Genomic DNA, 144179 nt, shown 5'->3' on the forward strand with positions numbered 1-144179 from the left:
GGGCATTCAAAATCAACAATGGCAAACAAAACACATCAACACTGCTCGGCAGCCAGCGTTTTAAATCAGTAATTTAATGTGAGCGAAGTATGCCAAATGTAAAACAATTGTAGGATTAACCAAAATTAATATTGCATTGTTTCACATCACAGATGCAGCTGAGGCAGACTCCGAAGATAGTGACCGCCTTAACATCTCAGAGACACCTGCTGAGACCAATGTTGAGACTCCAGTGGCCCTAGCATGCACACCACCCCTAACCACCCAAACGCTGGGCACATGTTCCCTCACTGCAGCCAATGGAAGCCAAGCTGACCCCTTCACCCACTACAGGATTCAGCCAGCCTCGTATTGCAACACCACCTACAGCACAAGCACAGGTCCAACCGGGACATCAGCGGAGGTCCAGGGCCCGTATTGCTGCATGTGAAGAGCAGGCTCCGAATGTGTATGGAGGCGTAGAGTCCCAGATGTTACGCGTGCAGCGCCTGCAGGGAAGACACATAGGCTCAATTAATCTCAAGATCTTAAAGCTCGCAAAGAACATCAGCACAATGGCAGACAGTGTGTGTGAGCTGACAATAGTGGTTGCTGAGGGTAATAAGCAGACAAACTCCGAGCTTACAGGAGCTCACCCAGGCGATGCTTGCAGGTCAAAGCACTAAGTGGAGAAGGCATCGCCAGAGCATGATCCGCATGTCAGCCAATACAAGGGACACCAACAAGCTCAGCAACACCACTGCGCTGCTCGCACAGTGCTTTGTAGCAATGCAAATTGATCTTGGACATTTCTGTGGGGATGTTGCCAGGGCCCTAGGACAAGTGACCACTGCTGTGGAACATATCCAGCCCGGAACTGTGGGTGGTCTTAACTTGACAAGGGAGGAGGGGAGTGAGGAGGCATCGAGCCTTAGTAGCCTGTTGGTGCCAGTGACCACTGCCAGGAGGCGCAGTTCACGCATCACCACATCTTCAGTCACACATCAGGGTGATGTAGCAGAGGCAGGCGAAAGGAGGCTAGGTGTGCGTGGCAGGAGGCGCTAGCCAGGCATGTCCTCTTTTTTGGCCATGGTGGGGTAACCATGGCCAATTACAAACTAGTGATTGCTATCCAGTGCGTGGAACAGTTCATTTGACTTTATACCTCAATGCAATCACAGTCATATTTTGCACTTATATAATTTTGGCTATACATGGGCTCATGTTAATAAATACTTTTGCGATCACCATTTAGTTGTTATGGCTCATCATTACCTACCTCAGAAATAAAGTTGGGTGACGTGTGCACGTCTCCTCTGCCCCTCTGCTAAGTTTGCCATATGCGCGTGTCATTGTTGTGCGGGTGGTTGGTCGTCCCCATCAGACTCACTTCAGACATCTTGATGTGTATGCCTCTTCTGGTGGCTATGTTGTGCAACATAGCACATGCAGTCACGATCCTGTAGCAGGTCTCTGGGCTGCACTGCAATGGTCCTTCAGTTTTGGGAAGAATGTGAAAACAACTCTTCAGTATTCCAAAGGTGGGTTCTATCACATTCTGTGTGCTGATGTGCGCAGCATTGTACCTCTGCTCATGTGGTGTGGCTTGGTTGAGGTATGGTGTCAAGATGTGGTCCCGCACGCCGTATGCGCTGTCACCTACAGGGTGGAAAGCAAAGGGTTAGCCACAGTTATGCAATTACATTTGTTTGATTGATGTAGCAAATAGGTATATGTGTGTACCAAGTAGATGTCCTTTGCCAAATTTACCCCTGAGCAGACGCCTGTGGATGCCACTGTGCCAGAATATATAGGAGTCATGGGTGCTTCCTGGAAATTGTGCCACAATTTCTGTTATGATGTGCTTAGCATTGCACACAACTTGCACATTAATTGAGTGATAGGATTTCCTGTTCCTGAAGATGTATTCATTGGTTGCTGGGGGACAGATAGGGACATGCGTACAGTCTATGCATCGATCACATGAGGGAATTATGCTACCTGGTAGAAGTCTAGTTTTTTCTTATTCAACTCGTGTGGGGTTGTGGGGAAGGTGATGTGTGCGTGGATCCTTGTCATCGTGGCAACAAGGACGTTTTTGAAGAAGCGTGAGAGTGAGCTTTGTGATACCCCTCCGGCTATGTCTACTACCCCCTGGAAACTGCCTGACGCTAGTAGGTGGAGGCAACATAGGGCCTGTACTTGTGCGGGGATAGCATGGGTCCTATGGGTCTGGTGCTGCAATAGGGGTTCCAATTCTGCAATTAGGTTCATGATCATTGCACGGTTCAGCCTTTACTTATCGTAGATTTCATCCTCAGTTTGGCCCAGCAATGTAATGCGCACTCGGAAAATCCTCTCCTGTATCCTCCTTGTGCCCTGGCCTGTTGCATTGATCCTCATCCTCCTTGCCAGTACGTAGAGGGCTGCCATTGTGAAAGGCTTCAGGGGTCTCCTGAGTCAGTTTTAAAGGGTTTCTGATTAGTGGCTCCTGTGCGGCTTTTTTTTTTTAACTTTACCACCTGATTGTGGTTCCCCTTATTATGGTCGCTAATGGTCTATTGTCCGATTCGCAGTTTTTTGCGAGAATATTTATGCTTGATGCAAATGCCAGTAAATAATTTGGTAGAGTAGGAGAAGCAAGATTGCCATGCAGGACTGATTGTTTCAAGACACATAACTTTCTCACTGTACCGCATGCTTTATCCATTAATGAGATTATGGGGATGATTTATGACAGGTGGTAATGGGATGAAACACCAAAAATGAATTCAGTGATTTTTGGGAACCTCATATAAACATTTTCATGATGAAACCACAAGCACACAAAGTGTCTCTTTGAGAGAAAATAGAAGGTTGCACGTCTTACTGAGGAGGGAGCCCTAGGGATAAAGTGGGTGAGCATGGAGCCTACTCTTTACTTGTTAAAGTTAGTGACGAATGTCTATTGATTCTTGTCATCAAGAACTCCCTGCCATGAATGAATGAATGAATTACTGAAAGATGCATAGAGTGCAGGAAGCACCCCGGAGGGGTATCTCCACTCTATAGAGGTGGGAATAGGCGATCAGTTGTTAAAAAGTTCAGTTTTCCAAAGTTTTCTGAACCCCGAGAAATTTCAGGCACTTGCGTAAGTGGACAGGAAGCGAGCCCAAGTGTTGAGGGACCAAGTAGGAGGAGGTTTTGCCACTGGCACATAGTTTGTTAAACTGAGGAACGACCAGCACAACCTTCTCTCCAGAGTGCAGAGATCTGCTTGGTAGGTAATGAACACGTTTTTCCACCAGGTATCTAGTACCCCTATCGTTGATTGTTTTATGAACCAAGCAGCAGATTTTAAACTTGATTCTTTGACAGATGAGGAGCAAATGGATGCGTCTCAATAGTGGTAGAGATGTAGCTCTAGGAGGCATATTGAGGGCCAGACGCGCTGTCGTGTTCTGGACCACTTGCAACCTATTCAGCACAGTATCCATTGCAGCTGCCAAAAGTGCATTGCAGTAGTCAAGTCGACTGACTACCAGAGCTTGAATCATGGTCTTGCGTACTGATAAGGGGAGAAAATGCAACACTCTCCATAGAAGCGTCAGCATATAAAAAAGGTGGCTGAAGTGGTTGCTACTTGATCTTTTATAGATAAGGAGTGGTACAGATAAACTCCCAGGTATTTTGCCTTTGTTGTAGGGGTGGGAGCTGGGCCTAATTCTGATGGCTACCAATCGGGGGATCACAAAGTTTGTGCCTTGCCGAACAGTAGTAATTCCCTTTTATCAGCATTCAACTAAAGAAAGTTTTTCGTCATTTAGTCAGAAATAGCTCGCATACCTTCAGCAAAGAGATGTTTTGTCGAAACCGAATTATTGGCAAATGAATGAAGGAGTTGGGTATTGTCCGCATACGAAAAGGAACAAATCCATGATCTGTAATAATATTTGTAAGAGAGGCCACATATATATTAAATAGTGTGGGACTAAGGCACAAGCCCTGTGGTACCCCCTTTGTAAGGGATCTTGCACAGGAGCGGAAGGGACTCAAATTAATGGTCTGTGTGCGCAGCTCTAAAAAGCTTGAAAGCCATTGAAGGGCCAGCCACTCCATACCAATTTCAATGAGTCTGTGCACTATGGTGGGCTACAGTATTGAAGTCTGAGGACAAGTCCAGCAGCACTAATGATACTGCCTTGTTATTATCTAGAGAAAGTTTAATAAAGTCTATGACACCTATAAGGGGAGATTGAGTAGAGTATTTTGGTCTAAAACGAGACTATGAGGGGTCAAGACATACTTGGGAATCAATATGTTCCATGAGCTTCGAATTGATGTACCCTTCAAGAAGTTTGCTCATGAGCAGAAGGAGTGAAATGGGGCGATAACTAGATAGCTCTGTTGAAGGTGCATTGACCTTTTTATAAATCGGAAGAACTTGAGCTACTTTTCATACATGGAGCACTTTCCCCTCACTCAGGGAATGGTTTAGTGAGGTGAGGAAGCAAGATGCTTGACTAGTAGGGCAAACACTCTATCTGGCATAATGTCAATAGGGGAACCTGGCTTAGCCGTTTTTAGTGTCTCTTTGACTTTAGAAACCTGCAGGGGTTGAAAGCCTGCTAAGACGGCATCATTCTTTCTAGGAACAGTAAAAAATGGGATAGAGGTGTTGGAAGTACTGGAACCCGTAGGAAATTTGTCATATATTTTGTCAATCTTTCCTTCAAAAAAGTTGAAGATGTTGTCCCATAAAACTTGACAGACATGGATTGGATTGGCGCAGGCAACTGGGGATGTAAATAATGTAAGAATATTATAGAGTTCCTTAGAAGAATTGCCCGCTTGGCTTAATTGCACAGAGATATATCCTTTCCGTGCTGTCTTGATGTTTTTATGGTAAGAAGTTAAAGCCGTTTTATATGTTTATTTCTCTGTCTGCAATTAAGTTTTTAGCTATATCTTTTCCAATCTTGTACACTTGGATTTCTCCCTACGTAGTTCCGGCGTGAACCAGACTGCATGCTTTCTTTGGGAGTTGGACTGCTGTTTTTTGAGTGTGACCAAAATGTCTATGACTGCCATTATAGCTTGATGGTTGTTAAGCTTTGTATTAATATCCCCGGGCTTATCAAAATTAGGCGGTACGCACTCCTTTGAGAACTAGTCTTCTGAAATGTTATGCCATTGTCTCTTAGTATCCAAAGGGGGAGGGAATAGGGGTGTCAATCAGTTGAGTACTATTAATCTGGATGTTGATCAACAAGTGGTCAGACCAAACCACTGGAATGAGGGGGTTGGAGTGTATATGAGGAGTGTTGGTGAGAATAAGATCTAAAGTGTGAGCTGCAGAATGGGTAGGTCCTGAATTAATCTTTTCCAACCATAGGGAGGACATATCTGCCAAGAAGTGGACTGAGTCCACATTCTCACTACTCTCATTGTGTATATTAAAGTACCCTTATAGAAAAAATTGTTTAGAGGAGATGACATGGTAGCAATACTTTCCATTAATGTTAAAGAAAAGTCCTTAAGGGGCCCTGGGGGGTGATATACTAAGGCACCTTTCCAGAAATCCTGGGGGGTTATTTCATTCTTAAAAAACAGATCTCTATTGTATCATCGAAGAATTTGTGTGTTATAGTAAGAGTAATATTCCGTGGCTCAGCACTGCAAGGACCAGGAGATAAAGGGCCCTCCCCTGGGTCTAACAGTGCTGGATCACAGTCTGACCCTCAGCAGACGGTACTCCCTATCTAGGGCCTCACAGACATGGTCAAATGCTGCAAGGCTCATTATCCCTACCTCACAGCACTGGACAATAGGTGTGAGGCAGGGGGGCTCTAGAATTGCCTTTGATTACCTCTGAAGTTCAAAGAATCATTTTTTCCAGTTATTTTCTTGCCTTGAACTTGCATTTATGTCCCCCAGATTTCGACTTCATCTGTTCGCAAAAGCAACCCAACAATTGTTGCACAGTAGGGAGGAATGAAATTCATGCAATTTACTTTCACAAATTATGTGAAATTCTCTCAAAATTACATAAAATTACTCATACTTATGCAAAATGTGTATCAGTCATTTTTTGCTATAATTTTGCATACAATGCACCCTCACATAAAAGTTTGGTGCAAGGATGCATTTAAACAAGAGCACTGTGAACAACTGGCGCTCATTTTGTGTTGTTCCTGTGCGTTTACGGTAAATTTTGTAGGAAATTACAGAGAATTACTCCATTCACCATAAATGTTTGCGAAGAAGGGCACATTATTAGTGGCCTAATTGTGTAATTTCCCATAACAAGCATAACACACAATTCATGAAATTGCACAAATTACACTGGCGTAATTTAGATTTCACCCAGACCTATTGCGCAGTGACTTTTCATATTGTACACAACCATGTTGGTTCAACAACGATCTGCTAAGTTTGCCGGAAGAATTAATTAATCATATATGTAATGCTCAAAAACAATCCATGTACCTAGAAATGACTGAAGGAAATGGCACAATATATAGCTAATTGCATGAAGCATATGACAGTGGTGTACCGAGTCTTCCAGTTTCCCATTTTCGTGATATACTTAGACTTCATGTTCTTCATGTTTATACTTGCTTTTTCACTTTTGTTACACACCAGTCTGAAGATAGAACAGATGTTATATTTATTTGTGGAGCACAATAATGTAAAGCTTCTTGGTGAAAAGCAGTAATGTTACTGGGCTAAAAAGAGAGTAATTGCTGTGATTGGTTAAACAATTAAGGTTTTAGTGGTTTCCTGAATTTAATTAAACTAGATACTGAGCAAATGGTAGCTTTCACAATTTGACAGCAGCAGCGGAGAAGGATCTGTCCCTATATCTAACTGTTCTCGTGGCACAGTTAGTGAGAACAGATTTGTGGCACATAAGTTTCTATTTAGCTGAAAAAATAAAGAACTTGGAGGATAGAAAGGTAGGGCGTTGATGATATAGAAATGTTACGTGGTATCATAATGGCTTTGAAGGCAGCTCTAGATTGAATGATACCTAGTGCAGGGTTCTTAGGAATGGTAATATCCTCCCATCTGTTCAGATGCCACATATGAGGCAAGCAATATCATTTTTCATGAGTTAAAGTTAATAAAGGAGTTTTTCCAGGATGGCTAAATAAATGTCCTTAGTGTAGTCCAACCTAGATTAAAACAAGATTTTAACAAATTTTATGTGCCAGTTGCTGTGGATGTAAAGTAAAAATTACTTCAAGATCTTGAGTTGGCCTAAGTACATACCAGAAATCTTTGTCTTTTTCGTTTCGAGTGAAAGATAAGTGTTACGATGGATGTCCATACTGTGTATGTACTTAGATGTGGAATAAAGAGGTTGCATAACTTCAGGGCAGCAGGAAATGAGCCAGCAAAGAGATGCTTTGAGCGTTACCAACGCTTCAGCTTTAGTAGGATATACCGCCAGAAAGTTAGAAGACATTTACTGGTGTGTTAAAGTAAGGCAGTTGGTAAAAATCTTTCCACTTTGAGCAAAGTTGGAATTGGTATTAGGCATGGGCGGAAAATCCGTTCCGCTCGCGGATTTTGCGGATTTTCGGGAAATCCGCAATCCGCGAGATTTGCGAATTTCCTGCAAAATCCGCAAATCCGCGAGCAGCGGATTTTGCTCGCACTGCTCGCACTGTTCGCGTGAGTTCGCGCCCCGCGAATAAGTGCGAAATTGCAGAAATATGATCTAAGCAAAACTGAAAGTAACTACTTACCAGGTTCAAAAGTTCAGGCACATCATTAGTAGCCATTTCCTGTAGTGCTTCCTGAGGGGCCCCTCCAGAGTTCAGTTGCCAGTTGAAACTATTATGTGACCCTGCTCTGAACCTCAGAATAGTTACACATATGCCACAAAGGTCATGAATTACAGCTAAGGGAGACAAGCAGGAGCCAGGCTGGAAGTTAAAATCCATTAATCAGCCCCTAATTCATTATTGTCAGTTGGGGCAGGGCAGGTGTTGTAACTAATTTTGCAACAATGAAAGCACTTAGCAAGTGCAAAAGATCACTAATCAGGGCGCACTAAGGAAGCAGGTGCCAGCTAAAAAAATATTCTGTGACACATTAATCAGCCCCAAATTAATTCAGGTCACTTGAGGCAGGGAAGGTGTGCTTTGCTTTGCCGAAAATAATGTACACTGGACAACCAGAGGGTGTGGTGATGAAACAGAGGGTGGCATGGGTGGGCCAGAGGGTGGCATGAGTAGTCAGAGAGTGGCAGTGGTGACAGAGAGTGGCAGTGATGAAGAAGAGTGTCCCAAACAGGTTGGACACGTAGAAACAACAAGTTCGCAAAACTTGCGACCCGACAGGTAAGTTCGCAAATTGCGAAATTGTAAAAACCCTCGCGAACTGGCAGAAACACGGGCAAACACAAAAAAAAAAAAAAATCCGCAAATTCGCGGGAATTCGCGGATTTTGCGGATTGCGAGTTCGCAAATCCGCAAATTCGCGGATTGCCAATCCGCAAAATCCGCTCATGCCTAATTGGTATGTGGATTAGATAGGCTAAATATGACTTGAGTGTTGACCATATTTATATATAGAAACTGACCCCTTGGTATTGTAGGTGGGTGTATTAAAAAGCACCTGAGACAGGGCAGAACCTTGTTGAACTCCACAGTTCCATTGCTTAGGTGTGGAATAGAAAGGTGGTAATTTAATAATCTGCTGACAGTCAGATAAACATTTAGTAAACCCCATTTCATCAAAGGTTTTTCTGGATAGAATGATTTATATTATTATTAGCTATTGGCATGTCTGAAACTACCACTTCCTAAACACTTCCATTGTTGACAAAGCATGGAAGATGATACAAAACCCATAGTATCACCAGTTCTGTAATATGACCTATCCAAAACTCAGCTTGGATGGTACATAAAAGATTATGGACGTGCAAACCTTGCTGGAGCTGGTTAGAAAACAGTTTTCTCAAAAGAGTGTTATGGAAGGGTGGAAAGGAAATTGGCTGAAGGTTGTTGAAATCTTGTGGTTAAAGGTGGGAATTTTTTAATAGATCAATTGACATCACTTGATTTCCAATCATCCTTCTACACAGGAAATGGCGTCATTCCCCCATCCCCCAGGACTTACTTAATGTCCGCACTGCTTCCATGCCTGGACTGACCTCAGCACAAGTAACCCTGGTCCTTTCCCTTCTGACTGCTAACCAGCTGAAACCCTTTGTGCCTCAATCTGGCCACCCCACCACAAGCTGCTGCCTTACTGCACTGCGCAAAACAGAGTTTTTTTTTCTGTGTTTCTTGCATGTTTTCATGCACTTACCCGCACCCAACAATCACTGCAACTGCACTGAGAGCCCCAACACCCCACTCTCTCACACTCACACAGTCCTGCAACCACCCACACAACACATTCACATGAATGCTTCTCAACACCAGCTCACTCACAAAAAAATGGCACAGAGATCTGGGCCCTGCTGCAGGACAATGGGCCATACCTACTCTTCCTAATAGAAACCTGCCTGAAGCCCACATCGGCACCTGACGTTTCCACAGCCATCCACCTGACTACAAGATCCTCAAGCAAGACAGACTTCACAAGCCCAGAGGCAGAATTGTCATCATCCACAAGAACACCATTAGCCACACCAGCTCCATATGTCATCCTCTAACATGAACACCTGTTGTTCCAGCTCCACATCACAGCCAACCTCACTTTAAGCTGCACTGTCATCCGCAGACCACCTGAAGCATGCAACTAATTCACCAACACCAACATAGACTTAGTTCTACTACTTACTCTCAACGCGCGCAATTACATCCTAAAGAGAAAGCTGAACGTCCACCTGGAAGACAACGCTGACCCCAACTTAAAAGCACTCATTGAATACTGTGGGAGCCTGTTCTTCACCTAAGGAGTAAAGGGAACTACCCATATCACCAGACAGCTCCTAGATCCTATTTTCATCACCTTCTGCAACATCCCAGTTGAAGAGTCCACATCAGTCTCATGAACAGACCACACCAACAAAAGTTCAACATCCCTATTCCCTTTTCCGGTCCAACGCACATGCACAACCGCTAGACCATCCCGCCAAATACAAAGCAGTATTGACAAGGACTGGAACACCACTCTTGGTTCACTGACACAACATCGATGTAAAAACTATTGAAAAAAAATAGATGTATAAAGTATCAACTCCTATACTTAAACAGGTACGTACAAAAATATTGACTAAAAAAAATCGATGTAAAAAATATAGATGTATAAAATATCGACTTTTATATAAATATGAAATAAAACAGTATACATTAGGTATATTAAATATTAAATACAATTTTGACAAAATAAAATAAATGTAATATACATTTGAATAAAATATAACAAATAAACTTAATATAAAATAAACAAACAATCATTTATAGATATATATTTACTTTACAACAATTAATAAATAATTATTTTTAATTTATGTTAAAAGTTTAAAAATATATAAAAAAATAATGACATATATTAATGATTTAGAATATAACAAAACTACAATCTATAATAAATTAAAACATTAAACTAATAAAAATATTTCAACTTAAATATCACAATACAATCAGTGCAACATTAGGGAAAGTGTTGGATAGCGGAGAGGCAAAAATTACAATTCCCACTCCAGTTAGAGCAACTGTAGGGAAAATGTTGGATAGCAGAGGGAAAAAAATACCATCCCACTCCAAACACTGCAACAGTAAGGAAAGTGTTGGATAGCGGAGAGGTAAAAATTACTACTTCCACTCCAAAGAGTGCAACAGTAGGGACTGTGATGGATAGTGGAGGGGTAAAAATTATTATACCCACTCCAGTGAGTGCAACTGTAGGATAAGTGTTGGATAGCAGAGGGGTAAAAATGACTATTCCAACTCCAGTGAGTGCAACAATAGGGAAAGTGCTGGATAGCGGAAGGGTGAAAATTACTGTTCCCGCTCCAAAGATTGGAACAGTTGGGAAAGTGTTGGATAGCGGAGGGGTAAAATTACTATTCCCAATCCTGTGAGTGCAACAGTAGGATACATGTTGGATAACGGAGGGGTAAAAATTACTATTCCCACTCCAGTGAGTGCAACAGCAGGGAAAGTGCTGGATAGCGTAGGGGTAAAAATTATTATTCCCACTCCAGTGAGTTCAACAGTAGGGAAAGTGTTGGATAGTGGAGGGGTAAAAATTACTATTCCAACTCTAGAGAGTGCAACAATAGGGAACGTGTTGGATAGCAAAGGGGTAAAATGTACTATTCGCACTCCAGTGAGAGCAACAGTAGGGAAAGTGTTGGATAGCGGAGGGGCAAAAATTACTATTCCCACTGCAAAGAGTGCAACAGTAGAGAAAGTGTTGGATAGCGGAGGGGTAAAAATTACTATTCCCACTCCACTGAATGCAACAGTAGGATAAGTGTTGGATAGCAGAGGGGTAAAACATTTTATTCTCACTCTGCTGAGTGCATGGAAAGTGCTAAATAGCAGATAGGTAAAAATTACTATTCTTACTCCAGTGAGTGCACCATTAGGGAAAGTGTTGGATAGCGGTGAGGAAAAAATTACTATTCACACTCAAACAGTCAAAACAAAAATAAAAAATAATAAAAAATCAAATAAATAAACAATATTTTTAAAATGCTAAATCAAATATATTACATTTATAAAAAGAAAACATATTATAATATTACTTATGTATAACAAAAACCTACAAATAATATATAAAATAAAATAAATACATTTATAAAAAATAGTTCTTTCAAACTAAAAAATATTTACAAACAAAAAAATAATGAATACATAAATGTATCTATTTTATTTCCTACCCTATAACACCACACCAATAACAAAACACGTCAACATTTTAAATTGAATTTACTTCCATAATTAACATAGTTAATAATCAATTAAACAAGAATATTAATAAAAAACAAATAAATATTAATTGACTACACACACTTTAACACTATAATATCCACAACACACACCTAAATTAAACTATACAATATTTAAACACAATTAAAATGTATTTTTAAATTAACCAGTAATAGTAAAGTAATTAAAATGTATTTAATACCTACCCTTTACCCCTTTTACACACAAAAAATAAACAATTACCCAAAATAAATTCCAAATCATTCAAATTAAATAACAACTATAAATTAATTAATTAAATGCAAATTAATTCCCACCCTTTAAATTAATTACACAATTACAATAATTAATGACCATTTAATTAATAAAAATTAACATCCAATTATTAATTCACCAATTAAAAGTAAATTACTTCCTGCCCTTTACACCTATAAACACTACAAAACACACCTAAAATTAATTACACAATTACCATAATTAATTACAAATCAATTATTTAAAATTACTGAACAACCAATTAATAATTAAAAAATAAAAAAATAAATTACTTCGCACCCTTTATACCTATAGACACCAAAACACACACTTAAAATTAATTACACAATTACCATAAATAAATATTAATGAATTAATTAACATTAATTACCAAGCAATTATTATTAATAATTTAAAAATAAATTACTTCCTACCCTTTATACCGTTAAACACCAAAACACACACCTAAAATTAATTACACGATTACCATCATTAATTACCATTATGAATTATTTAATAATATATTACGTTACACATTTAACACCAAAACATCTCAATTAAACAAATATTAATAAATAAAAAATAATCAATAAATGTAATATTATTAAATTATTTCACACTCTATTCCCCTATAAACCCACAACCAGCTACGGAACTACAAATGCAAAATTCTAAGACTTTTTTTTATAACTACTAAAACATTTAACATATATATAAAACATGCAAACAATTCTTATACAAAAAAATACTTCACATACTTATAAAGTATATACTAAAATACATAACATTAATAAAAACCAATATTTTTAACAACTATATTTTTGCAAACGATATTAAACACTTTGATATTTTTATAATCAATATTACTTACCTTAAGTCGATATTCTTGACCACGATATTCTTACTGTCGATATTTCTCAACCACGATATTAATGACTCGATATTTGTGTAACAAAATATTTTGTATTTGATATTCTGTCTCCTCACCCCACTCTCAGTACCCATCGACCCAAACACAGCAATGCAACAAGATGTAGACTCTAGGTCAGTTGATACACAAAGAAACTCAGGCAGATGAAACACCACTGCAAACAACTGGAGTGCAAATGGAGAAAAAGCCAGCACAAAGAAGAGAGAGGCATGTTTAAATCTGCCAGGAGATGTTACTGCAAAATGATCAGGACCACCAAATGCACTGCTTTGGTGGACTGCATCAATTTCAGCACATGCAGCACCAACAGAAGCAAATAAATCTTCACCATTGTCAAGGATTTCACCTCATCAGCAACTGCCCCCAACTCAACCACCACCTTGCAGGTTTTCTACAACAATCACTCTCAATTCTTCAGCAACAAAATCACCACCATCAACTTTAACCCACAACTGGACCTGACAGACCTCACCAAATGCCTCCTGATCTCACCTAAAGAACAAATATTAACCACATGGCCCATCATCATTCCAGAAGCAACCGCTGCCACCATGAAGTCCATTGCCGTCACCACTTCCACACATACTCCAGTGGACTGAACCCAACAGACCCATGCTCAGACCCATTCTGAATGCCTCCACCTCTTTCACAACCTACCCAGATGCATAAAACATACAACTGTCCTGCCATTGCTGAAGAAACCCTATGCAGACCCATCAATGCTCGCCAATTAGAGGTTGAACTCCCTCACACCATTTTCAGCCAAAATCTTATAGAAAATCATCAAAAGACAATTCACCGGATACCTCAGCAACCATACCCTACTAAAACACCACTCAGTCTGGATTCAGAAACAACCACAGCACAGAACCTGCCCTCATTGCCATCACGGATTACATACACAAGACTATGGACAGAGGTGGCATGGCATGCTCATCCTCCAGGACCTCTACGCAGTGTTTAAGACAGCCTCCATCCCCTTTCTCATCCAACACCTTTATGGCATCGGCACTCCGATGGATCTGCTACTTCTTGACTTGAAGGACCACGTCAGTCAGCCAGGCACTGTACATCTCGGACGCCCGCTATTTTATTTGCAGAGTTCCGCAAGAATCCTACCTGAGCTTTGCCCTCTTCTATGCATACTTGATCCTTCTAGCAAGTATCATCCACTCTCACTACATCTAGGTCCTCTCCTTTGCAAACAACATGCAACTCATTCTTGAACTCACGGATAAGACGCCCATTACCTGGATCAAGTTTAATGCCTACATAACTGAAATCGTCCACTGGATGAAGACCAACTGTCTGAAACTGAACACTGACAGGACCCATATTGTGATCTTTGGGCAGAGCACTTCACCATGTGACTCCACCTGCTGACCAACATGGCTAGAACCAACACCCACACCCACCATTCATGTCAAAAACCTCTGGGTCGTCATCAACAGCAAACTTGACATAACCACCCAAGTCAACGCCACCACCACCTCATGCTTTCATAACCTGAAGATGCAGAGGAAGATTTTGAAATGGATCCTAATCAGCTCCTGGAAAACCATCAATGCCTCATCACAAGCATGCTGGATTACCCGAAAATCCTCTATTCCAGAATCAACAAAACAACTTACCAGAAGTCTACAGACCATTCATAACTCTGCGGCCAGAATTGCTATGAATGTTTCAAGTCGCACTTACATCACACCAACCTGAAGGATCTCCACTGGCTCCACAAACACAAACAAGCACAATTCAAACTCCTCACCGTCACTTTCAAGGCACTTCAGAACCTTGGCCCAGCACACCTCAAAAATAGCATCTGCTTTCACAAACCTTCAAGACACCTCCGCTCGTCTGGACTCCTATTTGCACACATCCCACACATATGGAAAACCAGATCTGGCAGTCAAGCCTTCTCTTATATCACTTCAAAATTACGGAAGGACAGTCTGCTTCACACAAGAACCACTTCTTCACTTTTTGAATTCTGCAAGAAGCTCAACACCTGGCTTTTTGAGCAGTCCCACTAGGCTCTAGGGTTGGCTAGACTTACACCTTCTCCTGGGCGACAATGCACTTTACAAACCTACATAACATAACTTTTAGTAGTGGCATTTTTCCACATACATCCAACTACTTTGCCCTAAACAACAGTTGAACAGGGTCAGCAAATAAGTTTTAAAGACATATGATGAAATTAGCTGGGCATAAACCAGCCAAACAACAATGTGCAACAGTGACATCAACATTGGCCCCATTACTTGGTGTAATGAGTTTAAATCAATAATAGTTTGGCTTTTGTGAAATGGCATAGAAAGCGTACCTGGTATACTTTTTTTCTACCTGAATGTTGCCTCATATTAGTTTAATCTTGTTGAAGAACAATTGAGGTAGATTATCACATCATTGTTTGAGTGTTGTAAGGTAGCTGATTAAGCTGATGGGGACTGTAATTCTGATACAATATGAAATAATTCTTTGCAGTGGCAAAGCATTTGAAATGCAATCAGAGAAGTAGCTTTTCTTGGCTTCCCTTTTTTAAATTAATAGATATCAGCTATGGTGATATATACTATTTTGTTATTTATATCATAGTCTGTATGCCAGTTTTCATATTTTGCGCACTTCCAATTTAGGAGGTTTTAATTAATCGGCAAGCCAATGATCTATTGTTTTATAGAGTTATATGCCAAGATTTTTTATCTTTTGTTCAGATGAGAAAAACAAAGAGCAATAGGAGGAATGCTTGAATGAATCTAGATACTGGCCGTTGTTTCATCAGAAATGCAGTCCTTTATTTTTGTTCACTGTGCTACTAATGTCAGCGCTGAGCCTTCAGCAAATCAGCATTGGTTTTGCTCAGCAAGTGTAAGAAATGGGATTCATATTTAGGGTGGGAGACTGCTCACCCCAATGAATAATCAGAATCATTGCCACTGAATGAACCTGAGCTCAGTTGCCTGGTAGCAAATGCACAGAGCAGACAAGTTTAACTCAGGGCAATGTGTAAAGTATTTATGCAGTACCAAAATCATAATAAAATCAAATGCAAAACAATAAAAATCTGAAACCATATTAGAAAAATAGAGTAAAGTTTAATAACAAAATAACAACAAAATCACAGAAATCCAAAAAGAGGAACATGAGATATAAATGTTAAAGGTTTTAAGCAGCAATGGCACCAAAAAGCACAAAGTGCCAATGATAGTCATTGGTTGAGCTAGACCAGGAGCTAGGCATAATTTGAGGATCACCGTGATGAAGTGAGGGACGGATGCACCAACCAGGGTTGTCCTGGTCAAAGATTATACCTTTTGACTTAGTCTTTTAAATCCAAATCCATCACAGGAGTACACAGTTCTCTAGGGCATCAGTAGAGGCACATTGAGACTCAGAGGTGTCAGGCAGATTCCAACCAATGGCAGGGTTCCTACCTAGTCCACTTGCTACTAGTCAGCTAGGTACTTCTAGAAAATTGCCTTTTTCCGCTTGTTGCTTCCCCTTAACCACACAGGAGGTTAGCCTACTGACCTTTGGAGTCTACTTCATTTTCCTGGGTACAAGAGGGATCAGGTCCAGCCCTTCAGGGCTCCTCTCGGATCACAGACAGCAGGTCCCGTCCTCTACTGATCTTGCACAGGTCCAGAAAGTATTCTGAAATGGGTGCTTGGAGATGCCACATTTATGACTAGCATGCTCCAATCAATGGTGTAAAAATTGCCGGGGCTAAACCTACCCACATTATGCATTTTCAAGATGACAAAAGTCTTTGACTATACTAAACTTTGGCTCTGAGGGCTGGAGAATGTGTATGTGGAGCAGCCGCTGTCCCCACAACAAACCCAGAGGCAGACGTATGGTAGTGCAAAAACTTGGGGGGCATATTATCAAGGACCGGTGTTAAAATTATCACAGTTTTATCGGCAGGAAACTGACGATAAAACGGCAATAATGGGCTTGATAATATGCCCTTGTTAATTCCCATAGAAGCCCATGATAACATCAGAACATGGGCTTCTATGGGAATTAACAAGGGCGTATTATCAAGCCCATTATCGCCGTTTTATCTGCAGTTTCCTGCCGATAAAACGGCAATAATTTTAACACCGGTCCTTGATAATATGCCCCATAGTTATTCAGCAACCACTCAGTGGATTCACAAGAATTAACTTGGCATCCTGTTCTCTCCCCTTTCAAGGGAGCCCCTAGGGTTATAAGAAAATCCAGAGACCGAAGTTTGGTAGTAGAAAAGCAGAGCCCTTCACCAGCCAGACAGTGTATCTACAAGAATTGTCTTGGCATTATGTCCTCTCCCCTTTCAAGTCAGTGTGCTCTAAGCGTTATAACCAGAAGACCTGTCATACAGGATTTGACAATCAAGCAGGATTTGACATTCTAGCATCAAAATAAATGCCCTGGGCCCCACCCCTGCATATTCAGAAAAGTAATCTCTGAACATTTAGTTCAGCTTATTCTTTGCTCCTGAGAGGCATTTCATACCTATTCACAACTATTTAAGGATAATTACTGGCTTGAAGAAGCTGTCAAGCCAAGTAAATTAGCCTTCCGGAACCTCCGGCGGGAAACGGGTAACTTTCTAAAAGTTACTTTTCCTTACTATTTATTAGAAATCCAACTATTAAAAATGGCTGTTTGAATTTCTAGCTGGTCCTATTTCCAATATTCAGTATTATTATTTTAATTTGTACTCTGGTTTTCTACATAGAACTGCCAGGCCTGCCACAGTGAACATAGCTTTTGGGTGCTAGTCAGTGTATGTATCCTACTTTTAAATACTGTGGGCTACACGGCCTACACAGGGGTGACACAATATTGTTTAACAGGGGATTCTTACATGTCAACAGAGTTTGTTTTGACAGGCTGCATTGGAGATTTTAAACTGCTATAATCAGGCTTCAATGGCAGGCCAGAACCCATATTTGTAATGCAGCTGAAGTGAATGGCACAATAGGCGGTGCAGTCCAGTATTGGCATTTAAAGTTCTGGTCCTGGGCCCACTTTCTACCATAAACAAGGGTATCATAGGAAACTTAAAAATGACAGTTGGTAGTATAGCAATTCAATTATGTTTAAAGGGGGAGCACAAGCACTTCACTGCTGGACAAGGTAGACCTGTGCCTCTGTTCCCACTTTTCATGGAGCACTTGATAGAAAATATGCAAAGTTCAACCTGAATAATCTCAGAGTGCAGTATATAACCCTATCCATTTGTCCTATCCACTTGTTTGGCAGAGGTGACCAGGCAGGGTTCTCTGCAAGAACTTGTTATGTTATCTTTATTTGTAACGCATGGATACTCACAAGTGTCCTGGCGCAAAGCCTGCAAGGAGGGTGGGAGAGTCTGTTTAACCCTTTGCATGCTGATGACAGAACCACTCCGTCATCAGCTGCGGTGGCGCTGTGCTGATGACGGAGCCGTTCCGTCATGGCCCCCCGACGCTCCTGCTCTGCGCGAATTCCGCGCCTGCGCTGAGCGTTCTATTGAGCGGGCGTGGCCATGACCGAACCGCTACGTCATAAGCACGGCGCAACCGACGCTGGTGACGGAGCGGTTCCGTCACCAGCATGCGCCCACCGCATTTCCGCCCCGCCCCCTTAGCACTGCGGCGGAATAGCCGCCGCAGTGAAGGGGTTAAGCAAAAAGATGTGTTTTTAAGTTTTTCTTGAATGCAGCTAGGTCTTGCAAGTTACGTAGGGCAAGGGACAGCGCATTCTAGGCAACACCGACCATTCTTGCCAGCGATCTGCCACCTAGCCTCTGATATTTGAATCGGGGGACCTGAACAAAGCGCATCTAACCAAAGGATTGCTAAATCTGGTCAATGGACACCACATGTGTTGTATTATCATATGATTGAAGCCCCACGGGATTGCCTCTGACTCGCGAGCGAAGCGCAGCCTCCCAAGTCTAGGCTGAGGCAGTTGCCTAAGTTCTGCTGCAGCAGCTGCTGAGGGAATCTCTTTCGTTCCAGCCACCACACCGAGCTCTCTTTGTGGAATTGGTGATCTCGATCCAATATACTGAGAACACCACATCTCCCCCTCCCTCCGGCTGCCGGATGCCTGGTGGTGCTGTTGCTCGAGGACCCATTCCGCCCTGCAGCATTGGTTCTTGCCACTACATCGCGTGAATATTCTAAAGATCGATAACAGACAACCAACATCAGTTTGCAATCACGGTCAGTGAACCGAGTTTGGGATAAGTGTTCAGATGCCGATCGAACGTTCCGACGATCTTTAGTTTTCACCAGACTGACCCTAAGATGGTGACCATAGAGGATGTACGGGGGTGCCTCACCTTCGCCTGCGGGGCTGCGCATTTGAATCCCAAACACTGGGCTAGTATTGCTGATGCAGTGCCTGACATCTTATAAGGAATGAGCTATTGCAAAGCCAAGCTCATCTAGCAAGTGATCACCATGAGCTCAGAGCCTGACCTTAAGATGGCGCCCATGTCTGTTAGAAGTTAGAACTTGGGCTCTTTAACTAAAGATTTGTTCGACTGAAACTTGACCTTAAGATGGCGCCCTTATTTGCTAGACGTCCCTGCCAGTGACTATGCAAAGATGGCACCCGGGGAGCTGAACAAAGGTGCCTGGGCTTGTTGCTGGACTGCTGTTCCTGGCCAAGGGTTGCAGGGGACTCGGAGGCATTGTTCGGCGGTATTCTGCCATCGGAGGTGAGGTTATTTCCCCCCCCCCCCCCGGGTGCGGCCGGTGTTGAAAGCATGAAAGCAGGCACCAGACATTTTCCTCTCTGCAGCTCTGCCTGGGGGAATGCAGGCTTGCCTTACAGGCTGGAACTCCAATGCGAAAAGGACCTTTTGAGGTGGCACTGACGCTGCACAGGAGACCATTAGGGCAGCTCCTGAGTGACGTGGAGGCCTTACTGTCCCATGTGAATGAGCCATGACTGCACACAAGTGTTCTGTGCTGGTTAGGAGTGGCCCGGAAACACCAAACCTGTGCTGCTGGATGACCCCCTCACCTGACTTTATCGGCTGCTGGTGAGACTGAGGGGGCTGAAAATTTGGGGGCTGACAAACAATCTCAAATTAGGTGCCAAGATGACTCTGCATGGTGTTTGTTATTGACAGTGGACCGAGAATCTATATGGCCCCACCTGGGTTTTGGTCCCGCTTGCTCTAACTTTTGGGCCCCCTTGAGACATTTTTTTTCTATTGCCGGTCTACAAGAACAGGTCTGCTTCCCTGCCCCCTGTTTTTCTTCTCCCCTCCCTTATTCCCTCCTTCCTCTACTGGGGTCTCGATCTCCTATGTTTGATTATGCAATTGTTAAGCAACGTAACCATGCAAATCTGTTATCCCTGTTATTCCATGAGCGAAAAACCAAATCTGTTTGTAACTACCACTGAACCCGAGTACCATTAACCGTTACCCGGTGGAACTGTCCTATGCAGCTATAGAGGAGTCCGGCCATGGTTCAACCCCTCAGCCGTCACCTATCCAACCGGTCATTGGACATCGTTTTTAATGGTGCTTCACGATCGTGTCTATCTTCAATTTTGACTGCTTGTTTCCCCTGAAGTCCGTACCCTCTGATCAGCCGGACGCTATTTACATTCCTTTTTCCCCTATTTACCTTTCCCCCTCTACCTTCCATCCCTCATAAGACATTTCTGTCTTTGCTTTGCAACTCGAAAATAACCCATGTTATTGTGCAATCTCGTGTTTTTCTACTGTTTGTTCTCTCTGCGGAGTCCGAAACAACCTTGGCCGATGCCCGGTGGAGCTGTCCTATACAGCTATAGAGGAGTCTGGCTAGGGTTTACCCCCTCTGCCGTCACCTACCCAGACGGACATCTTCTTGCTATCTTTCACTTTGACTGCTTATTTCCCCTGAAGTCTCTTCCCCCATCTGGTCTGCCTGACGCTGTCTGCATTCCTTTTTCCCATCCACCTTTCTCCTTCTCCCTTCCAGCTATGTAATGCAAAAATAACGTATGTTAATGTGTAATAGCATGTTTTTCGACTGTCTGTTCTCACTGCGGATTCCGAACAACCTTGGCCGATGCCCGGTGGAGCCATCCTATGCAGCTATAGAGGTGTTTTGGCTCCGGTTCATCCCCTCAGCTGTCACCTACCCTGCCGGGCATCAGACATTGTTTTACCAGCCTGCCCGTTATGTTTCCCCCCTCTATCTTTCTCTGATGTCTATACTTAGAATCTGTAACTGAAGTAAATATGTATTTTTAACTTGCTGATCCTCAGGTAAAGCGCTCTGATATCTACGGGAGTAGCCAGCGCTATATAAAATGTTGCACATTAAATAAAAAATAAATTAACTGTCTAGCTGGAACATAAACAGAGAACCGTTTTTGTAGGTAGGGTGGACCGCAGCCATGCAGAGCTCGATGGGCCAAAACCAGTGCTTTAAACTTCTTCCGAGCCACCATAGGCAGCAAATGCAAAGATCTCAGGTGATGTTGCAAGCTGCTCCTGGTGGACATAACCAGAAGAAGTCTGGCTGCCGCATTCTGGACTACCTGGAGCTTTTTTAACAAATAACCCGGGATGCCTATGTAAAGAGCATTGGCATAATTAAGCCGGGATAAAATAAGTGCGCAAATGACTGTTTCTCTTGCTGCTTGGGGAAGAAGAGGAAAAAATGTCCTCGGGGTCTTGAGACTGCCAAAACAGTTGCCGGCCAAATTCTTTATATGACATGAGAAAGAGAGGCTCTTGTAGAACCACACCCCTAAGTTCTTGGACGGCCTCCCAGCAGAGGTGGGCAAGGGATACTCTGGAGGCCAGAGAGATTCCCGAAAGTTCGGAGGGAATTTTCCGTAAAGGAGAATCTCTGACTCCTGCTCATTACACTTTAATTTTGCAGCCGCCAATAATTTAAAAATGGAAGACAGTGGTGAACCGAGGCAACTGACTCATCACTATCTTCCCACATAAAAAGCAGCAGGGTGTTGTCAGCATAAGCCATCACCTTAGCCCCCAAACTCTCAGCCAAATAGACTAAAGGAGTCATATAAATGTTAAAGAGAAGGGGATTAAGTGAGGAACCATTGGGGAACTCCTGTGGTCACAGGCTGTAAAGAGGAGGAGGAAGGAGGGATCCAAATCTACTGGGCCCGCCCTTCCAAGAAGGATCTAAGCCAGTTGCAGGCCGTACTTGATACACCGATCCTGGAAAGTCGTGAGAGAAGAAGAGAATGTGGGACGGTGTCAAACGCCGCCGAGAGGTCAAGCAAAATCAATGCTGCCTTCCCCTCCGGCAGCCAGACACCCCCGAATAGCCTTAACGACCTCCACCAGGACTGATTCAGTACTATGGGCGGCCCAGAACCCAGACTGTGCTGGATGCAGAATACCCTCCCTCTCAACAATGCCGCAAGTTGTCTGTTGACAACCTTCTCACACACCTTGGCCAAGCCAGGCAGAAGAGAGATAGGTCGGTAGTTCCCTGGATTAAGAGGGTCTAACAATGGGTTTTTAAGAGTGGCAGAATCTTAGTCTGTTTCCACACTACTGGGACACTGCCTGTCTGGAGGAACAAGCTGATAATGCTGTTCACCTCTGCATTAATCGTCACCACAGCTGCTCAAGCAGTCCCTTAGGACTCTTTCTGGTCTGTCTGTGGCTAACTGCTTATAGAAAGTGATCCAGGATCAAAGAAGATCTTAAACTGTAGGCTGAATAGTCACTTCTACCACAGGTGTGTCTTAGGTGCAGTGGAAAATAATAATATACAATAAGCCCAATCAGGAAGCTGCAAGACTCAAATACAAAGTATTCAGAACAAGGTAACAAATTCAAATTGAAATGAATCTAAACAAGAGTGTACTGACACTATTCCTGTTTGAATGTGTTGGACCACTTAGGTATAATAATGTTGTGTTAGGTTTATTTGTAAAACACATTATCTCCTGTGAGGGAATCCTGGCTCTGAGCAGGTGTGTGTGCCAAGCCCTGCCCAGGGTAGATAGATTCATTGAGAAGCCTGGTGTTCAGCTTCTTGCTGAACTCAAGAAGAAATGAAGAAAAGGCTCTGATTCTGAGTGAGAGGTCTTTCCATGATTTAGGAGAGATGTAAGAGAATGGTCATCCTCCTGAACTGGTTTACCGTATGTGTGTAGTATGTGTCTAAGTGGAATGAGATCTGCCTTTTCGTGTAGGTGGGGTATAAGTTGGGTAGCGTCTTGAATGAGTGTGTGAGAAGTTTGTGATGAGTATGTTTGTGTTTCAGGAGCCAGTGGAGCTTCCTGAGGTGTAATGTGATGTGAGTTCTGTGTAGGTGGTCGAGGATGTGTCTGTCTGCCTGTATTTATGATGCTGAGATAGAGGCCCCATACATTTCAGACAAAGTGAGACTCGCTCCGATTATTTTATAGACTTGATCTAGAAGAGAGACCAGGTTAGTGTGGCCCAAAATATCATCATGAACTGCCTGGCCCTAGACAATGTATATAAGATCACATGGCTGCAATATGTGAAAACAACGTTGGCAAGTCTGAGTTTGGGGGTCTATTTATTAAACCTTCTAGTTGTAGATCTATGTCCAAAAGAAAGAATTAAACAAATATTCCTAGAGAAGTATGTAGCGACTGAGCAGAAGCAAGTCACACAAAAACCTCAGTAAAGTTATACCTCACATGCCCCCTTCTTACTCAAGTGGGTGAAACTTATTTGATGTTTGTGTTAAATCCTCAACACCATGTTATTCTAGTTAGATTTCGTCTTAACTACATATCGTTAATGATGGGCTTGCCCAAGAATATCTATTTGCTAAGTGATCTGCCTGTATGTCCTTGAAATACCAGGTCAGTTCAGTCCGACTTACATATATTATTTTTTTGTAGTTTTTCTAACTCACATAGGAAAAGGTACGTTCTCCCTCTTATGCGAAAATACCATTTCTAACATTGCCATCCTGCGCTTCATTTTTATAAAACAATTGTCTAATCCCTTTTTTTGTTATTTTATGACATCGTTTTTTACTCCTCCTGGATTACTAGAAGGGCCTTGACGGAATGGGATAGTGAAGTATAAAAGGGAGATATTTGAGACTAAGACTGAGGGCACAATGCATTGTATATCTTTGCGGAGATTGTCTTTTTATTATTAGATTTTATATATGAATTTTGAATATTTTTTATGAGGTATGTAATATGATATGCACATACATTTAAACCTTATACCTGAGTATTAGAAAGGCCTGACATATTGGGTTAGTAAAGGATAAAATGGAGATGACTGAGATCAAGATCGAGGGCACTGTGCACTTTATACTTTTGTGGGGATTGTCTTTTTAACCATTGCATTTTATAAATGAATTTTTAATTCTGTCTTATGAGGCATTTTATAGGTTATGTACACATATTTGTATCAGAGATGTCTATTGTATTCAATATACTTTATATACACTGGAAACAACGCAAAAAAGATTTATGACTGACTGACTGGCTGAGGCTGGTTGCCGAGTTCTGGATATTTTAAGTTTATTGGTGAGTTGCTTGGTGATCCCAATGTCGAGGTTATTCATGTAGTCCAACTTGCTAGTACCAGGGAGTGAGTGACAGATTTTTTTTGCGCTGCTTGGGAGCCAATTGAAAACTTTCCCTAGCATGTTCAGGTTGTGGAAATAGGATTATGAGAGACAGTGTTTAATGCAGATCATGGTAAAAAAAATGGAAGCCAGTGTTATACCTACGGCAATGGAATTGCTGTGTAGTACCTCAAAGGAGTGACTAACTGGGAACAAGGATGTAATCAGGAGATGATGGATGTAGTGCTGAAACTTTTCAGACACTCAACCCCAGTCACAGATCTGGGTTGGATCCATCATCGTTCTTTAGCTCACTTTGCCACCGCAGTTCAGACCCAGCCATATGCAAATCAGTCTTGACCCTATTCTCCATGGGAGCAGTCGAGCCTGTACTGCCAAGCCAGGTCCTCCCTGGAACAGAAATAAGAAATACGAAAATAAGGCGGTGGGGCAAGTATCCCCTATTTTGTCAAATATAGGATTAAGGAAGTGCTACTCTTTTCTGTCACTCAGATCTTGATGGACTATTAAGTACAAAATATAATGGAATGCAGCAGTAGCGGCTGGTGTTGTAGCAGGCCGGTGGGCGGGGGAGGGGAGCATAGGGGTCGTGGAAGGGCAAAAAAAAATAAACAAAAATTTAAACGTACTTGCAGCCGGCCACGTCGAGCTGTTCTGCTCCTCTTCTCCTGGCACAGTCTCCCAGACTGCCCTACGGCCAATCCTGAAGCTGCGCTCATGCATGTGCGCAGCTTCAGGATTGACCTGAGCACTCTCAATATGCGCTCACAGACAGACTGGGAGTCTGTGCCTGCTCTCACCAATTCAGCAACGCAGCAAGGTTGAAGAGAGCTTCACTGCGCATGATGGTTCGGCCGTCCTGAGATGTCCGACAAAACCGTCATGCACACTGAAGTCAGTGTAGACCACTCCTCCTGTCATCTCCTTAGCCCCGCCCCTAAGACTCAGCAGATAAGAGCAAATAAAAAGGGCTATTATTATCCCTTTATTTTTCCTTCCCTGCCGTTTTTGGGGGTTGGCGCTCTTCCGCCATAGCGGAGGAGCGACTGCTGGCATGCAGACTTGTGCGGTACTCTTGTGTGCTGGTTTGATCTGCTGGATTTGGCCTTTATGCCTTCCCTTCCAAATTGAATTTTAACTCTGAGCATAAAGGTAATTTTTCCTGCTTGTCCGCCTGACTGCTCAGATCTGCACAACTTGATTACTTTATAATTGGATTAATTGGAGAGAGAATAATTCCCCCCAGAGAATATCATCTATAAAAGCGGAACAAGTCTATAAAAACGAGAAAAAAGATTTCAGATTTTCAATTCATCTGCAAAAATGCACAATAATTATAATGTAAGGGAATTTATATGCACGCCTGGGCGAGGTTCATGCATTTCTTTCTCAATGCAATTTTTTTCTAGTTTCCTAATCAGATAATCATAAAACAAGGTAGCTGCTCTTCCAGTTTCAAAATTGATTTTTGGCAGTAATATTAAAGAAAGTTAAGACATAAACCTGATTCACAATAGCTCTTGGCGATGGCAATCCATTCTCTTTTTTTTTTTACAGAAGCGAGCCTATTGAGCGGGTTTCCAGCCCCCCAGAATCCTCTCTAATTGTTATTTATTTCCAAGAATGCGCGGTTGCTGCTGCCAGGATCCTAATGCTTATCATGATTAGACGTGACTTTGCCAATATCGTCTGCAAAGCCCTTGGCGGTTAGTGCACTTGCATGGACACTCCCTTTTGACTCCTTTCGGAGGCCGTATGACGTGTGCGCATTATCTGGCTGTGGTAAATTTAAGTGAGCAGCAGCGTAATACGGAAATACTGTACGTGATGAGATCATGATGTGTTCGACGGAGGGCATATTGCATTCCAGGTCTTCTGAGCCTCGCATTTGGCAATCTCAAAGTTCATGCGCAACGAGCCTGGCTTTTACCGACTGTGCAGTCTTTGATTCCTGGAATCCCACAGCTCCGTCTGTTATATTGTATTTTTCGTTAATGTGCAAGCAAGGTTCAGTCTCACTGGAGGAAAAGGAGGCCAATTGACTGAAGACATTTAAGGCAAGAAAATGTTACAGTCTAGCGGTCTCCCCCTGAAACCCAATGCCCCAATAGGTAGATATGAGCTGCATCTGTTGTACAATCTTAACAGGTACACTTTTTTGCTCCTATATTTTGCCAGGTGGAGTACAGCTCCATGCTCCCCTGGGAAAAGAAGCTGCAGATCAAATATTACCTTTCAACAAAAAATGTACGTGGGACTAATCTTTCTTTTGCTGCATGCCTAAAGTCTGGAACTCCGTCCTCTAGCCCTGTGCAGCACCTCCTGCTTGCCTGTCTTAAAAAATAAATGAACACTCTTTCTTCTTAAACTCTGTTTCCGACCTTCCCTACCCTAACCAGAGACGTTTTAAAGCATGGGCAAAGTGGGCTCTGGCACAGGGCCCCAGCCTTTCAGGGGGCCCCCTGAGGCTGGGCTTGATGACCTTGAATAATTCTTAAACAGATTTTTTTAAATGGCATTTTCCTTTAATATATTTTTAATGTGAGTAATGTGGGAGAGTCTATGACAGACCTCTTTCTGACAAATGTTGGGTTCATGTTTCATGCACTATCCATTAAAAAAGTTTCTTTTAGGTGGAAACAGGACTTCTCGTGCTAGAAATGGGAGGGTGTCAAAGAGATTATTTGCAGTAAAATTAGTGAGTTGCAGCTGTGTTACAGTATTAAAAACACACATCACTATCTCTGAATGCCAGATGTTAACACATTTAGACACACCAGTGTGACTGTGCACTGTGACCTGGCCAAAGAGGCATGACAGTGTTGAAACTGGATCATAAATTCAAAGCTGTTCTGAACAAGGGCACCCCAAATAAGTTTGGTCCAGGGCCCCCAAAATCCTTACGACTTCCCTGCTAACCACCTGTCTGATGTGACACCATAGTGACTGCTCATGACATCATGTCTCCTCCTCACTGGACTGGATAAGCTGACTAATTATATACCCCCAAACTACTTTGTGGGTGTCCATTGCCCGGGAAATTCTGTACCTGGGACTCTTCTCAGCCTCGTTCCAACCAGGGGTCATTTTGAAACACGACAACGTTTTATGATCACATAGTTGCTTGCTGACAGTGGAAGTTACTGTTCCAGTTATTGCTTTGCTTTTTGCATTATTGGTCTGCTATTGGTAAAAGCCTTTGCTGATTAGTGCTATTGGTGTTATCTTTCCCTTTTTTTGCCTCTCTTACCAATACTTGGCCATGCGCTGCCTTTGAATTGCCAAACAGTCCTGTTCTTTGTGAAGCTTTGTAACGCTTTTGGGCCTTGTATGCTGTTGTGTTGGAATCTTACCTGCGCTTAAGATTCTCTCCTCGCTCTGCTCTTTCTCTATGTTCCGTGTGGAACATCTGGTACACGACACTCGAGAGTTGACAGTTGTCCTGCGCTGTCGAGGTGGTCGGATGCAGGTTGCTTACTTCCAATAAACTTACCTGAACAAGGCCTCTGTCTCCAGTCTCCTGCTTTCCTGAGCGTAAGAAGCATCACAACATTTTTGGCGACGCTTTCCTGATGCTTGGATCCGCCTCACTCGATTTCATCGTATGGAAAGCAACCTGGTAATTCCGCGACGTCTCCTCCAGCCCTGAGTTTGCCTTCGGCTGCCTTCGCCTGCCTTCCGGATTTCTTCTCGGTGATTTCGTCTGTTTTGGCCACCTTCAAGGTACTGTCTTTAAGATTTATTGCTTTCGCTTGTCGAACTTCAACGTTCCAAGCTCTTCGGTTTGCCCCACGTCACTGCACCGCATCTGACGTCGTTGCAACGCTTCTGACGCTTTGCGTTTTGACGTTCTGGCGTGTCGACGTGTTGACGTTCCCACGTCTCCTGACACCCGTTCTTCGTCATTGGAACGCATCGTCAGCCTCCATTATTACGTCTGCAAGGAGTGAACGTTCGCAGTTCCCTTTGTTTTCTTCAGCTCTTCGCCGCAGCTCTTCCTCACCTTCTAATGGGCTTTATGACATCACCCTGACTGCCTTTCGGTGACTACGCTGATTCACCCAACGTTCTGCAGACACTTTCACGGTGATTTGCACACCTTTACTTGCAAGTTTGACGTTATCATTACTTTTAAAGTGTCTATTAAGATTGTTTGCATTTTCTCTTCACTATGGCCTCAAATATTGTTATGCCTCCTATGTTTCTATCCTCTCCAGGTACACCATCAATGGATTGGGAGGACTGGGTTGAAATGTTAGACAATTATATCACTGCGCATGATGGGAAAAACTTCCACCCTGAAAGGAAAAAAGCGCTCTTGTTAAGCACTCTTGGCAATGAAGGCCAAAGAGTATTTAAGTATTTACCAGTGGCTCTAGGTCCCAATGGCCAACCCATGGATGACGCATACAAAGAGGCTCTGAAAAGACTAGAGACTAGATTTGCCAAGGAGGTCAACCTGGTTATGGCAAGATATCGCTTTTATACTCACCCTCAAGCTGAAAACGAGAGTATTGATGAATTTGTGTCCAGGTTACGCGAACTTTCCATCAAATGTCGTTTTGGTAACATGACTGATGAGTTAGTTCGTGATCAGCTTATAGTACAATGCCGCCATAGGAAAATTCAGGAAAGGCTATGGGCTGCCAAAGATCCCTCCTTAAAAGAGGCAATTGATATGGCGAAGGTTATCGAAGAATCTCAGAAGTGTATCAAAGAATTAGAGCGTAAAGATAAGCCTTCCTCTCAAATTGGCAATGTTGATTATGAAGAGTGTGTGGAAGGCTATGAAGTTAATGCTGTCTCTAAACGTTTTAACAAGAGTAACCCTAACAATTTTCCTTCTAGGGTCAGGAGCAAAGAATGTTGGCGTTGTGGAAGCCAATTCCATTCAGGTGATTTTAAGAAGTGCTATGCTCTTGACCAGATTTGCCGAAAATGTGGTCGCAGAGGTCATTACCTTAGAATGTGTAAACTGAACGAGGGTCCTGATAAAGCTAAGTCTTCTGACACTTTTGACAAACCCAAATCTAAAGTGAATGTAATTGACAACAGGGTTTTAGTTGTTCAACAATTAAGTTGTGACTTAGTTAGTACCACAAGTGACTCCCCCAGGTTATCTAGACCATCCGCAATATTTTCTATTTGTGGTCAAAATGTCTTACTCATGGTTGATTCTGGCTCTTTGTTCACCATCATTCCGGAATCTACCTTTTCTTCCTTGTGGCACAATATTTCCCTCACTGAAAAAGACATTGATCCGGTGGGATACCAGGGAAAACCAATTGATGTTCTGGGGTACATGTTTGGGGTCATCGCTTTTAAATCCAGAAGTGTCAATGGGAAAGTGTACATAGCTAAAGAAGGTCCTCCACTCTTAGGGTGGATGCACCAGTTTGATTTGAATATTGTGATCAATCCCTGTTCGCCGGATGTGGTTATGACAATTGAGCGTGATGTTCAAGTTAAAGACATCTTAGATGCTGCTCATAGAGTATTTGCTGACAGGTTAGGATGTGTTAAGGACTATTTCCATAAAATTGCTTTGAAGCCCAATGCTTCTCCCATGCAGCATAAACTAAGGAGAGTTCCCCTTTCTGTCAGACAGGGTTTGAAGGATTTGTTACATGACATGTTGTCTACCAAAGTGATTGAACCTGTGGAAGCCTCGCCCTGGATTTCTCCCGTCGTAATTACTTTGAAATCCGATGGGAGGTTGAGATTTTGCATTGACCTCAGGTCCCTCAACCAGGAGATTATTACTGACACCTTTCCCCTTCCCAATATCAATGAGTTGTTACAATCTGTGGGGGGGGGGGGGGGGGGGGTAGATTCTTCTCAAAGATCGATTTGAGGAGTGCGTACCACCAAATCAGATTACACCCCGACTCCAAACCTTTGACTGCCTTCATTACCACCGAGGGTACCTTCCAGTTCACTCGCATGCCGTTTGGCCTCGCCTCGGCTGCTAGTGTCTTTCAGAGGATGATGTCTAACATGCTTAAAGGTCTATCTGGGGTTGTCTACTTTCAAGACGACATTCTAGTGTCAGGAAAAAGTGTGGATGATCACAATTTAGCTTTGCGTCAGGTCCTCTTCAAATTAGAAGACACCGGTTTAACTGTGAACAAGGATAAGTGTGTTTTCCTAACTGAAAAGATCGAGTACTTAGGTTATACTATCTCCGCTGATGGCATTGCTCCAAAAAAAAATCTGTTACTTGCCATCAGCCAGGCCCCAGCACCCAATGACAGGGATCAGCTTCGCTCTTTCTTGGGCTTAGTCGAATATTATTCGAAATTTGTTCAAGGCTTTGCTTGTCTGTCCGAACCTTTGAGAGTGTTACTGAGAAAAGGTAACAAGTTTGTTTGGGATAAAGCCCAAGAGGACTCCTTTCAACAGATCAAGGAGAATATCTGCAATGCTGGTATTTTAGCCCCCTTTAACCCTGGGTGCAAATCCTTCTTGACCGTAGATGCCAGTCTTACGGGCATCGGTGTGGTGTTCTCACAGCTTCAGCGTGGTCTTGAAAGAACCGTTGCTTTTGCTTCAAGAACACTTACCCAAGCTGAGAGGAACTACTCGGTCATTGAACGAGAAGCTTTGGCTGCTGCTTGGAGTGTTGAGTACTTTCGTGTATATCTGTGGGGTGTGAGGTTTGTGTTGCGGACCGACCACAAGCCATTGCTGAAAATTTTATCGGGTGGTGGTGCTGGAAAAGGTTCTGCTCGTCTTGCAAGGTTTGCTGCAAGGCTCCAGGAATACTCTTACGAAATTGTTTTCATTCAAGGATGGAAAAACGTTCAAGCGGATTGTCTTTCTCGCTTGTCTGTTGACTGGAAGTTGGTTGATCAAGATCTTGAAAAGTGTACTGTGGATGAGGCCATTGCTGTGGTTGGGGACGTTTGCGAATCTCCGGTGGGTGCCTTTTCTCAAGACCAGTGGTTGACTGAGATGAAGAAGGACTCTGTCCTCCAAGAAGTTATTCTTTTGATTAGGAGAGGTGCTCCCAGAGAAAGCATGGTGCCTGTGGCTGTCAGGCCATTTTGGAAACTCTTAGACGAGTTGTCTCTGGCAGGTTCAGAGATCATTATGAGGGGCGATCGTTTTGTGCCACCTGCTGGCCTGAGATCTCATATTTTCAAGCTGGCACACTTGGGACATTTGGGCCAGGGCATGACTATTAGGAAAATAAAGCAAGAGTTTTGGTGGCCGGGTATGGATGATATTGTTCGTGTTTGGGTGGAGAATTGCTCTTTTTGCAAGGAGAGCGAAAAAAGGTTGAAAGTTGGTCTTCAAGCCAATCAAGGGCACATTTCTGATCCTGGCAAACCCTGGTATAATCTGTGTCTAGATTTCATTGGCCCTCTGTCCGGTCTTTCTCTTGATTTGCGTTTTGCTGCTGTGGTCATTGATGTCCATTCCAAGTGGCTTTGTGTGGAGTTTCTTAGAGATGTCACCACTAAGTCCACCATTGAAGTGTTTGAGAATTTGTTTTCTTCAGAGGGTTTCCCCAACATGGTCTTGACTGACAATGGCACCCAGTTAACCTCCAACGAGATGAGGTGTTTCTTTGAGAAGTGTGGTGTCAAACATTCTCGCACTTCCTTGTACAACCCCATGGGCAATGGCATGGTTGAAAGGTCCAATCGCCTTGTTAAAGGTACCATCCAACTTGCTTTAGCCAACAATTTAGACCCCAAACGTTTGGTTCAAGATATGGTTTGGTCTTACCGGACTACCCCCCACAGTGTCACCAAGATGTCTCCTTTCCAAGTCATGCGTGGGCGTTCCCCTGGTTCTAGAACTGTCCCTGCTTGGTTAAAGGATTGGGTACTGTCCGATGGCGTAAGTTCTCCCGTTGTTGTGTCCGGGAGGATCGCCGTTGGCGTTTGGGTCAAAGTCAAGTCCGGCAGAACTAAGGCTGGTCTGCATAAGTTTAAGGGCCCTTTTCTTGTTGTTTCTGTCAGCAAATTTTCTCTTGTTCTGGAAGGTGGTGACAGGTGGAACCTTAGGAATGTCGCTCTTTACCAGAAGGGTGGTTCGTTTCATATCCCTGCTTCAAGTGGTGAGGGGTGTTCGGGTGCCATGTTCATGCCTGACTCTGATTTCAGAGACCCTCGGTCTCAGGATTCGGTCTGTGACTATGGTCCTTCTGTTTCTGGTGCCCGCGAGTCTTCGTGTGATTCCCTTGTTCGTCCTCCTCCAAGTGTGAGTTTGCCTGTTGGGCCCAGAGTGCATAAGACTCCTGCTTATCTCAATGATTATGTCCTTTCTTAGTGTTTTCATGTTTTGGTTTGTTTTTTTTTCTCCACTGAAATGGGATGGACTCTGTATGGTTCTCATGTTTTTCATGTTAGGTTTTCTTTTTATTCATTGCATGTTTTGATAGATCTTTTGCTTTTGCTTTTCTTTGTTTCACTTTCTTCTAGGGTAGAGGATGTGTTGTGTTGGAATCTTACCTGCGCTTAAGATTCTCTCCTCGCTCTGCTCTTTCTCTATGTTCCGTGTGGAACATCTGGTACACGACACTCGAGAGTTGACAGTTGTCCTGCGCTGTCGAGGTGGTCGAATGCCAGGTTGCTTACTTCCAATAAACTTACCTGAACAAGGCCTCTGTCTCCAGTCTCCTGCTTTCCTGAGCGTAAGAAGCATCACAACATATGCCCAGCCCAAAAATTGCAAATAAATAAACGACAAATAAGTATGAGCAATGTCAGGGCATGGCAGAGTTCAGCCTATTCTTCATCCTCTACCATTATTGATTCATTGTAACTACCCCACATCCTCCTTGGGGACATCTAAGAGGATCGAGTGCATCTAACTTATCCTGCACCGCAACGTAGTGAAGGCGTCCACTATTCTAAAGAGGGTAGTGGTGATGGAGCGAGGCCCATTGACCTAACTGTGCTTCACTCAAGAGCAACAGGAGTGGGACAACCGAGTGGTAACTGGGCTTCTGGTTCTATAGGCATTATACACAGAGGTGGCTCTCAATGTCTAGCACTAAATGGGATCACTGTAACTGGTGTAATTCTAAGACCATCGGCTGCCTGACAAATCCATGCCTCTCTAAAGGGCATATTTCCAAGGGGATTGCTCCACTAAAACATCACTTTTTATGACATTCCTGTGGCACAATGCCCTGTATATTATTTACAAACTGGCATTAAGCCACTTTGCGTGGCATGATGCATCTTTGTAAATATGGCAACACCCTTTGCTTTTTGATGCTGCCCGAGAATTACAAGGATCTGTAAATCTGAGGCAGCGCCAAAAACTAACGCAATTCAACAGCAGGCTTTAGATTGGCGTAACAAGGGCAAATACTTTTATTTCTCCTCATTTTTGCTTGTTCCATGTCTGCCTCATTCACACATTTAAAAAGAGTAAAATAACTTTAATGATTGTTTATGTGCAGGAAGGTGTCCCTTCCTGCACATAAACAATCATTAGATCTTGCCGATTTCCTTCTTCTATGTGTGCTGCAGAATGCAGCACACATAGAAGTAGCAATTTTGCTTCATTGATTGTTTAATTGATTGCAGGTAGGAACACCTTCCTGCACATAAACAATCATTCCCTGCAACGTAGGCACTATGGTGCAATGGCGTCTGCATTGGCGCTAGGCAGCTATTTATTGCCCCAGAGCAAGGGAAAATACAGGGGTGCTCTGTATTGTTGTAAATACGGTGCATCCCTGCATTTTTAAAATGATGCAGTACGGGGCTGCAACATTTGCCACAGCGGCACACTGCGCCTTTTCCTTGTAAATATGCCCCTTCTATCCTTTTCCTGACCTTGAGCTAGTGAGTACATGTTCTTGAAGGGATGCCTTTTAGCAGCTCACCATCACCACTGACTCCTTGAAGTATGGGACTGTGCACTGCACGTAACTCTTGATCAGTGATACTGGGCCGGCTAGATTCATCCCTTTAACAATTGTTAAAGCTATAAGTAATCTTTTAACTTTGAATGCCTTTCTTCCAGTGGTGCTATCCAGAGTGGCAAAGACCCAGATGGATAATTTTACAGGAGCAGTGAGTTCTGAATGACAATATATGGCATAGAAGCTCTGCATGTTCCTGCTAGTCTAGTACATTGATAGCATTGGTGTAGGCGAGTGCCTCTTTTTGCATGATTACCCTCACTTTTAGGCTGATGCCTTATGTGACTTCGAACTCTTAGTGCACTGCTAACCAGGTTCCCAGTGCCAGATCTCTTTCCTAAAACTGTACTATGTTTGGCACCTCTTCAGCTACTCTTGTAAGTCCATCGTAAATGGCACACCTGGTACCTATGGTACCTAGGGCTTGGGTACTAAAGAGGGTCCTCTAGGGCGGCAGCACTGGTTGTGTCACTCTGCTGCTTGCTCCATTAGTGTCGTGTGGGGGGGGGGGTTCTGCCAAGATTCAGCAGCTACATCAACGTTGCCGGCATTTCCACCGGGGATTGCTTTCATCAACAGCTGTAGGTGAACTGTTTACCCGCTTGACATTTATTTTGCTTGTACAGTTCTAGTTACATTTGCAAACTGTCAAATTCTCTTTAAAAGTGTGACTCTTTGTTAATGGAAGATCGAGGGAAATTTGATTGTTCCAGGAGCACACTTTTTGCTGATAATGTAGCTGTTGAGATATATTTTGTATGTAGAATACAACTGCTTAAGCTTTATTAAATCAAAGCTAATGAGGCCCTGATTACCGGAACGGTTTGAGATGTTTATCTCACCCAGTAAAGTCCATTTTAACTAGGGAGTTTACCAGCTGGGGTAAATAGCTCCAATTTAAAGTTTTACACTTGGAAATGAGACATAGGAGCTTATCTACAAGCCCCTTGAACCACGGGTATGTCACTTTTTCCCATATTAAAAGTCACGCTCGGGCGGCGCAAGGGGCTTTTAAATAACCCCATGATATGCAGAATTCACAATTCATTAACCAAATTCCACATGATTTCTCCTTTTCCTGGCCTTCCTTTCCTTCACATTTAGGAATTTAACCTGTCATAACAGCCACACTGCACCCATTCCAGGAACTGTACCATACCTGTGTATCTGCATTACAAAACACAGCCAACAGTAGTTGTATTTGGTGGTCGTTGTTGGCTGCAGTTTTTATTACTTATTACATACACCAACCTGTGCAACTCCCCTGGACATCTTCTTGGGGCCGGGTCATAAATCATTATCATACAGTATTGCACATTGGGTATCACACATTGTCAGTTGGACATCATAAATCATGGGTCATAAATCATAGGGTATCATAAATCATTCTACCCCAATCTGTCATTATTTTGCTGTTATAAATCACTCTGCCTGATCATCACAAATCAGAAGCCATAAATCATGAGTCATAAATCATTGGGATGTCATAAATCATTCTGTCATCATTCTGTCTGAGCATCATAAATCATCAGCCATAAATCATCGGCTGGTCATAAAGCACTGGTTTGTCTTTTGCTCATTTGTATCTCCTAGGGATGTAAATCACTCTGACAGGTCATAGATTGTTCTTTGTTGTTCTCCACGCCAGTTTGCGTGTGGGGGTAGCCTGTTCCCGAAGTTAGCCCCCAACTCGCTATCTTGCCAGTCTCTTTTGTGCCCACCCTTCTGGCAGGGGCTGGGCTGTGAGTGCTGTCTCCGTTTGCTACCCCGCTGACAGCTCGTATATTGTTCTTTGTTGTTTTCCATGCTCCTTTGCGTGTGGGGGTAGCCTTTCCCCGGAGTTAGTCCCCAACTTGCAACCTTGATAGTCTCTTTTGTGCTATGCCGCCTGGTGGGCCTTGGTTGCGAGTGCCATTTCCATTTGCTCCCCGAGTTTTTGACAGGCATACTCACCCTGTTGTGAGGCATCCCAGAGTGAGTGGACCTCCTCTGCACACTGCCCTGTAGGTTTGTTTCCATAAGCAAACCAATACACCTTTTGTTTCCCTCAGCACTGCAATGCTCCTGTTCCTTAGGTGTGGGTGGGTGGGACTCAAAAATTGTTGGCCCCGCTCCCCCAGCTCACTGATGTAAAAGTGAGCTGCACCAGGGGGACCGCCACCTTATATCACCCCCTTCCACTTTTCCCATTGTTCTTGGGAGGGGGCCTCAGGCGGGTTTCGCCACACTGTGGTTCCTGGCGGCGCGTTAACCGGATCTGTTCCTTGTTGGTCTCTGAAGGCCATTATGGCACCGGCCCTCGAGACCCCCTTTGGGGCGGCCTTTGCTAGAAGCACTGCAGAGGTGTGAGGATTGTGATGCAGCTTGGGATTGCGACCCCTGCACTTCCTGGTAACCCAGGGAAGGGATTGAGTAAGCAGTTGACAGTAAGGGACTGCGGTGTCACGCCTAGTCAGCACATTGTTTCGGGTACTAAGGATGGCGCCCTTCAAACTTTGCAGCAGGACTCCTACGTTCTCCAGGGGGCCCACCGCCAGCTCTGCAATTTTTGCAGAAACTTTCTTTTTGAATAATTGTGCATTGTGGCTGTATCTTTCAGGAACACAACTAGCAAATTTCCTTTGTTATTTGTTGCTAGCAGAAAGGACCTACGCTTGGGAAAAGCCTTTTCAACGGAATAAAATGGCAGGAACACACCTGAGGTGAAATGGATGGAAATATAAATGAGAAAGGAAATACGAGAGGGACGAGCAAGAAAGGCCGAGGGAAAGAACAACTAAGAGAGACGGGGAGAAATATAGATATTGTGATAGAGGCTGAGTTACAGTGAGGCAGCTGCGCCAAAAGCCATATGTGGGGGAAAGTTGTGATAAAGACACAGATAATGCCTTTAAGAAGCACAGAAAGATGACTAGGTAATAAGCATTGGCAGATGCAGACCATCTGGAGGGTAACTATCATTGGTGCAGCAGGTGCTGTAGCACCGGTGTTGAGTGGTGTACGGAGCCTATGTCCCTAAGCATGACTTTCGTTTATTATCACCCTAATCGTGGAATAGGGTAATTTTCCTTGATTGCATTAAGGCAGGTGGCACCCATGCGATGCCACACTGGAAAGGAGACACAAAATGGTAGGGGAGAGAGACCAAGACAGAGAGAACAGAAAATGGCAAGAGAGAGAGAGAGAGAGTATGGGCATGGAGAGAAAGGTCAAGGGCTTTGTTAGCAACAAGACAGAGGAGGTGAGTCTGACATAAGACAGACAGGAGATACAGTGGAGTGGTGTGGCTCACTGGTTAGAGGCGGCAGACCCGAGAGCAGAGGACGGCCTGGGACCAGGGTTCAATACCCGACGTGGCAGGGTCGTGGACCAGGGTCAGCGAACTCGATAAATCTCATCTCGGTGCCTACTCTAACCAGGGATCACACTCGGCAACTCTGGGCATTAGCTTGCCTCATCTCCACAACGGCCCCCCACATATGCCGGGGATGCCTGGTTTCACCTTGGAGATACCCAGTAGGGACCATCTCACAGGGAAAGCCAGGACGGGTTCCCCAGCGGTCTACTGCGCAGAGATACTCCTTCGGGAGTCGATTCTAGCGCATTACAAACCCACAATTAAACAAATAAATACACAGTAAGAGAAATAAAGACAGTAGAAAGCGATACACGACAGAAGAGACAGTAAATTGGCTTCTTTTCTTCTGAATGGCACAAACAATTAATGCATTTTTACCTAGCATGATACTATGGGTACGTATCTGTGAGCAAAATAATCTACCTTTAATTTGTAACAAAATGATCATCAGAAGTTAAGGCACAGAACTAGTGTATATTCAGTGTCCAAGATGATCGCTGTATTTTTTTAAAGATTAACATAATTTTATTTGAATATTAAGATTTGCGTAACACAGTTTAGTTTTGGTGGGAGAATATGGACATCCAGCACTTAATTCTGTATATTAAAGGGGTGGGCCCATGGGACGCTCTGCACCTTTCCTTTATAGTCTGGGTGAATAGATGCGGGCACCACTCCTGTATCGACTACATTTGTGAAGAGTCATTCTCCATTTCACCAACTTCATAGTATGGTTGTGGTAATTTACTTAGTTGCAAACTTAAGAATCAACCTATAGGCTGACCTGTAAAATATGTTTAACTTGGAAGAGAGCCCGTGAGCTGACTAAGGGACCTACATGACTGCAGAGGTATGGCAAGTACACTGCATTATTCCTGCAGGACAACATCAATCAGAAAGCAGAGGCTATCACCAACAAAAGCAAATTATGGATATCAGATGATGCTTGAATGAATAAACCCACTCAAGACCAGGAGTCTATTTCACTTCAGGCATGGTAGACACACCACATATGCAACTATTTTTCAATCTACATGTATTCAATTGCAGACATCAATGCAACTTCGTCGTCACAGCAACACAACACGTTCATTCCACCACCCACCATGTGCAACATGTGAAAGTGCAGAGGCTTGGCAGCGATGTTAGTGATACATTGTATGTTCAGAAAATAAACTTCAAGAGGGGGGCATTTCTTTGGACTAAAAAATAAATTAAGGTTTTCTATGTACCCCTAGCATTCTTGTGTTAGGCTTTGCCATTTAAGCATGATCGTGTCTAACTGGCAAAAAGCCTGATTCAATTTTAAGCAAGCAGTCACTGTATTCCACATCTCTACTACACCTTTATGTACACTTTAGAAGTGACAGAGTGACTTGAGAAGAGTTTTCACCCAACCGTCCTTTCCTCAGCCAGCTGTGCAGGGAGGGGCAGGGTGCGGGAGTAGGAGTGCTATGTGCACTCCCTAAGTGCACATATGTGTTTCGTCAGCCGTCTAAGGCTGACCAAAACACACATGTGCAATTAGGTTTCTCCAGCCCATCTGCATTGAACAGCCTGGTTGGAGAAACCCACACAGACTCCCTGGTTTGAGCGGAGCGTCTTTTCAGCCCGCTCAGGCCAATCCCCACGCTGCTCTGCAGCACAAGGATTGGATGGGAGTCTGTCCCAGGGGCTGTCAGGACTAGGAAGAGAAGAGGAAACATGACGCAGGAGTCGGCCAGCAGCTTCAGGTAAGTTATTTTATTTTTTATATATTCTAACATGACCTGTGCTCCCCCTCCTGTGTTTCCTACACCCTCCACACCACTCTTACAGGATTCAGGAACGGTGTATTGTTGGCAGTGACCCTCAGAAATCGTAATATATGGAGTCTATTGTAACATGCAGAATAAAACTGCCCAAATTTTGTGCTGTGTAAAATTGCACAAATTGAAATGAGAATTTTGTGGCTTTTACCATAATCTGACACAGTCTTTAAGTAGATTTACAAAAGGGGGTGGTGATGAACAGAGTGTCTGAATTGAGCAGACCACTCTTACCCAGTCCAAAGATCAGGGCTTGATACATCACCGTTATTTATCTCACTGCCCCATCCCAGCTCAGAACATGGCTATATGCAAATCAGTCTGTCCCTGGCCCAGTGCATCATGGGAACAGGGCAGACTAAACTACCAAGCCAATTCTTTACCAGAAAGGAGACAAGCTACCGGGGACCGGTTTCTGGCATTTCAGCCTCTTCGGCCCGGCTTGCTTGAATCCTGATGGAGCAGTGAGAAAGGGACTCATGTCTGAGTATACCCTGCCACACCTATAGTGGCCAAAATCGATTTACAAAAGGGGGTGGTGATGAACAGAGTGTCTGAATTGAGCAGACCACTCTTACCCAGTCCAAAGATCAGGGCTTGATCCATCACCGTTATTTATCTCACTGCCCCATCCCAGCTCAGAACATGGCTATATGCAAATCAGTCTGTCCCTGGCCCAGTGCATCATGGGAACAGGGCAGACTAAACTACCAAGCCAATTCTTTACCAGAAAGGAGACAAGCTACCGGGGACCGGTTTCTGGCATTTCAGCCTCTTCGGCCCGGCTTGCTTGAATCCTGATGGAGCAGTGAGAAAGGGACTCATGTCTGAGTATACCCTGCCACACCTATAGTGGCCAAAATCGATTTACAAAAGGGGGGTGGTGATGAACAGAGTGTCTGAATTGAGCAGACCACTCTTACCCAGTCCAAAGATCAGGGCTTGATCCATCACCGTTATTTATCTCACTGCCCCATCCCAGCTCAGAACATGGCTATATGCAAATCAGTCTGTCCCTGGCCCAGTGCATCATGGGAACAGGGCAGACTAAACTACCAAGCCAATTCTTTACCAGAAAGGAGACAAGCTACCGGGGACCGGTTTCTGGCATTTCAGCCTCTTCGGCCCGGCTTGCTTGAATCCTGATGGAGCAGTGAGAAAGGGACTCATGTCTGAGTATACCCTGCCACACCTATAGTGGCCAAAATCGATTTACAAAAGGGGGTGGTGATGAACAGAGTGTCTGAATTGAGCAGACCACTCTTACCCAGTCCAAAGATCAGGGCTTGATCCATCACCGTTATTTATCTCACTGCCCCATCCCAGCTCAGAACATGGCTATATGCAAATCAGTCTGTCCCTGGCCCAGTGCATCATGGGAACAGGGCAGACTAAACTACCAAGCCAATTCTTTACCAGAAAGGAGACAAGCTACCGGGGACCGGTTTCTGGCATTTCAGCCTCTTCGGCCCGGCTTGCTTGAATCCTGATGGAGCAGTGAGAAAGGGACTCATGTCTGAGTATACCCTGCCACACCTATAGTGGCCAAAATCGATTTACAAAAGGGGGTGGTGATGAACAGAGTGTCTGAATTGAGCAGACCACTCTTACCCAGTCCAAAGATCAGGGCTTGATCCATCACCGTTATTTATCTCACTGCCCCATCCCAGCTCAGAACATGGCTATATGCAAATCAGTCTGTCCCTGGCCCAGTGCATCATGGGAACAGGGCAGACTAAACTACCAAGCCAATTCTTTACCAGAAAGGAGACAAGCTACCGGGGACCGGTTTCTGGCATTTCAGCCTCTTCGGCCCGGCTTGCTTGAATCCTGATGGAGCAGTGAGAAAGGGACTCATGTCTGAGTATACCCTGCCACACCTATAGTGGCCAAAATCGATTTACAAAAGGGGGTGGTGATGAACAGAGTGTCTGAATTGAGCAGACCACTCTTACCCAGTCCAAAGATCAGGGCTTGATCCATCACCGTTATTTATCTCACTGCCCCATCCCATCTCAGAACATGGCTATATGCAAATCAATCTGTCCCTGGCCCAGTGCATCATGGGAACAGGGCAGACTAAACTACCAAGCCAATTCTTTACCAGAAAGGAGACAAGCTACCGGGGACCGGTTTCTGGCATTTCAGCCTCTTCGGCCCGGCTTGCTTGAATCCTGATGGAGCAGTGAGAAAGGGACTCATGTCTGAGTATACCCTGCCACACCTATAGTGGCCAAAATCGATTTACAAAAGGGGGTGGTGATGAACAGAGTGTCTGAATTGAGCAGACCACTCTTACCCAGTCCAAAGATCAGGGCTTGATCCATCACCGTTATTTATCTCACTGCCCCATCCCAGCTCAGAACATGGCTATATGCAAATCAGTCTGTCCCTGGCCCAGTGCATCATGGGAACAGGGCAGACTAAACTACCAAGCCAATTCTTTACCAGAAAGGAGACAAGCTACCGGGGACCGGTTTCTGGCATTTCAGCCTCTTCGGCCCGGCTTGCTTGAATCCTGATGGAGCAGTGAGAAAGGGACTCATGTCTGAGTATACCCTGCCACACCTATAGTGGCCAAAATCGATTTACAAAAGGGGGTGGTGATGAACAGAGTGTCTGAATTGAGCAGACCACTCTTACCCAGTCCAAAGATCAGGGCTTGATCCATCACCGTTATTTATCTCACTGCCCCATCCCAGCTCAGAACATGGCTATATGCAAATCAGTCTGTCCCTGGCCCAGTGCATCATGGGAACAGGGCAGACTAAACTACCAAGCCAATTGTTTACCAGAAAGGAGACAAGCTACCGGGGACCGGTTTCTGGCATTTCAGCCTCTTCGGCCCGGCTTGCTTGAATCCTGATGGAGCAGTGAGAAAGGGACTCATGTCTGAGTATACCCTGCCACACCTATAGTGGCCAAAATCGATTTACAAAAGGGGGTGGTGATGAACAGAGTGTCTGAATTGAGCAGACCACTCTTACCCAGTCCAAAGATCAGGGCTTGATCCATCACCGTTATTTATCTCACTGCCCCATCCCAGCTCAGAACATGGCTATATGCAAATCAGAGCTAAAAAACGGTGTTGGATCTAGCCCTGATCTTTTGACTGGGTGAGAGCTTTCTGCTTAATTCAGAGACTCTGTCCCTCACCACCCCTTTTTGTAAATACAGTCTTTAAGTAAGCATTAAGCATTAACCTTTGATGGCATAAATAAATACCAATATAGTGATTGAATTGTATAATGTGAAACTAGAAAATCCCTTCTTGGCCAAATTGTGTGATCCTAGGCAAATACATTATTTTACTGAGCATCCTTTGTGTTTATCACATAAGAGAGCATCTCACTGAACAGATGAAAAACAAATCATATGAGAGCTCCTTCAAATACTCAAGTTCAGGGTGTATACTGCACAAAAAGACATACTTAAAAGGAAATGCTATACAAGTGCTAAGTATATGGGATAGAAGACCATTTATACCAAGCTAGATATTTAAAATACGTATACAGCATAGAGTGGGAAAAGAGTTAAATGTGGCAATACAGCTATAATAAAAAAAAGCGAATTAGCCAAATGGAGAATAAAAAACAGCTAAGAGCAAAAACTGTTGGCCCACAGGTATCAGTTTTAAAAATTCTGAACGCAATCTGGTACTGCCTAACACCTAAGTTGAGGCATAATGGTCTAATCCATCTCCTACGTGACTGCCGATACTTGGGACAAAAAAACAACATGTGTTCTTCAGTTTCATCAGCTTCAGGGCAGGCAGGGCAAGTGTCTAAAACTAGACCAATCTCCTCTTTCCCCAGAAATTTCAATAACAGTTACCATATCTAACCCTAATATACAAACTTTTAGCAAAGGGGGGTGAAATCAGGTCAAGAAAAGGTTCAAATAAGGAACATGATTTTATATTTAAAAAGTTGGATGTTAACTGGCCGCTTGTTTGATTATTAGGGTAATGCTCCCCAACTACATTCCAGTACATAGCTTTAGGAGTCAAGATTTTACGACTGGTGGCCCTTTCTGGGTGCTCCTACAAACCCATCAAGTTCAGTAGTTTACACCATTTAGCAACATGTTTAAACCAAGGAAGTTGTTTTGCCCCGTTGAGCGTGAGGACCTCCCGTAGGGAGTTATGATAGTCAATTAATTGGGGAGAAGTCAATAAACGCAACCAATAAGGTAGGTGTCTCAGGGCAGCCAAGTCGCCAATTCTCTTTATCCCAAGATCACAAAAAGTGGGGTGAGTGGTGTTCATTCAAAGCATTATCACCTGGTATGGGGCCAGAAGGTTTGTCAGTTTATGTTAAAAAATTCCCACTTTTGATAAATACTTTTCAAATAAACTAATATACTTAGTTGAAACGGTTCTGTGTGTTAAAAATATACCATATCTTGAGGACAACTTATCATATTCTAATGTGATGTTTGTTGTAAGATTTACATGTCAAATATTTTCAGAGGTCGGTTTGTGAACAGGATGTTGGAGCCAGAGCCAGCATTTAGCTCAGTTCTCCCTGCAAATGTTTTGGCCTACCCACCTCTACTCACTCCACACTTTGCTGTGGGCTAAAGACACTAGTTAATTTGTGCTTCCCCCTTCCATGACACACAGTGTCAGCTCATCAGTCTATTTTATGATGTTGCAAGTGTGCTGCCAGCGAAAGGAGAAATCATACATGTCACCATGATTTTAAGTGGGATGGAAAGAAATAGAGAGTCTCTGAAAGGGGCACAGCAAACAGAAGTGTAACTGTTACTGGGGTTTGTTGAATGTGTAGTGCAATCACCTCCTCACCTGTAAGAAATTCATTTTCATTTACTTTCGCCCTGTTCGCTGTTTGTGGTGTTTTGTATCTCCATCACACACCTATGCATATAATCACAGTTACAGTTACAATGGTACCATTGCTCTGTGTGCTCTGCAGAGGGACCAACAATTGGATGCACAGAATTCTGAACACCTTTTGGACCCATCGACATGCACTGTGCAAATCTCACACCTCCATCAGCCACAACTTCAGAGCTCTCCATTGGGGCCCATTATAAACAACCATAAACTGAGCATATAAAAAAATCAGAGCATTAAATGCTGCCTCTCCCTGTCACACTTGACATACATGGACTAGTTTGGTTTGTATCAATAAAATGTTCTTACATTCTCTACTTTCCCATTAGGGAGCAATACATATGTGTGTGTGTGTGTGTGTGTGTGTGTGTGTGTTTGTGAGTGTAACAAGTATACAAATTAATCATGTTTATGTATTACAGCATAATGAGTAAAGAGTGACATAATTAGCATTGCATTTTTGTAGCTGATTCTAGCATCTCAATTCCATCTTTTCATATTTACCAACCAAACTCAATAAGAGGGTGAGTACTGGAGCACAACACATCCATCCATTGTAATGTGAGGGTATAAAATGACACACTTCTCATAACTACCTACGCACTGCATTCACCATTTTCCCTCTAGCTGTCTTTTTGCTGATTTGCACCCTACAATCAAGTTACATGTAGAGGCTGTGTCTTATGCATATTGTGAATTAGGAACACCCACATTTTTGCTGCAATGATTACATGCAAAAGCGCTCGATAATGTCACAGTCTGATACCAGTACCTGTTTAAAATATACTTTGACAGCCCAAGTAAAACTGTTTCAAATGGTTCAACAATCAGACATGTTTCAGACATGTTTGCCCTATTTGGGACTCATCAGTCTGATGATAAAAATACTTTCACCTGTGGTCCCAGCTTACTGGTGGATCAGCACATGGCAACACCGCTGAGGAGAATGGTTTAGCAAATTTTCTCAGGAATGTGGGGAAACTGATGGTGTAACGGGAAACACTTTTAATAAGAAAGTAGATAATGTGGAATCAATATCAACCGACTATTAACTGTGGAGGTCCTTGATTCCATGAAGGGGGAAAGCCTGGGAAGTGGGGGCTCGTGTGAAAGGGGGGTAAAACTCGCTGGGAGCAAGGCTAGAATCAGAAAGTTAAGTGAAATAAAAAAACAGATGCCATGCCAAGACTCGTACAACTACTTGGCCAAGATCGCACTGATGATCCACAATCTATGGAAAAGAGGCTCACACTCTTCCAGGTAAGATGACACCCGCCCCATTATGACTTGTTCACCGTTAGGATCAATTTGAGGTATGTTTTACTATTGCATACTGTAGAAGCTAATACCACCACCCAAACCCCCTCCTCTGGGACCATAAAGGCTGCATTAACCAGCTCTAACCCTTCCAGGTTAATGTCACCAAGACACTAGTTTAAATTTAGCAAAATCCTATGATGGTAAAACCTTCTGAATCCTGTCCTTTTTTAAGCCTGTGGTGTAGGTGGCACTAAAGGTTACAATTCATATCATATAGAAGTGCATCTACATTGCACAACTGTCACAAGTCCCTAATAAAGTTAGCTGTATACTTGAAATGCGCCCGTTTTTTGCTGTTTTTGTAAATAAAAGTTTGGTGTGGTCATTGCCATAAATTCATATAACTGATCATAATGCTTACATTCATGATCATTTTCTTGGTGCATGTATACTTGTCTGCAGCGCACAGAGATCTTACGCTGTTGTAAACAGAGGAAAATAATTAGAGGGAACATTGGTTGTGACTTACCTGACAAGGATTGTGGTTCCTGCTGGGACAAGGTGCAATCCTCTGCCAAGCAGAATCCCAATTTCTAACATAACTATTTGCCGAATACGATAGCTCTGCCATCAGCAACAAGAAAGGTTTAATATATATTTCCCTTTTCATGAGCTGGCACCAGAAAAGGCTTCTTCTCTCCAAAGGGAGATTTAAGATTCATATTGATGTATATTTTGGGTCAGATTTAATAACTTTTCATGCAATGCAGTGCGTGAAGGGATAGAGCAGAACAGCATCATATCTACTAAGAACACACAACTGATGCTTCTCCTCTCTGACAAAACACGTAACACCAGAAACAAGTTCACCACATGCATGATCGAAGTAGCCACCTGTATGAAATCCATTTACCTCAAACTTAACTTGGACAAGACTGGAATAGTGGCCTTTGGGAAAGACGCCTTGCCCTGGGGCTTCACCTGGTGGTCCATAGATCTTGGACTCACCACCACACCTTGCTCGCAAGCAAGAAACTTTGGCATCATCATAGACAATGAACTGGATGTGGCTGACCAAGTCAATTTAGTGGTCTTGTTCTGCTTCAGTACTCTAAGGAAGCTGAGAAAATGTTCCAGTGGCTATCAGACAACAACAGGAAAATTATCACCAAGCCCTCATCACAAGCATACTAAACTATGGGAACACCCTGTATGCAGGGATAACCAACCAGCTCACAAGATGACTCCAGACCATTCAAAACGCAACAGCCACACTAGTCCTCAAATTCCCATGCCCAGCCCACATCCTACTCCACCTTAGGGCACTCAACTGGCTTCCGATACTCAAGCATGCATACTTCAAACTCCTCACCTACAAAACACTCCACAACACAGGCCCAGTCTGGCATACCTAAACAGACAAATTCACTTCCACTAACCTTCCAGACACCTCAGCTCTGCTGGTGTCTCATTAGCACAAACCCCACACATGCACAAAAGCAGAGCAGGGGGCAGCACCTTCTCAAACACGGCTCCAGATCCTGGAATGGCCTCCTGCAACACATCAGAGCCTCCTCCTCTCTTCTTGACTTTTACAAGATGCTGAAGACCTGCCTTTTCGTGTGGGTCCCCAGGGCTGGCCTGGCAATCTGCTTTAGAGCACCTGAATATTCCAATGGGTGATTTGCATGCTATAAAAGGATTGTTAACATAACATAATATGGCACTGTTTCCTCTCCTACTGCACTGGTGCACTTAGACTGCCATGAGCCGAAGGGCACACTTTTGCACCATAGTGCAAGAGTGACTGTGTTCTATCAATCATAGATGGTGTACTTGAAGGGGGTCCTTTCAAAATAAATACTATGCTTTAATACTACTTTTGCAACTTTGTATGTGTGCTGTACATTGCACCCACATGCAAAGTTTAAATATAGAGTTTTATATCTCAGTCTACTAACTTTAGTATATAGAGATTCACATCAAAGTCCCATGAGTGGTTACATGGGAACGCCCATGTAACCATGGAACGTCGGCATGAAGCAGAGAAGTGCTAGCACTACTTAGGCCAACTTTACAATGCAAATCCATATTTGCGTTTGAATGTAAAAAGCACCACAACACTTTGCACTGGGTTTTCATTACAAAAGCCAAGCAAACCAGGAGCAAAATATTAGTAAATCTGGGCATCAGAGTTTTCCTAAAATGTTTGATGGATCTATCTAGGTCAAGAGGACATGTTGATGTTAACCCACTTTCATGTTAAAACCAAAGAGATTGCTTTATGGATTATTAAAGGTGGAGACAAAGGCAGCAACCCTCACATTTTACATTGAGAATGATTGGCAACGCTTTTAGGCTTATCCATATTGATATCGGAAAGCCTCATTTTCCAGCAGGCCTATATAGAAGCATTGGTAATGGTTAGGATTAAAGCATGCTCTTGCGCAAATTGACACATGGTAGCTCACAGTGAATGAATAATATTTCTTCAGGTTACTTGATTTACAGCCTGGTTAATCTCTGAGTCCCCTAAAAGATGGGCTTCAATTTGTAATTCCATCTAATGTCTAGTCAATATTTGTCATTTTAAGTATAGTATTTTGTTGTATGTGCTTTAAAGTGCCTTTCCTTTTTAAAAAAAATATTGGTTGGATATTGATTTATTTATGTGTTATTTTCGAGTGTTGCTTAGTTCTGAGTTTCTAGCAGCTGCCACATCTGTTACTTAATTTAGCTCAGAGCACCTCTGTTAAGTCCCCATTGGATGTCGTCCATAGGTTACCACACTTTGTATAGCTCACAAGGCATTTGTTGTTACTTGCTCAGAGTAGCTCAGCTCTGGACTTCGGCCCTACGAGACCCCTCACATGCTTTGTTTTCTTCTTATGCATGTTTTGTGTTGTTCTATTCCACCAGAACAAGGGGACTATCTTTCTTGGTTCTTGTTCTTATTTTCAAGGGTAAAAAAGGCTCTTCACATGTAAGAGCAGGATAAGTACTGTGCCTTTGAGAGCCAGAATAAAGACATACCTCGTTATATTGCCAATGCTTGTTTTCAAAGTGGCATTGAGCTTGCCTGAGGATAAGTTGTTGTTGAAAACAGAGAACTTTCAAATTATAAAATGATTTTTCTGACAGCGACTTGCTAGATAAAAAAAAACACTGTATTACTCCCATTGAAAGCTATGTTTAATATGCTTTTATATAGGGCTGAACTGGATACCTAAATCATCTTTGGCATTTCGAACAGCCAAAACTTGCTTTACACCAATGAGCATAGCTAGTAAGTCTGTCTCTGTTGATGGACGTGTGTGTGTGCAGGGTGTGCCCCCCACCCCAATGAAATATTTGGAAAAAGGAATCCAAAGGGTGTAAGTTAAAGTATAGCTTTTGAAATCTATAAGCCCATTCAAGATTGAATCATGGAAGAACTTCCAGCTCTGAACGCAGCCCTCTTCCATGCATCTCATCAGGAAGTACCCAGATGGTCAGTGTGAACCTGCTTTCACATTTGACTAGTGCCTTGTCTGTAATGACACAGCTTTTTTCATACAAAATAGATGCAGCCGCGGCCCATGGAGGGAGTTCCGTGGGGCAAAAAGGCGGGGCGGGGAGGGGCAGGGTGGGGGGTGCTAAAAACCGTAATATGGATAATTGGAGGTAAGTAAACAATTTAATTAATAAAAACGAATTTCGTAGTGCGCGCTGCATCGCATTTTGCAATGCAGGGCTCGCTACGAAATTCGTTTTATTTATTAAATTGTTTACTTACCTCCAATTATCCATATTCCGGTTTTTAGCACCCCCCCCCCCCCCCGCCCCACCATGCCCCTCCCCCGCCCTGCCTTTCTGCCCCACTGGAACTCCCTCCACGGGCCGTGGCTGAATATATGTGGGCAGTTTTACTTATATCTCACGCAACGCGGCAGTGCAAAAAGCAAAGTTGCGGCGCTGTCTTGAGTGAAAGGAAGACAGTAGAAATGCACCATATGCACTAAGATACGGTGCTTTTCTGATGTCTTCTAGCACTGGTGCCCTCTTTTCTGCCTAGCGCCACCACAGGCACCCTTGCACCATGGTGTAAGGGTGCCTTACAGGCAGGATTGTTTTTGTACCGGGAAGGATACCTTCCTGCACAAAAAACCTTAAAGGCATTTTCTTCTTTCTATGCGTGTTGTAGAATGCAGCATGCATAGAAAGACAAAGCAACTAGGAGAAAAGAGGAATATATTTTTCTTTGTTGTACCTAGTTCAGGGAGGCATAACATTTTGACACATTCCCAGAAGTCATTAAAAAAGTGGGAGTTCACCAAAAACTATGGGTGTATGCATGGAAACCCCCATGAACGCCTCCCTAGTGCAAAGTAACGCAATGCAGCGCTATCCGCTGCCTTGCATTACTTTTTAGGAAAAATCCCATGCAAAGTCACACAAATCTGATCTGCATGGCTTAGGAATCTGGTTTAGCAATAATCTCAGATTTGAAGATCACCTGAAAAAACTCACCGGAATCTGCTTCTCCACTCTCAAAACTCTACGCAGATTCCTTCCTTTGCTTCCGCGATCAGCTAAGGAGACGGTCATTCGCGCTCTGATATTATCCAGATTGGATTATGCGAATGCTCTCTACTGCGGACTCCCAGCCTATCTGATCCACCGCCTCCAAGTCATCCAAAATGCTGCGGTCCGGCTGCTGTTTAACATCCCCAGAAGATCTAGCGTCCGCCAACCACTCCGAGACCTTCATTGGCTTCCAGTGGCTCAAAGGATCTTATTCAAGATCCTTGTGTTAGCATACCGAGCACTCCACCTAACAGGCCCAACCTATTTGAGAAAAAGATTCTCTCTTTATGCCCCCAACCGCCCTCTCAGATCAAGCAATCTTCATCAAATGACTGTACCAAAGTTCAAATATAGCAGGCTTGGTGGACAATCCATTTCTGTTAGAGCAGCGAGAGCTTGGAATACCCTGCCTCTGCAACTGAGAACAGCCCCTTCCATCATGGCATTCAGGAAAGGCCTAAAAACCTACCTCTTTAACACCAATGCCTAATGGCTGTCCCTCTTTTGCATTTACTGTGATCTGTCCCCTTCTTTTCTCTTCGCGCCAGGATACTATACTATTTAGTAGCAGAGCGCGTTACAAAAGCCTCTATAATAATAATAATAAATCACAAATAACATAGCGCACTGTGGCTGTGCCAAAGAACTGCTGCATCAGCCACGCAAAATGTTAGTAAATCTGCCCCTTGGAGTGTCATTTGTTTGATTTCAATAAAGTTCATATTTAGGAAAAGAGAAATATTTTTTTCACCTGAATGAAGTGCAGGTTTTTATTTAGCTTTTCTGTAGAAATGTTAGGAATTCAACAAAAGGTCCCAATAAAGAGCACAAGTGACAGAGTCTTTCCTTGCATGCTAAGGGGCATATTTACAAGCCCCATGCGCCACCTGTGCATCACTTTTTTTGACACACCAGCGGCACATTGTGGTACTTCACAATTACTAGGCCATGTAAAGCCACCATGCTTGGCTTTTCGTTGACTTGTGAATACTGCCCCTTTTTCACGCAGCACTTTGCGTGCAAGGAGCATGCCATGGGTGTCGCTGTGGGTGTTCCCACACAACACCCATGGATTCTGTCGTTTTCTCAGATGTTCAACATTTCATAAACATGGGAATCCGTTAGAATCCTATGTCTCCCTAGGAGAGGCGTAAGGAGGCTCAACAAGGAGAAATGCTTACATTTCGCCTCGTTTTGTCCTCTTTCTGTGCATGGTGCATTCTGCAGTACACTTAGAAAGAGGAAAACACCTCTTGTGATTGTTTTTGAGCCGAAAAGTCTCCCTTCCTGCCAAAAAACCATCTTTTCTAAAATACAGACACCGATGTACCATGGCGCAAGGGTGCCTGCGTTGGTCCATGGCAGCCAATTGTGCGCTAGCACTGGGGAAACCACACGGATGCGATATATTGTTGTAAATATGACGCATCCCTGTGCTTTTAAAGTGACGCGGCGCAGCCATATGGGTTGGGGTGTCGCGCTGTGTTACTTTCTTGTAAATAAGTCCCAAAGATGTGTCCTTATATGGAAAATACAAAGATATTTGTCACATTTTAAAAAAATCTATAACCATATCTTATGGCAGTCTCTGAAATTGGGAGAATGCACATACACAGACTGTTAGGCACTCCAGCTAAGTTATGTATTATTCCGCCACAAGATATTGTTTTTAAATATTGTGAGACACAAACATTGTGCCGGAACATTTGTGAGGTCAACAATATTGTGGGAAATAATATAGAAGGAAAGAAACTGGAAATATGTTTTCAGTCTTTTATATCAGTTTTTTAAAATAAGGGTTTATATAATAATGTTTTTTAAATTATTTAGCTGAGTTTTATTATGTTTTGTTTTCAAAGTTGGTATTGTTTTAATATTAGTATGGTTAATTACTTTGAGTGTATTTTTGTTATTTGGTAATACATTTTAAGGGATGTCAAGTTTGTTTTGGCTGTTTGTTAGGTTTGCAGGGGAAAAGGGTGGGACATTTCTAAACCTTTATTTTCTAACTGATTATACATTTTTGGAGGCTAAATAATTACTTAATTTGATTTGTTTTTTTAATATAAAGGGACTGATTTCGATGTCGGGTAGAATTCCTTCTGCCTTACAACCAGTCGGAGGACCTGATTGCCTCATTAAGATGCAACGTAACACTGTTTGGTTGCATCCCTACATTTCACTATGGGAGCATGCATTACGGCTGTAAACCATCCGTAATGCATGCTCCCATAGTGAAATGGGAGGTATGGTGCATTCAAATAACAATACGTTAGTGAAGGGCCTGAGGGATATTTGTAGACCAGCCTAGGTTGTACCCCTCTCCAGAGCTAAATAAACAACAAGGAAACCTAGGGGTCTCTGCAGGACAATATCTAGGAAATTCCTAATTTACTACCCTGACGTCTAACATAGTACATCAAGATAACATCAAGACTAGATAGTTCTGACAGAGGACAAGAAGTGTTTAATAGAGGGCCACCTGTGATTGTAGATCAAAACTCTTGTAGGATTCCCATCAAAGACTTGTAATGATCAATGTTATCATTTGGTCATCCTTAGGGTCGTGCGTCTCTGGATCATTGAGACATAGATTGTACCCTATGGTTGATTAGGGTTCTGACCCACAATCACTGCAGGAGCATGTGATAATGATCTGATGGAATCAAGTGCGGCGCAAAAAATAATAAAAGTGGTGAGTTAAAATAGGACAGAGGACCAACAATAGGAACTTTTTTATCAGGGAAGGTCTCTTCTTGTTAAAAACCAAGAACAGCACAAAATTATATATCATAGCAGTTTAACCAAATATCTGCATGGGGGCCAACATGTTTCAGCCTAATGGGAAAAGGGAACCCAGGCTTTCTTCAGGGCCTCTGTTCTAATAAATAATGCTACTGCATATAGTGCAAAAAATGTGCCAACAAAAAATGTAATAATGCGAAAGTGAATATAAATCTGTAACAGCAAAGGATATATTTTCCGTCGTCTGTTGAATCTCCTCGGTGACACCTGGTGTATTAGTTACATCCAGTATGCCCGGGGACCAGACCTCACCTCTCCTGGACCTGGCTCAGGAACTGTGAGACCCCGCTCTGTCCGTCGTTGCCTCTGGCCGGTACTGAGTCAGGGGGAGGTGTGGTGCATTCCCAGCACCCCATGGCAGACACCTCAAGGTGCCTGCCACAAGGGGCGGAGATCAACAGGATGCACCATAGGGGCCCCCTTGGCCTCCAACTCGAGGCCATGCTCCCAAAGGGCCATGCTGGGGGCCTCCAAACACGCTGTCTGACATGGAAACCATGTCGGAAACCGTGCATTGTAATATCAAGGGAGGAAAGGCCTGCCTTTGAAATTAATGTCCGTAATCCAACGGGCCAACGGGCTCTCCGAGCCCGTTGGAAGCCAGCCAAATGACTGGCAGGTTTTCATTCCAACCGCCTATATCTTAATTTGGCGGTCAGAGAGTACACTGAGGCGCCCAATATGAGGCGGCTCGCAAACAGTGGGGGCCTTCTAAGCCATTGTGTAATTAACCCTTAATGTTAAAAATATTTTGATAAATATAATTGTATTTTTTATTTAGATTATTAATTGTGTTAATTATTTAATTGATTTTAATAATATGGATGCTAATTATTTAGAATATGTGTAAGGTCCCAGATTTTTAAAAGCAGTAATTCAGAGATTGCGCCGAAATGGTGCACCTCCTGAGGATGACATAACGAGAAGAAATATTAATATTTGTCCTCATTACTTCATCTTTCTATGTGTGATTCATTTTGCATCACAAATATAGCTCAATTTATGTACAAAAAAGCATGAGTCTGCAACATCTCAGAATGATTCTACGGTGAAGTGAAACCACACATCCTAAGCCAGTGGTCGTCAAACTTTTTTATGTCCTTCTCCTCCTCTTGAGTTAAAAAAAGTCACCAGTATTTCCCAAGTGATGTATTCTACTAAAAGGTTATCAATGAATATTGGATAACCTATGACATTAGAACAAACGTGATATTAATTGGAGAAGTTCTCCAGCTCCCCAATAACAATTTAATATAAAGCATGTCCAGCAGTGTATACAGCACAGGCAGCAGCAGCAGTGCAATGCTCCTCCCACACAAACTGACCAGGCAAAGCACAGTAGAAGTTCTTGCTTGCTTCACGCACTCACTGATCAGGCAGTTCACAGTTCGGACCAGACTTTGCTTCCCTAACGGACAAATAATTGTAACTGCATGGGCAACAACAGTGTAAACAGGGGCACAACTACCATTGCTGCAGTAGGTGCCACTACACCAGAGTCAATGAGTTTCTGAGGCCCTTTCCACCCCAGTAATGACTGCCTTGTAACCTTATCAGGTTTTGGCTTTTGTAGATCCACAGACAGCTATGAAAAACCCTTAGGTTAACTTATGATAGCCAGACTAAGCCTCAATCAACAATGTGCTAGATCTCAGCCCACCTCAGAGGCTCTGCTAGTCCTACAACATCCCGATCAAAACCTTCGTCTTTCAGACTTCATCAGCCAGTGCACACATGGGCTCAGAGAGAGCCAGCCCTCTATAATGGACTTCTATTTTTCCACAAGTACTTTTAAAATGAACTACTCCTATCATAATTCACACTCTGCAGACTACTGTGGGCCGAATACACGTCTTGCTGTCTACAAGAGACTCCTACCTATCCCTGATAAGCCTTAAGCTTGCCTTTGCATTTCCTCAACCAGCACTCACAAACCCTCAGCTTTCCCTCAAACCTTGCCAGCCAACAAAGCCCTATAGATCTTTCCTACTGGCTGTTACAGCCTACCACCCAGCACTAAAGACCCAGGAAATGTAGGAGCAATTTGGCTCTGCATCTGCGCTCTATTACAGACGTGGGTTCAGATTCAAAGAAGCAGGAGGTTCATTGAATGTGTGTCACAAAGAGTTGGCGCACCGTCAGTGCTCCCTCTCAGATCGCTATTAGAAGGTGAAAATACAAGTCCTATGGAACTCCCAAGACATCCTCTTCAAAAACAACACTGGAGGCAGTACATTTTGTAATAGGGTGCATTGACCAGATCTCTTCCGTGAACACCTGCTCAAAGGTGCACCACTGACTTCTGACTTTAGTTTTTATAATCTCTGTCCAGTAGGTAAGCATACCCTCTAAAGTGACAGGATGAGTTTTTTTCTAGCCATCACAGTGATAAATATTTTGTTTTTGTGTTGATGTTGCGAAACGCTTTGCTGAACACCACAGACTGCTATGGTGATGCGGCTCACAGTTTGAAGACCACAGCTGTATCATTGAGTGAGCAGATGGCATGAAAGCAGTTTTCTGGGTTCCTTACCTGATGTCCTGAAGCATCTGTAAGATTGTTTTTTTTACAGAGTGCTGTCTTTTTTTAATGCTCTACTTACTTTGGTCAATGGTTTGTTTAAATGTAATGCCACCAGTGATGTCATATAAAGGGAATGTAACCATCTCCACTGGTTCTTTGGTGAGGACCAATGCCACACCATTCCTGGTCATGGCTACTCGTGGTAATTGCCTAGACTAGTGCCATTTTTCTCCCTACTAGGACATGTAAAATGTGGGTGTCAAATACTGTAATGGACATGGCGAAGGTTTGGAGGAACACTGACAGGAAATTGTTCTTGGATTAACTGTGTACCTACCTATACCATGATTGCAATCACCACGCTCAAAGTGGATGGAAATCTCTTGTAAGGTAAAGGTTTCCTCTCCTCTGAAAAGGTCCACAAGACAAGAAGTCAGCCCGAGTAAGTGTGTACCCCTTTTCTTCTGTACAAAACACCACTTGTGAAACATTCTGTTAAAAAGTATTCTAATGCCAAATGTTATGATTAGTTCACAAATTGAATGTTTTTTTGTTTTGTTTTTTTGAAAACTTTATTTTTCAATTTTGATACACAAAGACCAATAAATCAGGACTATAGCGGTACATTTTTAGGAGAATTCCAGCATACAATTATAAAGCAGTGTGATGCACATGTAAAACATATAACGTCAATATTAGTTGACCAGCTATCAGATCAATGCAAAATGTTAAGGGTCAACCAACACTTCACAAATCCAGCAATCCAGAGTGACTCTCCTGTTACATGGAGAACCCCCGATGCATAAGCTGTGATCTGGAAGCCTCACGGAGTGTTGTATAGCATTTTAGGACCCTAGTGTAATTTTCCCGTTTCATGCCCTTATATAGGTATAAATCATCTTGTCCTTATATAGGCATAGAAATCATAACCATATTTAGACATAGCCGATGCAGTCCAAATACTGGCATGGGCACTTCCACTAGTTCCGAAAAGCCACAACGATTTCTTGGAAAACTCGGTTTCAGCAGTTAGGGACTTCCCCTTGCTTGAATATTAATTTGTCCAAGAACTCATGGAGTTTTCAAAGAACTGCGACTGTTTGATGGCGTTAGTATGTCCACCATTACGTCAAACTCGGCACCTTCAAGGTATAAATATGCCCACACTTGCCCTAGCAAACACACAGTGGTTTGGAGCAGTTTGACTATCTACTTGCCTGATGCATCTCACTACAGCAAGTGCTGAAGAAAGCTGGTCCACCAGCTGACGCACTGAGAGAGACGCTGTCTTTTCTCTTGCCGTGAAATCCAGCCCCAGTGTTTCCAAGCTCCCCTCGCGGGGTGAAATCGAGTCCGGAGACAAAGAGATACCAGACCTCCTTTATTCTAAACCAAGGTACGGAGCTGATTAGACTCTGAAGATACGTTTTATCTTGGGGAAACAATCCCTTCTTGTTTATTCAAGAAAGTTTCTAGTGACCTCTGAGCTAGCTGGCACTTACAATTAAGTGTAATATATTCGATAGAGACCGAGTCGACCTAAGTCCTACGTCACATCTATAGGATATATTATTCCAATGCGCAGAGCCTAATGGTAATATAGGAACTACACTACATGGCGCCCAACGTTTGGTAAGGCACTAGATAGATACTAGAGTAACACAGTTGTGCTTTTCACAGAGACCCCTTTTTCCTGTAAAAATACTCCAATAGACTTTAGTAGTGGATTAAAGGATAAAATATCCGCCATAACTGAGTAGGACGAAAATCCTATGTATTCGTTTTTTGTTTTTCTCAACGTTAAAGGATACAGTGTTCCAAAATATTGTGCACCTTATCTTTGTTTCCTTGAAACTTGCTCTGCAAACCTTCAGTCAACAAAATGTCGATTAGTGATGAAGAAAACAGTGGAGATGCAGTAAATACAAACCAACCGGGTTTAAACCTTACAGGTTTCCAAGAAACCGATGCAGATGCTATAATCATCCTGGAAAACGTACGGAAAACCATCGCTATAAAGCTTATACAAAGTGGCCTATCATCAAGAGGTGGTAGGGTAATTCTTGTCATAGAGGCACATAAATATCGGCAGACAGAGGTATTCTATTCATGGATTATCTTCTCTGATACAAATCCAAGAACACATATGTTCCATTTCTACAAGGTAGGGGAACCTCCAGCGGAATACACTCCTTTTGAGGATATTGAAATTCCATTAACATACCAAGAGCATGCGCTCTGGTTTAAAGGCGCCCTACAACATCAAAATCACATTACCAGGCTCGGTCCACTAGGTAGACCAGGAGCAACATGGCCGGTACTAGCCAGCTATACACCACATCCTGACATTGAAAGAATGTCAAGTTAAAGACTATTAGCTCAGCTAAAACAATTAATTAAAATACATAAACAATTGGTTCAATATGTCATGCGGACGCTAACAGTCCAACCTGCTATAAGAATTCCACAGCACACCCCTCATCAGGGGAACACAAACAAAACTACACTACAGACTATACAATCGGTCATTGGTAAATTACCCACAAAAAGGGAACAAAATCCCTTCTGGTTAGCTCAAAAAATTACTCAAATCGAGGCAATATTTCCCGATAGTACACCTCATGAGAAACACAGGATTCTAACAATCTCTTTACCAATGGGGATCGCACCACACCTGGAGGACTGTGACACTTGGGGTACAGTCTTTCCTGCAATCTACCCAAAAACACATGGTATTCCATCCATGGTGGTAATACCAGACGTCCTGAAACAGATTCAAAATGAATACGGGGCAGAGCCTGCTTTAAATCTCGGTATGAAGTTATGGAAGGATTTCAAACAGGTCTCAGCTATAATATTAACTAATATTAAAGGAGAAGCAGCATCCGTGGCAATCCTCCAAAGACGATCAACACGTTCCAAAAAAAAAGGAAAACCCAATTCACCAAAAGAAGGTAGCAAGTCTAAAAAGCAGACATGCCGAGGATCTTGAGGACAAAACTCAAGAACGGGCAGTGGGCCCAGACAATGCTGGACAGAGCAGCAGAACTCACCATAGCTCACAAGATCCGGAAGGATCATCTGGAGACAGTGGACTTGAATGAGTATATTCAAGTTGAAACTGCCGACACCAGGGTTAGTGTATCCCATAAGTTATATGAAGTAATATTCTGGATGGAGGGGGACATACCTAGGAAAATAAGAGCACTCTTTTGGGAGAAGCTCTCTAAGGGTTATGATTAACAACCACAGGGGCTGTCCACAAACCCTGAACCCGGGACAAATGCTAATTATATAGAACAAAAAGGCTCAGGGAGAAAGAAAAATTATTATTAAAACATTGGAAAAGTATCCAATATGATAGTCAGAGAAGCCCAATAGTATCAAAATTTGTACATTTATTTATTTTACCAATTGAAAAAGTTTTTAGTTTTTTGACATATAAATAATCTCATGCAAGAAAGACGCTGGTATACAAAAAAGCAATACATATAAACCAGACAGGTGGCAACAACAATACATATCACAAAACAAAAAAAGGAACACCATAAACATAAATACTGTGTCCTTGTAATAACTTAAGCCACAGAAAAGCGTCGACGGCGTTTCGACCGATACGTTATTTGGCGGTCATCTTCAGGACTCAAAAAGGTATTCTTGAACAAGAGATCTTCTGTATAAAAAAGTTTAAGGCATAGACCGATAGACATTCAGGTCCTCCAGCATCAATATTCAATATCGTACTGCACTTAAATCACTGCACGGTGAGGCGTTGCTACTTAATGGTGTAGTGAAAAAATCATCAAAAGATCTTTAGAAGGGTCATCTAATGACCACAGTGGTGATATACAGATATATTCACCAACACATCGTTTTTGGGCGCATATTATTTCAGAGACGCCAACTCGTTTCCACGTGCATGAATGGCTTCATGCACATGGAAACGAGTTGGCGTCTCTGAAATAATATGCGCCCAAAACGATGTGTTGGTGAATATATCTGTATATCACCACCTGAAAGCAGGTACTTGACCGCTTTCTAAATTATGGGGACACAGCGTCACTTCTATCATCTCCCCCAGGGATTCAAGAATAGTCCAGTGTTATTTTTAGCCAGAGTAACAGAGATACTACAAACATATGATGATGAGGCATTACCTTATGTCGATGACATCTATCTTACAGATGATGACTTGGATAGGCACTTGAATAGAGTGAACACCATAATACTTGGCTTCGCATCTGAAGGGTACAAATTCAATTTTAAGAAATCACGAATTGCCTACCTCAACGTCCTATTCTTAGGATACAAACTTTCAAGCGAAGGCAAAAGCCAGGCAGCAATCTTTTTAGAAAAGTGTGCGTTGCTCCAACCTCAAAAACACTGAAAAACTTACAGTCAATTCTAGCCTTCCTGAATTTTGGAAGAACATACATTCTACATTACGCAGAAAGGGTTAAACCTCTCTACGGACTAATCAAACCTGATTTCAAATCAACTAATTGGACTCAAAAACACACAGAAATGTTGCATTCAGTACAAACAGACATGTTATCAACAACCCATTTACAGACACGCATTACCGTACGCAACCTTGTAATCCGAATCATCCCAGGAAGATGCGGATTCACGTACTTAACCTTTAATGAAGGTGAAAAGGTACCAATAGCCTATTAATCACACTTGTACAAACAAGCTGAAATGAAATTCACTTCAACATAAAAAATTCTGACAGCGGTTCAAACTGCAGTAGCAAAAGAGAGAGCCCTGGCACAGGGAAAACGTATAAAGGTCGTTACGCCTGAACCTGCCTTATAGGCAGTGACAAAAGCAAGCATTCCTAATGCAAAAGCTTTACAAGATGTATACAATTGGTTAATTCTCTTGCTGCAACAGACGTTGAATACATTTTTGACCCCTACTTGAAAACTCAAGAATTTCTACAATACGAACAAGAATGTCCTCTGCCCACTGAGATTCTGCCATGATTGTTAAAAGTCGCTGCCGCGATGATAAATTCAGACCTATGTTCACAAAAACTCAGTCTCTAGGAGACTGTACAGCTCAGCGAGCTGAACTACAAGCTTTCAAGATGGTGCTCGAAAATGCTGAGCGCGAAATCCCCACACTCATAGTGTGCGATTCGTATCACTGTGTCTAATCTTACAATGAATACTTGCAGAACTGGGTTCAAAACGGTTTCAGAGATGCAAAAGGTATCACAATCAAGCATAAAATGCTTTGGGAACAAGTAGTTCAATTACAGGAGGAACTACAAAAGACTCACATGATCCATACACTGCGTCATCAATGTGATGGCATTCACGTTGCAGGGAATTCATTGACTGATGAAGACACGAAGACAGCTCTGCAAACGGCTTCCATAGCTGTAATCACTAGTTCAAAAACAAAAATAGACGGCGAAAGAATGCTAGCTGTCAATGCCATGAGCAAAGGCAGCTGTGCATTGTTACCTCTAACCTAACCTCTCGAATATTCATACATAATTGATGCAAACTCCGTTCCTTTTGCTCGAAACCCTGGAGTGGGGGATAGGGTGATTCCAAACAGGAAATGTAGAGGTGCCTTGATACAAGAAGCACATATGGGAGAGGGTCTGATACATCAAGGGATCTCAAAATCTCTACTAGAATTCGAAGAGACGAACTGGTGGCCAGGGATGAATGCCCACATTTATGAATTTGCAATTAATTGCGATGTCTGCTACAGAGATCACAGCATAGAATGCCGCCAGATACCAGACTACAGTATAGCCACACAATTTACACGGTGCAAATGAAGTCAAGCAAAAAGCAAATTGGTCCACAATGTTTTATTCACACTGTGGAGGCATATTGAATATACATAATTCAAAACAATCAGTGGTTATTGTACAGTGCCCCAAAGTAGTAGAGAGGAAGGGAGGGTGTGATTGTGTAAGGAGGTAGTGAAGAAAGGAGGGGAAATTTTTTTTTGATACTGGTGTAATCAGTAAATATAACAAATACTTATATATGTTACATAAAACTGTACATGAAATAGGACCGTTAAGTTCATACAGCTGATTTAAGCAAAGATCATACTCCACAAGGTTCATAAATGAAAACAGTTTGGAGTGGAGTTGATATAGACAGACTGGTCGTTGTCGACGTTTCGACCCCTAAATATGCAGACAATGATATTCTTGCTGTAGGGTCTTCATCAGGACATGGGGGATGGGACACGGAACCTATTTGATGATAAAATATGGTTTTAGAGTCGGGTAAATTCTATGATTTTACTGGCTCTGAACCCCCAATTGTTTTCTTTTATAAGTGTGTTGTCCATATCCATTGATGACGGCCAGCCTTTTCCCAACGGCTCTAGACTTCAGAAATTTAAATAACTGTGACGTTTTTGCGATGTTGAGTCTTTTACCTAGGTTTAGCGTTGGCAGAGTCTAGGTGGCAATATACGAATTCAATTTCTGAAATTTATTTAATAATGAGATGTCAATATAATGTGATTTTTCCTAGCCCTAGTAATATTCGGGCGGGAATATGCCATTTCCCATTTGCTGATGTGCTCTTTGTTCTTACTTAACATAGGGATAATTTACCCGACTCTAAAACCATATTTTATCATCAAATAGGTTCCGTGTCCCATCCCCCATGTCCTGATGAAGACCCTACAGCAAGAATATCATTGTCTGCATATTTAGGGGTCGAAACGTCGACAACGACCAGTCTGTCTATATCAACTCCACTCCAAACTGTTTCATTTATGAACCTTGTGGAGTATGATCTTTGCTTAAATCAGCTGTATGAACTTAACGGTCCTATTTCATGTACAGTTTTATGTAACATATATAAGTATTTGTTATATTTACTGATTACACCAGTATCAAAAAAAAATTTCCCCTCCTTTCTTCACTACCTCCTTACACAATCACACCCTCCCTTCCTCTCTACTACTTTGGGGCACTGTACAATAACCACTGATTGTTTTGAATTATGTATATTCAATATGCCTCCACAGTGTGAATAAAACATTGTGGACCAATTTGCTTTTTGCTTGACTTCATTTGCACCGTGTAAATTGTGTTTCTACGTTACTGGGACCCCTTCTTATCACTAATTGTCCGCCCAGGTCCCCGTGACTCTAACTGGGTATAACCCCCCTATCAATATTGTACTTCGTGCAGAAAATGCTCTGCGAGGTTTCACTTCACGTTCAATTTATTTGATCCTGGCACATCATGGCTGAACTCTTATCCTACTCAGAGGATTATATAGATAAATTATTAGAAGATCCTAAAAACGTATTCATTTCTTCTGATATCTCTACTATTGATTTCACACTTAAAGATAAAATTTCCCGTCTTGAGCGGTTGGAAAAGAAGCTGGTCCGGACTCGGTGGCATGGTCACCTCCTCACCAAGTACCTTAAAGAAAACATTATCCCTATTGGGTTACAAATAAAGATCAAACCTGCCATATTTGTGGAAGTACCAAAATTCAGAGAGGGATTCAGTCACGTTGCAAACAACTGCTCCCGTCACTGGATGGTCCTTGGCGTGGAAACCGCCGCAGAACAAATCCATCTAATCACTGCAGAAATCAAGACCCTAAAAGAAGAAATAGCGGCTGATGCTAACTTTGCAAGTGCCAAGGAGACTTTAACCACCTTAGAAGCAACACTAAAGGATTTTGATTTAACAACTCAAAATCGAAAACTGGAGAAATTGGCTCGAGACATTAGGTTGTATGACAAAAAGAAGACCTATCCCTATCTCCAAGAGGATTATTTCCGACAAGATAACCAAGGTAGATTCACCAACCGAGGCCGGGGTGCACCAAGAGGTAGACGAAACTACTACACCTTCTCTGACTCCTCCTACAGCTCGGAGGGCGAGCAAGAACAGCCGGGACCCAGTTTCCAGCAAAACTATCCAGACTCTGGTTATCAGCAGCAATATCAGTACCAAAACCCCCCTTTTTTAGGGCAACGCCAGGGGACATGGCGACCCCCTCGCGGCAGAGGCAATACTTGGCAACGCGGTCAACAACGTGGGTCTCAACAGAACACAAATGCATGGAATGGAGGTCGTGGCCAACCACAAAAACAGGTACATTTTCAGACCGAACCTCAGCACGGGGAACGTGTCACCAGGAACAAAACCTACAGATGGTAGGCAACTATGAGAACTATCCCCGATTAAGATTATTGGGCGGCGCCCCTGAAGCAGCCGCGAGCCCTGTTGTAAATATATCTAAGCACACTCTGAACGAGCATGAAATCAAAGTACTGGGTAAAGGATTATCATATGTACCCACCAACCATCCGAATGACTTCATCATCCGCGCGGAATTATTTCAGTTTTTCCGCAAAATACGGTTAAAATATTTTTTCCGTAACTCAGTGCCAACTACGCAATCTTCAGTAACTGGGCTAAGACCACCATCAACCTTTGTACCATTCAACAGTGTCATGTCTCACAAAATACTGGCCTATGAATCGGTGGTATTACGCGATGTACTACAGCTACTTGCTACTAAGTGCTTCACAAGATACAATACTAGTAAAGATGAGAAATTGGCCTTGCAATCGCTAGCTCGCAATGAGCAATTAATTATCAAACCTGCGGACAAAGGTGGTGCAATCGTGGTGCAGGATGTCACCTCGTATGAATCTGAAATCTATCGCCAATTAAATGATGGTACAAGCTATCAGCAACTACGAGCAGACCCATCGAAAGCCATTGCTCTAGAAATCCTTGAGATTACCAAGGCCGGCCTGGACTTAGGCTTCCTATCAGAATTGGAATTTAACTTTCTCAACAAACAGCACCCCCGCCTGGCTACAATTTACACCATCCCGAAGATTCATAAATCCATGACAGACCCTCCGGGTCGTCCTATAGTTTCGGGTTGTGGGTCCATCCTGGAGCCTTTGGGAAAATACATCGATTTCTTTCTCAAACCACTTGCAGAGGCCACACCAGCATACCTTCGTGACACCATGCACACCATAAATATGGTCGAAAACTTACCTTTCGATGTGCAACAACAACGTTTGGCGACCTGCGACGTCGTATCTTTATACACGTGCATTCCTCAACAGGAAGCATTGATGGTTATTACTCGTTGCCTGCAACAACGACCAGCACCTGTTCCAGTGCCCACTGAATTAATTGTGGCTCTACTACGTATAGCTATGACCAAGAACTTTTTTATCTTCAGGGATAAATTTTATATCCAAACATCGGGAGTAGCAATGGGAGCTCCCTTTGCACCGGATGTAGCTATCTTATACATGGCAGCTTTCGAACAAGACACTGTGTTGAATCAGGTAAATCCATTCAGGGACCGTCTTGGCCTCTGGAGAAGATACATCGACGATATCCTGTTGATATGGAATGGTAATCTGGAGGAACTAACAATGTTCTTTGATTGGTTGAATTCACAGTCTCAGTTTTTAAAGTTCACCATTCAATCTGATAACCACCAAATAAATTTCCTTGACCTTACCATCTATGAAAACTCTGGATACCTACTAACAAAACTGTACCGTAAACCAGCGGAAAGGAACTCACTGTTACACTATAACAGTCATCACCCGAGGGCCCTAAGAGACAACTTGCCCTTCGGGCAATTCCTACGTATACGCCGAAACTGCTCAAATAAAGATGACTATTTCAGGGAATCGGAAGAACTCAAACAGAGACTTGTAAGCAGAGGTTATCCCAAGCAACTAATCAAACGAGCAAGGAAGAGGGCTTGGTTCTACCCCCGAGAGGATTTGTTGACTCCTAAGGCCGACTCAGATCAACCTGAACAAAGAATAGTATGTGTAACTACTTTCAATACCAAGAGCAACCAAATAAAACGCATAATTAACCACCATTGGGAACTTATATCTGATAATATAAAGCAAACAGACCCCCCTCTACATGCTTTCAAAAAAGCGAGAAGCATTAAAGATCATGTGGTCCGTTCCTTTCTCAAAACACCGATGGATCCTACTGTCACCACACTGTGGAACTTACCCCCTATAGTCGGCCACTTCAGATGTGGCAGCTGCAAAGCATGTGACAGCACCATTCAAACCAAAGAATTTACTTACCGTCATCACAAGATCCCAATGAAGACGCATACCAACTGCAATTCATCTAATATCATCTACGCCATCCTGTGTCCCTGTCCCTTGATATACATTGGCCAGACACAGCAGAAAGCGAAAGTAAGAATACTGCAACATATGAGCAGAATTCGATGCCAAGTGCCAGGGGCTCCATTGGTTGATCACTTCACCACTGTTGGACATTCACCTGAGAGCCTCAAATGGGTTATCATTGAAAAGGCCATGCTGGGACCTAGGGGAGGTAATATCGCCAACATCCTCAACACCCGGGAGCTAAAATGGATGTACACATTAGACTCAATTGAATCTGGGCTCAATGAACTCGATAGCTCTTTCTCCCAATTAGCCACTTTATCCTAATTACCGCCTCATCTGTCTGTGATATGGCCTTACCCTCATGTGAGAGGTACGTCATTTCTCGTAGGTTGGGATATTGTACTAATGCATAACTATTTCAGGTCTCCTATGTAACAACTTTACAGGTTTCCAACAAATGATATTTATGGTATTTAATTCCCTGCATTTTATCTACCAAATGATGTGGTCTTTTACCCTCATGTGAGAGGTACACCACTATGGATCCAAGATATGGCCTATACCCTCATGTGAGAGGTACTCCATGTTTTGTACATATAGCATCTACTATGTCTCTTCTCAAATGATTATTTCGACATGATGTGATTATGATTGTCAGTATTAATATATCTGGTGCGATCCATTTCCTGCAAACTACCGCGCACTGTTCACAATGTTGACCCGTGCTTTGCTTCTAAATATCACGTCTAGGCTTAGACGTTATATCAACATTTTTTTGACTATATGTTCCTACCGTGTTTATGTTACTGAGCAAACGCGCACAGTCTGTTCACTATGTCTATAGTTGACCATTGGTAACCTAGCAACTCCAAATAGTCTGTCTACCATGCCGATACGGTCCAAATGGTTCACGTGATCCCGTTCCCTTGGTGATATCACCCAAGCCGGAACCCAACTTCGCCATTGCAATTTGGAGCAGCGATCAGGACGTGATTCACTCTGTACTCGGTAAGCATTATCAAGAATCCCTAAACCATCGTACTGGCTAGTCGTAGGCCTTGCTTACGGGTATATACGCCATGTCCCTAACTGAAATCTAATCCTTGTTTCCAGACATCTCTTGATTGTAATTGAAAAAATCAACCCCAATCCCGTCGGACGTGTTTCAATACGACGATCGGGTGAGTGGTTTTCTTGCCTGCGTAATGACAATTTGTTATCTGGAATATCTTCGGATTTCCTAAATGGCCAACTATTATTGTATTTGACAGAATTGGCTTCTTCGTGGAAATCCGGAACTATGACATGCATTTGTAACTACAGAGACCTTGCAAAATGGTGAGTCATCCCTACCCTGATAGACCAACCATGTGACATACCAACCCCCTGTTGTACTCCATCACGATTATATCGTCCCTCTTCGAATTTTAACCCACAAATCTACTAGATCGACCTTAAATCAGACAACATCGGGTCCTAATCATACCACCTCGTGGTAAGTGTGACATCCGATGAGTGTTTGATCATTTCTGAACCAACTCAGAGGTTTTATAGTCTATGATTTTACTGGCTCTGAACCCCCAATTGTTTTCTTTTATAAGTGTGTTGTCCATATCCATTGATGACGGCCAGCCTTTTCCCAACGGCTCTAGACTTCAGAAATTTAAATAACTGTGACGTTTTTGCGATGTTGAGTCTTTTACCTAGGTTTAGCGTTGGCAGAGTCTAGGTGGCAATATACGAATTCAATTTCTGAAATTTATTTAATTATGAGATGTCAATATAATGTGATTTTTCCTAGCCCTGGTAATATTCGGGCGGGAATATGCCATTTCCCATTTGCTGATGTGCTCTTTGTTCTTACTTAACATAGGGATAATTTACCCGACTCTAAAACCATATTTTATCATCAAATAGGTTCCGTGTCCCATCCCCCATGTCCTGATGAAGACCCTACAGCAAGAATATCATTGTCTGCATATTTAGGGGTCGAAACGTCGACAACGACCAGTCTGTCTATATCAACTCCACTCCAAACTGTTTTCATTTATGAACCTTGTGGAGTATGATCTTTGCTTAAATCAGCTGTATGAACTTAACGGTCCTATTTCATGTACAGTTTTATGTAACATATATAAGTATTTGTTATATTTACTGATTACACCAGTATCAAAAAAAATTTCCCCTCCTTTCTTCACTACCTCCTTACACAATCACACCCTCCCTTCCTCTCTACTACTTTGGGGCACTGTACAATAACCACTGATTGTTTTGAATTATGTATATTCAATATGCCTCCACAGTGTGAATAAAACATTGTGGACCAATTAGCTTTTTGCTTGACTTCATTTGCACCGTGTAAATTGTGTTTCTACGTTACTGGGACCCCTTCTTATCACTAATTGTCCGCCCAGGTCCCCGTGACTCTAACTGGGTATAACCCCCCTATCAATATTGTACAGTATAGCCAGCCCAGTACAGACACCAATGTTAGACAGCGCAAGACTTTCTACACGCAGACGTCACTATGGACGAATGCAGTCCCAACAACTATTAGGACAGTATTAATTTGGATGTCACCTCAGCGCTTGGCTGACACCCGAACTGTTATAAAAGATTTGCGAGTCTTTATCTGCACATACGCAATCGGCACGCTACATTCTGACCAGGGTCCTGCGTTTAGCTCCAAAGCTTACAAAGAGACCATGGCCAGCTGGCGTGTTGCATTGCGGTACTCAAGTCCATTCCATCCTGAGGGAAATTTGGTTGTGGAAAGAAAAAACCGTGACATAAAGCAATCAATAACAGCAAGGGTATTAGGCTCGGGTGACGGGTAGGTCAAACATCTAATAAATGTCCAACGTAGTCTTAACCATCTGCCAAGAAATTCTCTGGGTGGAATCACTCCATATGAAATCCTTTTTGGTACTAGAATGATTGTCGAAGACCTCGATCATCATACATCAGTGGTAGCACAAAAACCCTTTGATATCAAAGACCATCTGGCTGTTTTACAGGACTTAAATGTAACAAGAAGAAGTCTAAGTAACACATTACAGAAGCCAACGACCACTGAAGAAAAAACACCTGTCCCAGCAAGACCTGTCTGGATTCCAAAGATTGGGGATCTGGTCAGAGAAAAAATAGCGGATAAGAAGGAATTTGGCCCTTCTTATAGAAAACCAGCACCTGTGCTAGCAATCCACGGATCAAGAATAGTGTTACTGCCGCCCCTTGCTGGAAGAAAGTAGAACCGGTTCGTGTCCATCAACCTGGTAAAACCACATCATGTGGCCTTTAATAAGTAGTAGGTCGAGTGGACTCCAAAGGTGCAGCAGACGACCAAATCTCGCTACTATCCAAGAGGTTCAAACTGAGAGACTCATCACCTTTGAAGAATCTGCAGTGAGAAAAGAAGAACTATGCAACAAAGCCATGGAACTTGTGCCTCTTGACACCCAAATAACAGTTTGTCAAGAAACTCCCATCTACAATGATGTAACATATGACTATACTAATATGTCAAGGGAGCAAGCAGCTCAGGCGATTTCAAATAATCCGGATGCAATACCAACAATTGACAGAGCTGCCTCTGGCTATTTCATCAATTTTGATACATTTTCTGAGGATCCAAGTGAGCACGAAACAACGCCAGCAAATAAAACTTTCAAAGAACAGGTAACAAAATTTTGTCACAAGCTTGCGAATACATATCTGGTTTCACCATGGGTTGAATTTTGGATTGTGTTAGGTGTACTTTTTCTCCTACTATGGCTCATTGTCGTTTTAAGTTTGGAAAGCTGATAGATGCAAAATATAGTAAAATGGACACAGCAAGTAAGAACATCAACTTGCTCCTGAAGCCACACAAATCATCTCATCGTGAACAAAGAGACCTGTCATCAGTGATCATCACAGCCATTCCTATACCTGGTGGTATAGCATGGGCCAGTACTGATTATAACATTTATGGTCCTGTAGAGCTGTTGAAGATTCCACACCAATTTAATGTTTCCTTGAGTGACTTTGTTACCCCCAGCACATTTTCTGATGATTGGGACTTTGAGACTGTTAATAACATGATGGCAGACTTAGAAATGTCAGAAACATTTACAAAACATGAATACTTAGAAGGTTCTTCAAATTATGAAGAAATGTATTGTTTTAATCATTTTGGCAATCATTACTTACATAAATCTGCAAACCCTAGAAAATGTTTTATTCTTGTTTTAAGTTTGGGAAAGCTGATAGATGGAAAATACATTAAAATGAACAAAACAAGTAAGAACATCAACTTGCTTCTGAAGCCACACAAATCATCTCATCGTGAACAACGAGACCTGACATCAGTGAACATCACAGTGGTTCCTCTACCTGGAGGAATAGCTTGGGATACAACTGGTTATGACATTTATGGCCTTGTCGTGTTGCTGTAAATTCCACACCAATTTAAGATTCCCTTGAGTGATTTTGTTTCACCCAGCACATTCTCTGATGATTGGGACTTTGAAACTGTTGATAACATGATGGCAGACTTAGAAATGTCAGCACAATTTACAAAACATGAATACTCAGAAGGTTCATCAGATTATGAACAAATGTATTGTTTTAATCATTATGACCATCATTATTTGCACAAATCTGCAAACCCTAGAAAGGTTTTTCCTTATAATTATTGGGAATATTGTCCAACGCCACCAAAGGGTAGCTCAAAAACATTTAATGAAAAATGTTCTTACTTCTCACAAATTAAATGTCACAAATACAGAAACATCTTAATTTAAAAATGTTAATAAGACAGGAATGAGAAGTATGTTGACTAATACTAAGCAAATTTATTCTGCGGCCTTTTATGCTCAATTGTCCACATTAGGTTTTGACTTTTGGAAAGACAACATTGAGAAAAAAACTGTCTGAGGTACAAACGACTTGCAGGTGCAAGGTTTAGAAGCCTTATTCAGAGCCTGCATCATCCCAGAACAAATAATGTTCTAAAATGAAACTGTTCATCAGACATCTTGTCTTGGCCTGGCTAAGATAAAAGACTTAAACAAACCGTCCATACCTAAATCCACACCTGACAGTAATGGAATTACAGATGAGGAGGTAGACGTGAAATATATTTTACAACAGAACAGAACTAATCCTGATTGGAAGAAATGGTTAATCTGGCCCACAGACATGAATAACTGTCAAGATAGCTTCCTGAATAAGACACAAGGGTTTACAATAACTAGGCCAGATCCAAGATATGTCCAGAGACAACATCCAGGGATAATAACAACATACAGTGTAGGAAAACTGCGCCTTGAGTGGCTACAAAAATCCGCACTACCAGATATAAAGCAACACTTGACTTTCCTTAAAGATGGCGTTGATTTGAGAGTCTTCTTACAAGGACCTCGTAAACCATGTCATAAATGTTTCATATACGCTGGTATATATGCTGCTTATAATGAAGCATGGAAAGACAAGCAAATGGAAACTGCAGAACGAATACGAGAAATACCTCGTATTAATTTAGAGAAAGCTCTCTCTGTAGTTGACAATGGGTTAACGACTCTGTCATCCAGAATTTATTCTTTGGACAGCATTGTATCCTCTGCCATATATTAGAAATTGTTTTTCCACCTAGCATAGACCTAATTAGTTCACCATGCCCCCACCGAACCAGTCTAGTTATGGCGCAGTGACGCAATTTTTTAAGAAGATAGTTCCCTAAAATGAGGGAATAATTTACATTTTTGTTAATATTACAATGAATGAGTCTATGTCCATATTGCCTACATGCATATGTTTTTGTGTTACAGGTACAAGCGTAACCTCAACAAATTCATTTGTGGTGAACAAAATACCCACAGAAATATACTACACAAATGGTGTAAGTATTGCTTTATTTTAAACGTCCTGATGAATACTCTACAGACCCGGCTGGGCGAAGGAGAGCAGAAACATGTTGACATTTACTTAGGAGATATAACAGGATCTAGTAGCATGGTCCGTGTGTTATACCCGATTCTTTTTAGAGACAGGCACCATCTGATTTATTAAAGTTTTTTACAGATGTAAGCTTGTTTTTTATTTTTTGTTTTTTGTGGGCACCGAATTTATCTCTGGACGCTACCGCGCTGGACCAGAGGTTACCTCATGTTTGAGGTGGGTATACATTACAACTTATCAAACCCTATGACTATGCCGTAACACGAGTGTAGGGCGGAGAAAAAGATATACTGCCCATAAGATCGAACTCACCGTGTTTAGGAGGGTTTTTTAAGTAAGAAACCAAGGTAACGCAGTTACCAGTGTCCATCCAACTTTTTTGATTTTTTTGGTACCTTGCAACGGGGAACTGAATGGATAGTCATTCCCCCCCCCCCCCCCCTTTCTATTGATTAAACCTCCTCTGCCATAGACATAATGGAACAGGGCTTGCTCATGTTACAACATGGACAGTCTCAATTGCATTCTATAATGCTGCTAGGCTGGACGTTACAAAACCTACATTCAGGCTATGTGCCTTGGCGTCTAATCAACACCACGACATTGTTTACTGGATTTAACCTTACAGATAAACAAATCTCTTTGGCACAGAGAGGGGAGCAGACTATACAGTGCTGAGCATAGAAAAACTGGAAAGATTACCATTACCCGTTTCTGAGAAACCAGCCGTAGACTGGATAATACATGGCACCATCACGATACCAGTGACGATTTTCCAGGTTCAGTATTGCTTGAAACACATATCAGTAGGCCTGTATGAAAGGTTGGGTAAAGAATACATAACGTCAACCTGGGATTTACCATACACACACAAATGTTGTAGTGGGGATAAGGAAGTATTTCTTAGTGGTAAAAATTGCAAAAGCACACTGAGCGGTACACTTTTATGTCAGGGTATTATTTTACATTGAGAATGCGATGGTTCTTCGACCAACTTATCCTGCCACCTGCAAGGTTCTCCAGCAGCAGTGATAGATCCAGTTTTGGGCAGCTATCCAATGGGAGCTACATAATGTTGAATGATCACAGCTGTTGTGGAATGATGCCAGGAATAGCTTATCTCGTTAGTGTGTCAGCCAGGGAAACTTGCTGTATGCAAGTATTGTTTCCTAAGTCACCACTATGGCCTTCACTGAACATCTCTTCTATACGGATTGATACTTTAAGCAGAATGAAAGCCATTCTTTTACAAAAAACTGTGCCACTGACCTCGTCCAAAGAGACGTATGATCTGCAAGTTGCAAGGTCCTCTGCAGAGATACATGCCCTATTATCAACAAACTGCCCCATACATTTCGCAGAAATGTTAGGTCGTATCTTAAACATGTCTGATACCAGTGGTATTGTACATGTATTTAAGATGATTTTTTATGGACTGTTAGCACCCTATGAAGCAGTCCTAGGCATTTTTCTAAACTTGGTGCACTCTGTGTTCACGGCCTGCCTCTCATTTTGGGTCTCGTAGCAGGGACACTATTCTTGTTCCTTCTGCTCCAATATGGCAAGTCCAGTCACCAGTGATACCCAGATTACCATGGAGAACACTCTTCTGGCAATGCAGTATTGTGAGCACATAACACATATTCTTGGCTTGGCTCCTATCATTCAGACCAATCTGGCAAGATTGCATCTTACCTGTTCTACGGTGCCTGCTTTGTGGAGAGGAATTCGCGGTGGATATTTGTCTGAGACTTCCATCAGCATTGCCAATGGATGTTGGCGCTTTGCCTGGTTCGGTAACGGCTCGTGCATTGTGTTGTCCCCAGCGGCTACCAATCCTGATGACGGCATTCATTGAGGTCTCGCCAGTAATTCCAGCTGAAGGTAAGACACGTGAACCAACAGGCACACAGGTACCATCGACTACGAACATTGCTAATGCGACTGACGCTGACGTCGATGCTTCTCATCTGTGTACGATTGATTCACTTAATTAAGTGGTTCAACTTTCACCTTTTGTGGAAGTCAATTTTTTTGCCAGCTTAGAAGATTTAGGGCTAGATGTAGGTAATTGAAATTTACCGATTCTAAAATACCGAATTTTACCGATTCTGTATTTTAGAATCGGTAATTGGGATGTAGGCAAAAAAATCGGTATTTTTTACTGATTCGGTAAAATTCAGAATCTGCCATTCGGATTTTATCGAATCGGTATTTACAGATTTGTTATTTACCGAATCAGTATTTACAGATTCAGTATTTACCGAATCGGTACTTCCCAATCAATCCTATGGGCCTTTTGGCCCATAAGAATGAATGGGAAATACCGATTCGGTAAATACCGAATCAGTTAATACCGATTTGGTAAATACTGAATCGGAAAGGAATGAAAAGTGAAACTTAGGAGTCAGCCAATCAGGTGCTACCACCCACCCCCACCCAACCAGGAAGTGGCAATACCCAGGCAGCTGGAAGTAATTAGAAGCTTCTGGAGAGGCAGTGAAAGCAGAGTGAGAATAATTTAATTGTAGAAGCAGTGAGGTAGGAGCACAGAGCTAATGTACACTTTTATGTCCACAGGCGAGACATCTCGCAGGCGTACCAGGGAGAAGGAAGGCACTGCTCCCAGAGGGTTGACAGCCAGGAGGCAGGCACAAGTGCAGAGAATGTCACAGAGGACACTGGTGCATCAACACCACTGCCACCATCCCAAGACCTTGAAATGTCTCCACATCTGCAGGCGCCCCCAGAACGTTCAGGATCCCCTCTGCTACTGTCCTCACCTGAACTGCCTGCGTCACTGCCGCAAACAACACCTGCACCTCAAAAGAAATGGTCTGAATGGTGGTGTTACAAGCGGTACATGTCCCACACCTATAGTGTCCCAACAGATGGGGTAAGTTCCATAGGGTAGTAATGGTGGGTAATGGTGGGTTGACTTACAGGTTCCAGATAAGAATGGACTACTAGTCCATTCTTATCAAACCAAACGTTTTGTGCAGGGTGGACGTACATTTCACCTGAAACATCACACCAACTGCAATACGGCCTGTGTAATTTACATTATTTTGTGCCCATGTAAACAGATTTATGTAGGCCAGACTCAGCAAAAGGTAAAAGCGAGGATCTCATCCCATAGTAGCAGGATAAGATGTAAGGTGACAGGGGCACCCTTGGTGGACCACTGGCAAAAGAGTGGCCACTTAGTAAGTGATTTGAGGTGGCTGGTTGTTGAAAAAGTAACCCTCGGTAGGAGAGGGGGTAATGTAATGACTGTATTAAACACACGTGAAGCAAAATGGATGTCCCTTTTGGACACTATTAAAAATGGCCTTAATGAACAGGATAGTAGCCTGTCCCAATTGGCAGCACTTGGCTAATAGTGGTATATATGTAGATCTTTGCCCTTGCATGTTCTAATGAGGCTGTAATGCATCAATCATATGTTTTGAGACAACAATACTCGGTTTCACTCTCGTGCCAGAGAAGTGCCCGAGTCATTATGATTGGCCATTTTTGGCAGCGTTCTAATAGAGCATCCACTGTTAACAGATATGAAACTGATATCATGATTATGTCATTTGTCAGATATTCTGTGATGTTGTAACCTATCCGTTGGATATAATCCATTTACAATCTCATGTTTTGAGAATTGCACGGGTAGTTCCGATGGACTTGTTAAGGTGACCCGATTCCGTCTGATCTAGAACCACATTGAGCTTTCAGATGGCCTTTCTTTAAAAAAGTGTGTTGCGTAATGAGTGACAGAAATGCATTATAAACATGATGGTAATTGTGCCTGTTGTAAATCGTTTACAACCTCATGCTTGAGAGTTGCACGATTATCGCTTACACAGGGATCGATTAATATCATTTATCCTTTCCCCAAATTTCACTCCGCATTGGCATTATGGTCGGACATACGGAGGCTTTTATTGTCATCTCCTTCTATTTCTATTTTTGAATTGTCTTCTCACTTCAAATTTCCAATACTTAATTTAGAATTGTTCCGAACCCACGAATGCACTCGGGTTCCTGTGGGTAAAAATACACGACCTGCTCGTACGGGGTAGTATGTTTTCACTCTCTATTATGCGTTGGACATGTGACCCGATATTCCAAAACTACGCGTAGTGTCAACGGCGTTCTGCCTTGGCGTTCGTCAATCCGCTGGATGGCGTTCTGAGATCGACTGATCGTAAGTTCACTTCCACTTCTCTCCCTCTTTTTGAGTAGAAAGCACTGTCAGGCTAGCTAATTTAAGCCGACTTCATCAACGAGTAACGGATCGGTTTTCCGTTTGTTTGTTCATCCCCCAAACAGTGACACCCGAATGAGACGTGACAAGCAGTTCAAACTCATCCGGCCCACGCCTTTAGGATCATGTAAGTAGTCGTCCCCCCACTTCTCTCGGCAGACCATAAGATAAATGAGCCTTTTAACAAGAAATATAATATTCCTTCATTCTGTCTGCAGTGCCTCTCTGAAGTGACCCTTGGGAACTAGGCGCCTTGTTTCTAACATTCTCAGCCCATAATATTAAGTGCCTATACTGTACACAACAAGGGATTGTTGCGATATTACTCAGCTGTGCACTTCATGATTTAGTATGTTACTAATCCATTGATTAGTCTCATCCTCTTCTGCCCACAGCGTGGCTTGTCTGAAGTGATATCCCTTTGCAATAATGTGCCATTGGTATACATGACCCTCGAGGACCGTGTGAAGGAAATCTGTCATCCTACAAAGCAGTTCGGTTTCTCTAGATGTCCGAGTCTCTTTTAAATCAATGGTGAGCACAACGGTTATGTTTGTTTATAGTTGATTGGAAAGGGGCGACCACTCGATCCCCCCGAACGTATGGTTGGGTGCCCCGATCCCCCCGGGAAGCCATTTTGGGCGGCGGGCGTGGCTCGGCTGGTATGCCCGAATCGGCGCAGCCGGGGCGCGCCTTTTCCCACCCAAGAGGGGTTGTCCTAGACACCTACACCGAAGACCACGCCCAGTAGGCGTACCGGAGGAGGGTACACGCCCTCCCGCAGAAGAATAAATAGAGCGGGAATCCGAAGAAGCGTCCTCTTGCTTCTGTGCTCTGAAGGCTGCACCCACTCGTTGCTCGTGAGCCCTCGACGGAACAAGCAGCAATTTTGAGAACTTGTAATCTTGTTGTTTCTCTTTCAGTTACTTGGAGTTCGAAGAGTCCGGAACCTCGTCGATCGGCTAGGAGCAGAATACTCGACATCATGGCTGGAAAGAAAGCGGGAAAGGGTTCAGAGACGGATAAGGTGTTACGCCTATTGTCGAACCGGATGGCTTGCATGGACCGAAAACTCGGACAAGTCCAATCGATCGGTAGAGGTTTGACGGAGGTCAAAAAACAGCTGGCTGCACTGAGCAACCCGGGTCACCCTACGAAGGTAATAGGCCCGGCCTTGCCGGGAGTCGTCCCTGAGGGCAGAGGGAAACGGGTCAAGAAGAGGGCGGTTTCGGGGGAGGTCCCGGTTCCAGAGGTACCCCCAGTCGCTCCCCTCATGCCGGTAGACAACCCGGTACCAAATCCAGATATGGGGCAGCCGATCCCGGTTGTGATTACTCCCGATAATGATGAGGAGATGCCTCCCGAATTGGCCATCCAGTTGGCAGCATGGCTCAAGAAAAAAGCAGGGGAATCAGTGGCCCCTGGAGACCCGGCCGAGGAGGCCAGACTACTAATCGAGCAATTGCGAGATGTCGCAAAGGCGAATGTTCCTCTTGTTTCCCCACAGGTCGCACCGGTAGGACCTGCAGTTGGTCACGAGAAGGCGGCAGGAACAATGGCCGAACCGGGTAAGCTCGCATTGCCAATGGCGGGGGAGGGTTCATTACCCTCGAGGCGGGAGAAGGTGGCACAGCACATCCCTTTGGCCACGAAAGAGTTAATATGGGGAGACAAATATGTTAACATGTTTTCATTATTAACTGACCATCGCGAGATGGAATATGCTAAAACCCAGAAGGATTTGTGGCACCCGAGCGTCTGGCGCGCCAAGATGGCGGAATTCAGGGTGGATGAGACAGTAACGAACTGGGTTAAGGCCTTTTCTATATTTACTGCAGTTATGGGGGAACGCAAACCCGAGCTGATGACTGAGTTAACTTGTTATCAAAATCGTATTATGGATTTTTATTCAATGTATGAGGGGGAGGAATGGAAAGGTTATGACATGGAATTCCGGAAAGCGAAAGAATACGATGCTACTTTGACTTGGGATTGCCTGGACTCGGTGTCATGGCACAAACAGCTCCTGCCAGGGGAGGCAGGTACGTCCTCGCCAGGCGGGAGTGGGTCAGGGGTCGTCCGCCAAAAGCCCGCGGTGCCCTTTCGAGCGGGCGCCGGTGGGGATTACCAGCCTAAGACCGGCGGGAATGGCGGCAAGCGTGGGGTTTGTTGGGGCTTCAATCGAGGCAACTGTAACAGACCACAGGGAACATGTAGGTTCAAGCATGTGTGTGCGGGCTGTGGGAATTCCTCACACCCGGAGAGTACATGTAGATCTAAAAATAGCGGGACGGGGGGAAAAGGAGGGTCTAAACAGGAGTGAGGTAGAACGTTGTGACCGATTGCCTACACCCGTTGATATCATGGCTATGACTCCTTGGTTGAACAAATACCCTGATCATGTATCCGCTGGGGTGTTGAGGAAGGGATTCTTACATGGCTTCCACATCCCGGCGGGGGATTTTCGGGGGACTCCTTTTGTAAAAACCAGTTATCGATACAGCACAACCCAAGCGTGGCAGAGAAGAAAATTGCAAAAGAAGTCAGCTTAGGGCAAGTGGCAGGGCCTTTTCATCGCCCACCGGTGGCGGAGTTCATCTGTTCCCCGTTGGGGGTTGTCCCGAAGAAGGACCCAGGGGAGTTTAGACTTATTCATAACCTGTCTGCTCCAAGGGGTTCCTCGGTGAACAAAGCCATTGACCCAGAAGTTTGTTCAGTGCGGTACGCATCGTTCGATGATGCTGTGACCATGTTAAATCGCCTGGGCCCCGGGGCGCTGATGGCAAAATCGGATATCGAATCGGCGTTCCGGTTGCTCCCGGTACACCCACAGGATCAGCGCTTGCTAGGCTTCGCATTTCAGGGGAGTTATTACATGGATAAATGCATGCCTATGGGTTGCTCCATTTCTTGTGCCTATTTTGAAATGTTCAGTTGTTTTTTAGAGTGGGCATTCACCGAGGCCACAGGGCATAGGCATGTTATGCACTATCTTGATGACTTCCTGTTCTTGGGAGCAGCCGGCGATACGAAATGTGCGCAGGCGCTGCACGACTTCTGCATCCTCATGAGGGAGTTTGGAGTCCCATTGGCACCAGGTAAGACGGTTGGACCATCTACTTCACTAGAGTTTCTTGGAATTGAGCTCGATTCTGTGGAGGGATGTTTCCGTTTACCGATGGAAAAGGTGGCCAAGTTCAGGGCTTCCTTGACGCAATGCCTGGGCAGGGAGTAAGTGACCCTGCACCAGTTACAACAAACAGTGGGTCAGCTTAACTTTGCTTTGAGGGTGATACCAATGGCCCGCCCCTTCTCACGCTCTATTGCGCAAGCTATGGTTGGTCTCAAAGAGGGGCACCACCGAACGAGACTGTCGGCAGAGGTTCGCCAGGATATGCGCATTTGGTTGGCATTTCTGGCGGACTTCAACGGTCGAGTCGTGTGGAACAAGCCGCCAGCGTCTTTAGATGAACTAGGTCTGTGGACTGACTCAGCGGGGAGCGTGGGTTTTGGCGCCATCTTAGGTAATCGATGGTCGGCGCAAACATGGCCGGCGTGGTGGCACTCCAGCGGTCTCACAGGTAACATTGAGTTCTTGGAGTTGTTCCCCATTTGGGTGGCTCTGGTGGCATGGCCTGACGACTTCAGGGACCGCTCAGTGGTGTTTTGGTCTGATAATATGACTGTTGTCGAATGCATTAACCAACAGGCAGCACGCTGCAAATGGATCTTGAGATTGTTGAAAGAAGTTGTGCTGCTTTGCATCAGACTGAATGTACAGTTTAGGGAGAAACATGTACCAGGTGTACTGAATCATGCAGCTGATGCACTCTCTCGTTCACATATGCAGGCATTCAGGGGTTATCTGCCTACAGCGGACCTAGTGGCGGCACCATTCCCCGAAGCACTATGGCTAATCGGTGCCCCGGATTACAAGACCTCGTGGCAGCAAGCTTAGCCCCCAGGATAAGGAAGGCATACGAAGGAGCGTTTCGTTCCTATTGCACATTTTTGGGTCCAACAGGAGTCAGAGCTGGGGTCAGGAGGAATCCTTCCTGGGGTTCCTGGTAGCGCTGCACAGAGACGGCTGATCAGCGGCGACGGCCAGTAGGCATAGGGCGGCCATTTCATTCATGGCGCAGACGCATGGCATAAAAGACCCAACGGGTTCTTTTTTGGTTAAGAAGGCCCTTCGCGGCTGGCAGCGCCTCGAGGGTCGCAAGCAAGATGCGAGGCGCCCGATTGGCTTGGACAGGTTGTCTCTACTGGTAGCGAAGCTAGACGAGACATGCACCTCCCATTTCGAAGCAGTTCTGTTCCGGGCAACTTTCGCATTAGCATTCCATGGGGCTATGCGGGTGGGCGAACTGGTCGCAAGGAATAAGAAAGACATTGAGGGAGGCTTGTGCAGGGATCACATCCAAATTAGGGGTGATTCGATGGTGGTCTCGATAGCCAGGTCCAAGACCGACCAGGGGGCTATGGGAACTAGTGTTGTCATGCAGCGCACGCGAGGGTCCCCCACGTGCCCGATAAAGTGTATAGAGGAATACTTGGCTCTAAGGACAGCTACATGGGGGGGAGTTTGCTAAGGCACAAGGATAGCACCCCACTGACGAAGTTTCAGTTCCAGAGGGTGCTAGCACTGACAATTGCTGCTGCGGGCATGGACCCGTGCGATTTTGGGACCCACTCCTTTAGGATAGGGGCTGCTACTGAGGCTACAGCCAGGGGTTAGAGTGTGGAGGAAGTGAAACAGTTGGGACGATGGTCCTCGAATTGCTTCAAAAGTTATGTGCGATTGCACTTGTTGTGAAGATCAATTGACATGCACTCACGCTTCTTGTCTTTTGTTTGAATTACAGTTTCGCAAGCCTGTCACGCGGGGCGGAATTTGCAGTCGACCCAGCACCAGGAGACCAGCGGTCAAGGATCACCATCTGGAGGGAGAGTGGCATGGGTCATGGGCCACTCATATGTGAGGCACGCCGGGGACGTATTCAAAGCAGGTGACGTGACTCACGCAGCTGGGGAATACGGGTACAGAGTGGCCTTCCATGGGAAGGGCGGGCTCTGCTTTGACCAATTCGAATCATTTTTTGAGGGTCTCTTAGGGCGGCAGAGGTCACCGCCATCTGTAGTCATAGTAAACCTGGGGGGTAATGACTTGGTGACACTGGGTAGACGGATGTTGTTTGAACAAATTTTGTCTGCTGTTAGCTGGTTGGCTAAAAGAATCCCGGGGTGCACGATTGCCTGGTCCCACATGATTCCCAGGAAGGTATGGCGGGGAGGCCTTTCGGTGTCGGCACTGAACCATTCGGTGAAAAGGGTTAACAATAAAATTGGTAAATTGTTTCGCTCTTCGCAGTTGCATAGCATTCCTCACGGGTGTATTCGGGGTGATCACATGTATCTGAATGATGGGGTTCACTTGTCCAGGGAGGGGAATGATTTACTCATAGGTGACTTCATAGCATGGCTAAGGGGTTTGAGGAAGCATGACCTTTAGGAGGAGTAGGGGGGGACGGATAGTCGGTCAACTATCCGGCCTGTGGCGGTAAGGTCATGATCAGTGAGCAGTAATTTCAAGGTCCCTAGAGGGGGGCGCCACCCAGAATGGATGGGAGCGCCCGGGGGGAGGCGGCCATTGGCCCCTCCCACGGGGAGGCGGCACCCACTAAGGATGGGTCGCCTAGGGGGAGACGGCCATAGGCCCCTCCCAGGCGGGGAGGCGGCTAGATGCCCCTCCTACTAATTTCCCGGGGGCCGGATATCCGCGACGACAAGGGAAGTTACAGTTGGCAACGAGGGTAGAGTCCTCTGCGCATGCGCCACTGACACCGTGAGGGCGTGAGTTTTGGTAGTAGGGATCTGACACCGGTTAAGACCTTGCCGTTGGCCCGTAATGCTAGGATGTACAATTTTAATTTAGAATGGATGCATTTGCAGGATGTTAGACTCGGCTAGGAAACCTTTGTATTAGAGATCTGTTAAGGTTAGCCAAAGAACATGTCTTCATCGAAATGTAATAAATGTAAAATTGTACATAATTATGAAACTTTTATTTAATGTTTTACATTTTGTTTCATATTTTAATAAATACGGCCGGGAGGGTGACTCCCTCCCGCCTTCCAAAAGTTCAAACCTGTGTCCGACTTCTCCCATCCTTGGGGATTGTGTTGAGAGGGGGTGGCGGGCATTCCGGCCATAGTTTTATTTCGCAAAAACCCTGTAATTAGCCGGGCGACCATGATATATATATCTTTCTCTGTATTAGATCGCGAGACAACTTTTATTATAATGGTAGTAACCATACTTTGTGTATGTTGTGAATCATTTTTTTCTAAATGACCACTGGCTGCTATGCTCTCATACAATCTCAATTGTCTGATGTACGAAGTTTATACTCTATGAACTGATTCATTTAGCTATATATCTGTAAGGATCCTTTGGAACCAAAGTGTGACTAATAATGGACTCTTTTTTCTTATTCTAATTACTCTGTAGTTGCGAATTTGTTTTCACGGCGGCTACCCACTACGACTGAGTGGTGAACCCGAGTTCCCATATCAGAGCCTTCTCGGGCCTGTTGGCCTTGGTAATTGTTAGTATAAGTAACTTTGACGTCGTATTTACGACGTATTAAGTTAAGTTGCAACTTAGCTGTACCACTTTGAATGTCTGACCCTCTGTTTTTAAATTTTCAGATATTTTTGCCCCATCACCTCCTTCCCTGTTCTGTCCTGATTAAGCATGAGCGGGAAATCCGTTACGCTCGCGGATTTTGCGGATTTTTGGGAAATCCGCAATCCACGAATTTTGCGGATTTCCCGCAAAATCCGCAAAGAAAAATCCGCGAGCGTAACGGGTTCAAAAGTTGAACCCCCACTCATGCAACTATTTTACAATGGCGCCAGCAAGCTGCCAGCGCCGTTGTAAAATAGTTACAAAGTTAACTTGCACAGGAACCACTAGATAAAACGAAGCAGGTGCTGCTTTATTTTATCTAAGTGCTTCCTGTGCAAGCTAACTTTGTAACTATTTTACAAGGGCGCTGGCAGCTTGCTGGCACCATTGTTAAATAGTTACAGGCACAGCCTTACACAGGTCACTCAAGGGGCCCCTGCGCCCTTCAGGGCGATTGCATAGTAACACACACATGGTCACTCGAACTAGTTGCTCAAATTCAGTGACTCATTCATTAGCCCAAAAACAATCCTGAGCGTCTTCGAGGCTGGACAGGTGTGCCTCTTCCCAAATCTACTGTGGAAAATCAGCTGTGATGCTGGGTAGAGGGCGGCCTTTGCATGGTCGCTCGAACTAGCTGATGCTCAAAATCAGTGACTCATTCATTAGCCCAAAAACAATCATGAGCGTCTTCGAGGCGGGACAGGTGTGCCTCTTCCCAAATCTACTGTGGAAAATCAGCTGTGATGCTGGGTAGAGGCCTTTGCATCCTTGACTTTCATGAGCGCAATCCCCGTGCTGTTCCTGTGGCCAGGAGCTTCTTTCTCTTCATATAATTGTGTTTGCACGGGTTGCTGCAAGTTCGCACGCGTTTTGTACAATTTTGCAATTTGCGAAATTGTACAAAACCCTCGGGAACTTGCAGAAACCCGTGCGAACATAAAAAAAAATCCGCAAATTCGCGAGAATTCGCACATTTTGCGGATTGCGAGTTCGCAAATCCACAAAATTCGCGAACGCGAGATTCGCAAAATTCGCCCATACTTAGTCCTGATGAAGACCCCGCTTCAGGACCTAATCTGACCTATAATACAGGGGTCGAAACGTCGATGGCTTGTGTTTATTTGGACATCCGATTCGAGTCCCTGACTTTTCCATTGATAGGCTGTGACCGTAGAATGTCTTTCTAAGTTTTATTAATTTTGGCCACAAATTTCGGTCTATTGCATCTGAAATGTTTGATCCTGTTTTGTCATCACTTGATTGTTCTGACTAAATATGCCTATTTCTTTTTGTACTTCACATCTTTAAGCACCCCCTTTCTTTTCCTTTCTTTCCTCTCCTTGGGGCTTCTTAATAGATATCAATTATTATTACGTAATTGTCACCAGTTTAGGTGCTCAGTGTTGTTAATAAATCACAATACTTTGAAAGTTTCATAAAAATGTGTACTTTATTTTTGAATTTTGTTTAAGTGCTAGCATACCTAGTACAACACACCTTTCTTGCGGGGACCCCCGATCTATATGTACGACGCACTGAGAGAGACGCTGTCTTTTCTCTTGCCGAGAAATCCAGCCCCAGTGTTTCCAATTTCCCCTCGCGGGGTGTAGGGAAATCGAGTCCAGAGACAAAGAGATACCAGACCTCCTTCATTCTAAACCAAGGTATGGAGCTGATTGGACTCTAAGACAATTCTTGGATAGATTCTTGGCAAAAGAATACAAAACTTATGCTACACCACACTTACTCCTTCCCTCGTACTAGACTTAGGTTAGGTACATCAGGGTAGGCGTATTTTAGAAGCACCAGTTGAGTAGTATTATTCTTAATTTATTCATGTATATACTTTATGGCTTAGAAACCATACCATGCTTTTACAGTATTATTTTATAATACTCTTCTTGCTGTATGCATTATACTTTACAGCCAGTATTTCGAGTGTAGCAGTTCATTTCTTCTGCATGAGAAAGAAGACTGTTCAATAAATACTTTTATTGAAAATGCCCGTCTCTTTATTTCTCTGCACCTCTGGTGAAACGAAGCATGCACAAATGACTGAGTGAAATATATATCTATTGTTTCCACAACTCTGAAGGTACATTTTATCCTGGGGAAACAAAGTTGTCATGTTTATGCAGTTGTTAGAAACTAATCCCTTCTTGTTTATTCGAGAAACTTTCTAGTGACCTCTGAGCTAGCTGGCACTCACAATTAAGTCTAATATATTTGATAGAGACCCAGTCGACTTAAGTCCTACGTCACATCTATAGGATATATTATTCCAATGCGCAGAGCCTAATGGGAATATAGGAACTACACTACAGGAGGACAGTACAGTACATAAATGGGAATACATTGTACATCATTGACAGGATTATCCTCCCCACCCACCACTCACTCAATCCTCCCCTCCAGGGACAAGTCCACTCTCCACCTGTGTGCCAGAGTCTCTAGTTTGTGCAGCAATATGCGTCTTATATGGGCCCCTGATGTCTTTGGGGCATGAGGAACTGGGCATCAGGGATACGTATATTTCACAATTAACATTACAATACGCTAGGCTTCGGAGCCACGTCTGCAGCGTAGGTCCCTGTTTCTTGCCCCACATTAATGCTATCTCATGTTTGGCCAACAGGAACCCAAGTGCAGTGAACCTCCTCACTTTCTTGGGGAAATTAACCATGTAACCCAATAGTGCAATTTCCGGGGTGGGGATCAGAGACAGGGCGATCATGTCCCCAAGTGTGGCATGTACCTGTTCCCAATACAGTTGTAGTCTGGGACAGGTCCAGGTCAAATGTGCAAAATCCGCATGAGGAGCTGAGCATTTCCAACAATGATGCAGTCTAGATGGGTCTACTCTGTGTGATCAGGGGGGTGTGAAATACATTCTACGAAGGAATTTAAAGTGCAGGAGTTTGTGCTTGCTATTAAGAGACACCTCTTTCATGACTCTGCAACAAGGTTCCCATTGGTAGTCTGAAATGGGACGGCCCAAGTCGTGCTCCCAGGCTGTGTGAATTTTCACATCAGTGAAGGGGCGGGCAGATATGCACACCTTGTATATTTTCGATACCAAATGAGCGCCCAAGTCACTTTCAATGCCTAACGTCAATGGAACAGTAGGTTCAGGTGCAATGGGAAATGTGGGACAAGTGGCTTTCAGTATAGAATGCATGCGCCGCAATATGAAGGCGTCCATGAATGAGCGATCCCAGAACTGAACATCCTCCTTCATCGAGAAAACATGATCATTTGGAAAGAGGTCGCCCACCCTTTGGATCCCAAACTTAGTCAGTGTACGTTGTACCAATGTTTCGCCCGTGATGGGGAGCCATGAGGGATGAGCCATGAGTGGTTGCGGAGAGGCAGAGCCGGTGAGTACAGTAGGTCCATTCCCAAAAATCTCTGAAGCTTCTCCCAAGCCCAGCTAGTGGTAGAAACTGTCTCTATAACAGATGGGTCCCTCGGGATCCCATTGGGTAGAACGGTGGACAATTTCTGCGGAAGCACAAAATCTGCTTCGGGTCGCCGGTAAGGGATCCTAGCATCCGGGTGAAACCAAGAAAATCAATAACTGCACTGTGCCGTTAAATAATATAAATACATATCTGGAACGCCGAAACCACCCCTCTCGTAGGGGAGAGTCAGAGTCGGCCAGCTTACCCGCGGCCCCACACTAATCTTATGAGTTGTTGCAGTTGTAGGAAAAAGGACTGAGTGAGGGGAATGGGAATGTTATTTAAAAAAATATAAAAACCCTCGGAAGGACAACCATTTTAATAATGGCAACTCTGCCCGCCATCGATAATGGGAGACGAAGCCATTGCTCTATTTGCGCTTCCAGTGAGCTAATCTTCCTGCCGTTATTTAACCGGATGATAGTAGCGGAGTCCATATGTACGTGGACACCAAGATATTTGACCGTGTCATGACACCATTCGATAGGATACTCACAGTCCCAAGGAATAGTGCAACGTGTTATAGGGAAGATCACAGACTTGTGCCAATTAATACTGAGTCCTGAAAACAGGCCAAACCGCAAAATCTCCCTAATAATTGGACCTAGGCTAAGTTGTGGATGCCTCACATATAAAACTCTTCTCTAACCCTGGGACTGGATGATCTTTCCTTGAACTTTGAGTTTTCTGTAATGTATATTTCAATTTTTGCGTTGTTGTTATTTGTGTGTGGTTTACATTGGGAAATCCGGCCGACATGGCGTTGCTGCATCCCATGGTGTAGACCTGGTTCTGTTCTTTGATTGTACTATTCTTATGGTGTTTCTGTGAGGTATACACTATTGCAGTTACATTTCAGTGGCACCGACAGATGGGGCAGGGGCTTGACTCGCTAGGGTCAGGGCGAGGGTGGGTGCGGAGTGGTGGGGGGACACTCGCAGTTTGTTTATTGTTTGTTTAATATTGGTATACAGGTCATTGTTTTATGGCGCGTGTTTAACTTGTCCATCTTCATGATCAATGTTCCGATTCTAAAATGGCACAGTAAGGTAGAATTACCGGCCCCTCCGGTCTGTAACTGATGTCATTGAATGTCAGGGGCTTGAACAACGATCACAAGAGATGCCAGGTGCTCAATTACATATTGCTTCACAATAATAATATAGCCTGCTTGCAGGAGACCCCTATGTCCAAATCTGACACTCCTATGATGGCTGCGAGTTGGGGCAACCATGGATATTTTTCCAGTTATACTAGACACTCCAGAGGGGTGGCCATACTTATTCATAAAAGGGTCCCATTCTCTCTGTGCAGGGTGATAGATGATGGTGAAGACCGTTTGTTGATGGTTGTGGTCACGCTGATGGGCCACTTTGTCGCAATAATAGGTATCTATAGTCCTAATGTTGATTCTCCAGAATTTTGCCACTCGCTGTAAACACACTTTTGAGCACTGAATCCCTGTCTGCTCATTATAGGGGGGGATTTTATTTTATTATTGAATCTCACTAGAGATAGCGCCGCCACCTCACCTTACACCAAACACCGCTTCCGCCTTGTATTACAGGATATTTGCTGACAATTCTTCCTGGTTGACAAAGAACACACACACCACTTGACTTCCACTGCATATACACACTATTCTGGGTTCCATGACACCTGGACTCCAATCGACTACTGGTTAGTATCTCTGGGTATTGCAGGCTGGTTCCGAGCATTAACTCCGCTGCTGTGGACCTTTTAAGATCACTCCCCTGTGGTGTTGCGGCTTGATGTCCCTCGTCTTGGTAGCTTCGAAAGGCAATGGCGATTTCCTGGGGGGGGGCACTACAGGATCAAGTGTTTCTTGAAGAAGTGAGGGCTGCCATAGAAGACTACTTTGACATTAGCACAGGGTCAGTGGATACATAGGCGGTGTTATGGGAGGGTTTTAAAGCTTATATTAGGGGGTCTGCCTTGCTAAAAAGGCGGGCGTCCTGAGGGACCTACGTACTACTTTATCTCGCATGGAGAAGGAAATCGCGGCCTTGGACTCGGAGTTGCTTAGGCGAGCCTCTGCTGATGTGGAGAATCAGCGGCTGGCTTTGATGGTAGAATTTTGCGATGCTGCAGAGACGGAAATACTATTCTGGGTAAGCAGCACTAGGCCAGGAAATACGGGGAAGGTGATTGTCCCGGCAGAATATTAACAAACATCCTCGGCCCCCCTTGTAGCAAAGCTTATATTACCGAAATAAGAGGTCCAGGTGACAAGTTGGTGTACTCTACTCCTGAGATCTGCGACACATTCCTGTCCTATTTTAAAACACTATACTCCTCCAGGATAGGTAATGATCTCAGCGCTCAGGAGGATTATCTCGATGATATTGCGTTAGTCTATTTAGAGAAACTCATGTAGGAATTTCTTGTGATTCCTATATCCCAGGACAGTATTATGGAAGCCATCGAGGCACTCCAGTGCTTTTCTGCACCTGGGCTGGATGGGTTCTCTGCGGATTTTTACAAAGCATACAAAGATATTTTAGTTCCACTCCCTAAACCGGGTAAAGGTCCTTCGCTATATGGCTCATATAGACCCCTTACACTATTGAACCTGGATTATAAAATATTGGCCAAGGTGATCGAAATTCGTCTTTCTTTATCGATGGAATATATTATATCCCCGGCTCCGTCTGGGTTCCTCCCTCATCGCTCCACTTCACTCAACCTACGCAGTACTTCATAGGATAGACCCCGAAACTCCAGCTGCTGGGGTGCTGCTTGACGCTGAAAAGGCCTTTGATTCCTTAGAATGGCCCTTTTTTATTTCAGTGATGCGTCGCATGGGTATGCCTGAGGGATTTGTTTCTACCACCGCCCTCTGCCAGACTGAGACTTAACGGCACGATATCCCAACGTTTTCGCCTGTTTCGCCGTACGAGACAGGGTTGGCCCTTGTCTCCTTTATCATTTATTTTAGCAATGGACCCGCTGATCAGACATTTTCAGGAGCGTCATTTACACCACGGTCTGCAGTTTAACACTGGTCGCCTTCCTGGTATCCCTTTAAGCGGACGACACTATTTTATGCTTGCATCCGAGCCGCTATGGGGAGGAGATATCACTCGTTCAGCCGCAGTCGCTGCATTGTTATCTTTCTTGTAGGAATGGCAGAACTCCTGTGCTTCATTTGGCGTGTGAAATATTCGCAATCTACCGCCCACATCCACTTTGAGCCTGGCCAGATAGAGCATTCCATACCGCAACCCAGATTCTGCAAAGTGGCCTTCACTCCAATGAATTCCCGGCGAGCATCTTGGACCACGACTGTGAAGTCCGGAAAGAAAGGTAGTTTGTTCCCTTGCTACAGAATTTCACCACGTTCACGAGCTGCGCGTAGGGCTGCGTCCCTATCTCTAAAGTTCATAATCCTTGCAATGATTGGTCTTTGATTGGTCGCGGCGGCAGGCCAGGGTTGGGATGGGGGCCCAGCGAACTGTGAGCACGCTCTACCAAAAATCCTTGTGTGAAATTTTCTCTGCCAAACAGTTCAGATAGCAATTGTTCCACAAAAATGTCCATACGACCTGTATTGGCATATTCTGGTACGTTTCTGGACATTATTGTGCCGACTGCGCGCCTCCAGTCCTCATTTTAAATCGCAACCTCCTTCAATATACGCTCCATCCTGTCCAGCCGTTTCTACGACTGGGCCGCCCTGTCCTCGACATCCGAGATTCACGCCTCAGCCACATCCAGGCGACAGTCACGCGCCTGTACTTTAGAGCTCATATCAGCCAGTCTTTTATCCAGTGCATCAAATCTGCCATTTAGTGCTTTATATCCAGCTCTCATTTCCTTGAGCATAGCAGCTGTGAGGGACATCGGGTCTTCCTCATCCTCGGCTCCCTGGGCTCCCTCCGTCATGTCCGCGGGCTCCTCAGATGTACTATACGTGACCTTCTTGAAGGGTAAGGTCCGTTATTTGGGATCTTTGCGTCCCATATCCTAAAATGTAGAAATGCACCAGCCAGGTCCAGCTGTGATGACTATGAAAGCTACTCCCACGGACCAAAGCAACAAGGTCCAAAAGTGCACAAGCGGCCAGCCGACCAGTCTCTGTGCTGTATCAAAAGTAAACTGCAGGCCAGAGATATCACGTGCTCTAACCAGACAGAGCAGGCTGTCGGTTCTCCAGTCTCATCAAAGGCGCACAATGGCTAGCAGCAGCCATACTCATAAAGGAGTACTGCACATAACATGTACTCACAGGTCAGGAGACAGGCGAGCAGCAGCTGGGCAGTCGACCACTGGAGAGGTTCAAAGCACACCCCCAGTGCAACAGCACTTCACGTGCTCCAAGGAGGCAGCAGCAGCGCAAATCTGGTAATTATAGAAGGCACAAGGCTACACATATCTTCTATTTTGACAGGAGAGTGGGGCACCCCTAATGGGTTGTCGCGCCCAGGGCCGTAGCGGACAAATGATACGACATCCGATGGCACTTAATCTGCCAGTCCATCGGAGGAGCAGAGATGGATTAAGTTCCACCACTGACATACTGAAGGTCTGCCTGACTCTAAATGTGGTAGGTAGACCTTCAGTACAGTGGAAAGGGTTCTTTGTACCCTTTGCGAAGGAATACTTTTTCCACCACACTATAAGTTAGACCCTTTATTTTTTAATTATTTCTTTGGAGAGGGTCAGTTAAGGCCAGACAGCAAATTGTTGCTGGCCTCTTTGCTTTTAAAAAAGCGATTTCATGCTATTTCTTTGCTTTAAAAAATTATTTACCAATCAATATCAGATCAGTAAGTAGAACAAATGGTGCCTGTTTCATTTTGTTGAGGTACATGCTAATGACGTACATGATATCATGAATGTGTGCACCTGACAAAGATGCACCATTGCAACTCTTTTTTGTTTTTTGGACTCTGCTGAACAATGTTTCGATAAAAGCATTGGAGAAGCCAATAAGTCGAAATGCAAGACCAATTAACCTACCAAAGCTTGCAATAAAATGGAAAGTGAGGTATCCAGGTTGACAACACAGGTCTGTATCCTTTTTGACTGATTAAGCTGCTAGAACTGCTCGCCCGTGCACTGACAACCTGTCCAGGCTGATGAGACAGACACTGCCTATCCTCTGTGCTGAAGTTACTAACAAGTGCGCTAATTGTTGACAACATTGACACAGTGCTGTGTGAAGTAGACAGTGTGCCGGCCTAAGGATGCAAAGTCATTGTGCACAGGATAACAACACATTAATTGAGTGGCAGAAAATATTCACTATGTAAGTTTCTGGTCTCTTCTCTCATTAACTGTGTGAGGAGTGTGATGTAATATAAGGTATTGTTGTGCAACCTTAATATGTAATATAATCACAAAACCATCTTGGGTCCAGTCAGGCTCGTTTGTAAAAACTCTAACCAACCCTGGGTAGCTGTGGCCTCGAGCAGTAAGGCTTTAACAAAGCGTAAAGCATGTAGAAGCACGAAACAATGAAATAAGAAAGTCATGCAACACAAAAGAAATCCAACACCAATTTATAAAAATAGATTATATTTTCATGAATTTTTAGATGCCAAGCTGAGCAATATCTACCAGAGGTTCCGTAGATATAGCTTTGTAAAGAAAAAATAAATCTCAGTTTAGTCCAAGCGCACACAAGTGTTAGTAAAAGTAAAGTTTGGAAACATTTGAAAAATTAGAAAGAGGTGTGCTCAGCTACTCCGGCCCAAGTTGGGCGATCAATTAAGACAGGGAGAAGGTCAGGAAGCCAATAAGGAGTATTTGGACAGTTACCTGGTCAACAAAACAGTCTCAAGTCTAGTTCTACCCTTGGCTTGGATTTGGCTGATGAATCTGTGTCGGTCTGGATCTCTGATGCGCTTGATCAACTTGTGCCAGTAAAATGGACAAAAGGTTGCAGCACCAGATCCAGTCCCTGGTATAACACCACGCTTGCTTCCGTGCGAAAAGAGTGTAAGAGGTTGGAGAGAGCATGGAGTAGGAATTATGACCCAAATCTGAAAATGCTTTATTGTGTAGCTATTAAGCAATACAATGGGTCTATCCAAGTAGAACGGGCCACCTATTATGCGGAGGAGATCAGGTGCAGCACTAATCCATCGAAGTGTATCTTTTCGATACTGAAAGCGCTGCATTCATCTACTGTCTCGACTGCCACTTTGTTGGCATCTAATGATCAATGTGATGCCCTGGCCTCCTTCTTTGTGGAGAAGGTGGAGAAGATCTACCAATCTTTCCCCCAGGTCTTATCAGTTCCTGCCCCCATGGCTCCGTCCTCAACTTCATAATCGCTGACTACTCTGTCCGCCATCTCTTAGGAGAAATTCTCAGTAGTTTGCAGGAATGTCAAGTCTGGCTCACCATCTGACCCCCTGAAGCTGGAATACGCATTGAGAATCCTACCTGTGCTCATCCCCTGATGTGCCATGTGATCAACCTTTCCTTCTCCACAGCGACTGTGCCTTGCACTTGGAAACATGCTAAAGTGGTTCCCCTACTGAAAGATCCTAATTTGGATACGATTAAGTTGGAGAGTTTCCGTCCCATCTGCCTCCTGCCCTGAGTCTCAAAAATCTCGGAGGTCCATGTCAGTACTATTCTGATGGAATACCTGGAGGTTAACAATCTTCTAGACCCTTCTCAGAATGGATTCCGTCCTGGTCATAGCACGGAATCCGCTCTTCTTGTGGCCACCGAACATCTGAGATGGGCTTTAGATGCCAGTCGCAAGTCGGCACTGATTTTGCTTGATCTCAGTGTCGCGTTTGAAACGGTCTCCCATCAGATCCTGCTCAGGCGCTTGGAGGAGGCAGGCATAGCTGATGGCGCCCTGGATTGATTCGCCTACTTTTTGTCTAGGCGGACTTTCCAGCTGATCGACCCTCATTTTTCATCTAGAATCTATGCCGTCAAGCAGGCGGTTCCTCAGGGTTCGGCTTTGAGCCCCAACCTGTGAAATCTGTATATGCAACTATTGGCAGCGGTGGCTAATAACAGAGGGCTCACGGTAGTGTTGTACGCAGACGATACCCAGTTGGTAATCACTCTCACCGACGACACTACTTGGCTGCCGGAAAGTTCCGCAGCGATCTCAAGGCTGTCACTGGGTGGATGACTGTCAACTGTTCATAGCTTAACGCTAGTAAGTCTGAGGTTTTTTGGTGGGGAGAGACCCAGAGTTGTGGTGCAAACATTGGTGGCCCGCCGCTTTGGGGGTGGCACCCGCCCCTAAACAGGTGAAGAACCTGGGGGTCAGTTTGGACACTGCCCTTAACTTTAGAACTCTAACAAAGAAGGTGTCTTGGACATGCTTTGGGCTGCTGCGAGGGGTTAAACCCCTTCTGGGCTTATTTGACCCCTCGGTCAGGCAGTTTGTCGTCCAGGCTTTGATTTTGTACCGACTGGACTATGCTAGCTCCCTCTACATCAGGGCTAATCAGACCGAGATTGTCAGACTTCAAAGGGTTCAGAACAAAGCAGCCCGAGCGCTCCTTGGCTTGCCAAGGCGTTGTTGTCTATCTCTAATGCTATTCACCGCCTTCATTGGCTGTCCGTTGCTAGGCACATTGAATTTAAGGCCCTCTGCATCACCTTTAAAATTCTTAATTCCTCATCGCCTAGCATTCTGTCAGACCTGCACTCCATTTATATCCCCTCCCGCCAACTCCGTTCCCCGGAACAGAACCTGGCTGTTGTCCCTTGGGTAAGGAGGGCTCGTGCTGGTGGCTGCTCTTTTTGGGTGCTGGCTTCTAGACTCTGGAATTCCCTTCCCATCTCCGTTCGCAGTCTACAGCTTTATTTGCCCTTCTGTAAAGCTATTAAAATGTTTTTGTTCCCTTTGTTATAAGTTGTTCTGTTGTCTCCATCTATACTAATCTGTTTTCTGTGCCGGGACGCCCCTTTTCTGGGGCAGCCGTGCGCTTTACAAATTAGCCTAACATAACATAACATAACTTCAATGGAGCAGTTCTGATGCTAGGAATGCAAGATTCTGAGGATGCAGAAAGATGCTCTGGGTGCTGTGTGGTCAACAGGGGTGTCCTTGCAGTTACTCCTTGGTCCATGGGTAAGAGGGGTGACATTGGTCACTGGGATCGGTGTGCCTCGAAGTCCTCTTGAAACCAGTATAAGGCCATCTGCAGCTGGGCTTCCAATCTCTGTTCAGAGCTGGTCCAGTGGTGTATTTTGGTGAAGGCTGGTGCCTATCTTTCTTGGCTAATCTAGACTCAGACAACCCTCCTAGGTCCAATAGACTTGGGTGCAACTTTTGGCCATTGAGGATCAGCCTCCTAAAGTGTCCATCGGTTGTCAGTGATTATTTAAGGAAAGTGACTACTGACTTGCCGGAATGAGCTACTTCAGCTTTGATGGTCCTGGTACTGGCTCCAATGGATTAGCCGGCTGACCCTTGGAGTCACTTCTTTGATCTGGGGCTTGGGGAGTGCCTTTTACACAAGCCAGGAGTCACAGGCGCAGTCTTCTCTTTGCTAGCTCAGGATGCGGCAAGAACAGTTCAGCAGTCGGTGCAGGCCTATTTTGCCAGGCCCAGAGGTAAGCAGGGCAGTCCTTCTTTGGTCATTTCTCCAGTTCAGTTGTGATCTGAGGTTCAGGATGCCATGGCATGTTTCTGCCCAGTAGGTGCTGTTGGGGATGATATGGTCATTATCCAATGAGCTACCAAGATCCCTCCTGCCCTGTAATGACTTCTGGCTATGTGTGACATCTAACAATCCCAAGGTGCACTGTCCAGCTCACTTTCAATATATCTGAACCCTTCCTTGGATGTTAGGAGCTTGGTAGCCCACTTTAGAGGAGCCCAGGTGAAAATCGGTTTTGCAACTAGTGTCCCCTCCCTGTTTCCGCTGCCAGAACAAAAGGGACAGCCCAACATGAAAATGGGCACAATTTCTCCACCCAAAGGCAGCAACACCATTGAAGCTTGCCTTTTGTGCCAACACCCTGTTCGTCTTCCTGCAAATAGTAGATGACACCTCCCTCTGGGGCTGGCATCTATTGTTCCTGAGTCTGGGAATCATTCACACACCTCTCCCCAGAAAGGAAGAAGGCAGACTGGTGGCCAGCAACTGTGCGAGGCCATTAAATAAACTGGAAAACAGAGTCGCAACTTGCTACAATTTTCTTTCTTTAAAAGTGACATTAAATTTGATTTGGGTATCAAGTTGGGTTTAATGCCATGATTTATTTGATATCTTGAAGTACCCATTTTAGTAGTCCCATTCAGAAGTTAGCAGGACTAAGATGTCTGCCTGTAACCCTGCATTAGCCAATAGTGCTACTAACCTTTCGACAGCAATAATGGCCTTTGGAAGTTTTGCTTGTGGGACATAACAAAGTACATGTCTCACTTAATAATATACAGCTCACTGCCTTAAGGCTTATGAGAAGTGAGTGCTTTGCGATCGGTTTAAATGGCAAAGTTGAACCTGCAGTTTTAAAACTATTCTTCCAGGCTGCAGTGGCAGGCTGGGAGACAGTTTGTTCAATGTCATACGGAGGGTGGCACAATCACTGCTGCAGCCCTGGGTAGACACCCTAACTTGAACGCCGTGGGTACCCTTGGCACCATATATTAGGGACATATTTAAGTCAGCTATGTCAATTGGGAGTAGGCAATTCAACATACATTTTGTGACGGGTTAGAACACAAACTCTGAAGTCTGGATAGCAGGCCTCAGTACATTCTCAGAGTCGAAAAAACAGCATCAATCAAAATGGGGGCAAAAAGTGTGGGTGATGAGATTCTACAATAATCCAGTTTCCTCCCAAACTGTCTGACTGATTCCAATCACACTGTTTAACAAACAGCACAAAGATGCTTCTATTGGAAATGTTGTACTGTTTTAACATAACATATACCCCCCTTGCTGCCTCAGTCTTGAAAGTTTGTAACTTCATAGGTATCATCAGTGGTCATTTACTTGAAGGGTGAACTTTCCACCCTTGTACGCCTTTCCTTCTGAAATCAGCTATGTTGCCCACACCCAGCGGTCTGGGCCTCTGGGATGCAGTACGATCTTTGAGTGCTGCAGCAGATGCCGTAACCCACAGAGCTATCTTAACAGCCAAAGACTGGCTGGAACCAGTGTTCTTTAAAAATGCTCTTCAAGGCTGCGTCAATCTGTTGGTCCAGCCAATCACCATGTGTTTCAATATTGCAGTGCATGAAGCGGCTATATTGAACTACTTTAAATTAAAATGACCTCTTTCTTTTCAGGCATGTAGTGGTATGCGCTATACACAGGGATAGGGTCATTGGTTGGCTTACGTTCCCTAAACAAGGCATTTTATGTCATGTGGCTTTAAATTGTCCCGAATGCCCTTGCATTGCGAATTTGAACTTCAAGATACAATTAGTGGCAAAATCCCAAAAAAACGTAAGAAGGAGCGCGTGTGCGCTGCCCTTGTATGTGCGCTCACTCGTCAATTATAGCCGATATTAGGCCGTTGGTGAAAATAGTTTCCATATATTGCTATTCACTGGAGATGCGTCATTCTGAGGTCAGAGGTGTCCAGCGCTTATCAGGCTCTTGGGCCAGTGACTGAGTGGAGGTGGCCGTTCTTCAATGACTGAGCCTATTTCCCCCGCTCCTGCAGTATTTAAGGTCGTCGTCGCTAAGTGATGCAGTGCCGACTGCTCGTGCACCTCCTGAAAGCCAGCTCCTCCCCGGGGAGGTAATGCCTGATTTATGATTCGCCCGCTTAGGAGCGGAGCCCACTTGCTGATGTGAAGAAGCCGTCCCAAGCTATGACTTATGAGTGAGTGAGTTCGGTAGGGAGCAGATATCATCGTCGACCTTGGGCTCGCGATCCATGGACGAGCCAACTCGGCCCTACACGAGAGGGGGGAATAGAAAGTTCCATGCGGACTTGCAAGGCGAGGAAGAAAAAAGATTGAACAGTTTCTGAAACAACGTAAAACGCCACTGTTCTTCTCTGAGGTTAAACTCGGAGCATGACTGTTTACAGGGTTGTCTGCTAAGCTGACGTTCACAGGCCTGTAGTAGCTACTTTGACTCGTTCTCTGAGCTGGGAAGACGTCCGGACATCCGGTTTGATGAGGGATGGCAGCCCCTGCCCTGTAAACCCAAATGAAGCCGGCAACAAGATGGCATCCGTTCCAAGAGATGCAGGCTAATTGTCCCATGCCGAGCGTAGATGCTTATATGCGGCCAGCCACCCTTACACCTTACTAGAAGCACAGTAGGGGAAGCTTGAACCCGACATGCATGTGAGCAGGAGACCACATGGGTGTTCTACTGGTAGACACAAATGTAAGTAGTCATCCATACACGGATGATACCCAGCCCTACCCCAGGACTTTTGTCTGCCCCAGACTTTGCCTGGCAAATTAATTGACGGCTCCGTTCAATCATGGATGGCCAACGCCTACCTCAAGCGTAATTGAACCAAGACAGTGTTTGTCCTAATGGGCGGCAGCAGCACCATCTGGTCTAGAAATAACCCAAAGAGATAAATCTAGACTGTTTTTCTCTTCAACCTGTTGAACAGATGTAAAAGCTGGTAATTTTGCATGACACTAAGGGGCATATTTACAATGAAATGTCGGAGCACAGAGCTGCATCAAATTTGACAGCGCCACGCTCTGACATTTTGAAAAATGAGGGCTGCACCGTATTTACAACAACATAGCTCACCCATGTGTTTTAGCTGTCTAGTTTCAACGCAGGCCCCCTTGCCCTATAGCGCAAGGGTGCCTTTGGTGCAGGGAATGATTGTTTATATGCAGGAAGGGACACCTTCCTGTATGCTGGAAGGGACACCTTCCTGCACATAAACAATCATTATTTGCATTTTGCTCTTTCTCTGTGTGCGCAAATCGCAGCGCCAGTTCAATTATGAGTCACCCAAAATGTTAATGGAACTTTGACTAATTAGTGTAAATAACTCGATGTGGACCATATATTCTTGTACATATCAGTCACCTTTTTCACATTGCCCCGTCCGCTGTTTTCTCTCACTTGTCACTTGTGCCGTCATCTTCGTATGTCACAAGCACTTTAGTGCACAAAGTTTTTAGGTTGCTGTCTCACTTTTTGCGTATAGTACTGATACAACTGTTTTGTGTTGCCTCTTTATTTTCAAGTTTTCTTACTTTGAGTATATGAGGCCATGAGCACATCTTACAATGAACTACTAGTCTCCCTTCTTCCTTTCCTTGTAATGTCTTGTACATACATGTAAAATTACCTTTCTAAATAATACCTTTTGAGACGTTGTTAGTTTTCGCTTACTCACCCAGATCTCAACCTGGTCTATAGGTTATACTCCTGTTGTTTTTTATCATATTGTGAGCAGCCGCCCTGCTCCTGGGTTAGCGCACTCCCCGCGCATGTGCTGGGCTAGGGCGGGGAGCTTTCCTGATGCCCTGGCCATGGTTGTTCCGGCTTTGGGGGTTTCAAGCAGCATCCGCCCCCCCGCAGCCATGTTGTGTGTATATGGCTATGGGTGGAGACTGCAGGGCTGTCCCTTCGGTTTTCCAAGTCTCATGATACACGGGTCTTGGTTGCTTGGTGAAAGTGTTAATGTGGAGTGGCTGGGCACGTTCTGGTGTGTGCTGGGCTTCCTGTATGGGTTGCTCTTCCTACTTGTGGTCAGGGGTGTTGAGTATTCCTCTCAAGTACCTGCAATATCTTTATCCATGCAGCATAATTAACTTTTGTGACTTTCCTGGTCTGTTTGCAGGTTTTGTTTCATTCTGCTGTGCAGGCTGTGCTGCTTGAGCCTTCTGCGTACTAGGCTGGGGATGTTTATGAGGCCCTGGCCTATTCCCCTGAGGGGAAGTACATCCGAGGCAAGGTTTTTTCAGACATGTCGATCCCTGTTCGTGTGGCGCTAGGATTTGACCCTCGGTTCTGATGATGGGTTTTACTCCCTGTAAGTTCCTCGGTGGTAGTTGTACTGCCTTTTCATGAAGTCCTCACAAATTTTCTGGCTGTGGTGTGGCTTGATTTTGACATGCAGGGGATTCCGTGCTTTCTGGGGTAGCGGTGTCGCCTGGGGGACTTTGTCATGCAGTTCCCTCTGGTTACTCGGGTCACTTCTGTTTTGTCCTCCATGGCTTCTACTTCTTCTTCTTCTTCTTCTCCTCTTCCTCTTTGTCTTCACGGCTTTCTAGGCAGTCCCAGTTATGCGGGAGGTGGTATCCGCTCTTAAGCGTTCTTCTGAAACTTCTCTTTTGGGGTGCATACTGGCGATCTTCGGCCTATGCTTCACAGGCCCAGTCTGACGGTCTCCTTGGCTGCTGGGGTGGGCGTGGCTGGTAGGATGTCTCTCTGGACCGCGCTTTGGTGCCTTGTCGCTGCTCAAACTGGACTAAATTACCGCTAGGAATGTGATATGTCAAAGTATAAAATGTGCACTCCATTTCTCTATGTAGATAAAAGAATTCGTCTTCAATTTTTAAAAAGAAGCACTCCATCTCCTTTAAACTTAAGCAAGAAGTGGAAAAGACGCTCATCGGAAGTTCACCCTGAGTTTTCCATATAACGAAGGAAATTTAACGCTCCTATCTCTAACTACATTGTAAGCATACTTTTAACCAGCTCTACAAAATATTTCGAATACAGTGTCTTAAAATGCAATACACTTACGGTATACCTGATATTATGTATACACAGGTTATTTTAAGGAACCATCCTGACCGTTAACAGTGGACATGAAAAATATCCATATGGTTGAAAGTTAAAACCTTAAGGCACCTACCTTAAAATACAAAGTAAGCATTGGTTTATTTTAACTTGAGTGGTGACAAAGATGCAGTTGTGTGGATTAAATCAAACACACTAATTGTACACAAAATAATATTGTGTACACACAGGTCTTTTAAAGGAAGAAACCAGAATCATAAGAGTGGATAAGATTTATCTATCCCCAGGATTTAGACTGACACCACAAATTGAATACTGTGAATTGAGTAAGAAATCTTCTTGTGTACACTCTAGACACCGATAGAAGTGTAAAAAAAACTTTCTGTAAATGAGATCTTTCAATGAATGTATACTAATTGACTGTTCCGTATATTTTTAGATTGAAGAAGTTTGATTGTAGTCCTGAGGAAGGTGTACCATCAATCTTAAACACCGAAACGCGTCGACAACTTGGTTATTTTTAATTTTTGTGAATTTGTATATGTGCTTGATGTTAATGTACTGTAATTGTTTTTAAATGCAAAACTGTGGATTATATACCATGCTGGCTTCTGACTAAGTTTTTAATAAATCTGATTTTAATGAAAATTATGCTTTTTTGAGATAATTGAGGAACATGTCAGGATACATATCATTGTGATCAGAAATGTTTTTGGTGTCTTATGTGTAAAAGCGTTTTGCGCTTTAATTTAGTAACCACAGAAAGGAACCAATCACCCTTTGTGTAGCTATATTTCCCAGTCCTTTCTGGGTTGATAGGGAAACTCTCTCCTTTTTTGAGCTGCTCAACACCATGGTCCGTTACCTGCCTTATGTGGATCCCGTTTTTTTTTTGCTTCCTCCACAGACAGGTTCTGCTTACAAACGTGTCTTTTTTCCGTGATCTGGGGTTGCAGTGTCCTCTTTCTTTTGCTCTGCCTTTTCGTGGCCGGGCCCGTGGTCGGGGGGCTGCATTGCATTTGGATCCCGGCATCTGCAGCGGTTCTCTACCCTATGTTGCTGCTGCCCCTGGGTGTTGGTCAATTAGTGTTATGCCCAGGTGATTTCTCCGTGGCCAGGTGGTTATGGTTGTGGTCTCTTCCTCAAGAGGTTCTGTGATCATATCCTAGTGTTTCACAGGTTGTGGGTTCCTGTCTACATTGTTGGTGATGTTGCTGTTTTGGGGGCTTGGCTCTGTTGTTCCTGGATCGTTGGTCCAGTCTGTTTCCGACTGGTGGGGCCTGTCGGTCATCGTTCTTGGTTACCGGATTCCGTTCCGGGGCCGTCTGCCTTTTGGCCTGTTTTTGAGGCTACCCAGTTGTCCATGGGCCCCGTGATGCGTTTTACCATTTTTTCTGGCTTCGGCCTGTTTTTGTCACAGAGCACTGTTGTGCTTGTTCCGGTGGCTATGCAGGACCCGGGGGTCTGTTCCTCTCTGTTCCTGGTCCCGGCACCCGTTGATTCCTTCTGCTCAATTCTGAGTCCTTGGGGTTTGAACAGATTGGTGCTGCTGGGTCTTTTTGGATGTTCCCCTTGCAGTCTGTCATTCCTCTCATCCTGGTGGGTGATTGTTTGGCTTCCCTGGGTTTGGAAGTTACCTGTTTTCAAATTTCCGTCTATCCGGCAGGTCACCTGTTTCTGCTGTTTGGGAAGGACAGGTTCCATTTCCAGTTTCGGGTGTTGCCTTTTGGCCTCTCTACTGCTCCCCATTTTTTTTGGGTGGTGTTGGCTCCTGTTGTAGGGGTTTTACAGAGTCTGGGTATCCCTGTGTTTCCCTGTGTTGCTTTTGTCTGGTTTCTTCTTCCACCCTCCTTGTGGTGCTTCTGTTAGTGGTGGCATTGATGGCCTTGTTCCAGGATCTGGGGTCCATGTTGGATCTGGCCTTTTTCTCCTCTGGTTACTGTTCTGGGACTTCAGTTTCTCAGAGGCCTGTTCGACGCTTTGCAGGGGGCTGTTTTTTCCCTCCTGTTCTATTCTCTGCCCTATTGGCTCCTCTGCGGTCCTGCTGGGTCGCCCTTCTGTCCCGGCTCGGGGTTGGTTGCAGGTCCGGGGTTTGGTGGCTGCCTCCACTGCTGTGGTTTCTTGAGCTCGCCTCAGCCTCAGGTCCTTGGTGATTCTTCTGTTGGCTCGTTGGGACCCTTCCCATACAGGTTGCGTGTCTCTGGTTCCTTTCTCCCCTGTTCTGGTTCCTAATTTGGTGTGGTGGCTTTGCTCTCCCACACTGGTGTAGGGGTGCATTTTCTGCTTCCTTCTCTCCTCCTGTTGACCTTAGATGCCTGTCTTTGGGGTTAAGGGGCCCCGTTAGGGTCCTTGGTGGCTGACGAGTCTGTTGGTTAGTCCCGACAATCAGGTGGCTTTTTGTTACTTGTGCTTTCTCGGGGGGGTGGGGGGGGTCCATGTGCGCGTCTCTGTACCTGCTGCCTTCCGTGATTTGTGTCTGGGTGAAATCTCATATGTTGGGAGTGAGGGTTGTTTACATTCAGAGGCATCTGTATTTCGTAAGGACGGCTCGGGCCGCTTCCTCCTGTCCTCTGTTTTGTGCCATCTGTCTGTTCCTCTGTTTCGGGACCTTTGTCTTCAGATCGGGACTCTCTGGATCGGTCTTTTTGTTTTTCCCTCACAACGCTCTTCCCCCCTGGTTTTGTTCTGAGGTGGTCTGTCCTCAGCCTTGAGGGTTGCTCTCTCATTTCCTTGGCCTTCGGGCTTTCTGTATGCCTTGCCTCCTATTTCCTCCCTCCAGAGGGTGCTGCAGCGGATTCAGGGGGAGGTGAAGGTGTCTGTGCTGTTAGTTGCTCTTTTATGACCTCGCTCCCTTTGGTTTCCGCTCCTACTGCTGCTGGCGGGGGACAGGTTTACTGGCTTCCCCTGATTACGGCTCTGCTTCTGTGTCTGCACCTGTCTTTGCCCTGTCTTTGTCGCTTGCATCTGACAGCCTGGCTCTTGAGCAGCTGTCCTTAGCGTGTTTGGACTGTTCTTCTGTGGTCGCCTGTGGCATTCAGTTGTTGCGTTGGCCTTCAACACTTAAGAACTATTGTGCGTATTGGGACTCTTTTGTCGTCTGGTCCTTTTCTCTTGGTCTGGATCCATGGTTGGAAAACTGGCTTCTTCTCTTGTCTTTCCCTGAGATGGGTTTATGAAGGACCTTTCCTCTTCCGCCTTGTCTGCTTGTTGGGCTGCGGTTCAGGCTTGTCTCGATCCCGGGCCTCTTTGGAGGTTGTTGCTCCTTTGGTGAGTCAGATTCTGCGTAGTTTTTGGTATCAATGTTCGGTCTCTCCTGTGGTTGTGCCTTCTTGGGTTTGCCTACTGTTTTGCGGGGTCTGCTGTTGCCCCCTTTTGTGCCTTTGTTGGTGGCTGTTTGTTGTGGTTGTCTGCAACAGTGGCTTCTTTGTTGACTGTCACCTCCGCGCTTCAGTTGGGTGAGTTGGGTGCTATGCCTCTCTTCTTCCCTTATTTTCAGTTTCTACTGGTTGGGGTTGTTTTGCGGATGGGCCCGGCTTTTCTCCTTGGGTTTCTTCCATGTTCCATGTAGGCTGCGGGTGATTCATTCCTATTTCGCGTGGAGGAGAGGATTCCTTTGTTCCTTCATCCTTGGAAGTTTGTACCCTTCGTTTTTTCTTCCTCAGTTCCTTGGGGTTTCGTCTTTCTCCTGCCCTGTTTTTCTCCTGTGGGGGTGTGGCTCGGGGTTGTTTGGTTTCTCCTTCCGCCTTCTCTCGCTATGTGCATTTAGTGGTCTGCCTATCTTGTAGGTCTAGGGGTCCGCCTCCTGCGTCTCTGGTGCAGGGTCGTTCGACACGTTGTGTCCGCTTCCTGGCCTGAGGAGGTGGGTATCTCTCTCCTGGAGTTTGGTGGAGCTGCCTCTTAGCGGTTCCCTCTTACATTTGTTCAACATTATCGTCTTGCTGTTTTATATGCCTCTGTTGCCGGTTTTGCTGTTGGCATTTTGGACGCTGTTGTTCCCTAATCGTTTGTTTGATTAAGTTTTGTGCTTTCGCAAGGAGCATGGTGACCTGCGTTTTTTTCTTCCTGGTTCTCTGCTTGTGAGTTCCTCACTTTGTAAGGACTGGGACGAGGTGGACCTATGAGGGGGTAATGTCTTGTTACTTAACGGTAATCTTCATTACCCTGATTAATGTCCTCCTCGTCCCAGTCCTCTTCCCTCCCTCCTTCCCGCTGTGTTTGTGTCTGGGACTTGTTGATAGCAGGCATGGTGGTGGGTGGGAGGGGTTTATATGACCTTTGACTTTTAGGTTTTGTAGCGTTTAGACTGGCTGGCTGAAGGCAGGACTGCCTCACTTTGTAAGGACTGGGACGAGGAGGACCCTAATCGGGGTAATGAAGATTACTGGTAAGTAACAAGACATTCCAACGCATGCTCTTGCATGGCGTTAGTTTTTGGCACTGCCTCAGAATTACGCATCCTTATAAATCTGGGGCAGCATAAAAAATAAATGGGTGCTGTGGTGGAGCATCCAAAGCAACATAGATTGCATGCCCCTTTCACGTTAAGTGATGCATGTAAAGGTCTGTGATTACAAGGTGGCATTAACGCCACTTTGTAAATATGTAGAAGGGCATTGCACCACCAGAACATCTTTAAAAGTGACTTTCTGGAGGCACTATCTCCTTGTAAATATAGCCCTAAATGTAACTTCTGGATGCACATTGTGACCAAGGCCAAGATGTCCTGATATAAGCTGCTCCTGCTTCATTGAGTGAAGCCTTTCTTACCAGAATATGACCTCGGAACTGGAATTCAGGTTCAGACAGTAATTCAGTAGGATGACTCCTACTTTTATAGAACTATTATGGCTACCATTGTCCACCTTCATCACCTTGAAAACTTACCCATTGTCTACAAGTCCATGACTAATGGAATTCAGTCATACCTGGTCACCAAGATCAAGCCTTCACAAGACATGCAACAACAGCAGCAGCAGACTACAATTCAGGAACTACATGAATGAAAAGATCAGGTACCATGCAGTGACGGCTCCTCTGCTATGGTGGAGGAGCATCTCCCCACTGCTTTTGAGTAGTGTAAAGGAAAGGAAATATAAAATGATAATAACTTTGAGTTATTATTATTTTATGTTTCCTTTGTGGGCGGGCGGGTGGGAAGGGCTGCTCTGCTCATGGAGCAGGATACCAACGCTGCATTGCAGCATTGTGATAGGTCAGGGGAGCTTCCTTCCTGGCTCCCTGTCCCACAAGGAGAGCAGGAGCAAGTAGCAGAGACACGGGACCTGGTGGCAAGGTAAGTGTATAATAATTGTGTTTTGTTTTGTTTTACAATGTTCAACCTCGATATTTCGAGGTTGGTGTCTCTGGACTCACAATTTAAAATCACAACTTATGGTATAGTTGGATTTTCAGTTCATGTCTGAAAATTGCACTTTTAGAAAGTTGGCATTTTCTTACTTAATCATTCTGTGCCTTCTGCCTATTGATAAATACACGTCTGGGGTGGATGACAGCGGGCCTTTGTGCATTCCCTTTAGAAATCCACACACAAATGGAGCTTAGGTGTGACTGACAGGCCATCGACATCCTGATGGGTCATCCTGGGCAGGACTTGAGGGAGTAGCTGACACTTGTACCTGATTGGGCTGGGCCTGTCTCCACACAAAGAGCTGCATTCCCCATTTAGTGAGTCTGGAACCAGGGCAGGAAAGGCAGGGACTTTGTGCACTTCAGAGGCCTCTCTTTGAAGTCTCAACCACTGCAATGGCACAACTGGGTGTAAGTACTGAGCCTCAGACACCACCACTTCAGTACACTTCTGGACCTGAGGACATTTAGCGAGGAAGAAGGACTTCTGTGCTGCAGAAAGGAATGTCACTCGGCCTTACTCTACTGGACTCCTGCTCTGCTGTGCCTGACCTGCTGCCCTCTTTGCCTGAAAGTGAGAAGTACTGGACCTGTTTCACTGCATCCTCAAGAATTAAGGGACTCCAAAGGCTTGCTGGCTTGCCTCCTGTTTTGAAGTCTAAGGGGTATCAAAGAATCCCCTCAACTCTCCTGCAAATTTCTGGCCTCTGCTAACTCTGAGTTTACCATGCCAAGTGGTATCAATCCAGTCCTGGGCCTTTGGGAGTGGGTTTTCTGACATTTGGCAGCAAAATCCATACATGTAGTTAATCAATCAATCATGGGTTTGTTGTGCAACCCTACTCACCTGTAAGGCTCTCAAGGCGCTGAGGGGAGGGGGCTGAGCGCCGGGTCTTGTCCATCAAGGAGGAGGTCTATCGAAGATCCATGTCTTGTGGTCCCTCATGAAGTTGGGCAGTGATGTTATGTTGTCTGTCTGAAGTGGAGCAGGAGGGTGTTCCAGGCTCTAGCTGCGAGGAAGGAGAAGGAGCGGCCTCCTGATCTGGACTTCCTGGTGCAAGGGACCATGGCGGGGGAGAGCTGGGCTGATCGTAAGGTCCTTTGGGGTGCTTGGAATGTGAGTAGGCTATTCAGGTATGCAGGCCCAGTGTTTTGTAGGGCTTTGTGTGTGTGGGTGAGAATCTTGAAGGTGATTCTTGCCTCAATGGGGAGCCAGCGTAGTGCACGCAGGTGCTGGGTGCTGTGGCAGTGTTGTGGCAGGTTGAGGATTAGTCTGGTGGCATTGTACTGGAGGTTTCAAAGTTTGCGGGTGAGGTTTTTGTTGGTTCCGGCATAGTTGCCGTAGTCAAGTCTGCTGGTGATGAGGGAGTGTGTGAAGGTCTTTCTGTGTTTGAGGGTGATCCATTTGAAGGTCTTGTGTAGGAGGCGGAGGATGTGGAAGCAGGAGGATGCAACAGAGTTGATCTGCGGTCCATTTTGAGTTCGGAGTCCAGGATGATTCCAAGGTTGCGTGCGTGGTCCGTGGGGGTGGGCGGGTTTTTGAAGGGCAAGGGACTACCAGGTGTCATATCAGGCATCGGGGTGTGAGCCCATGATGAGTACTTCTGTTTGTCCGTGTTAAGTTGTAGACAGCTGCTCTTCATCCATTTGGCGACTGCTTCCATGCCTTCTTGAAAGTTGTGTTTGGCTGCATTGGGATCGTTGGATAGGGAGAGGATGAGTTGGGTGTCATCTGCGTATGAAACAATGTTGAGTCCAAGGGTTGTGATGATGGGGGTGAGCGGAGCCATGTAGTTGTTAAACAACGTGGGTCTGAAGGTGGATCCTTGGGGGACTCCGCAGGTGATCAGTGTGGGGTCCCAGAGGAAGGGAGGGAGTCTGACCCACTGTGTTCTGCTGGAGAGTAATGAGTGGATCCAGCCGAGGCCCTTGTCTCTGATCCCTACGTCGTGAAGTCTGCATGTTAGGGTGCATTGAGAGACTGTCAAAGGCCACTGAAAGGTTGAGGAGGATGAGGGATACTGTCTCTCTTCTGTCCAGGAGGGTGCGGATGTCGTCTGTTGCAGCGAGGACGGTGGTTTCCGTGCTGTGGTTCTTTCTGAAGCCGGATTGGGAGGATGTTGTGCTCTTCTATGAAGGTAGCAAGTTGGTTGTGGATGGGTTTCCCGATTACTTTTGCTGAGAACGGGAGCAGGGAGAGGGGTCTGCAGTTCTTGAGGTCGGTGGGGTCTGCCAAGGGTTTCTTCAAGAGGGGGTTGATCTCAGCATGCTTCCAGTCATAGGAGAAGGAGGCGTTCATGAGGGAGCAGTAATTTTGCCTGTCGTAACTGACGCATTGCCTCCAGTGCCACCGCACTGCCTGTCAAGTACAACGCATCGCTGGCTGCGCAGCTTGATGACGATGCATCGCCTACCTCACAAAGAAGCCGCCAATGATGCATTTTGGGTTGCGCGGGTCAAAACAGACACATCGTCTATATCCAGCCAAATGGACGACAACACATTTCCTCCTCGGCTCCATGTATCAGATCCTCAAAGTAGATGCAACCTCCTCTCAAGATACTGCTTGCAGCAGGCCAAGGCTGGTCCCTGTATGTGATCTGAGCTCCATTGTCTTCAGCCTGAACTTTTGAATTTTCCCCGGTCAAGCGCGACCAGATGTCCCTGGTTGGCACTTTATGCTTTTAAGCACTATATTTCAAGATATTCTTTAAAATTCATAACTTTTGTTCTACTTATTGGATTTCTGTAATTTTGATCTTGTTTTGTTCATTAAATTAAGCTGATGATTTTTAAGTGGTGTGTTCACTCTTTTACTGTTTTAAGCATTGCACAAATTCTTTACCCATTACCTCCTAAATTAAGCCTGCCTGCTCTGTTCCAAGCTACCAGACGGCCTTTTGGGATCTGTAGTGCGTTGCTAGTCTTACCCCAGTGGGTGCGCTTTCTCTGCTCTCTCCTGAAACGCGGCCGGCATTTTATTTCTTAGAAATGCACCACGGATTGTGAGTCTGCTGGCAAGCTGTCAATAAAATCAATTGTAAGCAGATGAGATACGTGTGGGTTCCTGTTTGGATTTATTAATCGCGGCCGGCCCGGTCGTGAGACGAAGCCCACTGCTGTGCAGGTCCAAGCTGACACCACAAAGGTTTTCAGTGATGGGACGAATGATCTGGCGCTCTACAGGAGGGCTCCAGTGATGCCGAATTTGACAGCTACAAAGCAGGGCAGGCACCCGCCTTGGTGCACTTCTTTCCACATGGACATTATTTTTGGTAAAAATTACGAGCAGAGAAAGCGCACCCACTGGGGTAAGACTAGCAACGCACTACAGATCCCAAAAGGCCACAGTAATGGCCACGCCCATCGGGGCAGGAACTAATTAAAAGCAATGCGCAATCTACAAGCACTTTCCTTTCTTTGAGAAACACGCCGCTGAAGAAGGAAATCTCACTCCTGAAACGCCTCTGGCGTTTTATTTATTAGAAATGCACCACGGATTGTGAGCCTGCTGGCAAGCTGTCAATGAAATCAATTGTAAGCAGATGATATTCGTGTGGCCTCGTCTCGAATTGGGTTCCTGTTTGAATTTAGATATATATATATATATATATAAATATATATTGCAGTTGCCAGTAGGTAGTTGTAGTTAGGACCATGTTTCCATAGGCAAAGCGTTTTCTGACTTGCCTATATCTTTGGCCCTGTTTTTTTTCAAATTTTCTTGAACTTTTCCAAAATAAATACCCTGGTATTTCTTGTTGTGCATGAAACGTTTTGGGGCAATGTGTCAAGTCTGACCTGAGAAAAATTGGGGGTCCCAAAACACCATGGTAATATGAACTTTAGACACAACTACCGCCCAAACCGTTGGACAGAATTGCACCAAATTTAGCAGAAATGTAGATCTTGGTCCAGAAAAGTAGCCTTTGTTAGATGGGTGTAAATCTGATCAGTAGTTTTAGAGATATTAACCAAAATCCAAATTTGTATAGATAGGGGTGCAGCTCCACTGCGGATCCGACAATCCTCGTTCTGTAATCTAACTACAGCCAGGAACTGTTGCCAGCTATCTTGGGACTCATCTTCATCTGAGTCCCACAAAAAAACATTACAAATATAGAAAAGGAGGCAGGTTAGGAATACCATGACCCCCCAGATGAAATGTGGTGGTGGGGTCCCAAGGTACCCTGCTGGGATTTAAAAATATTTTTTTCTATTTTACTGCGGGTAGATCCACAAATTGGTGGCCACTTTAAAAAAAAACGCAATCTCTTGTGCTTGTTTATAATAAAGCTCCTGGGTGGGCCAGGTCCAGGGGCATGCCTCTGTAATTAAATAAAAGGAGGAATGTGCTGGTGATCCCCTCTATGGGCCAACACTCCCTGGGGCTTATGATAAAATTATGGCAGGGGACCACGTGGACCCCCGTGTCCTGGGGACTACCACCATCCCGGGGCTTATGTTAATTTAAAATGCTGGGGCCTCGCGGACCCCCTCTCTCGGGCACTGGGGACCACCACCTCCCCAGGGTTATAATTAACATTAAATAGTGGTTCCACATTGGACCCCAGGGACCACCATCTCCGCAGGGCTACAATTAACATTAAAGAGGGGGTTCTCCAGCCCATTTTGTCCTCACCAGTGCCTGGGGACCACATTTCTCACCAGGATAGTATATGTGTCAGGAGGCGCAACTGCAGAACAGAGACCAATGGGGTGGGGACATAACCCCAGTACCAGTGGTGGCCGGCTTGACTCACGGGTGGTGGGGGCTGGCGTGGGGTGCACAGGGGTTGCTTGGGTTACGCAAGGGAATATATATATATATATATATATATATATATATATATATATATATATATTCACCACAAAGTGCCCAAAGCTTCCTGAATCTGACATATCAGCCATGACCTTTGATAAAGAAGCAAGGACTTCGAAACGAGTCAGGTCTTCCAGTAATTTACCTGAGAGCAGCTTTGCGTGTTCCTTCCTAATTAATAAACGGCGGATGGTGTAACTTTTGGAGTGAAGCCTGATGTTTGTTACTTCCTGGGAGTGCGCCCCTGGATGCTTTGGGCACTTTGTGGTGAATATTTTACACGGCAGCCCTGCCGTGGGGGGCAGCAACATCCAACACAACGCAGAAGGAAGCCGAGGGTGGAACAGAATCTGCCCGAACTCGGAACAGCAAGATGGATAACCACGAACACGGAAGCTGCTCTGGGGCTCACTTAGAGTATCAAATGATGAAATTAAATATGATGAAAATAATGCCAGTTACATACAGGACCCACTTGAGGTATGAACTTTTGCTCGGCCATGAACTAAAGGCTCCAGAATGCAAAGTGCACAACCAGCGCAGCCAATTGAGGGCGGAGTCGGCTTGGTCAAAATCAAGCGACCAACAGAGCTTCCTGAAACTGACATATCAGCCATGACCTTTGATAAAGAAGCAAGGACTTCGAAACGCGTCAGGTCTTTCAGTAATTTACCTGAGAGCAGCTTTGCGTGTTCCTTCCTAATTAGTAAACGGCGGATGGTGTAACTTTTGGAGTGAAGCCTGATGTTTGTTACTTGCTGGGAGTGTGCCCCTGGATGCTTTGGGCACTTTGTGGTGAATATTTTACACGGAAGCCCTGCCGTGGGGGGCAGCAACATCCAACACAATGCAGAAGGAAGCCGAGGGTGGAACAGAATCTGCCCGAACTCGGAACAGCAAGATGGATAACCACGAACACGGAAGCTGCTCTGGGGCTCACTTAGAGTATCAAATGATGAAATTAAATATGATGAAAATAATGCCAGTTACATACAGGACACACTTGAGGTATGAACTTTTGCTCGGCCATGAACTAAAGGCTCCAGAATGCAAAGTGCACAACCAGCGCAGCCAATTGAGGGCGGAGTCGGCTTGGTCAAAATCAAGCGACCAACAGAGCTTCCTGAAACTGACATATCAGCCATGACCTTTGATAAAGAAGCAAGGACTTCGAAACGCGTCAGGTCTTCCAGTAATTTACCTGAGAGCAGCTTTGCGTGTTCCTTCCTAATTAATAAACGGCGGATTTTGTAACTTCTGGAGTGAAGCCTGATGTTTGTTACTTGCTGGGAGTGCGCCCCTGGATGCTTTGGGCACTTTGTGGTGAATATATATATATATATATATTCACAGAAAAAACCATAGGTTATAGACCATATATAGTTAGGATTTTGCATTTACAAAACCTTGAAAATTCACTGAAAAAACCATAGGTTATAGACCATATATAGTTAGGGATTAGCATTTAAAAAACCTTATTTTATTTGCACAAAACCATTGAAATTCCATATATAGTTAGTTGCACTAACTATATATCGCGGACCCGCAATCCACTGCTAATGATGTCACATATTACATCATTCATGACATGGTCAGTGACATCACTGATGACATCACTGATGACATCTCAAATGACATCACTGATGACATCACTGATGACAACACCCAGTGACTGTATGTTTCTGTAAAGCTAAAATATGTCTTACATATTGAAGAATGAGTGGATGTATAAGTGTCTGGATGAAGGATTTAGTAGGTGCATGACTGACTGTATGAGAGAATGATTAAATATGTCTCACTGAGTGCATGGGTTAGTGATTAAAGTGTCTTAATTTGGCAATCATTATTTATGTTCTTCTGTAAACTGCTGCATGTTTAAATCAGTAGCTATATCAGTAACTATATGGGTTATTGAATGGTTGCCCAAGTATTTGTAGGGGAGACTGAGTATGTGTGTCTTGGTGGCTTGGAGGTGTATAACTCTGTGCATAGATGTGTGAGCAGTTGATTCCCTAGGTGTATGGGTTCAAAAGTGCATGTAGAAACAGCTGTATGGACAGTTGACTGTGTGCATGAGTATATTGGTGAGTGAATGGATATCTCAGTGCTACATGTCAAAGTAAGTACATATGTAAAACACACTCCATGTGAGAGTTGACATATATAAATAACTGAACATAAGAGCCAGTGAATGTGAGAGTGGCTGTATGAATCATTGTGAACTTGTATCAAGGATTGTATAAGAGAGTAAATATGTGTTAGTATATGTTTGAATAAGTAAGGTGTGTATAACTGTATAGTTGAGGAAATGGAGATATGATTGATTCTTTGCATGACTGACTAGGTGTGTGAGTAACTCCTTGGATGTGTGACAGTCTGTGAGTGCCTGTTTACACTGAGTGTATCTAAGGTTATATTAGAGTCTGAAGATGTATTATCACATAAATGATATCATCCGTGATGTAATCAGTAATGTCAAATGAGATGTCAGTGATGTCATCAGTGATGTCATTTGAGATGTCATCAGTGATGTCATCAGTGATGTCATTTGAGATGTCATCAGTGATGTCATCAGTGATGTCACTGACCATGTCATGAATGATGTAATATGTGACATCATTAGCAGTGGATTGCGGGTCCGCGATATATAGTTAGTGCAACTAACTATATATGGAATTTCAATGGTTTTGTGCAAATAAAATAAGGTTTTTTAAATGCTAATCCCTAACTATATATGGTCTATAACCTATGGTTTTTTCAGTGAATTTTCAAGGTTTTGTAAATGCAAAATCCTAACTATATATGGTCTATAACCTATGGTTTTTTCTGTGAATTTCATTGGTTTTTTAAAAGCTAATATCTATAGCTGTAAAATATATTCTTTATTAAGTGACGTATCACGTAGCCCGTGAGACGCCTCATGATGCATCGCATAACCGTGACGTATCGTCTCTGCAGCGCAAACCAAACCCAAAACGTAAGCGCGCCAGAACACGCTTAAAGATATATATATATTTTTTAACCTTAATTAGACAAAATCCACACGTGCACATATCACAAACGTTCAAAAAACACAATATGTCGGACTCCCGTTACGCTGCCGGTTAGCTGCCCGGTTAACGTACCAGGAAGCACCTTTACCGCGAAAAATCGCAATTTTTTTTTCTTTTGCCCCGCAGGGAACTTTAATAGCCCCCTCATCAATTCTAGGGGTTCAGGAGGGGTCTGCCTTACCCCTTTCATTCATTTACACCTTTTTTTTTTCCACCTCTTGTCTCTCGATCCTACCGAGAGACAAGATGGCGGCCGCTCCGGACTGTTTACAATGTTGACAGCCAATCAGCTACTCCTCAGACTCCCGTTACACTGCCGGTTAGCTTACCGGTTAGCTGCCCGGTTAGCTGCCCGGTTCGCGTACCAAGACGCGTCTCTACGGCGAAAAAATCGGATTTTTTTTTTTTTGGGCCCGCGTGGCTTTATAATATCCCCCTCATCAATCCTATGGGGTCAGAAGGGGTCTACCTTGCCCTCTTTCCTTCATTTCCCCCTTTGTTTTGGTCTCCTCTTGTCTCTCGATCCTACCGAGAGACAAGATGGCGGCCGCTCCGGACTGTTTACAATGTTGACAGCCAATCAGCTACTCCTCAGACTCCCGTTACACTGCCGGTTAGCTTCGCGGTTAGCTGCCCGGTTAGCTGCCCGGTTCGCGTACCAAGACGCGTCTCTACGGCGAAAAAATCGGATTTTTTTTTTTTTTTGGGGGGCCCCGCGTGGCTCTATAATATCCCCCTCATCAATCCTAGGGGGTCAGAAGGGGTCTACCTTGCCCCCTTTCCTTCATTTCCCCCTTTGTTTTGGCCTCCCCTTGTCTCTCGATCCTACCGAGAGACAAGATGGCGGCCGCTCCGGACTGTTTAGAATGTTGACAGACACCGGAGAGCCAATCAGCTTCGCTTCGCAAAGTTCCGATACGCGAAAAGTTCGCTAACCGGAGCGCTACCCGGAGCGCTGTTACAGATATATATCTTGTTTTAAACGTTAATTTCTCAAAATCCACTGAAGCACATATATTGAGACCTAGCAAAGGCACATCGGGCTAACAGTCCCTACAATTTTGCCAAGTTTCGTGGAAATCCATTCAGCCGTTCGGGCTAAAAGTGAGGCCAACCGCCCTATGGAAATTAACATGGGAAAAACGCGTTTTGGGACCCCCCTTTTTTCTCGGCCCCCCCTTGACGATCCCCCCCAAAATTTCCAGGAGCTGCTCAGAAACAAAATGTGCCATTTTCCTGAAAATTTCAGCCAATTCCGTCCACAAACGCCAAAGTTATTAGGCATAGAATTTTCAAAAGTTCCATAGAGAAAAAATCCTAACTATATATACCTACTGGCTATCGCCAGTAGGTAATATATATATATATATATATATATATATATATCAACACACTCCTGGTTACAGCACTTCATCAATTGAAAAACCAGAGTCGGAGCCCAAATCAGATGCGGTGTTGTCAAGGTTTATTCGGCAAAGGAAACACCCAACGCGTTTCGTGATCCGCTGACCACTTTCTCACGGGTGGAGTTTACCTGGGTCAACCTCCATTTAAAGCAACATACTGTTTTAGGATTTTACACACGTGATCATAGACATAGACCTCTGACTAACCCATCACAAGTACTGATGTGAATGTGCAACATGGTACTGCATAATGGGGCTGGCCAACCTTGGCGCATATGAAATTACCTGGTTTCAGTTTGCAAAATAGGCTTAAACTGTGTAATACCCAGGGAACTGCACATCATTATTATGGACTGTATATGTATCCGTTATTCCTGGATGTGATACAAATTTTCACTTGAAACAATGTTTCTAAAATTGCCGACATAGCTATAATTTGTTTATTCATTATTTTTCTATGTCTATGATCACGTGTGTAAAATCCTAAAACAGTATGTTGCTTTAAATGGAGGTTGACCCAGGTAAACTCCACCCGTGAGAAAGTGGTCAGCGGATCACGAAACGCGTTGGGTGTTTCCTTTGCCGAATAAACCTTGACAACACCGCATCTGATTTGGGCTCCGACTCTGGTTTTCAAATTGATGAAGTGCTGTAACCAGGACTGTGTTGATTTATAGGGGTTGGCGTTCCCCGTTGAGAGCCCGCCGTGGAAGACGGCTTAAGCACGCCAAACCTGTGTGTGTTTATATATATATATATATATATATATATATATATATATATATATATATATATATATGCACTTACCTTGCCTCCCGGTCCAGCATCTCTGCTCCCGTTCTCCGCATGGGTCAGGAACCCAGGAAGAACAGCCAGGCTCCCCTGACCAATCACAGCGCTACAATGCAGCACTGTGATTACGAGGCACCGAGGCTCCCCTGACCAATCACATCACTGCAATGCAGCATTGTCATTGGTTTTGAGCATCCTTGTTCAACACTCAACCACAGATTGGGGGGCTGGGCAAGTTTTCCATGCAGGCTGTAATGCAGCCTGCATGGAGAACAGGGAAAGAGTGCATGACTGCTTTGGGTGGCCCGAAAGGGCCGACTAAACAGCCATTGCGCACTTAGGAGGGGCAAACCACTCCTTCCTGGCCCTGCTCCGAGAGCATAGTAGCCCCACCCAACCGCCCACCTGGAAAGGGAGCATAAAATTATAATAACTCAGTTATTATCATTTTATATTTCCTTTACTTTGCACTGCTCAAAAGCAGTGGGGCGACACTCCTCCACCATAGCGGAAGAGCGTTACTGCCAAGAGCTAACAGTGCCTCTACTGTCCCGCCATATTGGACAATACACTACCTGGACTTGGGGTTACTTACTAGCCCCTTATGACCCCCCCCCCCTGGGGACCCCGTTTCTCATCAGGGAACCCACCAGGAGGTGCAACTGTAGAACAGATCCCAAAGGGGGGAGGCCATCATCCCAGCCCTAAGAGTGCCTCTGCTATCCCGCCGTGAGGGACAATACACTACCTGGACTTGGGGTCACAAGCCCCTTTGACCTCAACTGTGCCTGGGAACTCCATTTCCCACAAGGATAAAGACCAGTAGGCCAGACTACAGAATGGAGCACACGGGTGCGGGCCATTACACCAGGGCTAAAAGTGCCTCTGCTATCCCCTGTCAATCAGAAGAGGAGGCCACAAATGTAAGAGCCATTAGTGAAAAATGTAAGCTTTAGCAGCAGATATTCAATTTTCTCTAATATTTGTTTACACCACAATTACTTCTAGGTATCCTTCTGATCTGGGATGCTTAGTGGAGGACAGACAGTGGGTACAGATGTAAGGTGGACCAGGGTTGCCACATTTACCAGTTAATCTCAGGGTCACCTCAATTTATTGATCTTGTTTCTTCCCCTTGGAGGCTATTCCGGGAGAGGTGGGAATAGGAAATGGTGCAGGCCAAGTGGACCCCATGTCCCATATCCTGTTGAAATCTGGAGGCCTCCCTCATGCCCCCTCCATAATACTGTCTGTCCTCACAACAGTGAAGGTCTGCAAGTGACCTTGGAGAGGCACTCACTCGGGGGGCACAGAGCGAGGTCGATGAGAGAGGAGATGGGTGGCCCCACAAGATGGCAGATGAAAACCAACAGGGTGCTGGTGACGTGTGTTCTTGATGCCGTGGTATATGAGGACGCAAAAGGCACACAATTGATGGACTAACTGCAGAACAAATCAAAACATTCACCCCGTCAAGAGATCTGGGTTGAATTCATAATTTTTTTACTCACCATGCCACCCCAGTTTAGACCCAGCCATATACAAATTAGTCTTGACCCTGCTCCTCACTGGAACAGTCCAGCCCGAACTGCCAAGCCAGATCCTCCCTGAACCAGAAACAGACATCCTAGGATCAGTTTTTGAGTTTCACCAACCATCAGCCAGGCTAGCTTGAATTCAGTGGCACAGTGACCTCTGAAACCACGTCTGGGCATACCCGGCACTTAAAGCGAGAAAGCAAAAAACACACTAATTATGGATGAAATGTGGAACAAATCAAATTATTCACCCCCAGCCAAGAGATCTGGGTTAAATCCATTTTTCTTTTGCTCACCATGCCACCCCAGTTTAGACCCAGCCCTATGCAAATCAGTCTTGACCCTGTTCCTCTTGGGAACAGTCCAGCCCGAACTGCTAAGCCAGGTCCTCCCTCGACCAGAAACAACCATCCTAGGGCCGGTTTTGGGGTTTCATCCCATAACAGCCAGGCTAGCTTGAATCCAGTGGCACCGTGAGTCCATGACCCACGTCTGGGAATGCACAGCGCACTTAGGCCGAGAAAGCAAAAGACACATAATTGATGGATGGAATGAGTCAAGAGATCTGGGTTAAATCCATTGTTCTTTTGTCCACCATGCCACCCCAGTTCAGGCTGGACTGCTCTCACAAGGGGTAGGGTCAAGGCCGATTTGCATATGGCTGGGCCCATCCTGGGCTGGCGTGGTAAGCCAAAGAACGATGGATTGAATCCGGATCTTTGTGACCGGGGTGAATGTTTGCATTGTTCAGCATTCCGTATATCAATTGTTCCTTTTGCTTTGGTATATGAGGACATCTTAACCAAACAGAGAAGCACTTACTTCATATAGTTAAGAGAAAGTATCCTTCTTTGGTGGAGATTTACCTCTTTGTAGTCTTTTTGTCTTCTGTAAAGGAGAATTCATATCATCACAGAATTATGGATAAAGATGCTCAAAGAACAATTACATTGCAGAAATGCACACAAGCTCGCTGCAGTCATTTGCTGGTGGTCCATTATGCAGATGTATTATAGAATATGCACTGGACATTTAACCAATGAGGTAGTTCTTAGTATTTAACCAGAAGAAAGTACTCCTGTTAGGTAGACATTTTGTTGAAAACTGTGTTCTCTTGTAGGATAAAGTGGCAGGTGAGGTTCCATTCTGGCACAGTCACTCACATACCTACTGACATTCCTAGACAGACACACTCCCGCTCACACACCCAGTCTGCCACTCTCACACCCACTCACATTTCCAAACAGCCAATATTCAATCAATCAATCAGTCAATTTATATAGCGCGCTACTCACCCGCTGGGGTCTCAAGGCGCTGGGGTGGAGGGGTCCGTTACTGCTCAAAAAGCCAGGTCTTGAGATACTTCCTGAAGGAGAGATGGTCCTGGGTCAGCCGTAGGTGGATGGGGAGGGAGTTCCATGTCTTGGCCGTCAGGTAGGAGAAGGATCTTCCTCCGGCGGTGGCTCTGCGAATGGGTGGCGAGGGCGAGGCTGGTCGATCGCAGCTGGCGGGTGGGCGTGTAGAAAGTGAGGCGGTTGTTGAGGTACTTGGGGCCCAGGTCGTGGAGAGCCTTGTGTGCGTGGGTGAGGAGTCTGAACGTGATCCTCTTGCTGACGGGGAGCCAGTGCAGATATCTGAGGTGGGCGGAGATGTGGTTGTGGCGGGGGATGTTCAGGACGAGTCGTGCGGAGGCGTTCTGTATGCGCTGGAGTCTTTTCTGTAGTTTGGCTGTGGTTCCCGTGTAGAGGGTGTTCCCGTAGTCCAGTCGGCTGGTGACGAGTGCCTGGGTGACCGTCTTCCTGGTTTGGGTGGGGATCCATCGAAAGATCTTTCGGAGCATGCGCACGGTGTTGAAAGGATGACGAGACGGCGTTGACTTGTTTGGTCATCGAGAGGGAGGAGTCCAGGATGAAGTCCAGGTTTCGTGTGTGGTCTGTTGGTTTGGGGGTGGTGCCCAGGGCAGGGGGCCACCGGGAGTCGTCCCAGGTTGAGGGGGATGATCCCAGGATAAGGACTTCCGTCTTGTCTGAATTCAGTTTCAGGCGGCTGTTCTTCATCCACTCAGCGACGTCTTTCATTCCTTCGTGTAGGCTGGCTCTGGTGGTGGAGGGGTCGTTGGTGAGGGAGAGGATCAGCTGGGTGTCGTCCGCGTAGGAAATTATGTTAAGGTTGTGTTGGCGTGGGATGGCCGCGAGGGGGCTCGTGTAGACGTTGAAGAGGGTGGGGCTGAGCGAGGATCCTTGAGGTACGCCGCAGATGACTTCGGTGGCTGCGGATCGGAACGGGGGGAGGCGGATGTTACATCCTGTATTATACTTTACTTCTCCTTTAAGTGCATGAGACTGAATTCATGTAGTTCTGGTTCTCAGAACTTTCCTGGTGATGCATTCTGCCTTACTCTGTCAGTTGTACTTGGACCTTGAAGCTGTATACTTGATGCTGTGCTACTGAATAAACCTACTTGGACTTAAACCTGTTTCCTGGATTACTACAAATTTTGGCGACGAGGACTCCAGCCATCTATAGCACAGGAGCGGAGTGAACCCCATTTCATTATTTTTGGACCATTTTCTGACTTTTTATTCATATTTTGCCTTTTGGTTCTTTGAAGAAATCTCCAATTCTCTTTTGAGACTTTCTGGAATTCGCCCCTCGTTTTCCTAAACTTCCTAAAGCTTTTCTGCTCAATTTCATGCTTTTTTTGAGCACATGTGGACATTTGCATCTTTTAATTCCTCGCTGCGCTCAGTTTACTGAAGATTCTATCGGTGCCGAGCGGACACCGAGCTGTAGAACTCACCAGAAGTGAAGATTCCAGCCTCTGCTGAATTCCTGACGCGCTGCGAAGAACGAAGCCTTCTGACGTCTACTGAATGCCTGGACGCGCTACAGAGAACGGACCTTCCTGACGTCGACACTTCCTGTGTCCCCTCTATTGCCTAGCAACGTCTTCCTGCCTCGTAGCTATCGTCACCACACACGCAACGCTCACTACGTCCTATTGACGCTGCGTGCAACGTGCAACGTACCGCCATTTTGTTTTCCCGGTTGCCTAGCAACCCGTTATTTCGGCAAATTTAATCGGAACATTGCGTGTTTGCCGCTTACTTCACAGCGCCGTGTCATTTACTCCAAATTGACAGCGCTTTCTTCTGGGTTACATATTACCATTCGAGGACGAAGCATTTACTGGCATTTACCACAAATCATACTGTTTCTTCTTACTGGCAACCATTGCTCTGTGGTATTTACAGCGTTTACTTAAACGTTTATTTCAACAATTAACTACTATTTTTTTCCTTATCATTATTCTAGGCACTGTACTATTACCTGTATTTGCTATCACTTTACTTATGTTAATTACTATATTGTACAAGTTTTACTATATTTGTGCATGTTGATTTTACTTACCTTATTTACAACAGTGTCCATGTTTTACTATATTTGCCTATATTGATTTTACAACACATATTTACAGGTTTCCTGGTATTTGCTTTAGATTTAACTCTGTCTTTGGAAATGCAGTTTGATCCTCCTGCTAAATTTTTACAAATTAAGGGTGATCCTCCTTTGCCTTGGGCAAGATGTAAGGAGGAATTCTTCAACTATATGAAGGCCATTGACGGAGAGCGAATGGGTTCAGAAAGAAAAAAGAGCATTTTATTACACTGTTTAGGATCAGAAGGACAAGAGATCTTCAGAACTTTGCCCCCTATTTCTACTCCTTCAGGCAGTGGGGATAATCTCAATGTTTATTCTGAAGCTCTTGCCAGATTGGAGAAAAGATTTAAACCCACTGCTAATATTGCTCTTAATAGATTTAAATTTTACACCAGGGCACAGAAACAGGATGAGTCTTTCGATGACTTTCTTACGTCTCTAAGAGCCCTAACCTTACGTTGTAATTTTGGTACAATGGCTGATGAGATGATACGTGACCAAATTATTGTTCACGTTAAGAATAAGAAAGTCCAGGATAAATTATGGTGCCTGGGTGATCCCAGTTTGGAAGAGAGTATTGCCATTGCTAAATCTACAGAGATGTCCGAAAAGTGGATGGACATTGTAGATAAACAAAGTGCAAATGCTAGTAAGACTAATGTTGAGGAAGAAGTGTGTTTAGTCAAATCCAAGAATGAAGCAAAGAATAGTACTACCTCACAATCCTCTGTCAGGAATTGGTCAAATAGTAATTACAGGAAACCTGATGTTAGTAGCAATTCAGTTTCCTGTTACAGGTGTGGTAATAAGTCACATGTTGCTTCTTTTCCAGGATGTCCTGCCCTTAATAGAACTTGCAACATTTGTGGTAAGCTGGGACACTTTAGTAATGTCTGTAGAGAGAGACGCTTTAACTCACAAGGAAGAACAGGACAGTCACGGGTTGTTCCCAGTTATCCCACTCCTGTCAAAGTTTCTTCTATTAATGATTCTGAACCTACCCTACAGGAGATTGCCAGAGGATATGTTGTATCCATATTACAAAGGGGTACCATTGTTTTTACTCGCAGGAAACCTCCTAAATGCAATTTTAACATACTTGGGGTTGATCTGGAATTGATGGTAGACTCTGGGTCCCCATGGACCATCATTACTAAGCAATATTTTGATGAAAAATTGCAAGATGTGTGTGATTTTACCAAACTACAACCTTCTGACATTTTAGCTGAAAACTTTAATGGAGGCAATATTTCAATTGAAGGATTTTTAAATGTGCATTTGACTTTTAGAGGTAGATTTGCCTATATTAAATTGTACATAGCGTCCAAAGGTGTGAATGTTCTGGGGTGGCAAGATCAATGGGAACTTGGTATCAAACTAAATCCACGAGCCAAAGATCCCATTGAACTGTGTAGTGACCAAGAGATGGTTAATAGTATTTCTGAACGGGAAGAAGATGTTACCTCCTTTTGGAGTAAAAAATTTGACAAAGTATTTTGTGATCAATTAGGAAAATTGAAAGGTTTTGCACACAAAATCGTTTTAAAAGACAATGCCATTCCTGTGAAACAAAAATTGAGAGGTGTACCACTCAATGTCAGATCTGAACTAAAGGACATGTTAGATGACCTGTTGAAAGATAATATAATTGAACCTATTGAGTCATCTGAGTGGGTTTCACCCATTGTTCTTGTACGAAAACCTGATCAAAAGTTAAGAGTCTGTATTGATTTGAGAGCTCTTAATTCTAACATAGTGATAGATTGCCATCCACTTCCCAATATCAATGAATTAGTTTCACTTTTTGATGGTGCGCAGATCTTTTCCACCCTTGATCTCAGGTCAGCGTACCATCAAATAGAGTTAACGGAGGAATCTAGGAAATTCACTGCTTTTATCACACCCATGGGTCTTTTTCAGTGCAGAAGAATGCCGTTTGGGTTGGCTTCTGCCGCTTCTGTATTCCAGAGGGTAATGTTCCTAATTTTTAGAGATCTAGACTCTTACGTTAAATGCTTTCAGGATGACATCCTAATTTTTTCAAAAAATGATGCGGAACATTCTGTTCATCTGAATGAAGTGTGTTCCAGACTACAAAACTATGGTCTTACACTTAAAGCACACAAGTGCAATTTGTTTAAGAAATCTGTGGAGTATTTGGGGCACACTCTCTCAGGGGAAGGTTTAATTCCAAAAAAATCAAATGTAGAGGCCATTCTTAATGCTCCTGCTCCCATTAATAAGGAACAGCTTTTGTCGTTCTCAGGCATGTGTGAATATTACAGCAAGTTTGTTGCTAACTTTGCTACAAAAATGGAGCCTTTGAGAAAACTCTTGAGACAAAAGAATGAATTTGTTTGGAACACGGAGCAAGAAAACGCTTTTTCAGAAATAAAAAAGGATATTGTAGGTTCCCCCACTTTGAGACCCTTTAGAATGGGAAAAAAGTGTATAATCACTACAGATGCAAGTTTATATGGTTTGGGTTGTGTACTTTCCCAAACTGACGGTATGTCAGAATGGAATGTGGCATTTTCATCCAGGACACTGAGTGAAACAGAGCGCAGATATGCTGTTATTGAGCGGGAGTTGCTGTCGTGTGTATGGGCTATAGAGCACTATAGAATATATATTTGGGGCAGTAAGTTCATTCTGAGGACTGACCATAAGCCCCTTGTAAATATTCTATCTGTGGGAGGAGGTTGGAATTCCACAGCAAGGATCGCACGTTTGACATCCAGATTACAAGAATACAGCTTTACTGTGGAATACATTCCTGGGAAGAAAAATGTAACAGCTGATTGTTTGTCACGCCTGCCTTGTCTTACTGTAATTGACAATGTTAAAAAGGGTGAAGATTTGGATTTTGTTTGTGGTTTGCAGGACTTTGTGGATTCACAATATCAGGAGATCACTGAACAGTTTTGGTTTAAGTGTCAAGAAGAGGATGAAAAGTTTCTTACTTTGAAGAAATATTTGTTGGAAGGTTGGCCCAACAAAATCAATGTTAGAGAAGACATAGTTCCATTCTTCAATGTTGCTGATGAATTATTCTGTGATGGTGATCTTGTGTTCAAAGGTGACAAGTGTGTTCCACCTGTTGGTGTTCAAGAGTTGATACTCAAGTTGGCGCACAAAACCCACCCTGGTATTTCTGCCATGAAGCGTTTGATTAGATTGAATTTCTGGTGGCCTGGTCTAGATAGGTTTGTAGATCGGGTGGTTAGGGATTGCAGTGAGTGTTGTGACAAAGACAAAATGTTAAAAGTTGTTGTTCCACCTCTTAAGCCGGTAGTTTGGCCTGAGGTTCCATGGAGTAAAATTGCCTTTGACATTTCTGGTCCATTTAATATGTTGCCTGAAACTTCTCGCTTTGCACTTGTGATCATTGATTACCATTCTAAGTGGCCAGAGGTAAAGTTTGTGTCAAAGATTACTTCTGAGGTTATTATTTTGTTTTTCCAAGAAGTATTTTCTAGAGAGGGTTGTCCTTCCACCTTAGTGTCAGATAATGGAGTACAATTGGTCTCATCAGAAATGCGGTCATTTTTACAATCTTGCAACATAAAACATATTAGGACGTCACTCTACGAGCCACATGAGAATGGTCAGGTTGAGCGTTTCAACCGTGTGTTAAAGAACTTTGTCGTTGATGCCATCAAGGAAAAAGGCAACTGGTTGAATATCCTCAGAGAGAAGCTTTGGCATTATCGCATAACTCCACACACCACCACTGAGGTCAGTCCTTTCAAGTTACTTAAGGGAAGAGACCCTGCTTCTGTTATTTGTCCGTGGTGGTTCAAAGAAAAATGTAAAGCCTTTTGTGAGGAGGTTGTTGATGTCAAACTTGTTGCGGACAGAGTGGCTTCTAAACAAAGTAAATCTGCCCTGTGGTACAACAAAAGGTGGAGAGCTAAGGAACATGGTTTGTCTGTGGGTGATTGGGTCAAAATTCTGAAACCTTCATTTATTAGCAAGGGAGTGAGCAGATATAGTAGACCCATTCAGGTTAAAAATGTTTTCCAAAATTCCGTTATCACGCAAGATGGTAAGGTCTGGAATGTAAGCAAGGTTGCGAAGTGCCCTGTCCAGTATGGTGTGAATTCCCACTTTTCCTGTCACAATTCTGCACCAAGTCTGTGTTCTAGGCCCTCTACTGACACCATTGCTTCCAGGATCAAGTTGGATTCCCGTGCTCGTAGGAAACCTCTTTCTTTACGAGACTATGTATGATATTTTGCTATGCAAAGCTTTGCCTTGTTTTATTATGATTTTGTACATATGTTATTCTTATTGTTCTTTTTGTTTATGGGGGAGATGTGTTACATCCTGTATTATACTTTACTTCTCCTTTAAGTGCATGAGACTGAATTCATGTAGTTCTGGTTCTCAGAACTTTCCTGGTGATGCATTCTGCCTTACTCTGTCAGTTGTACATGGACCTTGAAGCTGTATACTTGATGCTGTGCTACTGAATAAACCTACTTGGACTTAAACCTGTTTCCTGGATTACTACAGCGGACTCTCTGGGTTCTTCCGGCAAGGAACAAGATGATCCACTCCAGTGCCTTCTCTTGGATTCCGGTGTTGCTGAGGCGCTGTATTAGTGTGCGGTGGCAAACTGTGTCGAACGCTGTAGAGAGGTCCAGGAGGATGAGGGCAGCTGTTTCCCCGTTGTCGAGCAGGGATCTGATGTCGTCGGTGGCTGCCATGAGGGCGGTCTCGGTGCTGTGGTTGGCTCGGAAACTGGACTGTGTGGGGTCAAGGGGTCCGTTCGTCTTGCGGAAGGCGGCGAGCTGTTTGTTGACTGTCTTTTCGATGACTTTGGCAGGAAAAGGGAGGAGCGAGATAGGGCAGAATTTCTTGAGGTCGGTCGGGTCCGCTGACGGTTTCTTCAGGAGGGTGCTGAGCTCGGCATGCTTCCAGCTCTCCGGGAAGGTGGCGGTGATGAAGGAGATGTTGATGATGTCCCGGAGTTGGGGTGCGATGATGGAGTCGGCCTTGTTGAAGACATGGTGGGGGCAGAGGTCGGTAGGGGATTCGGAGTGGATGGTGTTCATTGTGCGGGTGGTGGCTTCGGTGTTGACCAGGGCCAGTTGCAGAGGGTGGTGGTGGGAGGCGTTAGTTCGGTGGTTGGGTGCGTGGTCTGTGCGCCGAAGCTGTTGTGTATGTCAGCGATCTTGCGTTGGAAGAATAAGGCGAGTAGTTGCAGAGGTCTTGCGAGGGTGTGATGTCATTGTTTCCGGTGCTGGGGTTGGAGAGCTCTTTGATGATGCTGAAGAGTTCCTTGCTGTTGTGGGTGTTGTCGTCCAGTCATTCTTTGAATGTTGTTCTTTAGGTGGTGCGGATCAGCTGGTGGTGTATGCGGGTGGCGTTCTTGAGGGCTGTCATGTTTTTTGTAGTCTGGTCGTGGCGCCAGGCTTTTTCTAGGGTGCAGCAGTTTTTCTTGGATGTTTTGAGTTCGTTGGTAAACCACGAGGCTTTCTTGCTGCCGGGTCTGCTGGGTGGGTTCTTCAGAGGTGCGAGGTCGTCGGCGCAGTTGGTGAGCCACTGTGTGAAGTTGCGGGCTGCTTCGCTGGGGTCCGTTGCGCTGGCTGGAGGGTTCTGGCTGAGGGAGGTGGTGAGCTGGTCGGCGGTGATCTTGTTCCAGCTCCTGCGGGGAGCCGGTTGCGGGTGGTGGTGGGTCATGGTTCTCCTGAAGTTGAAGTGAACGCAGCTGTGATCAATCCAATGAAGTCCGGTGGAGTGGCTGAAGGAGATGTGCTTACTGGAGGAGAAGTCGGGGTCAAGCGTGTGGCCGGCGTAGTGGGTGGGGGTGTTCACCAGTTGCTTGAATCCGAGGTTGGCGAGGGTGTCCAGCAGGGTGGTGGTGTTGCTCTCATTGTTGTTTTCCAAGTGGAAGTTGAGGTCCCCTAGGAGAATGTAGTCAGAGGAGGCGAGGGCGTGCGGGCTGATGAAGTCTGCGATGGCTTCGCTGAATTGTGTACGTGGTCCCGGGGGTCTGTAGATGAGAGTGCCTCTGAGGGTGGTCTTGGGGTCAGTGTGTATCTGGAAGTGGCGGTGCTCGGCGACAGTAAGGGTGTTGTCGGAGTTGGTCGTGATGCGGATGGTGTTCCTGTGGACGATGGCGAAGCCTCCTCCGGTCTGGTTGACGCGATCCCTCCGGGTGATCTTGTACCTGTCCGGGATGGCTATGGCGATGTGGGGGGCTGAGGAGGCATTCATCCAGGTTTCCGTGAGGAACTGACCAATCCATAACCCACACACACCCACAAAACCACTTACATACCCACTTACAGACCCATATGACAGAGAGTAATACAACCACACATACTCCCACTAATTGACTTATACGGCCACTCACACACCTAATCTCAAAGTTCACAGGTTGCAATTAGAAAATAAAAATGTTAAAACCCTTAGAAATTCACTAAAAATCCAAAGGGTACAGAACCATTATAGTTAGCAAGTAGAATTAAAAAAACAAAAAAATTCACTGAAACAACCAAAGGTTTCAGAGCCACTATAGTTAGGAAATACAATCAAAATACTTTAGGAAATAGAATTTAAAGATCCTTAGAAATTCACTGGGACAAACAAAGTCTGTAGGAACGTTATAGATAAGTAACAGGTATCACTCATACAAAACCAGTGAAATTCAGCAGTTATAGTTACCTGAGCTAACAATATTGTACGCCCCCGCAATACACTGCTTATGACCTCACCTATTACATCACTCATGACACCGTCAGAGCTATCACTCATTACATCTCAAATGGCATCACTGATGACATCACTAATGACATCATCCACAGAATGACTCACACACCCATACATACCCCTATACAACCTTTCAAACTCCCACTCACCCACCTGCACAACCACTCACATGCCCTTTCACAGACCCATACAAGTACTCGCTCAACCAGTCACTAATCCATAGTCACTCACACAACCAGTCACTCACTCATACAGCCACTCACACATACAGCCACTCACACAACCACACAGCTACCTACACCCATTTTTTTTCCTATGCAGTTACTCACACAGCCACTCTCTCCACCATACAGCCTCTCAACACAGTAATTCACCCATTAAAGCACTCACACACACGCACTCACACACTCACACAACCACTTACATACCCATTCCCACATCCGTTCAAGCACTCACACATCTGTTCACTCACCCATACAGCTATTCACACAGACACTCTCCAATAAACAAGGAAGACAACAAAGGCTGAGACATATTTGCCAAGTGTCCAAGGTCAATGAGTGATGTACTACTGAAGTCCAGGGTTTTCTGTGAATTCTGAGATGTGTAGCCCTGTTTTTTAGTGGAATAAACACGATTTTTTTTAAAACCTGGACTGGAACACCATATCACACATGGATCTGGGAAAATTGGAAGAGCTCTGTGCAGTCTACAAGTAAAAACATCCATGTGCAGTGCATTTTGTTGTGTCAGATGGGCCTCAGTCTGCGCTCTCCTGCATGATTTCACACCAACCCATTCACTCAATCATATACCCATTGTAAACATAGTAAAATAAGAAGACACTGATTCAATGAAGATAAACACCACATTGGAATTTAAAGCTAGCTGCTACTGAATCTGTATACATATTTATTTGCAGGCTACATTTAATGATTGTGTTACGTTTTTGGTCCCCTTTCAGTACAAACCTCTGCTTTGGAGAATGCACACATCCTTGCACTATGGCGCAAGAGTTTGTGCACTGGTGCATAGCAGCCAAAAGTGTGCTAGCTCTAAGAGACATATAAAATGTGCCATATCTTAGTAAATATGGCACATTTGTTCTCTTTCTTTTTGGCACTAGGAGTGCCTCAACTTAAATTGCTACTTGGGTTAGGTCAGATATTAGTATTTTTTGGGCCTATATCCCCAGCATTATTTTATCTTTTCATTCAGTGTCTAGTGTACCTATAAATAGGTCCCTAGTTTACCAATATGGCTGGCCTACCAAGTTAACTTATGCACATATATCTGTTTAAATAGAGCAATGTATATGCAATATGTAAAAGTATATCTTGCCATGGGTATTTGAACATATATCTGTTTACAATGATGGGTATATGCCCACTATACACAGTTATGTATACTGTTGTCCATATCTTTTTTTGCAGAAGCAGTTCTGCAGCCTCACTATATACCATATCACATGCCTATTGCTAAATGTTTATGCCAACTCCAGCATTTTCACCACTTGTAACTTAGCTACTCTTAACTCCCAGTTAATGCCAGCTGCCAAAAAACCTTTGGAGAACAATGCTAACAAGGTGCAACTCCCATGAGGCCCCTGTTGTTACCAGTTGAGCCCAGTTTGCCAACTCTAGAATGGGGATTACTATGTAGAAGACCATGGTATAGCATATTTAAGGGCAAACCTAACACTGGTAACTGTGACTTGCAGCGACCAGGTCTCATGGAAGTCTTGCTGTATGTTCTGGTTGTGACTTAGGTAAGGGTCCCAGTCTACGTGCTTCTTGGTGTATACAGAGAGACTAGAAACATATGTATATATAACTAATACCACAACTTTAATGAGTGATGTTCTTTATTCACATCCTCATTCATATACATTTTATGTATATACATAGTCAGTATAAATAAACATTTGTGCCCGAAGTGAGGCGGAAAGAAAGTAAGGGAAGGGGGAGTGATTTGTGAGGATCAGAGTGATTTGTGAGGCAGGTTCAGTAGTCAGATGTGGTCACACAAAGATTCGACTGGTTGACATCACATGGGCATATTTGTTATAGCCCCATACATTTCTAACATTCATGAAATCCTATCCCATGTGGTAAAACGCAGTAGCAATTATCTGTTGTAGATGGGTAGGTGTTGTAAGAGACAGTCAACGTTTCGACCCCTGGTTAGTGTAGGTCAAGTTGCACCTTACTGTGGGGTCTTCTTCAGGACTAGAATATGATGTTGGGGGGTGTGGAGGGCACCTAGAGTTAAAGAAAATGGAGGTAAGCTAAAAGAAAAATCATCTATTGAAGAAGTCCTAATGAATGGAAGGTATAATTATCAAAATGCCACCTTCCAAGTAGAGTGGCGTTGATAGTAAGGATTGGGCACGCAGGCTCCTATTAACTAGAGAGCGTGCTACAACCTAAGATAAGGGTTGTGGATACATAAGTGGGTATTGCATCATATTATTCCCACATCAATCTCAGCCATGCACAACAAATGCATTGAACACTAAACAATTTAATTTTAACCAGTACCCAGCCGGGTTCCAAAATAAAAAACATCCATACATTAAAAACATTACATACGGAAGATATTTCAATCGATAGCCATGCTAGTGCAAGGGCACTTGATCCAATAGACGTGGGAAATAGAGAAGCAATTCTGTGTACTTAAGCCAAATGCGTGTCCAATTACGCGATTTCGGTTGCTAAATGAAGCAACAATCGTTTCAATATTGACGGAGTGCCAAGGGCACGCCTAAACACATCATTAAAATCACTAGCGAAAACCTGTCCGGGTTCTGGAATCTAACGTAGAGCAGAGTGGACTCGGCCCAGTCCAGGCCAACTTATCGTGAAGTTCTCAGACCTACAATCATATCCCGTGGTTATTACAAACAAGTAAATGATCACTCGTACATACTAATAGTTAGATGTGTAATACGAAATAGCTGTCATTTCTTTAAGAACTATACCTGTTGGTCCACTACCCTATACCGAAAGCCAGCAGAACGCAATTATTTACTACAATACAATAGCCACCACCCCCGGGGCCTAAGGGACAACCTACCTGTAGGCCAATTTTAACGAATACGCCGTAATTGCACAAAGAGAGGTGACTACTTTAAAGAATCAGAGGACCTGAGTGCAAGACTCCTTGAAAGAGGCTATCCACATAGACTTATTAAGAAAGCGCAAAAGCGGGCATGGTATAGCTCTCGTGAAGCACTTCTCACAACACAAGAAAAGAATCAGGTGAGCCAAGAGAGGATGCTTTGTGTAATGACCTATTGCACTCAGAGCAACGCAATCCGCAAAATCATCAATAAACATTGGGCATTGATTGCTGATGACATTAACCTACATGATCCCCCAATGCATTCCTTCAAAAAGGCTAAAAGCATTAGAGACCATGTGGTCTGCTCCTTCCTGGACACCCCAGAACCACCAACCCTAAAAACAATGTGGAACCTACCTGTGGCCGTGGGTCACTACAGATGCGGACAGTGTAAGGCCTGCAAAATTCCATACAAACCAAACAATTTACATACAGACACCATAGAATAGATCTTAGATCATTCACCAATTGCAATACCAGTTGCGTAATCTACTGCATCACATGTCCCAGTGGATTAGCTTACATAGGACTAACCCAACAAAAGATAAAAGCACGCATCTTACAACATTGCAGTAGAGTAAGGTGTGACGTCCAGGGCGCACCACTGGTGGAACACTGCAAAGCAGCCACCCACACACCTAAGGTTTTAAAGTGGGTGGTCTTTAAGAAAGTATCCCTGGGTCCAAGGGGAGGTAATATCCCCTAATCCTTAACCTGATAGAAAGCAAATGGATGACTATTTTTGATACCATCCAGGATGGTTTGAATGAACATGACGCTAGCTATGCACAGTTAGCTTGTCTTCGCTAAAAATGTCCATAGAGAGTGATTGCACTGTAAGGAGAATATGTATGTAGTGTTTTTATACTCTATCCCCCTACAGGTTGACCACAGATGAACACACTCCAATCACAACTAAAATGATTGTATACAATATGTTTTTAGTAATGCTGTATGGATGTAACCACAAAAAGGTGTGCATATATTCAATTGTTATTTATGTGACTCCATGACTTTTGAAAATCAAGGATTATATATTTACCTAGAGATACCCCTAACCCCACCTACTCCTGTGAGATGACTCATCCTTATCTCATCATCACTACTGTGACTTAATGTCTTTTTGGAAAACCAGAGCCCTGAAAATCTCCCAATGTTATACCAGTTTCACCAACCCCTATGAGGCTTTCCACCAACCAAGGCATCATGACAGCCTGTGTTACCCATACCGGAATCACTACCTAAATAGTATTATGTCAGTATATGCAATCGGGCAGATTGCCAAATCACGCCAGTTTTGATAAGAACTCTTTACTGTTGACTAGATCAGGCCTTTTTGATTTTCGAGTATTCACCATGCATAGAATCAGGTGCTGTTTTTACCAACTGGCATTTTAGTCTGTTTTCCTTTTCTGTGATACGGTCCTTCAACCGTGCACGGTTAGCATTTAGCTGCTGCGAGTGCATGCGCTGCGGTTGTACTTAAGGGAGACATACTACAGCGCTGGCACTCTCGATGACTCACGCTTTGGAGCAGGAAGGCATTCACCGCGGTAAGCCGATAAACTGTAGGGACTTTGAAACTGACAAGTATACTTTTTTGTAGAGTGCTAGAATTGCGGGACTACAAAGGCCGTTGTCCCTTCTTGTTTTATAGATTTATGCACGGGTTGGCTAATCTTTGAATGGAATTGAAGCATTAGAGTTACCTTATACTGCACGGACCAACAGGTATAGTTCTTAACCCCTTCGCTGCGGGGTGTTTTCCCCCCGCTGTGTGGGGGAGGGGGGGTCACGAACGGCGCCGCTGTGCTTATGACGAGCTCAGCTCATCATGAGGCACAGCGGAGCTGCACTCGTGACGAGCGGGACCACTGAGAACGTTCAGTACAGCGGGGAAAATATCCCCGCGTGTGAACGTTCCAACGGCCGTGATGAGCTCAGCTCGTCATGAGTGCAGCTCAACTGTGCCTCATGACGAGCTGAGCTCGTCACAAGCATGGAAGAGGTAAAAGAAATGACAGCAATTTTGCATTACACGTCTAACTATTAGTATGTATCGAGTGATCATTTAGTTGTTTGGGTCGAGTCCGCTCTGCCCTACGTTAGATTCCAGAATCCGGATGGGTTTTCGCTAGTGATTTTAATTATGTGTTTAGGCGTGCCCTTGGCACTCCGTCAATATTGAAATGATCGTTGCTTCGTTTAGCAACCAAAATCACATAATTGGACACGCATTTCGCTTAAGTACTCGGAATTGCTTCTCTATTTCCTGTGTCTATTGGATCAAGAGCCCTTGCGCTAGCATGGCTATCGGTTGATATATCTTCCATATGTAATGTTTTTAATGTATGAATGCTTTTTATTTTGGAACCCGGCTCGGTACTGGTTAAAATTAAATTGTTTATTGCCCAATGCATTTGTTGTGCATGGCTGAGATTGATGTGGGAATAATATGATACAATACCCACTTATGTATTCACAACCCTTATCTTAGGTTGTAGCACGCTCTCTGATTAATAGGAGCCTGCGGGCCCAATCCCTACTATCAACGCCACTCCACTTGGAAGGTGGCATTTTGGTAATTATACCTTCCATTCATTTGGACTTCTTCAATAGGTGATTTTTCTTTTAGGTTACCTCGATTTTTTTTTAACTCTAGGTGCCCTACACACCCCCCACATCACATTCTAGTCCTGAAGAAAACCCCACAGTAAGGTGCAACTTGACCTACACTAACCAGGGGTCGAAACGTCGACTGTCTCTTACAATGCCTACCCAGCTACAACAGATCATTGCTACTGTGTTTTATCACATGGAATAGGATTTCATGAATGTTAGAAATGTATGGGGCTATAACAAATATGCCCATGTGATGTCAACCAGTCGAATCTTTGTGTGACCACATCTGACTACTGAACCTGCCTTACACAACCCTGATCCTCACAAATCACTCCCCCTTCCCTTACTTTCTTCCCGCCTCACTTCGGGCACAAATGTTTATTTATACTGACTATGTTTATACATAAAATGTATGTGAATAAATAACATCACTCATTAAAGATGTGGTATTAGTTATATATACATAAGTTTCTAGTATCTCTGTATACACCAAGAAGCACGTAGACTGGGACCCTTACCTATGTAACGCTGAATACCCTGGTCCCAGTACCATTGGGTCAACCCTTAAACTGTAATGTTATGTTCTGGTTGTGGCCGCTTCCAAACCTGCACCTATTCGTAAAGAATTTGTACCAAACCGATTGTGGTCCCATCCACATTCCTAGAGAGCAACCTACAGCATAGTACTGAACTTACATATCATAATTGGAGACATCCTTATAAGCCAATAGTGCTTCTCTTACCCTAGAATGCCTCACCATGTAGTCGGCTGCAAGTCTGGTCATGCATATTTCTAACTTTGGTTCTGCTTGCAGGACCATTCATGTACCCGTGCCTGACTGATATGCTTTCTCCTTGGCATCCTGAAATCAATGTTATCCTAAAGAGAGCATGCTTCTTTTTAAATTACCATTGCCTCACTTGCACCTCTCTACTTGACATCCACTTCACTATCTCTCGGTGCCCAAAAACATAATTGAGCAAATATGCATCCAAAGAATGAAGGGTCATATTATCAAGGAGGTTTATCTCCGCTTTTTTGGCTTTAAAAGCCAAGAAAGCGGAGATAAAATTATCTCCCTATTACCTAGCTGTCGCTAACTCCAGTTAGCGACAGCTAGTAGGAGATAGCGACCATCTTGGGCCCCACTTTGCATGTCAGTGATATTTATCACTAATGACATGCAAAGTGGGCGTGCCAAGATGTTAGAGACTGGAAACAGTCGCTAACATCGCTATCTCCTATTACCAACTTTTGGAGATATTCGCGCTAAGCGCGAATATCTCCAAAAGCTAACACCTGCCCTGAGCAGTTCTTAGCCATGTTATCCAATGGGAGGTGGATAACATGGCTAAGAGCATTAGCTCGGTAATGCATGAATATCGCGGACTTTTCAGTGATATACATGCATTGCGGCCGATTTTTATCACATTTGCGATAAACCTTGGTAATACAAAGGTTTATTTGCGATAAAAATCGCCGCAGCTTAGCAGTAAATTTTTGTCTCTAACCAAGCAATAGCGATAATTATCGCTATTGCTTGGTAATATGCCCCGAAGTCTTATATGGTGATGTACACAACCTAGGCAATCCGCACTCTATCACTTCCAAGGGGGTAAGTGCAATCCCCTCCCTTTCGTCAGCGGGAGTCTTCCTTAGCCTACTCCAGCCTATTGCCAGCTTAGTGGTCAGGAACCCAAATGCTGAGTCTGCCCTATTGCTTATTTTGGCCATAAAGTTCCATGCTGCTAGAGCTAGAGCCTCACTTCCTTTTTTTTTGGCCTGTGTGATCAAAACTAGTAGTTCAGCCAGACTCATCCTGGACCTGCCCAAAACAAACCTACATCTCCCCTGCCTGAGAAACCTCCACTGGCTCACCATCCAGAAATTATGCCAGTTCAGATCCTCATGCATGTCTACCATGCCCTTCCCGACCTAGGTCCTGCCTACCTCAACTATCGACTGAACTTCCACCAACCCGCTAGACACTTATGCTCCTCTTCACTCGCCCTCGCAAATACCACCCACATCCGCCGCACCTGCAACAGCAGCCAATCCATCTCCTACATTGCAGCCAAGACCTGGGAAGATCTCCCCTCCAGCTCCGCACAGCCCCCTTGCTGGCAGAATTCAGTAAGAGACTCAAGTCCTGGCTTTCTGACTGAGACACAGTACCCAGCATTTTTTAAAGCGCAACCCTGCCACCCCGCTTTAGAAATGCTGATTGATTGATTGATTGAAAGTACTGTGCACTCTGTTGGCCAATGCCCAGGGGAACCTCTAGCCATTTTGAACCAACCTCTGTGGTCTTCCTTAGTCACCTCATTCCTGTTTGTTATCTTCTTCAGAAGGGACCTGAACACTAGCTGATTTAAACGTGGTGCCAAAATTCCAGAGGTCTGGAATTAAAGGGGTCCTTTCTTTTGCACCTGGAACCAACGCCCTGCACACTTGGAACTTCCCATGAAATAAAGCATCGGCAATGACGTCCGTGCAGCCTTCCACAAATCACTCAGTGAAACAAATGTTCGGACTGAAACATTTTGTCGTTAGCACCCTGAGGGGCTTATTATCAAGCCCCTTGGCCTGCAGGTACCTTACTTTTTCCCATATTAAAAGTGGCACACTGACTGCACAAGGGGCGTGTATAATGTTGAGGTAGTTGACAGAAATGCTTATTCACGACCAGGACTAAAGGACAGCTGGCTGAGCAGCAGGCTATGCATCTGACTGTTCCCTGCACAGCCCATACTTTTACAGCCCCAAAATGGAAAACAGACCAAAAAGCTCATGTTCTCTCTCAGCCTCTTTCCGGCGATGCTTCCAGGCACTGCTCTGCGCATCATCGTTTGCTCAATCTGTAGTCATCATAGCCTTCCCCTAATACTACAATATTCTCAACTACAAGCTACTACTATCCTTCCTCTGCCTCACTCGTCATACTCCTCTCCCTCCCTCCCCTCACTACCCCTGCCAACTCCCTTTCCCCCTGCTACTGTGCTCCCCCCCCATCTGCTAATACCGCCCTCTCTCCTCTCCCCCCTACCCTGGTCCTGCCTATGTTATTCACTGTTACACTTATTAATACACAGCACATTATCAGTTCTATGACTTTGTGCCACACTTATTGTTCACCTGTGAATTGCATCTATATCTTTGGTAGCCGTACAATATAGGAATCTACTAAATAAATAATAAAAGGGTATTTCCTTTTTCCATGCGCCACCTACACTGGGTGAAGCCGGGAATCAGCCTTATACCCCTTTCAAACCTATAGTAACATTCTTAGAAGATGCCGGCTATGAAGAGCTGATTGCGGTCCATGAATATATTAATTAGATATGTTGGGGCAGATTTACAAGCCCCATGTGACACTTTTGCGTTGCAGTTGCGTCTTTCTTGTGAAATAGCAGTGGCGTAACAAATGTGGCCAATTGACAATGTGATGCATCTAGGGAGATGCGTCACGTTGTAAAGCCCTGCGTCTCATTATACGTGCATCAGGTATAATGTATGCTGGGTGGGCGTTCCCACGCAAGAAAGCCTAGTAAAAGTGATGCAGTGAAATCGACGAGATTTCACTGTGTCGCTTCTACGGCGCCACTGCGTCAAAACCTCACGCCTTCTTAAAGTAGGCGTAAGGAGTGATGCAGTGTACTGAGAATAGACCTGAAAATGCATTTCTGGAATTGTGTCATGCTTGCGACACGACTTCAGCAATGCATGAGTTTTGTCCCAACAGATGCGTCAGAATTTCTGCTGCATCTCTCAATACTTGCGCCATGGTGCACCGTATTGTAAATAAAGCGCATCCATGCTGCACAAGGGTTTCCCAGGGTGGTGCAGGGAAAGTGACGCATCTCTACAGATGTGTTTAATTAACAAGGGAACCCAATTGTAATTGACAGGAACCTTGGGTAGTAGTACCCAAATAGTTCCCCCTGCACAACACCCTATTTTTATACATTCTCCCCATACACCAAACGGAATAAAGCTGCAGTTTAGGCAGTATGACGATCACTTTTTAAACAACTCACTTAACTTGAGCACCTCTTACTCACCACTCATTACTGATCACTACTGTAATAACCAGTGGTTCCCTCCAGGTGGAGGAAGCATACAAAAAAGAGACCCAATGATGACGCTGTCACGTATCTGATACAGGTGGAGAATCAAGATAAACCGCCACGCGACCTTTCTACGTGAATGAGGGTTTTTTAAGTACTGACGGATAGAATACAGTGGACCCTGGTTGCAGGTACAAGTGATCCATTCCCCATTGATTTTGATTTTTTCAATTACCTCATTGCTTGCCCCCTGTTATTACGCTTGGCTAAAATTCCCTCAGTCATGTAATTTTACGTCATGATGATTATCCTAATATATTTTCCAAGGGATCGAAACATCGTCGACCTTACATGCACCATAAGCACCATTGAATTAATTATTGATGTGTAACGGTGTCTCTACATATTGTTTGCTTGTTGCATTTCTTTATACAAGTTACAAGCATGTTTTGCCCTGCCTGCGCCTTTTTCTGAATTTGTGAATTTCTGTTCATTTGTGTCTTTGTTAACACCTTCGCTGCGGCGGCTATTCCGCTGCAGCGCTAAGGGGGCAGGGGGCTGCGCGGCGCTCACACGCTGGTGACGGAACCGCTCTGTCACCAGCCTCAGGTGAGCTCTGCTGATGACGAAGAGGTTCCGTCATGGCCCCGTCCGCTCAATAGAACGCGCCGCGCAGGCGCGTTGGGCGGGCCATGACGGAACCCCTCCGTCATCAGCACAGTGCCACCGCGGCTGATGACGGAGCGGTTCCGTCATCAGCGTCGAAGAGGTTATATATATGTTACGTTGGACGCAGGATTATGTCCCACTTTATTCTTATGTTTTATGTGATTTGATACATTATTAAACTTTCTGTCCAGCTGGACAGCTTTAATATAGCACTGAGTTCAGGCCTATATTCATTGTTTTTTGTGTGAATCTCCCCTGTCAGGGACTATTTTGTAATTGTAACACATCACTTTCTTGTAAATCTGCCCCTATGTACTTACAAGAGATGTGTTGTCTTCTTAATAGTGAAAGACAACATGTGATTTCTGGAAATGTGCTGCTTCTGTTTCATTGCAGATTCTTTCTTTTCCTCTACCACTTTAACAAATCTCATTTAAATTCTTCATAACCTTGGGATTTTTAACTTGTAAGAATGTATTATTTGTACACTCTGTTCTTGTTTCTCACAGTGAGCCACATTATTGTAAACGTTCCTTCCCAGATTGTCTTTGTTTCATCTTATTGTTTTTTCTTCTACCTTTTGTGATTTTGTAAAGTAATGCAAATATGGACGGAGAAACAGAAAGTGGAATATTCAGTGAAAGAATATGTTAAAGTTTTTATTAAGAAAAGTTTGCGAGAGCATGTCCTCACCAAAAACCAAAACTTTAGAAAACAAAGAACACATTTCTTGTTCCTGTATCAGCCCTCTTGAGCTATTGATCATCCACCTACTGAGCTGAGACGAAGACACGTGGGAGGAGAGACGCATATTTTCCAGCAATCCTAAAGTGTACAATTAAAAAAGAGCAGAACTGCCTACACAGGAACACTGTTGTGTACGATTTCTTCCAGTTTATTCACCATCAAAGCACGTGGGAACTGCAATGCTGAGGACGCCTCCATATGTGCATATACGTTTAGTTGAAAGAGTTGCTGTAAATCATAAATTAAAAGGTCGAATTCAGAGAGTACTGTCTCAGCAGATACGGGGTCAGATTGTGCCAAACACGCACTTCCTTCCCAGCAGATCTTGGGTTACATTTTGTACAGGACGGCTTGTGTCCCTGTAGATGCCGGAACAGAGTGTCATTTAAACTTACTCGGATTGAAAGAGAACAACCAGGGGAGAGCAGAGGAGGATGGGCAATGGTATAGAGCCATCCAGAGTCAAAGGTACAGAGAGAGACAGACAACTAGCGATAGATGAATGGATTTATCTCAGGGTGTGTGTGTCCTCTCCCATTCTTTCTTTCTTTTCCCCTTCACTTTTTTTGTGTCTCTATTGCACCCTGTCTAGATCTGTCTTTTTATTTATTTCTCTCTAGCCTTCTCTCCTCATATCTCCCTCTCTCATTCTGTCTCTCCTTGTCTTCTTTCTATTTCTCTTCCTGTTTTCCTCTCATGCTCTCTATCGCTCCCTCGTACTTTCTCCATCTGTCTCTCTGTTCTTTCTCCCTGACTTTTTCTGTTTCAATCAGTTTCTCTCCCTCATTCTGTATCTCCCTCTCTTGCTGCCTCTATTTCTATATCTACACTGTTTCTGTCTGTCTTTCTCTGCCTATCTCTAACTTTTCTGCCTGTCATTGTTTATTCTTTCGGTCTCTATCTTTCAGGGGTAGCTCCTCGACCTGGGCGGAGGATCGTCGCCCCACTGCTTTCTTGCACTGCGAATGGTTTTGTTGGGGCCGGGTAGGGAGGAGTAGCTAGCCCAATGTTATGGGTGCTGACTGTTTGGTCGGCCCCAGGGCCGACCAAACCAGTCATGAGCACTCTCCTGTTTTCTCCATGTAGGCTGCATGCAGCCTACATGGAGAAAACAGCCTCCCCATAGATGTCTGTACAGAGGACGTCCTAGCCAATCACAAAGCTGCCATTGCAGCGTTGTAATTGGCTTAGGGGGGAGAGGGAGGCTGCCTGCTTCTGCTTCCTGTGAACAGAGAGAGAGCAGGAGACGCAACCCAGGACCGGAAGCGAAGGTAAGATTTATATAGTTTTTATTTTATTAAATGAATCCCCCCTCCCCGCGAGTCATGCCAGCCGCTACTGTTATCTTTCCCTTTCTCTCTCTGTGTCTTACAATGTCTCTTCCTTTCTTTGACTTCTTTGACTCTCTGGTCTTTCATTCTCTCCGTTTCTCCATCTTAATATGTCTCTCCCTGTCTTTCTTTACCTGTTCCCCTCTGCCTCTCCTTCTCTACTCTCTCTCTCCCTTTCGATGTCTGTTCATGTCCTTCTCTTTCAGTGTCTCTCTATATGTGTCTCATTACCTTTCGCTGTTTCTAGATGTCTTTCTGTCTCTCTCTATCTCGATTCTGCATCTCTCTGTCTCTCTCTCTCCCCAGCACTCTCTGCCTTTGTCTGTTTTCTGATCATTCTCTGACTCTCCTTGTCACTTGCTCACTGTACCTCTCGCTTTCTGAGTCTGTGCCAGTCGTTCCCTCTCTTGTTCCATGTCTCTCTCTCTCTTTTGTCTCCCTAGCTGTGTCCCTCCTTATCACTCTCTGTATTTATCCCTAACTTTTACAGATTTTGTATTTCTCTCTGTCTTTCTTTCTCTTGCTGTTTCTCCTTCCCAGTCTCGTCCTGCTTCCCACCCACTTTGTGCCTGTCTCTCTGCATGAGACATTCTTTAGGTCGAAGCATGCGAAGGCTGCGCTTGCGCAGTCCCGCAGGGGAGATCTTATGTCTCCTAGTACTGGGGTTGAACCCGCCTCTATCTTCCATTGGCTAGCTCCATAAATGGAGGCTAGCCATTGGAAGAGAATGATGTCAATCAATCTCGGAGCAGATTTGTGGGCGTTCCTGTCGTTTTTCAAGCCCCGCCCCTTTTTTCCGTCATGAAGTTGTGGGCGCTTACTTTTTTTTTTTTTTTTACACCGATGTTTTTCCTCATTGCTAACCTCGTCTCGGTCCCGCGTGGTTGTATCCTGCCCCCCTCCCGCTGTCCGTCCCCCCTCCCGATGTCCGTTTCTTTGTTCCCGCCTCCCCCTCGCGCTGCCATTTCCCGTGAGGCGACTGCGAGTGAATATGTGGCTGTATCTCAGCGGAAGCACGAAAGAGACGCCGAGGATTGGTGAAAACAATTAAGCGGAAGCTGCCAGCGGGGTGACTCGAAAACAAGCTGCCAGTGGGGTGATTCGAAAACAGCAGCGTCACCGGGATCAATTAAGTGCCTGTGGGCAGATCCCTGCCGGGGGCCGAATCGACGCTGTATATGAGCAGTATGGATTGTGTATTGGCCCAGAGTGCGTACTGCAGAGGCGGCTGCACTTTTACTAAAGTGGAGTTGGACGTTTCCGGGCCCATTCACAAAGGCCAGTAGCGGCGTAGAAGAGTACTTCCGTATTACTACTTCCTGTTCTTATAAATGCCTTTGTGAATCGTCCCCACAGTGTCAGACTTCAGGACGCTTATGTGTTCAGCCTTGATCTGAGAAGGAAGTGTGGAATGTTGTACAAGGAAACAACATTGAAGTTCTTACGAGAGTGTGCATAAAGCATAAAGCTTCATGCAGAAATATTTCCTTTTTATAAGGACACACATTTTGACACCACTAGTGGGTGTCGGAGTGTTGGGACCTCGTTGGTCGAAGGAGTGTGATGTTGTGGGTGTCGTAGTGTTGGGGGCATGTTGGTCGCAAGGAGTGTGATGTTGTGGGTGTCGGAGTGTTGGGGCCACATTGTTTGCATGGCATGTGATTTTGTGGGTGTATCCTGCCCCCCTCCTGCTGTTCGTTCCCCCCTCCCGCTGTACGTGTCTTTGTTCCCGTCCCCCCTCCCGCTGTCCGTGTCTTTGTTCCCGTCCCCCCTCCCGCTGTCCGTGTCTTTGTTCCCGCCCCCCCTTGCGCTGTCCGTGTTATAAAGGTGCTTTGAAAGTCCTTGCGAAATACCCTGTGCCTGAATCGGTCTATTAGGCCACGCCAAAACTATACTGCTGTATGCCCCTTGTTCATACTAGTTTTTGATCTAGTAGGGTGTATTAGTTCTCTTCATTCTCCTTTCGCCGTCTGCTTGTCTCGAGTACTCCACTGATCTACACTCGTTTTGGTGTCTTTTTTCTTTCTAGCTTGTTCTCATATCGCAGGCAAGTTTATTAGCCACCGCATGTGTTTTCACAATAGCTTGCTGTTCTTGAAGTAGTAGTTTTCCTCAACGCAGTGGTGTAAACAAAAGTCCCGCTGGGTTCTCCGGGTGGCATCTTCCGGCAGTCTCAGATTCCAGAGCTGAGATCTTCGGACTGGGTTCGGAGCTAGCCGTCCCCCAGTTTGGTTACGCCACTACCTTAAGGGCTACAAATGAACTTCTGCGGTATAGCGCCCTGACACTGTTTTGGGCTCGTTTGCGCTTTTTAAAAACTTAGTACATTAAACAAATCTATATGCGCGGGATGAACACGCCTTAGGAAAGATTGAGGGATTTCTTCGTGGCATGTTTCTCTTTGAGTGGATTCCATTTTATGTGGGGCTTTTGGCGAAGCCCGGCGACGGGTCCATTTTGGGTATTCAAGATCTCGAGTGCTGGCTAGCGCGCTTCCTTAGCAGATTTATGGATTGCCCTCTGTGATTTAAAATCTTAACTGGCGAATTTCCACTGCTTCGGAAACATGTACTCTGCTGACTGCGTTTTCCACAGCTCCGGTGACATCCTCTTGGACGCTATATACCCAACAATAAATAAACGGTGGCCTGCTGTGACTGCCAGTGAAGTTGTGGTGACAGACTTGGAATATGCGACATGACTTTTGCGCGTGCCTTCCCAACCATCAAATCTCAAAAGCTTCGGCCAGATTTTACGTTCTGCAAAGCGTTTTGTATAACTGAAATCAAGCAGCCAGGATTAGCGGATTGAAGTAATCCCCGCGCTCGAGACAGCCCCACCCCCTCGCGTTCAGAGGGGATATAAGTCTGGGTGCTTACAAAGGCCTCCTGTGGCGCTCTGGGATGTGTATGCAAGGAGGCATGTTAGTATAGGTATGCATGAAAATAACGAATCTCGGCCATGTTGCGTTTCCCGCCACCTAACTAGACTCGTATGGGACCTATTGACTAGTGTTTGTCAGGGCAGACTGGCCGCTTACTCGGGTGAGTAAGTGAGTTGGGTTGTAGAGTCACTAGTTACAGAACTATGAAATTACATGCACTATTATTGCAAGTGCAGTGTTAAAATATATATATATTTTTATTCTGAAACGTACATTCGTGCAAGGAAGATGGATTGAAAGACATTGCCACTTTAATCAGGCCCATAGAATTTAGTTCTTCAACAAAGTGCAGTGAGCTTTGATATGATATATCTGGCGCTCTTCTGCAGGCACGATGTGATCTTGTTTGACCAAAGGCCTGTTTTCTCAAACATGAGCAATTTAGTATTATAATCGGACTAAGCTCGTAGATTTATCAAAAGTACGGAGTCTGATGATACTCCACTCCATTAAACACACATGCATCCGGAGTCTAGTTAACATACATTTTGCACAACTGCTAATTTGTGTGGTGCCGCCTAACCCCTACTTAATGATGTTAGAACCCAGATATCAGCAAACAGTTGTTTATTGAAGGGTTACTAGTCAGATGCAAGTTGGCCTCATTTCTGATGAGAATACTTTGAATTTTGTAGAGGACTTCTGCAGAACGAGGTTTCATTAATAATTTGAGTTAGCAATGCACTTGCCTCAGTCATTTGTTAATCTTCTGAACTCGTGTCTCATCTGGCAGACTGGTTGGACCGTATTTCTTCAGACTTCAGTACACTGGCTCACTTTGTTTGCAAAATGGTACTTGGAACTAGGAAACTCCCATCAACCCGACTCCTGGGCTCAGATGGTGGACTGTGTACCAATCCGCTGTCTGCATTGGCCTTGTAAAGTCTCCTTGTTTACCTGCTCCTAAAGGCCGATATCTGGTGAGAGCCACTAATCGTGTGTTGGCTCCCATTTTTTTTTAACCCTAATCCCGCTTGACTTTATCCTGCCATTATTTTAATAAGTATTCGTGACTAATGTTTGTTTGGATTTGTACTTTAATCATTTGTCCTGCATTAGTTCAGCAGATTTTTATCACACAAACCGCTTATAACAGAAGCACAGCACTTCATCGCTGTATACAGCTTTGCTTTTAAAAATTCTTTTTGTCTCAAATATCTTCACCAGTTACACAGAACGGACCCATTGTGTCTAATTCCTTAGTGTCACAGGATATGAACTGATCCCTCAGCTAGGTCAGTATTCCTAAAGCTATTGGCATTGTAAATGACGCCATTTATTTATCTGTTTTCAAATCCAACACATTAATAAAAAAATGTCATTTACAATGCCAATAGTTCTAACTTTTGCAAAGGCGAAACCGTTGCATTGTAAATGCTTGCTTTATTAATTTTTTTAATGAATTGTATACAATCACAATTACTGTTGCCGGGTTAGCCACCACTGGCATATAACGCTCTTACATTGTTGTGTATGTGGTTACCCTTTTGTAGGTTCGTTTTTTGGCAGCGAAGGTGCTGTAAGGCGGAAAGGACAGTAAAGTTAGAGTTGAAAGAGAAAGGGGATATGACAGACATTAGAAAGGTACACCTCTTTGGCTTTACATTAGTATAGGTTATATCAGTTTCATTACGTTTTACAGCTAATCAGTGTTCTTGCGAATGTCTGGGACGAACTCGGTGCTCGTAGATGTATTTATTTGCCTTGGATGAAAAC

Source organism: Lissotriton vulgaris, chromosome 2_1 (genome assembly GCF_964263255.1).
Source record: "Lissotriton vulgaris chromosome 2_1, aLisVul1.2, whole genome shotgun sequence".
Lineage (NCBI taxonomy): Eukaryota > Metazoa > Chordata > Amphibia > Caudata > Salamandridae > Lissotriton > Lissotriton vulgaris.